This window comes from Salvelinus alpinus, chromosome 12 (genome assembly GCF_045679555.1).
Source record: "Salvelinus alpinus chromosome 12, SLU_Salpinus.1, whole genome shotgun sequence".
In the NCBI taxonomy this organism is placed as follows: domain Eukaryota; kingdom Metazoa; phylum Chordata; class Actinopteri; order Salmoniformes; family Salmonidae; genus Salvelinus; species Salvelinus alpinus.
The window spans coordinates 12,677,581-12,821,759 of NC_092097.1; the positions used below are offsets into that span (position 1 = coordinate 12,677,581).

A 144,179-nucleotide genomic window follows, 5' to 3' on the forward strand; every position below is an offset into this window, starting at 1 on the left:
CAACCTTTAAGTCATACCACAGATTCTCAATTGGATTGAGGTCTTACCTTTGACTAGGCCATTCCAAGACATTTAAATGTTAACCCTTAAACCACTCGAGTGTTGCTTTAGCAGTATGCTTAGGGTCGTTGTCCTGCTGGAAGATGAACCTCCGTCCCAGTCTCAAATCTCTGGAAGACTGAAACAGGTTTCCCTCAAGAATTTCCCTGTATTTAGCGCCATCCATCATTCCTTCAATTCTGACCAGTTTCCCAGTCCCTGCCGATGAAAAACATCCCCACAGCATGATGCTGCCACCACCATGCTTCACTGTGGGGATGGTTTTCTCGGGGTGATGAGAGGTGTTAGGTTTGCGCCAAACATAGCGTCTTCCTTGACGGCAAAAAAGCTCAATTTTAGTCTCATCTGACCAGAATACCTTCTTCCATATGTTTGGGGAGTCTCCAACATGTCTTTTGGCGAACACCAAATGTGTTCACTTGTTTTTTTCTGGCCACTCTTCCGTAAAGCCCAGCTCTGTGGAGTGTAGGGCTTAAAGTGGTCCTATGGACAGATACTCCAATCTCCACTGTGGAGCTTTGCAGCTCCTTCAGTGTTATCTTTGGTCTCTTTGTTGCCTCCCTGAGTAATGCCCTCCTTGCCTGGTCCGTGAGTTTTGGTGGGTGGCCCACTCTTCGCAGGTTTGTTGTGGTGCCATAATCTTTCCATTTTTTAATAATGAATTTAATGGGATATTAAATTGTGGGATATTAAATGTTTTGGATATTTTTTTATAACCCAAACCTGATCTGTACTTCTCCACAACTTTGTCGCTGATCTGTTTGGAGAACTCCTTGGTCTTCATGGTGCCGCTTGCTTGGTGGTGCCCCTTGCTTAGTGGTGTTGCAGATTCTGGGGCCTTTCAGAACAGGTGTATATATACTGAGATCATGTGACAGATTATGTAACACAGATTGCACACAGGTGGACTTTATTTAACTAAGTATGTAACTTCTGAAGGTAATTGGTTGCACCAGATCTTATTTAGGGGCTTCATAGCAAAGGGGGTGAATACATATGCACGCAACTCTTTTCCGGTTTTTATTTTTTAGAATTATTAAAAATAAGTAATTTTTTTTATTTCACTTCAACATTTTGGACTATTTTGTGTATGTCCATTACATGAAATCCAAATAAAAATCTATTTAAATTACAGGTTGAAATGCAACGAAATATCAAAAACGTCAAGGGGGATGAATACTTTTGCAAGGCACTGTAATTATCTGTAAGTTTGCCGGAGAGGAAAGATACCGCTCAGAGGCTTTAAAACAGTTACAGAGTTTAAAACCTCTCTGGGATATGTGGGACGCTAGCGTCCCAACTGGCCAACATCCAGTGAAAATGCAGAGTGCCAAATTCAAATAAATTATAAAAATTTAACTTTCATGAAATCCCACATGCAATACACCAAATTAAAGCTACACTTGATGTGAATCCAGCCAACGTGTCAGATTTCAAAAAGGCTTTACGGCGAAAGCAAACGATGCTATTATCTGAGGACATCACCCCAGCAAACAAACACAGACAATCATATTTCAACCCTCCAGGCGCGACACAAAATGCAGAAATAAAGATATAATTCATGCCTTACCTTTGACGAGCTTCCTCTGTTGGCAATCCAATATATCCCATAAACATCACTAATGGTCCTTTTGTTCGATTAATTCCATCGAGATATATCCAAAATGTCCATTTATTTGGCGCGTTTGATCCAGAAAAACACCGGTTCCAACTCGCGCAACATGACAAAATTTCTCAGAAGTTACCTGTAAGCTTTGTCCAAACATTTCAAACTACTTTCCTAATACAACTTTAGGTATTTTTTAACGTAAATAATCGATCAAATTTAAGACGGGATTAACTGTGTTCAATTCCGGAGGAAAACAAAGTGGAGCGTGCTTTTCAGGTCACACGCCTCTATCAAAGAGTACACTTCTCTTTACCCTCGTTCTGAACAGTGCTACTTCTTCATTCTCAAAGGAAAAACCTCAACCAATTTCTAAAGACTGTTGACATCCAGTGGAAGCGATAGGAACTGCAAGAAAGTCCCTTAGAAATCTGGATTCCCAATGAAAATCCATTGAAAAGAGAGTGACCTAAAAAAAAACTCTGAATGGTTTGCCCTCGGGGTTTCGCCTGCCAAATAAGTTCTGTTATACTCACAGACATGATTCAAACAGTTTTAGAAACTTCAGAGTGTTTTCTATCCAAACCTATTAATAATATGCATATCTTAGCTTCTGGGCCTGAGTAGCAGGTAGTTTACTTTGGACATGCTTTTCATCCGGACGTGAAAATGCTGCCCCCTATCCCAAAGAAGCTTTAGGCTGTGATAGGAGAACACTGAGGATGGCTCAACAACATTGTACTTTAGTTACTCCCCAATACTAACCTAAATGACAGAGTGAAAAGAAGGAAGCTTATACAGAATAAAAATATTCCAAAACATGCATCCTGTTTGCAAAAAGGCACTAAAGTAATACTGCAAAACAATTGGAAAAGAAATTCCCTCTTTGTAATGAATACAAAGTGTTGTGTTTGGGGAAAATCCAATACAACACATTACTGAGTACCACTCTCCATACCATTTTCCATAGTCAAATCAAATTAATTTGTATTTGTCACATGTGCCAAATACAACAGTATAATGCTTACTTACAAGCCCTTAACCAACAATACAGTTTTATGAAAAATAAGTGTTAAAGTATTTACTGAAATAAACTGAAGTAAAAAATAAATAAAAAAGTTAAAATAAAAAAGCAGAAAATGCAAATAGTCATTTGATTAGATGTTCAGGAGTCTTATGACTTGGGGGTAGAAGTTGTTAAGAAACCTTATGGACCTAGACTTGGCGCTCCGGTACCGCTTACCGTGCAGTAGCAGAGAGAACATTCTTTGACTAGGGTGGCTGGAGTTGGTCATAGTGGTGGCATCATGTTATGGGGTATGCTTGTAATCATTAAGGACTGGAAATGGAATGGACCCAAGCAGAGGCAAAATCCTAGAGGAAAGCCTGGTTCAGTTTGCATTCCACCGGACACTGGGAAATTAATTCACCTTTCAGCAGGACAATAACCTTAAACACAAGGCCAAATCTACACTGGAGTTGCTTACCAAGAAGACAGTGAATGTTCCTGAGTGACGAGTTACAGTTTTGACTTAAATCGGCTTAAAAATATTTGGCAAGACTTTAAAATGGTTGTCTCGCAATGATCAACAACCAATTTGACAGAGCTTGAAGAATTCTGAAAAGAATAATGGATGAATATTGTACATTCCAGGTGTGCGAAGCTCTTAGAGACTTACCCAGAAAGACTCACAGCTGTAATTGCTGTCAAAGGTTTTTCTACAAAGTATTGACTCGAGATGGATACTTATGTAAATTAGATATTTTTGTATTTAATTTTCAATAAATTTACAAACATTTCTAAAAACACGTTTTCACTTTGTCATTATGGGGTATTGTGTGTAGGTGGTTGAGAAAAAAATCTATTTAATCCAACTCTGTAAAGCAGTGGCGGTCGGTGCCATTTAAGATGAGGGAGGATCACATGTGAGAGACGCAGACTCGGTCTCAACCTTTAAGTTTTTACTGAAGACTTATCTCTTCAGTAGGTCATATGATTGAGTGTAGTCTGGCCCAGGAGTGTGAAGGTGAACGGAAAGGCTCTGGAGCAACGAACCGCCCTTGCTGTCTCTGCCTGGCCGGTTCCCCTCTCTCCACTGGGATTCGCTGCCTCTAACCCTATTACAGGGGCTGAGTCACTGGCTTACTGGTGCTCTTTCATGCCGTCCCTAGGAGGGGTGCGTCACTTGAGTGGGTTGAGTTACTGACGTGATCTTCCTGTCTGGGTTGGCGCCCCCCCCTTGGTTTGTGCTGTGGTGGAGATCTTTGTGGGCTATACTCGGCCTTGTCTCAGGATGGTAAGTTGGTGGTTGAAGATATCCCTCTAGTGGTGTGGGGGCTGTGCTTTGGCAAAGTGGGTGGGGTTATATCCTTCCTGTTTGGCCCTGTCCGGGGGTATCATCGGATGGGGCCACAGTGTCTCCTGACCCCTCCTGTCTCAGCCTCCAGTATTTATGCTGCAGTAGTTTATGTGTCGGGGGGCTAGGGTCAGTTGGTTATATCTGGAGTACTTCTCCTGTCTTATCCGGTGTCCTGTGTGAATTTAAGTATGCTCTCTCTAATTCTCTCCTTCTCTCTTTCTTTCTCTCTCTCGGAGGACCTGAGCCCTAGGACCATGTGTCAGGACTACCGGGCATGATGACTCCTTGCTGTCCCCAGTCCACCTGGCCTTGCTGCTGTTCCAGTTTCAACTGTTCTGCCTGCGGCTATGGAACCCTGACCTGTCCACCGGACGTGCTACCTGTCCCAGACCTGCTGTTTTCAACTCTCTAGAGACCGCAGGAGCGGTAGAGATACTCTTAATGATCGGCTATGAAAAGCCAACTGACATTTACTCCTGATTATTATTTGACCATGCTGGTCATTTATGAACATTTGAACATCTTGGCCATGTTCTGTTATAATCTCCACCCGGCACAGCCAGAGGAGGACTGGCCACCCCTCATAGCCTGGTTCCTCTCTAGGTTTCTTCCTAGGTTTTGGCCTTTCTAGGGAGTTTTTCCTAGCCGCCATGCTTCTACACCTGCATTGCTTGCTGTTTGGGGTTTTAGGCTGGGTTTCTGTACAGCACTTCGAGATATTAGCTGATGTACGAAGGGCTATATAAAATAAACTTCATTGATTGATTGATTGAATGTAACAGCGATAGGTTTAGGCTACTACATGATACTCAAATATTCCCTATACCCATCATGAGGTTGCTACAGGTCGAGAGACAAATTTGAGTTGACGGACAGTGACACATGGACAGACAGTGACACATGCAATACCGCCTTGCACACGCTTGCCTGCATCTAGCTGATCTAGGGTGTGCTCATTAGTTCAACAGTTGCAAACGAGAGCTTCTATTTGACAAAATCTGATATGTTTATACCTGTTTAATTCTGTTTGCTTCCGTTTAAGAAATGTTTTTCAACAGAATTGGTACAATGAGTACACCCCTGATCACAGGTGAAAACAGTTCACTTTCATAGCAGCCACGTTATATTCCTTCTCGCATCTACATGCTCTCCTCCTCTCACCTTTTCCCTTGGCTTTTGGACTTCAATGCACAGCACATCAGCTGTATGTGACCAGGTGAAAAAAACTTTCTAAGCCAAACCACATCATAACCTCTACACACAGCCTACATCGTTGTCACCATATTAGCTAAAGTAACATCATAGTCAACATAGCTAATAGAACCAACATGTTAGTAAACCCGCTACAATCACGCAGTACAGTCAGTAAGCAGTTTAGCAGTTAAACCAGCGGGTCCCGGTGGCAAGAAATTAGTCAAACCAAAAGCTTACCTAGACTTGGGAAAGTTCCAGTGTTGTGTTGGATAGTCACAGCCAGCTAGCTAACATAGCATCCCTCTGTTTGAGCTGGGTGTTTGAGTAGGCTAAACTAGCTAGCTGCATTTACCAGCTAAGTAAAGGAAAGTGAAAGTGAAAAAAAATGATTAAATCTTTTTTGCTTCTACTTAATTTTTTTATAAATTAATTTGTTCAAAACTGTTCAGCTATTGTCTTTCTCTCTTTGAGTCAGCTACTCACCACACGTTATACACTGCAGTGCTAGCTGTAGCTTACGCTTTCAGTATTAGATTCATTCTTTGATTCTTTGGGTGGACAACATGTCAGTTCATGCTGCAAGAGCTCTGATAGGGTGGAGGACGTCCTCCGGAAGTTGTCATAATTACTGTGTAAGTCTATGGAAGGGGGGGAGAACTATGAGCTTCCTAGGTTTTGTATTGAAGTCAATGTACACAGAGGAAGCTAGCTGTCCCCTGGCTACACCATGGTGCTACCCTACAGAGTGCTGTTGAGGCTACTGTAGACCATCATTGCAAAATTATTTGCAATGACCATCATTATTAATAAATTATTTGGTGACGTGAATATATTTAGTATAGTTTTATCTAAAAAGGAAGACATTTTAAATGTTTCACTATTTTTATGAAATTCACTGAGGAGAATGGTTCCTCCCTTCCCCCTCTGAGGAGCCTCCACTGCTGTAAATTCACCATTTAGTCATAATGATTATTCAACTTTCCTATTATATGAATTACCTGCTAAAACAAAAAAACATCTGTGAGAAGGATCAAGGATGTGAAGTTGTAGCTACTGTAAAATATGAGAAGACAGAGAATCTCAAGAGAAAAGGATAATATTTGTTGGGGAAGGCAAATTGTCCAAAGAATATCAGTCAAAGAGATTGCCTCCAAGGTAAGCAGACAGACAGCAGGCCTCTCAGTCAGAAGAGCACTCTTCCATGGTCATGTGTCTGGCTATACCTTAAATACTCAGGCACAACATAACCTGTCCTTTTCTTTCTAAGGAAGAGAAAGGGTCTGTTTTAAAAAGAAACACATTTCAAAGAATTGTATGACAGTTTGACTGTAAGAATGTAACAGACAGGACTACTCCAAATAGGCCTTGAAGCTAGCTCTACAATCTCAATGACTCAAGGGGTGTTACAATCCCACTCACTTGCTAAAGGTATTTTTATGGCACCAATATAATATAATGCTCAGTAGCCTTGTTTTCAGGTCTCAAGCCCTCTGTCACAATATTGGAACTGAAGTCCTCCATCGTCCAACATGGTTTGAAAACCTCTCCAGTCATCAAATGCCTTTTTGGTAGATGCTGAAGGATCTCAACCTCATTCTCTGCTGACTGACTTTACTGCTGACTTTCGTATTGTATTTGAAGACTTGGTGAAGTTCTAGCTCATTTTTATATTAAAATCATATGGAATTAAATGTGTTGTCATAAACTAAGCAATTTCAAATCCATAAACATTTCAATCGCTTTTGCTTCAACACATTTATTGTCTTGCTAATTCTGTGTGAATTACTGGCTGTTAGACATCAACTATAAAAAGGCAAAGGAACTTGGATTGGAGAAATGTTATATTAACTATTGATAATTTGTCTCAGATTTGTTACTTCATAGACACCTTTAACGAGAATGGCTGCAGTGAAGGAAGACAGAGAGAAACATTGTACAGTATGTTTAAAAATGCGACATGTTTTTGATAACCACCTCGGAATTGTTTTCTCAATCTGCCTTATTGTCTGCACAAATACTACTCCTGTGCCTAATCTCCTGGAGCACTCAGTTGCTCAGTGGGTGTGAAGGGTGTGAGAATGGCAAGTTGCCACAACATGCTGCTTCTGGTTGTTTATGGACTTATTGGACCATTTCAGATGTTATAAGTCATGCAAATGTAAATGAATGTCAGGAAATTGTTGTGTGAATTTCATTGCAGTTTTGAATCAAAAACATTTGTTAAAATAATACATGCTAAATATCATCAACAAAGAGAAATATACTGCAGTCTACATATGCAAGCAAAACGTATACATATGCTAAGCTATTCACAAGCTGCCAATCAATTTTCCTATTCTTGTCAATGTTTATATGTAGGATTCATTGGAAACAATTACAATTTCAGAGTTATCATCTACAATCATCAAAATATGACTCAAATGAGCTGTGTAAAACAAACAAAAAACAATACATTTTCATCATGGAATTCAGATGTTAGATGTTTGAGAGGCATCACAATGAATAACACATGAGATGGCTTCTCACCTGTAGGTTAGATATCTGTATTCAGGAGACTGAGAGGCCATCTTGGGATTGAGTTCATGAGTTCCTACTCCGGTTTATACAGTATATCCCTGATATTCCATGTTGGGCATGTAGCAAGCAAATCAAAACAGAGAAAGGAAGGCAATGTTTTTCTGCTTACCATGGGCCAGGCTGGTAATTTATTTTCAAGTTTAAAGTTTTATTGTCATGTGCACGAGTACAGTGAAATGCCTTTTTTGCAAGCTTATTTCCCAACAATGCAGTAATGAATATCAATATGCGTAACACTTCATTTTAAGCGGTCCTTATCACAATGTAATTACCAAGGTGTAAAAATGAAGGCTTGTTACCATGCTTGTGACAAATGGGCAGGTTTCTACTAAATTCACCAACTCACTTCTTCTCAGCTGCATACAGTATGCTCAATAGGCTCAAATGACTTACCCTTGAACGTGCACTGTTCAAACTATATCTCCATTCAGTGTTGTTGATACAGTAGCACTTCCCCCCCAAAATAAGTGTACCACCCAAAATAAAGTGTACAGATCAGTACGTCAACTTCACTGACTGTGATCTAATATGGGTGGCATCCCAGATGAGGAAAAATACACTATTTCAGTACATGCAATGTTTGCCTACTTACAATGTAATTACTAGTTGTTACACAGGATTTTTCTCATTAAAATTAAGTGTATGTTGAGGGGTACTTATACAGTACATTACCCATATTGACAACCTGGCTCTGATTTTACAAGAAGGTACAGAAATGAAGTGAAACTTCCAGAAGCTTTAAAATGAGGGTGAGGTTGTCAGGATGGGTAATGTACTGTATAAGTACACATTAATTACAAGTAAGTACCCCTCAAGACACATTTCACTTTAACTAGCTAAATCCTGTGTAACAGATCGAAATTACATTGGACTTATTCAGAAATTACGTGTACTCTGTAGTGTACTAGTGTGTATATCTTCCCACTTGGATCCCACTTCCAGCAGCTTTAAAATGAGGGGTTGTGTACTGTATAAGTACACATTGTTTACAAGTAAGTACCCCTCAAAACACACTTAATTTAAATCCTGTGTAACACCTAGTAATTACATTTTGCTTAGGCAAACATTACATGTACGATGCTTTGAAATAATGTTTTTCCTCAGCTGGGATGACCAAATTACCCAGATGGTACACTTTATTGCTGGCAATAACGTTGAGTTATTTTCAACAGTGCATATTTGTGGGTAAGTAATTAGAGCCTATTGGGCATAATCTCTCGGACACCCAGCGCACCCACGAGGGTCACAACCTTTGTGACAGTTGTGACTCAATTGGATGCAGCTGAGAAGAAACAAAACACAAAGTTTCTGAATTTAGTGGAAACCTGCCCATTTGTAACGAGCATGGTAACACGCATGGTAACACCACAATGTTGCTATTACAGTGTAACTATTGGTTGTTACAGTTAACTACAATACTTGTTACAGTGTAATTGCACATGTAATTACACTGTAATATGAACCCCTTAAAATGCCCAACATACTGTATAGTAGAAAAAAAAACTGTAAGGCAGAACAAAAACGCATGAGAAATAGAAATAAGAATAACATGAGAAAGTAAGTAAGCTGTATAAAGTGTCAGTTCTAGGCTCAGTTCCAATACCATAATTACAATGTGCAGGGATACTGGAGTGATAAGGGTAGATATGTATGAGGGTAAGGTGACTAGGCATCAGGAGTAGCAGCAGGTATTTGATGATGATTGTAGGTGAATGTGTGTACGTGTGTTTAGAGTCCGTATGAATGTATGTGCGTCTATGTGTGTGTGAGCAAATTAAGTGTGTGAGTGTGTGTTGGAGTGTCAGTATGAGTTTCTGTGAGTGAGTGTGTAGAGTCCTGTGAGTGTGCACAGAGTCAGTGCAAAAAAAATATTTAAAAAAATAAAAGGGTCAATGCCTTATGACCGAGTAATGAAGAATAATGTTGTTGAGTATTGGCCAGACCAATAAAAAAGGGATTTTTCCTTTGAAAAATAGATTCAAATGGAGGACATTTGTACTGCAGGGTAGAAAAGCATTTCGCTATGGCAATCAAATGAGCCCTGCTGGCTCAGCAGACATGTGATGATAAAAAGATGCCTGATGCACATTTGATTGTGAAGTCCCGGCTATAAAGAGAGGATAAAGCGATTCTAAATCAACCATAAAATTGCAGATGGTGGTCCAGTATACGCCAGTAAATATGTTAAATGACTGTCATCATTACCTCCATTCCTTGCCTGACCTGTGGTATACATCATTACCTTATCAATGAGTTGTAACACCAACGCTCTTGGATGAAAATATTTTATTTTCACAACAAAGGAGACCTTTAAAATCTTGTTTGATTTGCATTATTTTTCATTATGAACTATGGTTTAAGCACCAGATGGCTCTCTTTTCTTCACTAAGTTATGTGATTTAGCGCACTTTGTTCAAGTGCCGCAGTGTGTGGAGAAAAAACAACAATAACAAAACAAACAAATTCATCTTTCATTTGATTTCTTTTCAACACACTCACTATACTGAGTGGATCAGTTTTTACTATTATATTTCTATGTCTGTGTCATACTGTATGAGTCATGGGCGATTTAGGCTATTGAATAGTGGTACATAATTATGCGTAATGGTCGTCTACTTAAATCAGTTTTCAATGTCGTGTCAGAGAACAGAGAATGTTACACTCTGCCCAACCAAGCAAAAGAGTAGTAACTGCACATTTGGTAAAAAATTTACAAATATCCTGCCTCCACTGTGTTGTGTTCTGGAGATTATGGGGGGGGGTCATATTTGCAGGAACTGGAAATAGTTATGGTGAAAGCAAGGTAAAAAGAAGAAACTACCATCATTCACGTCAGTTACTGACTTTTACCTTGGTTTCACCGATCTTTGGGCTGCAGTGTCTACAGTTTATGCTATACAGTTGAAGTCGGAAGATTGCATACACTTAGGTTGGAGACATTAAAACTAGTTTTTCAACCACTCCACAAATTTCTTGCAAACAAACTATAGTTTTGGCAAGTCGGTTAGGACATCTACTTTGTGCATGACACAAGTAATTTTTCCAACAATTGTTTACATTATTTCACTGTATTACAATTCCAGTGGGTCAGAAGTTTACATACACTAAGTTGACTGTGTCTTTAAACACCTTGATAGGCTAATTGACATAACTTGAGTCAATTGGAGGTGTACCAGTGCCTCTTTGCTTGACATCATGGGAAAATCAAAAGAAATCAGCCAAGATCTCAGAAAAAAACAACAACAACAGCAAAGGACCCTGTGAAGATGCTGGAGGAAACAGGTACCAAAGTATTTATATTCACAATAAAAAGAGTCCTATATCGACATAACCTGAAAGGCCGCTCAGCAAGGAAGGAGCCACTGCTCCAAAACCACAATAAAAATGCCAGACTACGGTTTGCAACTGCACAAGAGGACAAAGATCATACTTTTTGGAGAAATGTCCTCTGGTCTGATGTAACATAATAGAACTGTTTGGCCATAATGACCATCGTTATGTTTGGAGGAAAAAGGGGAAGGCACGGGGGTGGCAGCATCATGTTGTGGGGGTGCTTTGCTGCAGGAGGGACTGGTGCACTTCACCAAATAGATGGCATCATGAGGTATGAAAATTATGTGGATATATTGAAGCAACATCTCAAGACATCAGTCAGGAAGTTAAAGCTTGGTTGAAACTGGGTCTTCCAAATGGACAATGACCCCAAACATACTTCCAAAGTTGTGGCAAAATGGCTTAAGGACAACAAAGTCAAGGTATTGGAGTGGCCATCACAAAGCCATGACCTCAATCCTACAGAAAATTTGTGGGCAGAACTGAAAAAGCTTGAGCGAGCAAGGAGGCCTACAAACCTGACTTAGTTACACCAGCTCTGTCAGGAGGAATGGGCCAAAATTCACCCAACTTATTGTGGGAAGCTTGTGGAAGGCTACCCAAAAGTTGAAATAAATAATTCTCTATTATTCTGGCATTTCACAATCGTAAAAAATGGTGGTGATCCTAACTGACCATAGACAGGGAATTTTTACTGGGATTAAATGTCAGGAATTGTGAAAAACTGAGTTTAAATGTATTTGGCTAAGGTGTATGTAAACTTCCGACTTCAACTGTATATGAAACATATAGCATATAGTAAATCTATGAACACAAACTTGTGTTAAAAAAATGGTAATGGCATAGTATTCCAGTGGGTGTACCAACCAAGATGGCAGTAACTTCCATCTCGGGTCAAAGGTCATGTCAATATGAAAATTATGAATAGGGTCATAAGGTTATAGCAAGACAACAGCTAACCACATTTCCAGAGATCTGCCTACAACTCATTTGGCTGGACAATTAAAATACTTTGAAGTAATTTTTTCTTGTTACACTCAATGAGCAGATACTGCTCTTTTGCTTAGTAGGGCAGTGTATATGACTTGTAAAAGTATATACTGTACAGTACCAGTCAAAGGTTTGGACACACCTACTCATTCAAGAGTTTTTCTTTATACTATTTTCTACATTGTGGAATAATAGTGAAGACATAAAAACTATGAACTAACACATATGGAATCATGTAGTAACCAAAAAATTGTTTAACAAATAAAAATATTTGAGATTCTTCAAAGTAGCCACCCTTTGTCTTGATGACAGCTTTGCACACTCTTGGCATTCTCTCAACCAGCTTCATGAGGTAGTCACCTAGGAATGCATTTTAATTAACAGGTGTTTCTTGTTAAAAGTTAATTTGTGGAATTTCTTTCCTTCTTAATGCATTTGAGTCAATCAGCTGTGTTGTGACAAGGTAGAGGTGGTATACAGAATACAGCCCTATTTGGTAAAAGTCCAAGTCCCTATAATGGCAGGAACAGCTCAAATAAGCAAAGAGCAATGGCAGTCCATCATTATTTTAAGACATGAAGGTCAGTCAATGCAGAACAATTCAAGAACATTTGAAGTTTCTCAAATGCAGTTACAAAAACCATCAAGCGCGATGATGAAACTGGCTCTCATGAGGACCGCCACAGGAAAAGAAGACCCAGAGTTACATCTGCTGCAGAGGCTAAGTTCATTGGAGTTAACTGCATCTCAGATTGCAGCCCAAATAAATGCTTCACAGAGTTCAAGTAACAGACACATCTCAACATCAACTGTTCAGAAGAGACTGTGTGAATCAGGCCTTCATGGTCAAATTGCTGCAAAGAAAACACAACTAAAGGACACCAATAAGAAGAAGAGACTTAATTTGACCAAGAAACACGAGCAATGGGCATTAGACCGGTGGAAATCATTTTTTTTGTTCCAACTGCCATGTCTTTGTGAGACGGAGAGTAAGTGAACAGATGATCTTCGCATGTGTGGTTCCCACTGTGAAACATGGAGGAGGAGGTGTGATGGTGTGGGGGTGCTTTGCTGGTCACACTGTCTGTGACTAATTTAGAATTCAAGGCACACTTAACCAGTATGGCTACCACAGCATTCTGCAGTGATACGCCATCCCATCTGGTTTGCACTTAGTGGGACAATCATTTGTTTTTCAACAGGACAATGACCCAACACACCTCCAGGCTGCATAAGGGCTATTTGACCAATAAGGAGAGTGATAGTGTTGCATCAGATGACCTGGCCTCCACAATCACCCGACCTCAACCCAATTGAGGTGGTTTGGGATGAGTTGGCCGCATAGTGAAGGAAAAGCAGCCAACAGCATATGTGGGAACTCCTTCAAGACTGTTCGAAAAGCATTCCTCATGAAGCTGGTTGAGAGAATGTCAAGACTGTGCCAAGCTGACATTAAGGCAAAGGGTTGCTACTTTGAAGAATCTAAAATATATTTAGATTTGTTTAACACCTTTTTGGTTACTACATGATTCCATATGTGTTATTTCATAGTTTTGATGTTTTCACTATTATTCTACAATGTAGAAAATAGTATAAAGAAAAACCCTTGAATGAGTAGGTGTGTCCAAACTTTTGACTGATAGTGTACATGACTAAATACCATGTGGACTATTCCAAAATGTCTGAAGTCACTCCATGTAGTTGTAGGTAGTGCAAAGTTTTGGTATAACTAATACCCCACAGTGCAAAGTGTTGGTATAAATAATAGCCCACAATCCACTCAAAGTTATTCAAGTCTGACAAAAAAAAAAGCAGGGGCGGATGTCAAGCAGTGAGATCCAAGACTCCAGCTCTGGGGTAGAATAACATAAACAGTGGGATCCAGGTCAATTATACAGACTAAACAACTGATAATCTGCTGTTAAAATCAGATAAGCCTCAGCAGCCAGCTCCCATGAAGAGAAGATCAATGTCATTGAGGGGGTGATTGTGGTAAATAACTTTTAACCAGGTAGGTGTATTTTAGTCTGGTTCTTCTGGTAGTTGAATGTACCAGGCCAGTGCAGAGCTGATCTCTGCATCATGCTATAAAATCATGTTATATAGGCCTATCCGTTTTTCAGAGATTCGTGAAAGTATGGATCTGCGATAATCTTCACAGAAAAGCTGGTAATTGAAATTATTTAACGATACATTGTGCTAGATTTATGAAATGTTCATTTAATTGTCATGCACATGACCATGGTTATTGTCATAAGTGTAATGAATACAACACTGCTTTGGTGACAAAAACAAATGGTTTTGACCATCTCAAAAACAAATGGCTTTGACCGTCTCAAAAACAAATGGCTTTGACCGTTTCAAAAACAAATGGCTTTGACCGTCTCAAAAACCAATGGTTTTGACCGTTTAGAACTTCAGGAAATGAAGCTTTTCTTCTTGACTGTGCCATACTGCTCGTAACATGATTGCTGCCCTTGTTGAGAAATTACAAACCATACCCTCTTCTTGTAAAAATGAAAAACTGCTATCGGGTAAACTATCTTTACTTGAAAATGACATTAAAATCCCCCCTCCACCCTCAAATGTATGTACATTATTATGATTATGATAATTATTTTTAATTCACGGTTAATGTCCATAATTGTTGATTACGCAATAATATGATTACTGTGCCAGCCCTCATTTTCATAGCAATTTACAGACTTTTTTTTTGTTTTACCCCTGAAGGTCGAAGTGATTGAGCCGGAATGCCTTGATTGTAGTGCTCTGAAGCTGATCCTCTCTAGTGTGAGGGCTTTTTAAAGTAGCATAGTAGGACTTTGGCTCAGTTTATCATGGAGTAACTGGTATAAAAAAATGTGGTCAGAATGTGTAAGAGCCTCCGGCGTGGTTGACAGCCCCTGGTGGGGAGCCCTGTGCAGGTGGCTGGCTGAACAGCCCAGCACACAGCAGATAATAGCCCCCTCACCTGATTGGATCACAGAGAACCACTCCTCTTGGTCTCCTCGCCAGCTGTGAGCCAGAAGCTAGAAGCCAGACGCTAGGACGAGCTGGAGGCGCTGTCCACTCAAGTCATTAAGTTGTTAGACATACTTTATATACTGTAGGTCTTCTGAAATGCCAGGGGCAGTGCTGCATCTCTCCTCACACAAGATATAGCGGTACAAAACATCTTAGATTAGGCCCCTTCCAGAGAAAGAACTAGATAATACAATTGAGACACACAGTATATGACTTTTTCCACAAATCTAAAATGAGGTTGTTTGTTTCTCAAGACATTATATTGGCATGTGTTAACATCATTATACTTTGAAGTATTTGTAGGACCAGTCAATGCTTTTCAATTTGATCAACATAATTTAAATCTCTTAAAAAAATATCATAAGCATTTGGGGTATTCCCTTTTAGGGATATGTTTCACTTGGTGCTCTGAGAGCAGACCAAATTGATTTATTGCTCAATAAACCAGGGACCTGTTTTGCCCAATTACTGTAGCTCTATTTATCTGAATAATAGTATTTTCACTTTATTTGGCCAGCCCACTTTGTTGTATCTTGGAGCTGTACTACATGTTTCATTGAAGCTTGACTTCTTATTCCAATCCATTCCTGTTGTAAATCAAACAGATGAAAACAAATCCTGGACAACTGAATTATTAGACCATACATTATCACTATTACTTCTGACTGCAATGTAATGAAACAATTTTCGATTCATTTTTGATAACACATTTGTCAAACACATTTATTGGTGCTGCATTACACTGTGCAGTTGAAATGCACTGGCAGTATTCAGCACAGCAACCACTTAACATTGTTATTGCTCATAAAATTAGGTGGACATGATATACTTGAAAATACAGAAAATATTTCTGCATTTAAAAAACTTGTGGGAATTTCCCCATCTGTAAGGCACTCTGGCAAAATGAATAATCCTAATCCTGAAGACCAAGGGCAGGGATTTGCAGAACACCATTAGGGCAAAAACGAGAAGCTGTTTAATGCCCCCAGCATATCAATAAATAATACATTGCATTTATTTTATTAGATTTAAGCTTTGGGCATTTCTTATATTACCCCGTTCCTGCATATCATTTCCACTTATACTATGTTAATGGACAGGGGGATGTATCTGTCATTCATATTCCTGATTGGGTGTATATCTGAACTTTTGACTTCTGTAAATCCATCATTATTCCAGGTGAAAGTCTATATAAGCCTTGCATAGAGACATAAAGGCAGGAGTGGAAATGGGTTTGGAAAAATGTTTTCGATTGCATTGCGTATTAATGACAAAGAGAGTCAAATATGCAAATACACTTCGAAGCATGCGTCCATTTGTGCATTTGTGATAAGGGCAGGTCTCTGTAGAATGGTAATGCTCCTGTTTATTTATTTATTCCACACTTTTTATCATTCATGAAACCCATGGATTATACAAGCTAGGGGGACCTGTTCTCAGGTAGAGAAGGCCATACTGTAGCACTGCCTAGAGGACAGACGCTGTGCTGCTCATAAGACCACACAGACAGACAGGCTGATCCACATACAGTGGAGGGTGGAGACTTGGCCGGAGATTAATGGAGATTCGAGGTCAAACAAGGAGTCTCCCCAGTCTGAACTGCAGGAGCCTCTGCTACAGTATTGGGCCGTTTCCAGAGCAGGCCCAGAGCCATCTTAGTTGTGTGAAATACCCCCATCTGTCCGCCTCACAAGGGGACCTGTTTACCTTTGCCCTGCCATGTGTTCATCCATAGCCAACATTCCTAAATAAGTCCTACCAGAGTCACAGTACAGCATCTGTCTGTGCCAGATATGTCAATCTGGGGTTGGTCATTTCATGGCTTCTCCAGAAATGCTATGAAGATGTCCTAGTCCTATCATTCAAAGCTTTGGGAAAATACTCTAACGTTACAAATGCAAATAACTGTTTTACTGAAAAAGCCACTCCGTTCTGCAACAGTTTGGATTGCACACCATCAAGAGCCAGTATCAGACATTTGAGATGTCTCTGTAATCATCATTAACCTCAGAATTACTGTTAGACTGTAGGGCCACTAGAAAGTCAAGGCTGAAGCGTCACAAATTCTCGTGCCAAGTCTGTAGGTGAGAGTGCATGCATCCGGTCTGTGGATAATTGGACAGAAATGCAGACACTTTGCTCCTCAGCGACCTGAGTCATTACATCACGTGTCAAACTCATTCCACGGAGGGCCGAGCGACTGCGGGATTTCGCTCCTCCCTTGTACTTTATTGATGAAATAAGTTAACTTATTAGTAAGGAACTCCCCACACCTAGTTGTCTAGGTCTTAATTGAAAGGCAAAACCAAAAACCAGCAGACACTAGGCCCTCCACGGAATGAGTTTGACATCCCCTGCGTTACATAGATACTTTCTTTTCTTCTCATAGTAAAGATTAAATCCAGTCTTAGGCCAAAAAGGTTAATTTATGGTTTTGAGGTACATAAGTATGATTACAGCATAAATAAATCATTTAGCAGATGAATTTATCCAAAGCCACTTATAGTAGTGTGTGTATACATTTTGGTATGGCGGGAATCAACCCCACAACCCTGACATTGCAAGCACCACGCTCTACCAATTGAGCCATGCAGGACCATATATAAGAGTTATGCTTTATATATCCCTCAGAAGAGCACGATAACAGAAATTACATTTTCAGAGGCCAGGCCAAATGCTTCTCAGATCATCTGGGACACTCAGAAAGCACTAACCGTCTCCTGACCATCATTTATTCCCTGAAATGTCCAGTAGTGCCGGCAGCAGGATTTATGCAGATAAGTTTTGCTCTATTTCTCCCCCCCCCAAAAGTTGCTGCTCACATGGAAAAATGTGTTGATGAATGAAGGCCTCATACAACGTGAGTTGCTGACAGCTCCAAGAGTCCTGGGGATCAATTCATTTGCAGCGTAAGTACGATGTGTTGAGATCAATCCCTTAGATGTCCCAGCTGCATCAGAGCTTTGAGAGAGTCACAGGCCTGCACAGGCATTACCATTTTTGCCACTCTCTAAATGAATCACCCTTCACATAGAGTTCAGTTCACTTGTAATGCAGGACTTCCTTACTTTAATATGAATATGGTCTGTAACTAACTCTTGCTACGACAATAAGAAGGGCAGAAAGAGTTTATGCAGAAAATACAGAATGTATCCAAGCAAGGGACAAATTGGAAACTTACTTTGGAAATCAACCTGTTAGGCAAAGACGTTTCGGTCTTTAATTAATAACGTTATATTTAAGTCAACAAAATACGTGTAATTTCATTTAACAATGCATTTATTTCCTTTCAAGTCCCAAAGACAAATTAAACCATGACTGTGCAAACTTGACGAAAAAGATTACACCTTCCCAAAGACATTGACAGTTTCTACTGTTCCAAATTGTTCCAGTGTGCTTGAAGAGATATAATTCAAATGAAACAAAGTATAAACAGTTACATAATGTTCTTGATTATTTCACTAATTGGCCTCATGATGAGAATGCCAGTACATCAGCAAAAACATGAATCAGGTCCAACATTAAGGACACACGCATACCGATGCCACACCCACACACACCCACACACCCACACACCCACACACCCACACACACACACACACACACACACACACACACACACACACACACACACACACACACACACACACACACACACGCTGCTGATACTCTTTACTCTTATTATTATCTATCCTATGCCTAGTCACTTTGCCCTGCCTTTATGTACATATCTACTTCAAATATCTCATACCCCTGCACATTGATCTGGTACTGGTACTCCCTGTATATAGCTCCACATTGATCTGGTACTGGTACTCCCTGTATATAGCTCCACATTGATCTGGTACTGGTACTCCCTGTATATAACTCCACATTGATCTGGTACTGGTACTCCCTGTATATAGCTCCACATTGATCTGGTACTGGTACTCCCTGTATATAACTCCACATTGATCTGGTACGGGTACTCCCTGTATATAGCTCCACATTGATCTGGTACTGGTACTCCCTGTATATAGCTCCACATTGATCTGGTACTGGTACTCCCTGTATATAGCTCTACATTGATCTGGTACTGGTACTCCCTGTATATAGCTTGACATTGATCTGGTACTGGTACTCCCTGTAAATAGCTCCACATTGATCTGGTACTGGTACTCCCTGTATATAGCTCCACAGTAATATGGTATTCGTACTCCCTGTATATAACTTCATTCTTGTGGATTCTATTCCTCTTGTGTTACTAGTTTTATTATTCGTATTATTATTTTTAACTCGGGAAGGGCTATAATAAGCAAGTATTTCACTGTAAAGTCTACACCTGTTGTATTCCAGCCTTGTCTCATAGACTAGAGACACACTCATATTAGTATGATATGTTTGGTATGGTTACATAAGACAGATGGATACTTAAGGCAAAAACGAAAGTAGGGAGGTTGGAGGGACGTATAATGCAAACGTCCAGCAACCCAAAGGTTTCATGTTTGAATCTCATCACGGACAATTTAAGCTACTTAGCAACTTTTACAACTTTTTAGCTACTTTTCAACTACGTAGCATGTTAGCAAACCCTTCCCCTAACCCTAACCATTTTAGCTAACCATTCCCTTAACCTTAACCCTTTTAGCTAAGTCTAACCCTAACCTTAACCTCAACCACTAGCCTAGCTAACGTTAGCCAGCTAGCTAACATTAGCCACCTAGCTAGAATTTGTAACATATCATACATTTTACACATTTTTGCAAATTCTTAACATACAGTTGAAGTGGGAAGTTTACATACACTTAGGTTGGAGTCATTAAAACTCATTTTTCAACCACTCCACACATTTCTTTTAAACAAACAATAGTTTTGGCAAGTCAGTTAGGACATCTACTTTGTGCAAGACAGAAGTAATTTTTCCAACAATTGTTTACAGACAGATTATTTCACTTATAATTCACTGTATCCCAATTCCAGTGGGTCAGAAGTTTACATACAGTAAATTGGCTGTGCCTTTAAACAGCTTGGAAAATTCCAGAAAATAATGTCATGGCTTTAGAAGATTCTGATTGGCTAATTGACATTATTTGAGTCAATTGGAGGTGTACCTGTGGATGTATTTCAAGGCCTACCTTCAAACTCAGTGCCTCTTTGCTTGACATCATGGGAAAATCAAAAGAAATCAACCAAGATCTCAGAAAAAAAATTGTAGACCTCCACAAGTCTGCTTCATCCTTGGGAGCAATTTCCAAACGCCTGGAGGTACCCCGTTCATCTGTACAAATAATTGTATGCAAGTATAAACACCATGGGACCACGCAGCCGTCATACCGCTCAGGAAGGAGACGCATTCTGTCTCCTAGAGATGAACGTACTTTGGCGTGAAAAGTGCAAATCAATCCCAGAACAACAGAAAATGACCTTGTGAAGATGCTGGAGGAAACCGGTACAAAAGTATCTATATCCACAGTAAAACGAGTCCTATATTGACATAACCTGAAAGGCCGCTCAGCAAGGAAGAAGCCACTGCTCCAAAACCGCCATAAAAAAGCCAGACTATGGTTTGCAACTGCACATGGGGACAAAGATTGTACTTTTTGGAGAAATGTCCTCTGGTCTGATGAAACAAAAATAGAACTGTTTGGCCATAATGACCATCGTTATGTTTGGAGGAAAAAGGGGGAGGCTTGCAAGCCGGAGAACACCATCCCAACCGTGAAGCACGTGGGTGGCAGCATCATGTTGTGGGGGTGCTTTGCTGCAGGAGGGACTGGTGCACTTCACAAAATAGATGGCATCATGAGGTATGAAAATTATGTGGACATATTGAAGCAACGTCTCAAGACATCAGTCAGGAAGTTAAAGCTTGGTTGCAAATGGGACTTCCAAATGGACAATAACCCCAAGCACACTTCCACAGTTGTGGCAAAATGGCTTAAGGACAACAAAGTCAAGGTATTTGAGTGGCCATCACAAAGCCATGACCTCAATCCCATAGAAAATTTGTGGGCAGAACTGAAAAAGCGTGTGCGAGCAAGGAGGCCTACAAACCTGACTCAGTTACACCAGCTCTGTCAGGAGGAATGGGCCAAAATTCACCCAACGTATTGTGGGAAGCTTGTGGAATGCTACCCGAAACATTTGACCCAAGTTAAACAATTTAAAGGCAATGCTACCAAATACTAATTGAGTGTATGTAAACTTCTGACGCACTGGGAATGTGATGAAAGAAATAAAAGCTGAAATAAATCATTCTCTCTAATATTATTCTGACATTTCATATTCTTTAAATAAAATGGTGATCCTAACTGACTTAAGACAGGGGATTTTTACAAGGATTAAATGTCAGGAATTGTGATAAACTGAGTTTAAATATATTTGGCTAAGGTGTATGTAAACTTCAGACTTCAACTGTATCATACAAATTTTAATTCGTAACATATCATCCGAAATGGGTGATGGATATCCACAAACGGATACATACCATACAAAACGTAACATATTATACTAAACGGAGTGTTCTGGATTTACATACAGAATAATACAAAATGCTCTGAGATCAGGTTGGATATTTGGCTCCTCCAGTTGCTGCGACCTGGATATCTGAAACAAACTAGAACTGGTGACACAGGAAATAATATATAGTGCGGAAGAGACCATTTTTCCTCTACTTAATCCAGCCATTTGTTCCTGCTCTGGGCCGTCTATGCAAATGCTGACGTTGACCCGAGTTGTACATTATTTATAACTTTCCTAGTGATTTAGATGAAACGCTGTGGGAGTGCTTTGTCTGAAAATTCTCTCTGGCGTCACTGGGGCTCTTATAGGTTCATATTGTGCTCTGAGTCATTGACCTCTCCTCTCCTGCATTCATTCCTCAGCAGCCTCAGTAACATGAGCACAGGGGCTCAGTCCTTGTCCCTACAGTCAATTACACTACACTAGAGGTAAGGGAGAACAATGTAGTGGGTTATTCACAGCTAAAAACATTTTAACGTACACAGAACATCCAAGGGACCATATAATGGATCAATATAGCTGTTCCTCATGTAAAAACTTATTCTAAAATGGCAAAAAATATTTTTTCCTCATCAATCTACACATAATACACTATAATGACAAAGTGAAAAAAGGTTTTTAGAAGTTTTTGCAAAATAAATATCTTATTTACATAAGCATTCAGACCCTTTGCTATGAGACTCGAAATTGAGCTCAGGTACATCCTGTTTCCATTGATCATCCTTGAGATGTATCTACAACTTGATTGGAGTCCACCTAAGGTAAATTCAATTGATTGGACATGATTTGGAAAGGCACACACCTGTCTATATAAGGTCCCAAAGTTGACAACGCATTTCAGAGCAAAGACCAAGCCATGAGATCAAAGGAATTGTCCGTAGAGCTCCGAGACATGATTGTGTCTAGGTACCGATCTGGGCATGGGTAACAAAAATTGTCTGCAGCATTGAAGGTCTCCAAGAACACAGTGGCCTCCATCATTCTTAAATGGAAGAAGTTTGGAACCACCAAGACTCTTCCTAGAGCTGGCCGCCCGGCCAAACTGAGCTATCGGGGGAGAAAGGCCTTGGCCAGGGAAGTGACCAAGAACCCGATGGTCACTCTGACAGAGCTCCAGACTGCCTCTGTGGAGATAGAGGACAAGAACAACCATCTCTGTAGCGCTCCATCAAGCACCATTATGGTAGAGTGACCAGACGGAAGCCACTCCTCAGTAAAAGGCAGATGACAGCCCGCTTGGAGTTTGCCAAAAGGCATCTAAATGACTCTCAGACCATGAGAAACACGATTATCTGGTCTGATGAAACCAAGTGTCACGTCTGGATGAAACCTGGCACCATCTCTATGGTGAAGCATGGTGGTGGCAGCATCATGCTGTGGGGATGTTTTTTTAGCGACAGGGACTGGGAGACTAGTCAGGATCGAGGGAAAGATGAACAGAGAAAAGTACAGAGAGCTCCTTGATGAAAACCTGCTCCAGAGTGCTCAGGACCTCAGAGTGGGGCGAAGGTTCACCTTCCAGCAGGACAACGACCCTAAGTACACAGCCAAGACAATGCAGAAGTGGCTTCGGAACAAGTCTCTGAATGTCCTTGAGTGGCCAAGCCAGAGCCCAAACTTGAACCCGACTGAACATCTCTAGAGATACCTGAAAATAGCTGTGCAGCGACACTCCCTAGTGAATCTGATAAAGCTTGAGAGGATCTGCAGAGAAGAATGGGAGAAACTCCCCAAATACAGGTGTGCCAAGCTTGTAGCGTCATACCCAAGAAGACGCGAGGCTGTAATCGCTGCCGAAGGTGCTGCAAAAATGTCTAAACCTATTTTTGCTTTGTCATTATGGGGTATTGTGTGTAGATCGATGTGGGGGAAAAAACTATTTAATCAATTTTTGAATAAGGCTGTAACCTATCAAAATGTGGAAAAAGTCAAGGGGTCTGAATATTTTCCGAAGGCACTGTATATAGCAGTTTTCTTTAATATATTTTGTCTGCTGAGTCCTAAAGAACAAATGTGGTTCCTCACACAGGAAGCAGTGTTACTTGTGAAGTTCAGTCAAATGGAACAGGGTAACCCATCATGACCTGAGCAGTGTGATACTTTACTATCTGCTATCTGCTTATCCATGTGATTATAGCCCTGCTCCTTTATCCACTGACTGAACCCACCTCTTTGATTTCCCATGTTAGTCTCCTGAGGCACAAGTTGTTTTAAACAACCCATTAACAACCTTGGAGACAGGCCTGACATTGAAGTGATTTATTTTCAGATAAACATTCCCCCCCCACTGTTCTCAGACTTCTGATTTGAAGTCTGTAATGATTGGTGTGTGATCTGTTTCTGCATATGATATTGCTTCATCAGGAAATTATCTCGCTAATTAACACCTGATGAAGTCAATACATATTCTAAACTCAAAGCTGAAGAAACATATGCATTCTAGAATCTATGAATTAGAGAAGCTCCTAGACAATTTGGCACAATTTGAGGTAAACATGTAATTGAGTGAGCACTGTAGATATGCAGTAAATTTCAGTAACAGAACTAACCCCACACAAAGTATACACATTCATTCATTACCACACCTGTACATAGCTCATCTATAATTTAGCCCAAACAACTACCTCTTCCCCTACTGTATTTATTTTGCTCCTTTGCACCCCATTATTTCTATTTCTACTTTGCACATTCTTCCACTGCAAATCTACCATTCCAGTGTTTTACTTGCTATATTGTATTTACTTCGCCACCATGGCCTTTTTTTGCCTTTACCTCCCTTATCTCACCTCATTTGCTCACATTGTATATAGACTTGTTTTTCTACTGTATTATTGACTGTATGTTTGTTTTATTCCATGTGTAACTCTGTGTTGTTGTATGTGTCGAACTGCTTTGCTTTATCTTGGCCAGGTCGCAATTGTAAATGAGAACTTGTTCTCAACTTGCCTACCTGATTAAATAAAGGTGAAATAAAATAAATAAAATTAATGTCCCAATAGTGTTATGCATTATTTACAACAGACAACACTTACCACAATTGTAACATAGTCATGCTCTGCATCCCAACCAGTAGATGTTATAACGGCTTTGCAAAGCTTTCTGCAGAATGTTCAGTGTATCACAAACCCCAAAGCACAAATAGTTTATATTGAAGTGGAAGTATTCTTTATGTACAGTTTAAAGACGGACAGTCAGTCCATGGCCAACGGTTATGAAAAGTGAAACAATTTAATAAACATCAAAAACATCCAGAAACATTCTGAAACACATGCAATAGCTGTACATGTCTTTTTTTGTACAAAGATGCAGTAGAAGGCGATCGTCGTGTTAACGTTTAGGTTGACTTTAAAACAGGCTTACTACTGTGATTCGTTTTTTAGAGATGAACGGAAGTGTCTGAAATGGCATGCAAGTTGTAATGAGCAAGGCTGTTCTAAGAACATTGGGACAACATTAAGCCATGCTTTAATTGGTATTTTGATGAACTAGAATAGATCAAGCGGTAACCCGGTTGATAATTGTCTGCATGTTGTAGCAAGCTGTCACATAAAACCACTGAATCACAGCCTCGCCGTGGAAATCGTATCAGAAATGTCTACAACAACAGTTTAAGTACTTTCCTGTTATCAACTGAGAGTTCTCAGAGCACCTGGGTCGTTCCATGAAATGAGTGCCTTTTGTGTCCCTTTGATATATTAAGTAGAAATTGTGTACAAATATTGAATTGCCTGTTATAGTTATTGAAGTAGACTTCAATATAGACCACATGGAAAATTCAATAAATCAGATTTTTTATATGAATAGACAGAAAGTTCATGTCGCTCTGTGCATCCTCTGTGATTTTAATCCACTTAACCCCAACATTCTCCAAGTTTTCACCATCATTGTAAAGCCCTAGTTACAGTATTTTGTTGCTTTGACACTAATTTCTAAAGATTATTTATTTATTGTGACTAGTAATTCATTTTAAGCTTAACAAAAAAAAAATGTCCGTAATTTTAATGTCAACCCTGTTATGTGAACTGAACTCGTCTTAATATAGTGAAACTATTAATTTTCAAATATTTTTTTCAAAAGAAACACTGAACGTCTAATAGTCAAATTACAGTGTAAATGCAGGTGGGCTGTTTCTACTATTTTCGGACATTTTCTGGTCTTTTGTGGAGGAAAACTGAGCGAGTCGAGCATAACACATTAACCCTGTAACACATAGATCAACAGGCTAGACATTTTTGTATAATTACATTTTCTTTGTGAAGCTTGCATTCAATTGCCCCTCCCTGTTGCACACAACAAGCTTATTTCCCCCCCAGTCACAAGGGGATTCATGGCTGATTTAAGATGAACTTTTAAGATGAACCCTGTTACGGTCAACCCTGTTACTTTATTTGGCACTTAATAGGCACTTCATTTTGTTTTATTTAAAAAACATTGAGATGGGAAAAAGTCTTTTTTATTAAGTTGAAAATTTGGTCTTTATGACAGAATATTAAAATGAGGTAAAAAAATATATATGTTTACCAAATTACACTACTCAAAAGGCACCTAATCAGTGGAACGACCCACCTGCCTTAGGTCTTTTGTGTATTTCATCATGTGATATAACTGAGGCATCCATTTTGTATTATTTTGTCATGTATAAAACCAGGAAATAAGTTAATAAACAACTTTTGTACACATATTAAAATCATATTTAATGAATGCATTTCAAATATAAAATGTCAATAATATTTGCTTCAACTGAACAAGACAGACATCATATGCTCACATACGCGTGTTCTTTGCTAAAAGACCTGGCAGTATAACACAAGGAGCAGTGTGGACTGGAGTTTTCTTATTTTCTTCCTTTTATATTTGAGTGGATTACAAACAGTTGTTGCATTTGACAAAAAAATGCAAAAGCCTCAAAGGTTTTCACTGATTTGCGGTAATAGAAAACACTCCAAACATACAATAATATATACATTTCGAAATGATGCATTCTGTTACAGTTTGATAAAAGGACAAGCTTTATAAAATGAAGATGGCAGTGTAGCTGACAATGACAAATTACATTTCACATGAGATTCTGCTTGGTATGGATGATGTCATGTACTTCCTTTATTAAGTCCCCCCCTCCACCAGTCTGATGAAAGTGTTGTCCTAAGGATGGATGATGGCCCCTTTTCCTTTCTCTTACGCTTTGCTCTGATTGGTGGTTCCTTTTACTTCCATGGACACCCTTTTTTCCTTGCGTCCAGCGTACTCGCCGATAAAGGAGCCATCCTCGTTGAACTGGGCGTCCTCATCCCCATAGTCCACCAGGCTGTCCCCACTGTCCTCTGCTTTGATCTGTCCGCTCAGAGAGTGCTGGCTGCCCTTCAGTGGCTTCTCATCGTTGTCACTGTGTCACAACACGATGGCACAAAGACAGGGGATTTAAAATCCACCTAATTTCACTCATGGCTTAACTCAATAGGCTTTACTGGTGAGGACAGGGACACAGGCAGGTTTGAACCCATAAAGCTTCAATGAAGAGCTTCGGTGATTTGGCAGCAATGTTTACCTCTGACTGATGGACAGAGGAAAAATGATCAAATATGTCAAGAGTACTTAAACTCTACATGTACAGTATATCCATGTACTGTATGTGACAATGATCAGGAGGGACTGGTGATGATTTAAAGAAGACAGGGTATTGATGTGGATGTCGGGCTGTTGTAGTGTACAATTATAGTGTGCTTCAGCGTTCTGAGCATTTCTAGATTTTGGAGCAAACATACAATAAATGTGCTTTCCCGTGGTCTGACGTTGGGGGCCATATATTTTAAGGACCACACACACACCACTCTAGTTCTCAACTTTACTGTGACCATATGGCGAAAGATGTCTAGGCTACTTTTGATTCAATTTGGGTTCTGAGTGTGAGACTCTACTGATTGGAGTGGTGTGCGGGTCTCTGAGTTGCATTCTTTGAGTGTGTTCTGAATCGGACCAGTGGAGGATTAATGAATTGAGCACAGATATTATTGCCCCGGAGATGAGCTGCATTCAATTACACAGATTGGTTTTAGCCTCCTGCTAGGTTGTGTTGCGGCCAGGCAGCCATCCTTCATTGAGCTCCATTCAGAAACAATTAGTAACATCTGAACAATGAGGCTGTTACTGCTAATGAGCTGAGCTCTACCACCACACGTCTACCTAATCACAATGCACCGTATAGGGTGATACCACATCGACATCACAAATTCGTCAACAACAACAGGGGTGTTTGTTGCTGTTTACCACATACATGTTAAGCATACAGGCTACTCAGCCCATCGCATGTCTCGAACAGGGATGTCTGTGAGGGTCCGTGTATAGCTCATGCATGTGGGGTTTTCTTTTAAATCAGGAGAAATGCACAGATATAATTATATGATGTGATACAATTCAAAACATTGGGTACAATGAATTCTCGATGCAATGCTGGTTGGAGGTGTGATTTACCTGTATTCACAGAAGGTGTCATCATGCATACCCTGGGATTCAAGGTCTGGGTGGAGGTCCTCTTTCTCCTTTACTGCTCAGAGAGAAAGATAATAATTTAGGGTACCATGAGTACAGTATAACATTCCATAACAATTTTTTACCTTCCCTTACAAAAAAACAGGTGAAATGGCTGCTTTCACATGTTGAGCCTAAATTTCACAATATATTTTGTCTTGCCCATTTACCCTCTGAATGGCACACATACACAATCCATGTCTCAATTGCCTCAAGGCTTAAAAATCTTTAACCTGTTCAATCATCTACAGTGATTGAAGTGGAGTTAACAAGTGACATCAATAAGGGATCATAGCTTTCTCCAGTGTATGCCATAGAAAAAGCATGTTCATAATGTTTTGTACACAGGTTGGAATACTACTGTGAAATTGTGAAAATGGTGACGATGCCATTTTAGTGTAAGAGCTGTTTGAAAAGACAGCCTGAAATATCAGCCTGTTATGGTGGGATGGAGTTTTTGGCCTGCCTGGTGACATCACCAGGTGGTAAATTAGTTATTAGACCAATGAGAAAGAGATTTCCAAACCTCTCTGCCAATAACTGCTAGTTTCCAGTTTTCCCCCTTCCACTCAGACCACTTCCAGACAGTCCTAGCAACATTCTTTGCTTGAGAAATTGCTCTTTGCTCGTGTTTCTTTTTGACTATTTGTATTGAAAACAATCACAGTAAAGTATTTAGTTGTTAACCATAAATTATTGCTATTGAGATAAAAACGGCTGCATTGGACCTTTAACGTGTGAAATAGACATTTGCAGTTTTACATGTAAGAAAACTCCATGTGTAAATCTCACTTTCACATGCAGAATTGCAAGTTCACATGTTAAAAACAGTCACGTGAAAATCACATTTGCAATTTCACATCTAAGAAAACTCCACATGCCTATCTGAATATAATAATTCAAGTAAAAAACTGTTATTTCTGTTTTCTGAGCCCGCCACTCCATTATTAGTCCTCCATGGTGTTGCATAGATATACATGTATACTTAGCGCTACCACTAGAGAGAGGCAGTCAGAGTGTTATTGCCGCAAGCGTGTTGGTCCGTGACCATTGGAAGAAGCCCAGTGAAAAGAACAGAGAAGACAGCTCATCCTGGTTATATTTTTTTACCTTTATTTAACTTGGCAAGTCAGTTAAGAACAAATTCTTATTTGCAATGACAGTCTAGGAACAGTGGGTTAACTGCCTTGTTCAGGGGCAGAAAAACAGATTTTTACCTTGTCAGCTCAGGGATTCGATCTAGCAACCATCCGGTTACAGGCCCAACGCTCTAACCACTCGGCTACCTGCCACCACTCTTGTGTAGTTAGCATAAATCAATGGATTCAGATTTAATAAAAAAGTAACCTAAAATACAAATCATTAGCGTGATTAATATGTACACATGTAAATACACTCAATATGAGCCCTTGTTTAAACGAGTAACATTTTCCCATTCACATGAGTGTAGCCAAGCTAAGTAACTAGCTAGCTAGTCCACTTTTGTGTGCAAGTCAACGAGAACAACATGGCATTTCAGAGGATATTGTTATCTTTATAAACAAGGGCTCATATTGAGTGTATTTACATGTCTACATATTAATCACTCTAATGATTTGTATTTTAGAAGGTTTTATGAAATTTGTATCCAATGGTCGCATGCTAACTACTAACCGCTAGCTAGCTTAGTGATAGGTGATAGCTAGCCTTCAATGTTGTCCTATTTAGCTATTTTTCGCTTCTGTTATTGTTAGCTGTCCATTGGTTTTTGTTACATTTAATAAACAGGCCTTTAAGGGATTTTGATGTATTTGAAAATGTGTGAATTTGTTTACTTTTGGAATGAATGTAAACAGATACTTTTCTATAAAGAGATGATTTAGAATTAGGGCTGTCAGAGTTAATCAGTTATCTCGAGTTAAACTCAAGTTAAAATCGTGATTAATTGCATTGATCAAAATACACTGAATCATCCAAAATACATAATCAATACAGCTAGAAACAACAATGCGAAGTCAAAACAAGTTGAGATTGAGGTTAAAGAAAGTGTGCTTTATCAATTTAGCTGATTTTGCTAACTGTTACTTTGGACAAAATCAAGACGTCAATGCTTTTTATAAAAACATCTTCAATTACAGCAACTTGACAAAAATGTTAAATGTTTGACTTCCCTATTCGGAATTGAACAGTCAATATTCAGAGATTGTGAGAAATGTATAATACATATACATTGGAAGAGAAAAAGGGTCGACCCGCTTGGTTTAATGGTCATGACGTTGGCTTCTCCCGTTGGAGACACGGGTTCTAGTGAAACGTATCATTTCGTTGGGAAACGTGTCACATGAAAAATAAACATGAAAAATGTACATGTCAAAAATCCATGTAGTGTCCAAAAACCACGTGTCTGACTCATGTGGTAAAAAAAAGCTGTGATTTGTTTTTTCGCACATTTTTTTTTATTGTAATGCTTGATGAAGACACAATAATGTTCTGTTAAAACGCCTTACAAGTTCTCTCACATTCTGAAGTAATAACATACTCAGTGCTTTATGTCAGTAACATTTACAATATGAGTAACAACTAAATCCTCATTTCAAAGTGGGAAGCTTACTATCAGTGAAATTGCAGGAGGTAGTGTTTAATGAAGGCAACACAGAACAAAGCCCTGTGATTTAGACTGTCTTTCTGACATGATAGGTGATTAGCTGAGTGTGTAAAGATGAAAGGTACTGTAAAATACCCCCCATCCCCCACAGACAGGACTGGCATTAAGATACCCTGGCTGGTCCTTATGGCATCACCCCACAACTGGCATGTGACCATAACATTTGCATTTCTTCTGTGTATTTTGTGCATTGTATGTTTTGTTATTCAAATTCAGCATATTCCAAATATGATATGCTGTATTTAAATGTTATGAATACAAATGCATATGCTCCCATTAATTCAAATTCCCATTATACTCTAAATATATCAGCGTTGACATTTTGAGCAGTGGTGTGATGTATATTTCTACAAATAATAACACATCAGCTTAAGTATATCTATAACGGTGTCCAGAGTGATGTATCATTTCTCTTTTGTAACGAGGACTCTAAATGGAAATATAATGATGCCTTGTGTAATGATTAGTTAACATTCATAAGGTGCAGTGTGTGTGTGTGTGTGTGTGTGTGTGTGTGTGTGTTTGAGAGTGAGCACCTACCAGCATATTTCCCTCCTTTATTTCTGTTGACAAAGCAGGCGATTAACACAATGAGTGTGAGGACAGCCATGGCACACATCAGCCCGATGAACCAGCCCTGGGTGGAGATTCCTCCATGGATGCTTGCCAGACCTGAGGAGAACAACAACACAAGTCTTTGACATTGACTTGACCCTGCCTTTCATGAGGACACTTAATTGAATGTTTACATCGACAAAGTCTATCTGATGCAGAGGCAGAGAGGCAGCAGGTTACGCTGAAATGGAAATGTACCCGTATTAATATTAAACAGCTAATCCCCTTGTCTAATTAATCAACTGAGGAGGCTGTTCAAACAGAAATTCATTCACCAAGTCACACAGAATTTTGTTTTTTTGGGGGGGGGGGAAATCCTATTGACACTGAGAAAACCATGCATGACACCTTGAGACACGTTCAAGGACATTGGTGCACCTGCATAGACCTAGTACTCAATAAGACATCAATTGGTTGTGGTGCTGATGTAGGTGGGGGGTTGAATGAGGGGTGGGAGAGCGTTTGCTTCTTTTCCTGTGGCATCCCTGCTCACCTTTATCCCTGGTCCTGATTACATCTTCAAAAATACTAGAATTATCAACCCAGTTGTTAGTCATAAGGCGCACAGTGTACGCAGTCCCAGGCTCCAGCCCCTCAATGATGTGGAAAGTCTTAGAGGTGTTTACTGCCTCAGAGATCTTCCAGTTACCTTTACCTATAAGGTGCACAATCAGGGAGGGTTAGTACTCATGAGGGGTGAAGGTTCAAGGGTTAAAGGTTACTTACAGAGAGTTCGATGAAATAACACAGAACAACATTTCTAGCATGTAACGTTAACGGTAATATGGAATACAGATTTCTCAGATGTTACCAATACATTCAAAATCACCTTAAACACGTATCACTATAAAATAGACTACAAATGGACAGAGAAGTAATATGCGCTTACGGTTGTTCATATATGCAACATAAAACTCTGAATCTGTTTGTTCGCTTCCCGGAATCCAGCTGATATTTGCAAAGTTGTCACTAACTGAGGAACTAATATTCAACAGGGCTGGGACTGACAGACAGATGAGGGGAGAAAAGGGGAGAAATGGCAGAACAGGGTTAGTAAAGGATAGTAACGAGAAGACAGATTACATCCACACACAAAAAACATTGGATCGGAAGCTGGCCAGAGAGTTGTTGATTAAATCAATCCATTTGCTTATGTGTTTCATTCCTAATATTACTGTAGGACACAGAATGAAGGCTTATCAACAACTTTAACACATTTCATGAATCACTTGTAATGAAATTGCCAAAGGAAAACAACAATGATATGGAAATGTTTTGATAAGGAAAGTCCGCAGAGCTGAATGGAAATCTATAGATAGCATGCATCCACTGAAACCTGCAGACGAAAGAACAAAGCAGAACCCTGCTTATTGACTCCGCGTGTTCATTTTCTTAAGCAATACCACTGACTGCTCTCGCTTTTCAAATCAGATCGTTTTACACTGCTGCAATACATATGTACTGTACACTGAGTGTACAAAACATTAAGAACACCTGCTCCTTCCATGACATAGACTGACCAGGTGAATCCAGGTGAAAGATATGATCTCTTATTGATGTCACTTGTTAAATCCACTTCAATCAGTGTAGATGAAGGGGAGGAGGCAGGTTAAAGAAGGATTTTTAAGCCTCGAGACAATTGAGACATGGATTGTGTGTGTGCCATTCAGAGCAATATAATGATTGAAGTGCCTTTGAACGGGTATGGTAGTAGGTTTGAGTGTGTCAAGAACTGCAATGCTGCTGGGTTTCCCGTGTGTGTCAAGAATGGTCCACCCCCCAAAGGACAAATTGAGGCTGTTCTCAGGGCAAAAATACACAATATTATAATGTTTTGTACACTCAGTGTACAAACCCCTATGGAAAATATGCTTAAGATGTGGAGGGGTTCAAGGGGTTCATGTAGAAGGGTCCAAGCACAAAATTGAGCTTTTCTTCTACAACAGTAAACACTTCAATGGGAATGTTAAATATCAGAGGTTAGTAAGTCCCTTTGCCTCACTGCAGTTTAACTCAGGTACACAGTGGTGAATACATTAGACAACAACAGACTAATAAAGACTCTGAAGACTCTGACACTCCAAGAATAAATCAAAGAACCACTGCACCTGGAGTGATGGTGACAATCATGCATCACTCCATATTGCTAAAGTTGGTAAAAGAAAGCTATGGTTTGACCCGGTCAACAGCAACCAATCCCCTTCATTTCCCTCAGGCATACATGCAAATCTGTGACTGTGTCTCCTGCTCAGGTGTCATTATTTTCTCAGGTGATAATTCAGTACACAAGGACACCTGTGTCTGTGCTGCCCATCCCTGTGAGCACAAATGACACACCGTGGGTAATGCTGATGTATGACTTCGTAACTATGGTAATTCCCATCATTCGCTTAGTATGATGACTAAGTGACACGGGGCCTGACTAAAAATATCCCAGGGCTTGGCGTGTTTGTCACCGCGCTGCTCAGCCTGGTATTAAAGGCTGCAGAAAGCATCTGCTGTCACAGCAGGGAGCGCAGCCCTGGCCCTGCCACAATGCCTGAAAGATGGCTCTTCAAAGTCAGGGAGTTCTATAAAAGGAGTGCCCCAGTACACAGAAATATTCTGATCTACAGCTTTCAACAGCTTTCAATTTATCCACTTATCTCAGTCCCCTAAATATTACCGTTTCTTTAAGAGCTCACACCTCCTCCTCACTCTGCCTGGCTAAGCCAACATTTTCCTCAGCTCAAATGGTGCTATGGACATTTGCTTGCCCCACAGCACTATTGTTGTTTACCCAGTTGAAGGTTACATGGAAATGTTCAGGTGACTGTTTGGTCAATATTCTGCCGTGTAAAAGAGGACTGGGCCCCCCAAAAAATCAATCCTTGACAATTAGACATATTTGCCCTGTTTGAACTACAACACACTACACTCACACCTTCGGGTGTGGAATAGATTCAATAACGTGACTGTCTGTTGATGAGCTTGTTGAGCCGTTTGCTGGACTTTAACTCAACATCGATGCTGAGGCTAGTTTTTCATTGATTGAAGTTAAGCTCAAAATAGAGGATTTGTGTCATAGCGATCACTAGAGTTGACAGTTTTTCCACCTATGACTACCATTACCATACTGAGCACAATTGGTGACATGAATACCTATGTTGGAACGGGTGGCATTGGACACGTGGGAGACTGCAGTGCTTGGAGGTGAGGGGGAGGCAGACTGGCCTGAAAAGAAAGACAGATCTTGAGATTATTGGCTATTTTTTGGAGTGAAGGAGGGGGAGCTACTGTCTACTGACTACTAGTAGAATTGTTAGTACACTACAACTATGGGTAAAGTGAACTGATATTAGTTTCTAGTCTACAGATATGTCTACTATAATGACTAGTCAGGGTAGTTACTACTACAGAGCAATGCATACCATCAAAGAACTAGGAAACAAGGTGTAATTTCTGGTTAGATATGATCATTGGTAATAATTTGTACTACAGGAAGTGACTATTCCACGGTTCAGTTTGAGGCAAAGACGCCATCATTTGAACGCTGAATGACACTACAATAGAGATGCCTGTCTGATAGCCTTCCTGTATGTTGCACTTAAAGCTTAATTTGATCCCGTTGCTTTTGTAATACAGGTGGCATTGATCCTGCCGTTGTTAGAACACAAGTCAATATTCATTTAGAGATTCACTAATGAGATCGGATTCATATGAATTTATAATCAGGATACTCATTACCATTTGTTATTGCAGAGAAAACCACAAACTTTGTCTGAAAACAGGGGAGTCTGTATTGGTCTACTAATGAAAGGAGGCATCAGAGTGCTCAGCGCTGATGGCAAGGGCACGCAACAGACAAGGGCAATTATTCACAGATGAGAGGAGTATCTGCATGATTTTAGTTTCGTATTTGTGTGAAATATTAAAAGGTCTTAATTGTTGCCGACATCAGATTCAGTAACTTTTGCTAAATGCCTGCTTGACCCATTCAACCATGGAGGCAGGCAGGGCCAGGAGCTGTCTGGAGCTGTCACCTCCCACCCGTTTATCAGCCCTTTATCCATATTCATGCTCTCACAGCTAGTCTATGTTAAAGAAACTATAGCTGACAGAAATCATGCTAACAAGTATATGAAAAGAATAGCATGAGTCTTTCTCAGAAATGGAATGAGAGAGAGCTACAGTTCTACTCAACTATCCACCAAGGATGTGATACAACTAATGAACTGCCGACTCATACAGTCATACATCAACATAGTGAATATACCCGAAGGGCGTGACTTACAACAGCGTTAGACTACAGTAGTTGTTTTTTTACTGCACATAAACAGAAATCTACATACTGAAGTTGACAGTGGATACCGCTGTTGAAGCTGGTGAAGAGAAGGAAAAGAAAAAAGGAAAGCATTGCCAAGCAGGTACATGTATTAAAAGTTGTTGATAGGCATACATTATTTTCAATAGCATAAGTTAAAAGCCTTAAATATACTGAACAAAAACACAACTGTAACATGCAACAATTTCAAAGAGTAAAAGAGTAACAGTTCAAATAAAGAAATCAGTCAATTGAAATAAATTCATTAGGCCCTAATCTATGGATTTCACATGACTGGGAATACAGATATGCATCTGTTGGTCACGGATACCTTTTTAAAAAAGGTAGTGGCGTGGATCAGAAAACCAGTCAGTAGCTTGTGTGACTACCATTTGTCTCATGCAGCGCGACACATCTCCATCGCAGAGTTGATCAGGCTGTTGATTGTGGCCTGTGGAATGTTGTCCCACTCCTCTTCAATGGCTGTGCGAGGTTGCTGGATATTGGCGGGAAATGGAACACACTGTCGCACACATCGATCCAGAGCATCCCAAACATGCTCAATGGGTGACATGTCTGGTGAGTATGCAGGCCATGGAAGAACTGGGACATTTTCATCTTCCAGGAATTGTGTACAGATCCTTGTGACATGGGGCCATGCATTGTCATGCTGAAACATAAGGTGATGGTGGCGGATGAATGGCACAACAATAGGCCTCAGGATCTTGTCACGGTATCTCTGTGCATTCAAATTGCCATCAATAAAATGCATTTGTTTCCCTTTGTTCACAACGTTGACATCAGCAAACCGCTCGCCCACACGACGGCATACACTTGGTCTGCGGTTGTGAGGCCAGTTGGACGTGGAGTCTTATGATAGAGAAATTAACATTAAATTCTCTGGCAACAGCTCTGGTGGACATTCCTGCAAATTGCACGCTCCCTCAAAACTTGAGACATCTGTGGCATTGTGTTTTGTGACAAAACTGCACATTTTAGAGTGGCCTTTTATTGTCACCAGCACAAGGTGCACCAGTGTAATGGTCATGCTGTTTAATCAGCTTCTTGATATTCTACACCTGTCAGGTGGATGGTTTATCTTGGCAAACGACAAATAATCACTAACAGGGATATAAGCGAATTTGTTCTGAAAATTTGAGCGAAATAAGCTTTTTGTGATTATGGAACATTTTTGCAATCTTTTATTTCAGCTCATGAAACATGGGACCAACACTTTGCGTTTATATTTTTGTTCAGTGTACATTAGCATGGCATAGGGAAAGCATATGCAGACACCAACCGCAACTTAAGCATGAAAAAGATGCAAAATGTTACCCTACATAAATGTGTGTAAATGAAGTAGATTACAACTAAGCCCCATCTCAATAAACAGGTGCTATGTAGAACCTAAAAGGGTTTTTCAGCTGTCCCCATAGGAGAAACCTTTGAGGAACCCTTATTGGTTCCAGGTAGAACCCTTTATATTCCAGGTAAATACCCCTTTGGGTTCCATATAGAACCCTTTCCACAGATGGTTCTACATGGAACCCAAAAGGGTTCTCTTACGGGGACAGACAAAGAAACATTTACAGGATATACATCCAAAGCAATATAACATTACTCCCACACAAAAGCATGTTTCTTTTGTTTTCACATTATAACAACATTTTTTTAAGTTTCTTTTGGGCTCCTGAGTGGCGTAGGTGTCTAAGGCACTGCATCTTAGTGCTAGAGGTGTCACTACAGACCCTGGTTTGATTTCAGGCTGTATCACAACCGGCCGTGATTGGGAGTCTCATAGGGCGGTGTAGAATTGGCCCGGGTTTGTCCGGGGTAGGCCGTCATTGTAAATAAGAATTTGTTCTTAACTGACTTGCCTAGTTAAATAAAGGTTAATTAAAAAAAGAAGTAAACAAATCTAAACATGCATTCTCACAGCACACCAAATTTGATGTTTTTAATTCATCCCAGAAGCCTGCTTACTGAGATTGAATAGGATGCTACGTTTTGTTATACTGTACATTTATATCAATGTGAAAGCCCTTACTTGCAGGTAGCCTATCAGTTATGAGCGCTGGGCCAGTAACGCAAAGGTCGCTGGTTCGCATCCCTGAGCGGACTTGGTGAAAAATCTGTCGATGTGACCTTGAGAAAGGCACTTAACCCTAATTGCTCCTGTAAGTTGCTCTGGATAAGAGTGTCTGCTAAATTACTCAAATGTTCTATTAGAGAGGACCCAAATGAATTATTACTATTGTTGGACAGAGGCTGTGTGTGTTGTGGCACCTCAGAGTACAGTACAGACTCTCCATTACCATTTCAAGTGCACTTGCTTATTTTCATTAGATTCTAATTATATTTGACTGGTGCCACCCCCTTACCTACACTCCCACAGACTCAGAAGGGTACATACTACTTGTGTGAAGTAGAAATGACATATACTGCGTTTTATAAAATGAAAATGATGTATCATGTGCATGAACCAAACATACTGCAATGGCTGGCAATTGACTTACCTTACCAATTCCTATATAATAAAACAATATGATATAGAAAATATACAGTTTCACTTGCCGAAGGCAAATCTCTTTTCCAGCTGGTTGTTTCATAGCTTGCTTTCCCCTTTAAATCAATAAACACTTGCACTTTTATGACAATGATGAATGAAACCCCTTCTCACACCCTTATGATATTGTTTAACCACAAAAATTACTTAGATAGAGATATGAAAAGCCTGGCAGATGGAGCCAATATCATATTCCCTGAGCTAATACATTACTGAAATGGCTTGGTCATCTACAGAGTACCTCATCCCAAAGTCTGGCTATCACATCTCGCTATTACCCCCAACCCTAAATCCATGCCCCCTTTCTGTCCCTATAGAACTTCCTCCAGCATCCTCCATCTGCCCTGCAACACCCTGGCCTTTGTGACTTACGCGCTACAGGTGTGGTGGTGCTCTCCTCGCTGACCTGGGGCCCACAGCCCACCCTGGTGCAGGAGCGCAGGTAGAACTTGTACCTGCTGACAGCCTCGAGGTTCTGCAGGACACACGAGGTGGTGTCCGGGCTGCTGATGTCCATCGACTGCAGGACACCCACCTCCTCTGTGTCGTTGACTAAACACACACATAGACTGGATTAAACGTGTGTTGCTACATTCATGGACACAGAGGTGTCTCTCTGAAACACCAAGGAGAAAAGAAGCCTATGATAGATCATTTGAAAAGGACACATGATATGTTGGGGGTTTGATGAATAAATGACCATGCTATGTAAGAATGTACAACATGTGATCTGCATTGTGAGTTGGTTCAGCCCTCCCTAGCAGTGGAACTGGCCCTCAATGTAACAGTGTAGGTTCTGTGAAACCTGTGAAAAATGTAGTTAGCAAGGCCCTCTAAGAAGCTGGGCTCAGCCCTGGAACAGCTGTGCAGCAGCCTTTAAATTCCTCTGGTGCTTCCTCCCGGTGCCATGCTGACAGCTGTGTGCATTATCCTCCACATTTCACACACAAGTTCCTTCAAGGGGACTTCAAAAACCCCTCACTTCAAAAGAGTCCATCAGCTTTATCACGCTTGCACAATGTAAACGTCCCTTCTTCTGAAATACAGCATGACACTTTTGGCCCTCTTGTGCAGCGGCAACATCCAAAACCTTTAGTGAGAGTTGCTGTGCAATGCTGTCTTTAAAACGTTGTAATTAGCCTCATCATCATTATTGTTTCAGGCCAGGGGTTGAAGAGTGGGACACACACACGCACATCACGTCCAGTGACTGTTTCCTTTGGGATTAATCTGGGTCGTTGGTTGTGATGAAGGCCCCAGTGGACGGTATCGGGTCACTAACAAAGACCTTAAAAGGCTGTGACACGCTGGCCTTGGTCAGCGCTGCTGGGGCCGGATCATGACACACCACACAGGCCAGTGTGTCACACCCCAACCCGACACTGACCCCTCTTTCCACCAAAGGGGGTCAATCCCAGGTTATACTATCAATAAGTCCTACTGGATATCAACTTCCATGCTTTCTGATGCCATCCAATAAAATACATTTAACATTTAGTTGTATTCAAGCCTCATTACTTGAATCTGAGTTTCCCCACATTGGATCATATTCTCATGCAACCACTGTGAGACTTAAACCTGTGGATCACAGCTCTGCATGCATTTTCTCACATTTCTATAATAGGGCTAAAGTTGAACACCAGCTGTTGGAGCTAAACTCTAAACCTTCATTAACACCACGTTCAGCAATGGGCTGTAGCACCAATCACAAGCACAACATTATCTCCTAGTGGTAAGATCAAGGAATCGCTAGTCACTTTGACTGAAGGTAGGCAGGTGCATGTAAGAGACTGCAGTTCAACGGGGAAGGGGAAAGAGTTGTACACACTTAGCTGATACTCTAGCCGGTATCCTGTGACGACTCCATTGGCAACCAGAGGAGGTGCCCAGGTGAGAGCGATGGTGTGCTTCTGAACATCTGTGACCCTGAAAACGGGGTTTTCCTCTGGAACTGTGAAACAGAACAATATATAGGTAGTAAGCAGTTTGAGAGTGTAGCACAATAGTCTTGTCTCTAGATAGTTATTTTCTTCTTCCATTGGACAGTACTGAATCAATATGTTCCATGGCACCCCAGACCTCTACCCTCATGTCTTACCTCCCTCGGGAGTTTTGAAGTTGACGGCGTGGCTGCCTGGCCCGTTGCCTCGCCCGTTGAAGGTCATGACGATGAGGCTGTACTCAGAGAAGGGTGTGAGCCCTGGTACCATGGCATGGTTCCTGTCCCCCGGGAATGTCAGTGTGTGTTTGTTCCCGTGAGTCTTTTTTGAGTCCAGCAGACTACGCAGCCGCCACCAGCTTATCTGACACCGCCATGACAGAGGGGAGACAGTGTTATAGGTCTAACAGATCATAATTATGTGAGACAAAGACAACAGCTCATAAAATAGAAAAATGCTGCGGTCTTGGTTATAGTATTTTTTCGCGAGTGTAAGGAAACAGTGAGCTGCCAGCAGTAGGGAGACAGAGTTGGGTGAGGGGGCCAGAAGATCCAGCGAGGTCAGACTCCTTTTAAACTGTGTCTTAAAGCTACTGGGCTGTTTTGAGGAATTACCCTGTAGCCTCCCAGATGTCCATGCAGCTTGTCCTTGTGAACACGTGTCCAGCTGACCTTGACCAGCGAGTTGTTCATCACCTCCACCTCTACATCATCAGGGGCCGCGGAGGGGACTGCGGAGCCAAACACACTCACGTCACAGTCCATTCAGCCCATATGTCACACTGAGTACTGTAAAGATCAGCCCAACATGTGAAGGATGAGCTCAGCTTTACAGTGAATGATCCACCAGATCATATGTGTAGTATTGGCAGGGTTGAGTATTTAGGTGCTTCAAAGCATTACCTCTATCAAATAATAATCTATAGATCAGTGACTGCAATCTAAATAACATGATATACCAAGGGTGGAACTAGTGTTGGGCTCACTGCTATTGCCTAAGCGATGATACCAGGCAGTATGACAACAAAGGAGTACAAAGCTTCTAAAGGAGGACAATACATTGTTAACAAGGTTGAGATGGTATATGTGACCTGAGGTTACATCCTGAGGGCAAATCCAAAAGAACGCTAAAAATAAAGATAGAAATAAGAAAGTGCATGGAATGAAATGGTTCTAAAAGAGAGTTTTCACTTTGGCATGAGTGAAAGGGTACATAGGCTCTATAAAGTGACGCTCAACCAAGCTACTAGCCTATATCACAAAGCAAACATTGGATTTCATCAACTACTCTGGCTGGTGGGTTAGGGTTCTGCTCACAAATCTATAGCACTTTTAAAGAAGAAAGAGTCCAGATTTTATGGACTGGAGCCAACCACACACAAAGCTGAATGGTACGTACGGTACTGGCTTTATATATCTGAATGGTATTATTATTGTGAAATTCACATACATTCTTTGTATTTACAAGGCTGTAATATTTTATTTTAAAAAACAACACTAGTCACTCACAGTCCTCTCCAGAGTAGCCAGTCATCACTTTGGGTTCAGGTCCCCATCCCTGGTGGTTCCTCGCCTGGATCCTGACCTCATATGGCACAAACGTGGGAGTGCCCTTCACCACAAACGAGTGTCTTTTCACCACATGCTCGTGCCAGTCCTCCTCCACATCCTGCCGTTTATAGCTCACCTTATATTCAAGGCCTGGCCCATTGTGTTCAATGGGGGACAATGGCTGCAAGGGCGAAGAATGTAAGAAAAGCAGTAACACACAGATTATTACCATTTAAGAGGATCTTGAACAATCAAGCAAGGAGCTCTTTATATTTCCTTCTACATCCCTGGCTATTTTGGGGTTATCATGCCAAGCCCATATACATGGATCCTAATTTGATCATATAAAATCAGTAAAACTATAAGACAATTGGCTGGGTGCTGGTTCCAGGGAGTTCTGAGGCACCCCTCTGATATAAGGAGCAGTCTAGGACTTCACAGACTGTAGAGATTATAGAGCGATCCAACGCTTCCCTCACAATGGCCTGACCATGATGGGAAATAGAATAAGACACTATTATCCACAAAAGCAAATCATTAACAATGAGGGAGCTCGTACATTCAGAAGTTCAGGTTGCATTACTCTGCTAGGACAGGAAGATCATTTGTGGGGGTGAGATTAATCTTTTTACAATAAAGCAGAATTTATTACTGTATTACTGTACTCCTCTCTGCTCCATTCCTTTTCACTTTCTAATAAAAGGTTCACAATGAACTGCTTTGATAGCTATCCCATTCACGATGACCCATCAAAAATAGGTTTTCTAAAGTTATACATCACAATACGACACTTCAAAAGCAGGGATATTTGATTTATTTCTGAGGGATAACACTAAAGCTTACTTTCTTTATGAATAAAGAGAGATTCTTTGATTTCCCCAAAATGTAACTGCTGTGAAATATTCAATACTCGGAGGGGTGCGTACGTACGAAGGGAAGGAATATTAAAGGAACCCCATTCTGTTTCTTACCTCCCAGTTGATATCCATTTCATGTGCCAAATGACCTTCGATTTTAATATTTTCAGGGTTCTTGTCAGGGGCTGGTGGCAGAGAAGAAATATGGATTTCGCCAGAATTGAAATTGTTAGTTAAATAAATCTCCTGTGAAATGTGCACATGAGAGACCTAAGAGTGAAATCAATTATCTCAGATGTTTGAGTGTTTTAAAGTTCAACGGGCGGTGGAGGCAGGTCAGAGGATAAAACATAGCTGGACTTCCTACCTGCAGGAGGGGTCTTGTATCTTTCTGTGGGCTCACTGGGACGCCCCCTACCCACCGCGTTGACTCCAGACACTCGAAAGCGATAGTCAACATGTCCATAAAGTTTGAGGACTGCCAAACCGTGATTTCCTGGAACTCTCTGAAGCTCGTTCCAGTTCCCTGGCTCCCACTGGCTCTCCTCATACTCAATAATGAAGTCTGTTCACAGGGTGAGACACACAAACCAGACCCCAATCTGCCCAAGCCCTTTGCCAAAGGGGCTGCTTATCTAACAGCCACCTGCGTAGCAAACTCTTCAGACCCTGCACTAAGCAGGAAACTTGCACCCACCAAAAAATATGACACATTTGTGTTGGAATGTTGACAGGAGACTTACACAATAATAAAGTACTAATTCCATTTTCTTAGTAAATATGTGCCATGTTATTATCATTGTATATACGACAGGCCTGCTGTTCCCTAAATCATGCAAAGCAGCTGGACTTTGCTTGTAGAGCCAGACTATTACCAGTGGTTGAGCTGTTGTGGTCATCCCCAGGTATCCATTTGAGCTTCACACTTCTGCCCTTGTGTTCAGACAGCACCAAGTTCTCAGGTGCATCAGGGACATCTGGAAAACACCACCACCACAACAACATTACTTTGATAACACACAAAGACATTGTATCCATCAGACTGTTAAACAGCCATCACTAACACAGAGAGGCTGCTGCCTACATACAGACTTGAAATCATTGGACACTCTAACAAATGGATCACTAGTCACTTTATCAATGACACTTTAATAATGACATTTACATTTCTTGCATTACTCATCCCATATGTATATACTGTTATACCACCTATTGCATCTTGCCTATGCTGCTCGGCCATCGCTCATCCATATATTTATATGTACATATTCTTATTCCATCCCTTTACTTAGATTTGTGTGTATAAGGTAGTTGTTGCGTAATTGTTAGATTACTTGTTAGATATTGCTGCACTGTCGGAACAAGAAGCACAAGCATTTCGCTACACTCGCAATAACATCGGCTAACCATGTGTATGTGACCAATACAATTTGATTTGATTTATCCTCTGGAAAAGCACCATGAAACAGTCAGAGACTGACCAATGGGAAAGAAAGCAAAATGTAAAACTGCCATGCAAATGATGTAAAGGCATTGTTCTGTAAATGCAGAGCCGAGGTCTGAAGATACACGGTGTAATCATGTTCTGCTCTGTGTACCACGCCATGGAATGCTTGGCTTCGGCATATGGATTCATATTGTGACATACTATGCATTTCTGTTGTGCTGGGGGTCATAGACCCGTTGGGGTCAGACCAGGCTTTGATGTAAAGTATTTGACATATTTTCTCACCCAGCACTATGAGTAGTGCAGAGGCAGTGTCCTGGTCCACTGGAGTTCTGGCCACACACGTGTACATGCCCTGGTCTCTGTGGCTGACGTTGACGATCTGCAGTATGCCATCCTCTAAGAAATATCTATCGACAGAAAAAAGAGAGAGACAACCTATTGATCTGTGCAATCTAAAGAAACAAGTGAACTTTCCCGGGCTAGGCTTGGATCTGTGACACCATAAGAAAGGCGTCGTCTTACCCAGAATTCTCAGTGTGGTTTAGTGCTATCTCCATATCGTCTTTTTCCCACACGATCTCAAAGTCGCCACTGAAGGAGTTGTCGTACATCGCCAGGCAGGAGAGCTGGGCTGTGGTTCCTATTAGGACATGCAAGTCCTCTGGGGCCTGGGATATCTTTGTGGGATCTTGGATAGATGAAACACACAACTGTATAAGTTACATGTAAAGGGTTGTGTTAAGGACCCCTCTTTTTTCTAACCATGTGACTTTAGCAGGAAACACTATATAAGGCAGTTGTTCCTCGTCAGGTCACGTACTGTATTTAGAAAAACACATGGCCCTAGTTGTGTGTTAAACACATCCGGTCTTGTATTTACTTTCATACCTTTAACATCCAGTAAGGCAGTTATAGCAGACTTCCCTTCAGTATTCTTGGTGTAACATGTGTATTGGCCCATGTCCTCTTTCTCCACATTATGGATCTCCAATGATCCATTCTGGTGAACTGTAAACCTTGGTCCCTCTACAGACCCTGTTGAGTCATCCTTGTTCCTGTACAACATGTAAAGCAATCAATTAAAGTCTCCACTTGCAATTGAATTCAATTACAGAGGAACCTTGCTGAGCACTTAAGAAGATACTGCAATAACGCCCCTTAAAGTATTTGTGTAGGTATAAGATGTTTTTTCTTTCTGCATATTTCCACTGCAGACGGTGTTTCACCAACAGAGAAACGGATTGTGTACATAGCTATTTTTATAACTACCTAATGACACTGACACATTGTTATCTAGTAATGACACGTTGATATCTACTGCTCTCTACTGGCCTCTGAGAGGACTGGTTGGAGCTGGAGAAGCCTAGTCCAGCATTTGTATGGGCTTGAGCCAATGATTAATGACATGACAAGAAGAGTAGGATGAGTTGGCTGAAGCACATTCTGGTCTGGGACCAGGCTATGGTTAGGGAGAGCCTACTCACCAGGTTACAATAGAGGGCGGAGAGCTGAACACCTTGCAGTGCATGACTACACTCTTTCCCTCCACAGCTGAATACTCCAGACCTTCCTCTGTCAGGATCATAGGAGGCAGATCTGTGGGGAGAGACATCCCAGTAAATGAATCAGGGTTTGGGACATGAACGAGAGAGAGAGATTTATTTTCTAACTTCCATACAGATATGGAGGGATTGAGGAATGGTCCTCCGACTCTACTGCAGTATTGGTTACAAAGATACATTAAGAAAGTCCATTAAAATGTATAGCTAAGATTCAAACTAAGGAGACTGATAAAGCAGACCAAGTGACGTGAAAATGTTATTGTCTTCCATTTTTGTTAATTACCATTTATTTTGAAAGAATGGCTGGACTGTCACGATGATTGTCATACAATTTGAAAATAAATAAAAAATGAATAAAAAATTAAAACAAGTGGAACAATGAGTGCCAAATTTTAAATAAATGTGTCTTATCATTTCGAACCAAAACATCCTGTCTGTCTCATTCCATTGTTAACCAAAATAAAAAGCTGTGACTTTGAATCCAGAACAGTCCGCTTAATAACTTCCTAGTTTGTCACCATTGACAAACTCCAGACATTTCTGAGAAGCCAAAGAGAGCACTTTTTAAAAATCTGCTCTTATAAAAGGAGCACATTTTAGTGTTGTGGCATTGCATTCTGAATGGAGTAGAGAAACGTGCTAGCATAGAAATACATGCCTGGGAGCATGCGGGCTGATCAACAGGGACAGGGGACGTGGGTGGGTAGTCTGGATGGAGGACTGTGGCGCTCAGACAACCCTTCCTTCACCACGGCCCGAGGGGCTCTGGCGCCAGAGCCGGCTATCAAACCAGACACACCACCACTCACAGACAGTCTTCCACTGTCTCATGACAATGTCAAGCAACTGGTTGGATTCTTTAGTGCACTTTCATCATCATACAATTCCATACTTAGTGGGTAACTAAATGCATGAGCACGACCGGTAAAACAATGATGAAGGCTGAGATGTAGGAACTATTTATTTGTGACCATTAAGCCTCAGAGTAAGGTAGAGGCTATTTTCAGAGGTAGAGAGTAAAACCAACGAAGCCCCATAAACTTACTCATGATCATGATATTGGCATTGGCCAGTAGGGTTCCATGTCTGTTGGAAGCCTCACATTGATAGACGGCACTGTCAATCGATTTGGCGTTGTGCAATACAATGGTGTCATCCGAAACTTTCCTGTTAGATGCTGGGACCTCTGCAATCAACAATGAAATCCATTAACTGTGCACCAATTTTCAGTACTAGAAATAGGACATTCATGTCTTGTTGAGGTAGACTGAGAACATACCCTTAAGAGGTTTTCCATTCACCCTCCATTGGATGGTGGGCTGAGGAGTGCCAGTGGCGGAGCACTTGATATGCACGTCTGAGCCAATCGTACTAAGCTGGCTCTCAGGCTCAGATACCCACTTAGGAGGCTCTGGAAAGCGCAACATCAAAGACAGACATAACATCAGGAAGCAGTGAGCGAACCAGAGCACAGTTTACAACTCTTTCCCAGAATTTGCATTTAAAAAACATGGAAATCATGCAAGAGATATGATGTTTGTGTTTTCTATCACCTGGAGCCAATTCTCAAATTGTGACTTTTTTGAATCCCTCTTGGACAGCAGTTCACTCAATGTACAGTAGATGGCACTCTTTCTCATGAAAATGTGTTACTATTATGAAGTAGTTTTCCTACAGTAAAACCTATAAATGTTGTTTAAGCTAAACAGCTGTTTTTCAGACACACATAATCAAACTAAGAACCTATTTTTTCAACCTTTGTACATTTTTCCACTTACCTTCCACTGATACATCAAAGGAGTGGTTGGCCTCTCCGTGGATGTTCTTAGCCTTACACATGTATTTCCCACTGTCGTCCTCATTGACCCGGTCAATGCTCAGGAGTTTCCCATGGTTCTCTATCGTCGCTCTGTCAGGCAGCCTGTGGCCCATCCTTACCCATTCAATCTTGGGTGTTGGACTGAAAGGGGCAGTAAAATGATTGACGTTTTGATGTAGTTGCTTCAAATACAAAGAAGTGTCTAGAAGATATCATGCAGTCTTTTGTAAAAAAAGAGAAAAAGACCTAAGCCTAAAAAAAGAGAGGAAGGTTTACTTACAAGCCCTCGGCAATGCACTCCAGTAGTAGCTCGTCACCTTTCACCAGCTGTGTCTCCGACTTGACACCAGAGGGCATCAGAAGACTTGGTTTTCTCTCCAGGATTGAATTGGCTTTTGAGAATGGAATAGAAACATTGTTTTTAAGCTTAGTTTTTCAAACAAGGCAATGCATGGGTCTAACTCTTGGACTGCTAACCTACAATGCAATGTTTCGATCCACATATCACACTCTGATATGAAAAAAAATCACACATGGGGTGTTCTAGACAATGATATGGTATGGCATGTAACTTACCACGACCAGGACTGCTACTTGAGTCATTGTTTGAATTTTCTGAAATTAAGGTGGGTAACATATGAAAATGTGCAAAGCATTCATAAAAACGAAAACAATCATGACAGACAATGGGGTGGTGTAGATTCATGAAAACATCAGTGCCATCAACAGCAGGGAAAATACAACTTTGGAGATGCTGTTGGACATTGGGAATGTTCTTGATCATGACCACGATCATAGCGACGAATGCATTGGGTCAGAGGTTGAAGTCATTATGGTGATCAAAACAAAGCCATTTGGTCAAGCTCTATGCTGTAGCAGAGTTAATAAACACACCTAATCACAGACATGCCTTCTTAGATTGACACCTACTGCTCTTGACTACGACAGACATGGCATTCTTCTGTACGATGGTGCGTATCCTGGGGAAGGCAGCGAAGCAACAGTAGTCTCTGCGGCTGTCCTTCTCCAGAGCATTAGAGAAGAACAGGTCGCCGTTTAGACCCATGGACACCCTCTCATCCTGCTCTATGTGCTGAAGGTCTGAAGAGGGGAAAAGAGGTGGATATTCCATACAAATGTTGGTTGCTTTCGTTTGCTCTATCGCGCTTCAATAAAACGGCAGGTGTCAACACAAAGCATGGGACATGACTCGGACACTGTGTTAGGTCTGGCAAGCTGTTAGTGACTCACCGATGGTCATCCAGTAGATCTGTAAAGGAGGGATTCCTTTAGGAGGGTTACACTCCAAAATGACAGGCTGACCCTCCTCCACCTTGATGGGATCAATCTTCTCCTTGGGAAACTTAGGAACGTCTGATAAAAAACAACAATATACACTGAGTGTACAAAACATTAGGAACACCTGCTCTTTCCATTACATAGACTGACCAGGTGAATCCAGGTGAAAGCTATGATCCCTTATTGATGTCACTTGTTGAATCCACTTCAATCAGTGTAGGTGAAGGGGAGGAGACAGGTTAAAGAAGGTGTTCTTAATGTTTTGTACACTCAGTGTGTGTCAATGATTTGTCTGTCATTTGATGTAGGTGCCTTTCTCTCCAGCAGGTGGCAGTCCTATGATACTAGTGTTTTGTGCTGGTCGTGTATGGAGGTATTTGTGTTCAAGTGAATTGGATTTTACAGCACATTCTTCAGATTTTTACTTGCGGGAAGAAATAAACGTCATTAGTACTGTTGTGCCGCGTGTCAGTCGCACTGAATGGTTGAAGCACGGCCAAATTTTGTCATAGTTCCCCTCGGTCTGGATTTCTTAGAAGATTTATGTACTATGCTTTGGAACAAAATGAAAAATGTACCAAGGGAAATGATGGAGGATAGATCAGTCTCCCTTCTGCCACACAGTCTATATGGGTATAGACGAGAGGCAACTGGGGGTGGAATGCTCTGGAGCTTCAATGACTTTCTGCCATGGCCAATTCAACGAACAGCTCACGATGGAGCGACACAGTCGTTGAATTGAATTCCAGGCCCTGAATCACTTTCAAAGAGCTGTAAGCGCCACAGAGCTGTAAGCGCCACAGAGTTCAGATATGTATGGGTGTACATTATGCTACTCACGGGGCACAACAAACTCAATCTCCTCCGTTATGGCCGTCCCTAGTTCGTTGTCGGCGTAACAGCGGTATGTTCCCTGGTACTCTGTGAGATTCCCAGTGTTGGGGATCACAAACGTCCCCGAGTTGTCCTCCTTGATCAGCCTCGGGTCCTGGTAGGGGTCAAACTCTTCCCCATTTTTTGTCCACCGGTATCTACAAAATCAACAGTTCAATCAGCCACTGATAAAATTCTACGTAAATCTTGAAAATATCTCATGTGTTTCAGCCAAATGTACAGTGTGTTTAGTGTCCAAGGTTGGTCCTCACAGTCTGTCCAATACTTGGAAATCAAACCCTCAAACTCGCCAAATCGACTAGCCAAATGTGACACGCCAAATCGATGGCCGGTGATAGACTGTCTGTCGGGCTGCTAACGAGCTCTCCTGGGCTGTCCCTCTCCCATCTGCTGGGTATGGAATGGTAGAGTAGGACACGCAGAACTCACTCTGGCTTAGGGTTCCCTTTGGCTTCACACGTCATGGGGAAGCTCTCATCAAAGGGGAAGGCGATCAGAGAGCTGGGGGACGCCTCTGTGATGGTGGGCAGCTGCTCAACTGGAAAAGGACAACACTTTATGAAAAGTCCCATAGACCTCCTGTAGGTTTCTGATAATATAATCTCTCACACTCTATAAGGTGTTATGGTATGGTTCATTTTGATTATGATGGTATTTCCCACTGGGCACACACTGGTTGAATCAACGTTGCTTCCGCGTCATTTCAAATGACGTCTGTGCCCAGTGGGTTCCTTCTCTTACGGTTCTATTTCACAGTGACATACAGCACTGTTTGAACTTGTTTAAGTGATATGACTTAGAGATTCACTACAAAACTACAGGGGTCAACAACAGTAAAACTAGCGGCATGAGGTCAGGCCAGTATGGCCAATGGTGCAGGTTAAAACCACATGCCACTAAATGGATGACAGTCGTCCAAGACAATCCAATTCGAAGATGTTGATTGTGCAAATAAATGGAGGATGGCACACGAGATGCAGATCGTACACAAGATGACCACATGGTACAGCTGCTGTGGTGCTGAACACTGAGCCAAGAGATTAAGTCAGGACAGACAGGCGGTCACTAATGCTGGATGGGACAGGTCACATCAGAGCAAACTTACTGTTTACATGACCTAAAACTAAAATATCCATGGCGGCAGGAAGACAACAAAAACACAGGCAGAAGTTTAACCATAATACTGTTTTTTTGATTGGTTATAGCCCTTTATAAACATTAGTACTGTAGGTACAACAAAACAGAGGATTGTGAATTGCATTTAAGGAGATTGCGTGAAATGAATTACCCTGCATCAAGAGCAAGTGTGCGTTGCATTTTCAAAACCTGTTTGAACTACTCTTTGTAAGCGGGCCCTTAAGAGATGTTTCTGAATAATTTAGAAGAGAAAACTTGATACTCGTTTCCAAGGAAACTGTAAGATACACAGCCCCCAATACAAGAGAATGAAGAAACCTGATTTAAACAAGCTGAAACTAGAAACTAAACCCCAGTTAAGGATGTGTTTGACCCATGAATATAATTGAACTGATTTTGGCATGATATAGATTTACAGAATATGCTATATTTCAAAGAATACCTGTGGATTGCTTTGACCATTACAGACATTGGAAAACAAAATCAATATACTGTACTTTACAAAGGTTTATGATATTCTGCACCATGCACTTTATGGGAAGAGTGAGCACTTACCCTCCAGTGGGATGTCTATGGCAGTGGTGAGGTGAAAGGCACAGACACTGACGACCACGCCCATCAGGAGAGCCAAACCTGGGCTCCACATCGATGACCTCATCCTCATCGCTCCACAGCAGACAACAATCTCTGAGTTCATCATGGAGGAAGTGACACAAGCTGCACTCTTCCCACTCTCAGTTCATAACTAGGTCCTGCCGAAGACGAAGGACCTTCAAGAACAACACAGACAACAGAGAGAGAAAGAATAAGAGAGGCCTCCCATGAATCCAGATCCACCCACGCGTCAGGCACGGCAGACAGTCAGGCAATCCCACACAACGCAGGGAGAGAACCCCCGGTGACTGAGAGAGATGCTTAGCCAGGCACAACACACGTTCCCAGCACAGTAGTCACTCGCATCAGCAGGGACCACATTCTGGGCTGAAACAAAAATCTACATATTAAAGCTCTATATCACCCTGTTCCCTTGAGACATAAATTGTTTTCTTGTTTATTGTCTGTTGGAGTGTGTTGGCTTGGCAGTACAACAGGCAGGACAATTTCATGCGCAATAGAACAAGAGTTTAAATATATAAATATATGTGGCTGCCTGTGGTTATGTTAATACACAGCAGATGTTTCCACATTTCAAAGTGAAAATTATGAATTCATTCCACAATGGAGCGAAAGATTTCCATCATTAAGATATAACCCTGCTGCAGCGTTCTGCCATCAGGCTGTTGCTGTTCTGTGTCTCTGGGCTCCTCCCTGAATATTCAAAAAGATAGAACGACACAACCCTGTCGATCTAGGAACGCTGCACACATGGTCCTCAGACATAGCAATAGTCCTCTTCCAAAGAACAGCAATAGTATTTTTCTACACACATTTACCACTCTACACACTGAATAACATGTTATCTGATAAGCAGTTGGTCACACGGTCAGAGGGCACAGGTCATCCTCCACCTAACAGGCCAGTGGCTTGGATCATAACGCGCTCTATACAGTATGACTAGAGCAAAGGATTGTGGGGGGAAGAGCTCTCTGCAGGAATGTCCACCTCGGCAGCATTGTTGCCCACCAGCCTCTGTTCTGTAGTAGAATCTCTGGGGTGTCCGTTCATTAGCCTCCCTCATGTTGGCAGTGACCCAGCTCATTGGGTCATTCTAGTCAGGACTCCAATTAGTTCAATGCAAGGTAGCATAGACCAGACCACATGGAAAAATAAGCAATAATCGCCCACTACTAAGAAACTTGCCAAACTATAATGCTCATGGGTCTTCGGGGAGTCCCCACAATGAAACTAGCTGAACACTTCTCATCACAAGCATACAAATCCAGTAATTACAACTGGTTGGAACTGGTGTCTCTTCTCGTGTTGATGATGGAGCTTCCAGTTAATGCCAAAAAAGGGATTTGTATTGGGAGAGGGAATCTGTGTGTGTTAAGCTCTTTCTTTGAGCAGGACGGAGAGAACCAGACCTAAGAGACAGCCACGCTCCAACAGGCCTGGCAGTTTTCACAAACAGCTGGCTTTTTACTGGTGTCTTTTCAATCATACTGACTGAAAACACTGCTCTTCTTTTAAAACATTTTTTTTTAATCTTCTCCCTCAATTACCAAATTCAATAGGAAACACAGAGGTCAAATGGCAGTTCATGAGAAGAAATTGAATAATTGACCAAGGAGTGAATGAGTCGATTCCATTAATTTCTTTGTGAGGCTCTGTTTTCAGATGGACACGAACCCTGACCTCTCTCCCCATGCCTCATGCTAATGGTATTAACTCTGTCTGGGGCCTCTGACTCCATCCTGGTTATTCTGACCCAGTGAAGTCACTGAAGTCACCGGCAGAGCCACAGACAACAGTGTGCAATACACCCACCCCTCTTAATCACAATACTAGGCCATTGACTTTTCCTCCAACCTCAGATTGACATGGCTTTGTTATGATCCATGAGTCGGGACTGGAAAAATGCCTCAGGCTTGATTTGCTGCTCCCATTTCACTCTTTTCCCACACACTGATTTATGCTGCAAATTACAGATTAGAATCAGAAAGTAGGAAGCTGTGCTGTGCTAATTGGCCAGCACTTTCTCCTTGGGTTTGGTGAGTTTAAGGGGGAGCTTTTTACAATCCCTCCAAGACAATGTGTTCCTCTCAGGGCCTTTATCAACCTAACACAACTTAGATGGATTACGTTCCGTTCAAACTGTGCTTGATCACTTGCCATCTGATTTTGTTCTCCCCCCTCGTTGAGCATTTAGCCCGATCCAACTCGTCCATCTGGTTGACGGAGGTCCATAAAACATACAGGCTAAACTGGTGGGAGACGGAGATGTCTTGCTCTAACCCAGCATACAGTATAAGCTACAGGCTAGATGAATCCGTTGAGTGGGCCCGAGGCGAGCCTGCTCTAAGACCGCTGGCTGTTCTTAATCCTCTCCTCCGGCAGAAATAGATGGGAGTCTGAGACTGACGAAGCTGGCAGGTGGTTAAAAGCTACTCACAGTGGGAAGGCCAAAATGAACTCTGACCTCTCTTAGCCGAGGCTCAGAGGAAACAGAAGCTGTGCTGGGGTGGAGGGAGAGGGGACACGGGCCCTGTGCAATCTACAGCCGTGCCTTAAACTCAACTCGGATTGACTGATATTGTAGAGTGCTGCTCTCACACCGCTCTCCATCATTTACAGTGGGCTACCTGCCAAGACGTGCAAAAACCATTTCTCATTCAAAACGAGCACCAGGCACAAGACTGATAACAGAGGAAATGTAAGAGGCAGGCAGAGAGGGATGTCGCGTCTGCTCCATGCTCACTCTACCTGCTGGTTCATTTGATTGAGAAGCCCCATCCTTATAATTCAGGCTCCAGGCTGAATCAAAGACACCCATGTCTCTCTTCATAAGGAGATGTTACTGGCACAGTGTTCTGGTTGGCATGCTTTCTATCCCTTCAGTCTCCTAGTTCCTCCATCTGGGCTGGCATGGAATCCTAACCTTGACTTATACACCAAAGTCAAGGGTCTGTTGATATACTGTATAATTCACTATTTCCTCAGTGGCTTTATAACAATGATTTTCTAGATGAGGCATTATCAAGATACATTATTACAGATTATTATCAAGATATAGACAAAGCATTTTGGCTAAAGGAAAATGGTGAAGCTCTGTTGAAGGACTGAGGTGTCCTTAACTGCTGCCATTCAAATATGCTATGCTGTTTAACCTCTTGCCGTTCTGTTGTCTGCAATCTGCCTCCTTCACATGCAAAACTCTGCTGTACGACAGACAGGAGAGTATCTACAGGCTCTGCAATACAACAGGCAGACAGACAGGAGAGTGTTTACAGGCTCTGCAGTACGACAGGTAGACAGGCAGGAGAGTGTCTGTGTCTACAGGCCTACTGTAGTTTGATGTGCTGCAAGCCTATAATGGGATTAAGCAGATCCTCGTTTTGTCAAACTGGATTAAAATATTCTCCTCACTAAAGAGCTTCAATGCAGGAAGACAGTAGCACCACACTCCACACACACTCCTGGTAATGCCTCAGCACTGAATCCCAGTTAATCACCGAAGTACAATTACAACATTGGGAGAATTGATTAACATTAAACAGCAATTAGCCTGCATTTCTGTTGCCGGTAATTATTTATTTTTCATTTTCTTTCCTTTCTGTTTTCGCAAAGTCAATTTCTTATTTAGTTTACAAATGACTTGAGACTGGTTCTAGACAACAACAAAACATAAGGATACAGTTCTTTACTGATGAACTAGGGGTACATTGAACAATTATGTTATGTGTGAAGTATTGCCCTAGACACACATCTTGTTATGTGTTATTAACTACTACAGTGGAAGTAGACCCACTGGAATTTCGTAAAAAGCACTTTTATTTGGATGCATTAACTTACTAACTGTAATGTAATCATATTTCCTGTTCATTTACAATGGGTTCCATTCTGACCTCTGGCGAACAGAGGCAGAGACTCAGATTCCTCTCCATGCTTGTGGGTCAGGGGAGTTAATTCATTAATAAAACTTCAGCAGCAGGAGGAAAACATAAACAAGGCCCTTAATGAGATTAGGAAGTCAGACCAATATTAAATAATAACCTTGCCTAATTGAGATTTGGCTCAATTTCACTCTGCTTTACCATGCATGCAGGAGAGTGAACAGTTCAATTACCACACCATTAATATTGCAGGAGTCTGTCTACTCATGAAGCATAGAGGGGTGAGGGAATGAGGCTATAGGGATTTCAACCAATGTGGATATGGAGTGGTTTCTGAGATGTACTGCAGGGTCGCTGACCTCTGTCCCAAGTGGAGAAATGACAAATGACCTTACTGACTCCATATAAACTGTCGTGACCAGGGACAGAGTGGGACACATCCCTGGTTGACACCATACGACCTATGACCTCCAGGGCACAGGCATCGCTTTTTAACCAGCAATGAAAATCTTGGAGTAAAATACTGGTGTACTGTACACGTTGTGTCTGTAGCATCTTCCATTGGAAGAATATGGGCGATTTGATCACACATATTAAGGAAAAGGATAGCCAAAACATCAGCTTTGTTTTATATCACTTCAAGGTCCCTTTTTGTCTCTGCATTTCCTCACCTGTCTATTTAATCTTTGCTGCGCGATTACAGTGTCTTTCATGAGTAAAAGAGAGGTGAAGGTTTTTCTCCTTCTCTAATGACTTGTTCCATCGTGAAACTCCGCTCTGCTCGCTGAAAGCTCTGTTTGTCTCAGTGAAATATGGAGGCCTGCTGAGCATATTACGGCACAGCAGGAACAAAAACTGTTTCAGTGCAAATATTGCTGCAATCTCTCCCAATCATTTCACCATTATTCTTCATTTAAAGATATGGTGAGATTTTAACTACATGTATGGGCTAGCCGCTTGTGGATCATTTCTTTGTTGAAAAACACATCACTGTAATTGGAAGCAAATGTGACTGGGAAGTGAGCAACGGGCCGTGTCACACAATGGCTAACTATAACTGGTTTATAAATGAAGTGTAAATCTGAGAGTTCAAGGGTTGAGAGAAATCATGGTGCAGCTGTCACAGCGTTGAGGCAGCAGAGTAATGCCAGACTGAGATATTCTATGTGTCACGTTTCAAGTACAAGTGACACAAAAGGTACTGTAAATTGCTCCTGTGTCAAACTGTCTGCAGAATGGTGAGAAGCCAAGCGCTTCAACTTTTTCCCTCTCAGCTCTAGTCTCTTTGAAGTCCCGAGTCACAGATGGGCGCCCCATGCCCAGGACGATCATCACATTAGTCTGTGATCCTCACTGAGTCGCCAGGAGAGGAGCGTTATGGATTCACAGCCTGGACTGCGGGGACAGGGACATTATTTTGCGTGAACAAACGCAGCGAGGTCCTCGTCCCGTTCATTCACTCCATCTGACTGATGATGGCTATTTCCCAGGATGAAACTGTGGATGAAACTGTGGATGAAACTGTGCCACAGCCGGACATGATGGATGGGACTTATATCCCAAATCCCCTCTTCCATCAAACCCCAAAGCAATTTACTTCCGTCCAACACCAGAAAAGTCTGATTCCCCCAACGCAGATACAGAATAGTATATTGAATTGCCACAGGCTGGTTGTTCCTGTCCTCTAAGGTCCCTCTCCAACACATTGAAATTCCTGGCTCCGATCTGGGATTTACCAGTAAAATGCTGCATGCAATCTATCTTGTATTTCCTGCGCTCTACAGCAGGACATCTGGACAGCGTTCACAGGGCGAACTGTTTGACACAGCAGTCGGAAATGAGTCCTGAGCGTCTTCATCAATTTGTGGTGTGTGTGTGTGTGGGTGTGTGGTGTGTGGGTGTGTGGGGGGGTAGGGGTTCAGTGTCAGAGATGAAAGATTAAAAGACTTAGATAATGCTAAGGATTCCCCCACTATTTGGAGATATATTAAGGGCAGTATGATACTCCTGGCTAGACAAGTTCGTTCAAACTTGGTATAATGTTATCACCCAGCCTCATGTACTGACGTACACAGTTCACAATCCTATCAGGCTGTCCTAAAATTGTATATATCCAAAGAATCAAAATTATGCCAAATTTAGATACTGTATTCTTTTGCCCAGACATTTCTCGTTTCTTTCAAAACAGAATAACCTCAATATTTCCATATTCATTGTATGACAACAAGAGATACCCACAATCAACTACTGAGACAGCTCAGTTCAATAATTTCAAGACATGAACACCGACAATGTTGTGCCTCTCCTCTCTTTGAGGGAGAGATCGTCCCAGTGCACCTCCCCACACATGCAAAAACCAAAACATTTAACAGGCAGCTACAGAAACATCCCAAGACAAGACGTCACTTACAAGACTTAACTTCATTCTCTGCGCTGGTCCCCCGCGAGATACATAAGAACAACCATTCCCTCTGCAGGCAATCCAATCCAAAGGGGAAAAACAGAGCACAGAAACAGTAAATGATCTGTCAAAATCCCGGGGACTGCTCTAGAGGCGTCCCACCCGCACCAGATCCTGTCACACAAGCTGGGGACGGAGTGAGAGAGGCGCTGTGGACGCATATGTTACCAAAGCCTCTAGCTTGGCAAAGACGCTCATTAAGCCACTGACAATCATTCTCACAAAGCACAATCTAAAGGCCATTCACTGGCTGTGTACAAAAGACGGAGGAGGAAAAGGGGAGGAATGCATCTTCCATCTCACCCCCCCCCTCCCTCAGTGTCCTGACCAGCAATATATGTTCTTCACCTGAAGCTTTGCTTAAAGTGTTGTCTTAAGAGTTACGCACACATATTTTACAGAATGCCTGCAAGAGCACAGGTGGGAGCAGCAGGGTAGAGATCAGCCTTCGAGTGTTACAGATCTCAGGGACCAATCCTCTTTGTAGGCAGGGACAATCTCCTTATTTCTTATAATGCTGGTGGCGATTGTCTCTCAGTATTACAGAAGACGAGGCTACAGTATCCCTACAGTACATCTGTGCCCAGGTCTGCTCTTAACTTTACCCATCCGGACAAATTGAAGCATAATAATCTGTTTGAAGATTGTTTTGTTTGTTTGACCAGAAGAACCAATGAACCTGTGGAATGAAAACTGGGATTTTTTGAGCGACTGATTTAGAGACCTTGATTGACAGATTGGTGAGCACAGACATCATTCCAAGACTCCACAGATGGGGACCTGTGTGACCTGTGGGGAAGAAGCAGAGAGCAGAGCAGAGAGAGAGTGCTGAGACTGCCGATAAGAGCCCTCCATAGCCCAACAACAGCACAGCCTGTCTCCCATGACACGGGGGGAAGGGAGCGGCACAGTCTGGATGATGTATGGTGTGGACCCAGGTCTGAGACTTGGGCTTTAACAAGGAGAAAGGGAGAATATTAAAAGGGGGAGGGGCAGAGGGTCATGCTTGAATTTGCTGAAAACGGCAAAAAACGGGCCTTTTTCAGCGGAGCGCTATTTGTGCAGGCTCCATTCAAGGTTATCATCACTTGTGCTTCATATGTGCTGACAGTTGGGAAATGGTGGAAATGAGATTGTATACCTTTGAATGGAGACATTAGATAAATGTACGATTTGATATGTGATCAATGCACTATAAATACATTAAGCGATCAAATACAGTGCATTCGGAAAGTATTCAGACCCGTTTACTTTTTCCGCATTTTGTTACATTACAGCCTTATTCTAAAATCTTTATAATTTTTTTTTAAATGTCCTCATCAATCTACACACAATACCCCATAACGACAAAGCAAAAACAGGTTTTAAGAAATGTTTGCTAATTTATTAAAAATAAAAAAGTTCAATATTACATTTACATAAGTATTCAGACCCTTTCACTCAGTACTTTGATGAAGAACCTTTGGCAGCAATTGCAGCCTCGAGTCTTCTTGGGTGTGAAGCTCTGTAAGGTAGGATGGGGAGCGTCGCTGCACAGCTATTTTCAGGTCTCTCCAGAGATGTTAGATTGGGTTCAAGTCCGGGCTCTGGCTGGGCCACATTCAGAGATTTGTCCTGATGCCACTCCTGCATTGTCTTGGCTGTGTGCTTAGGGTCGTTGTCCTGTTGGAAGGTGACCCTTCGCCCCAGTCTGAGGTCCTGAGCGCTCTGGAGCAGGTTTTCATCAAGGATCTCTTTGTACTTTGCTCCGTTCATCTTTCCCTTGATTCTGACTAGTCTCCTAGTCCCTGCCACTAAAAAACATCGACACAGTATGCTGCCACCACCATGCTTTACCGTAGGGATGATGCCAGGTTTCCTCCAGATGTGACGCTTGGCATTCAGGCCAGAGAGTTCGATCTTGTTTTCATCAGACCAGAGAATCTTGTTTCTCATGGTCTGAGAGTCCTTTAGGTACCTTCTAGAAAACTCCAAGCGGACTGTCATGTGCCTTTTACTGAGGAGTGTCTTCCGTCGGGTCACTCTACCATAAAGGCCTGATTGGTGGAGTGCTGCAGAGATGGTTGTCCTTCTGGAAGGTTCTCCCATCTCCATAGAGGAACTCTGGAGCTCTGTCAGAGGGACCATCAGGTTCTTGGTCACCTCCCTGCTCAGTTTGGCCAGCTCTAAGAAGAGTCTTGGTGGTTCCAAACTTCTTCCATTTAAGAATGATGGAGGCCACTGTGTTCTTGGGGACCTTCAATGCTGTAGAAATGTTTTGGTATCCTTCCCCAGATCTGTGCATCGACACAATCCTGTCTCGGAGCGCTATGGACAATTCCTTCGACCTCATGGCTTGCTTTTTGCTCTGACAAGTACTGTCAACTTTGGGACCTTATATGGACAGGTGTGTGCCTTTCCAAATCATGTCCAATCAATTGAATTTACCACAGATGGACTCCAATCAAGTTGTAGAAACATCTAAAGGATGATAATTGGAAACAGGATGCCCCTGAGCTCAATTTCGAGTCTCATAGCGAAGTGTCTGAATACTTACGTAAATGTAATATTTCAGTTCTTGTTTTTTCATTTGTAAAAAAATTCTAAAAACCTGTTTTCACTTTGTCATTATGGGGTATTGTGTGTAGATTGATGAGAAAAATGTATTTTTGTGGAAAAAGCCAAGGGGTCTGAATACTTTCTGAAGGTACTGTACATGGAGGCAATATTATTTTCACCAGAAATTCAATTATGATTAAAAGATACCCAAAACATTCCTTTCACACAAAAACATATTTCTCAAAAATGTTTTGCACAAATGTGTTTATATTTCTGTTAGTGAACATTTCTCCTTTGCCAAGACAATCCTTCCACCTGACAGGTGTGGCATATCAAGAAGCCGATTAAAAAGCATGATCATTACACAGGTGCACCTTGTGCTGTGGACAATAAAAGGCCACTCTAAAATGTGCAGTTTTGTCATACAACACAATGCCAAAGATGTCTCAGGTTTTGACGGAGTGTGCAATTGGAATGCTGACTGCAGGAATGTCCACCAGAGTTGTTGCCAGATAATTGAATGTTAATTAGTTTTAGAGAATTTGGCAGTACATCAAACCGGCCACTCGGTTGTGCAACCGGCCTCCACATGCGGCTGAGACCAGCCACCTGGACAGCTGATGAAACTGTGGGTTTGCACAACCAAAGACTTTCTGTACAAACTGTCAGAAACAATCTCAGGGAAGCTCATCTGCATGTTCATCGTCCTCACAAGGTTCTTGACATGACTGCAGTTTGGCATTGTGAACGATTTCAGTGGGCAAATACTCACCTTCAGTGGCCACTGGCACGCTGGAGAAGTGTGCTCTTCACAGATGAATCCCGGTTTTAACTGTACTGGGCAGATGGCAGACAGCGTGTAGATGGCAGACAGCATGTATGGCGTCGTGTGGGCGAATGATGTCAACGTTGTGAACAGAGTGCCCCATGGTGGCGGTGGGGTTATGGTATGGGCAGGCATAAGCTACGGATCATGAACACAACTGCATTTTATCATTGGGAATTTGAATGCACAGAGATACCGTGACGAGATCCTGAGACCCATTGTCGTGTCATTCATCCGCCGCCATCACCTAATGTTTCAGCATGATAATGCACGGCCCCATGTCACAAGGATCTATACACAATTCCTTGAAGCTGAAAATGTCCCAGTTCTTCCATGGCCTGCATACTCACCAGACATGGCACACATTGAGCATGTTTGGGATGCTCTGGATCCATGTGTATGACAGCGTGTTCCAATATCCAGCAATTTCAGCCTGATCAACTCAATGTGAAGGAGATGTGCCGTGCTGCACGAGGCAAATGGTGGTCATACCAGATACTGACTGGTTTTCTGATCCACGCCCCTACCTTTTTTTTATAGGTATCTGTGACCAACAGATGCACATCTGTATTCCCAGTCATGTGAAATCCATACATTAGGGCATAATGCGTTTATTTTAAATTGACGAATTTCCTTAAATGAACTGTAACTCAGTAAAATCTTTTAAATTGTTGCACGTTGCATTTATATTTTTGTTCAGTGTAGTAAAGTAAAGTACAGATACCCCCCAAAAATACTTAAGTAGTACTTCAAGGTATTTTTACTTAAGTACTTTATACCACTGGTTTTAATGTGCAATTGTAACTTTATTCTCTAACATCATTGTTGAAATCAATATAAAGTAAAGTAATAGACTTTTTAAAAGACCAGTTCACATATCAATGGGGCAGCAGGTAGACTAGTGGTTAGCGCGTTGGACTCGTAACTGAACGGTTGCTAGATCGAATCCCCGAGCTGACAAGGTAAAAATCTGTCGTACTTCCCCTGAACAAGGCAGTTAACCCACTGTTCCTAGGCCATTAATGAAAATAAGAATTTGTTCTTAACTGACTTGCCTAGGTAAATAAAATTAATGATTTTTATGATTTCCAGAAGACACAAAGATGATGGATGCGACCTTAAAAAGTCACCATATAAGCCTTGTTTATACCTGGCTCTAACATGCGACCCTTGTCCTGATCTTGCCCACATTATGATTGTGCACACAATTTCAGAAATATGTCTACACACTGTATTAAAATGTGTATCTTATCCGTCTACTGTGCCTGCATTGCGACCACATTTCCTGGTCCCTTCCTGTATGCAAATTATTTGACAGCTATTATTTCAAACTAATATTTACATATTGATGCCATAAGTCAATGGTGCCACTTGTCAATGATTTTAGAAGGCAGCATAATGATGATTTAAATGGTTTCACTTTCCAGATCCATCTACACTTGTAAGATATCCAGACACAATGCGTGCTTGCAAGATCTGATCACAATCAGAGCACAATGTGTCCTTTAATCCTCTACACCTGTCTAAAAATGTGGGCAAAATCAGAATGTGGACATGATCAGGACAAAGGATGCATGTTAGCACCAGGTATAAACAGGGATTTAGAGCTGAAGTACTGGACAGTCGGAGGACATTGGCCTCTTGATAATGTGAGCAGCAGATTGCCAGCTCCAGACACTGAGAACACTGACCCGCCTCTCCTCTGCAGAGCCAGAGAGACCCAGTGCCAGCCAGGCCCTCCAAGGCACTCAGCCCTCTCTTTGAGCAGCAGCAGGATGAAGCCGCCATTATGGCCACACAAACAGAGGGAAGCCTTATGAACTTTGCACAAACGCTTACTGCTTGGAGCTAGACTGCTCTGGAAGCGAGGACGATGGGAGGGAAGGTCCCGGGGCAAGCTGCCAGTTCCGAAAAGCTTAGTGTTCACTCACTCAGGCCAGACAAACCTGACATTGTCCTGGGTACTGCCCCGGGGACTGCCTATTCCCCTCTTCTTCCTCTGCTCTCGACCGCTCCAACCCATTCACACCTCTGTCCCCACAGATTACATGAATGGGACATGACTTGTAGGGGCGCAAAACCAAACATTTATTCACACTTAACGCCATTTGTTAAAATGCCATGGAGCAGGCTGTGGGAGACTCTCAGAGTACATGAAGATCGACTAAAGCTGGAGCTGGAGCTACAAAAAATGGAAGCTGTAATAAACTGAGATAGCTCTGTTCGTGTCATCCAACATATTTCATAATGTGACATTGTCGGGATATTAGCTTGAGGGTCTCTATGTGATACAGCTAATTCATAGTAGACACGCACACAACAAAGGGGAAAATCGGAAAATAACGGGGGAATGAGAAAATAAAATGGAGATATCCTCCAATGATCTTTCTGTGAGAGAAGATGTTTACAATTCCATTTTATTTACAACACATCTCTTATCTCCTTCAGGCAGCGATCAACAAATACTATCTATCTGGCCAGTGTGAGATAGAGGTCTATCTATCCTATCAAGTCAATGTAATGGAATTAGAAACTCGGTCCAGACCAGAGTTCCCTCAGGCGTCTTGGAATGAAGCAAGAGAGGACGACACAGAGAGGAGCACAGCCTGCATCAACAACATCAGCCGCACACATCAGTGTCCATGTTGTTCTCACTCTGCCCTGAGAGCAGAGAAGAGACCAAGAGAGAGGAGAGCAGTCTGGTGTGTTCACCAGCTGTGTCTAGCCCTTGTTTAACCCCTATACTCCTAGACATTAGACAGTCGGTTCTTTATGTCCAGGTGGGTCTTGAGTAGCTCCGTCTGTCCCGTCAAGGAGATCTATGCTCAGGCATTAAGCATCGCTTCAAAGTCTTAGATTAAAAGTCAAGTACGCTGGGGTCAATGAAGGCCATCCCAACTGGGACAAGAGGGATCACTGATGAGGCGGCACAAAAGCTAATTTAGTTCAGAGGCTTGGCAGATATGCAGACTGTACACAGTATGAGGTTGTTTAATTGAACTATGGGCAGATAGCCTCATTTTGTTGTTTTCACCCTCAAACTCGTCTTCAGAAAACCTGATGTTAATACTAGAAGCTGACATCTGCAGAGCCGTGGCATATTTTTCATTACTGGTATATATTCCTCTGAATGTGGCTCACAAAAAAATGGAACTGGGTATTTTTTCCGGTGTATTTTGTTACGGTGACATTACTACAGTTTACCATGCAGATCGCTTTGATAAATGCTCTCCACAGCTGATGCGTATGGAAAACTAGCTGTGGTACACATCTTGAATCCTGTTGTTTTGAGGATGTTTGTGTTCATGGTTTGAGTATCCCATCACAAACAACACCCACCGCTTTTAGAACCTAGAGAAATCCCTTAATTGCCGGATGTCTGATGGGTACTGTACGTGACCTCCAACTGCTAATGAAAACCAGGTGACATTCCACCTATTTAATTGCCCATGTTTATATGCAATTCACCATTATCCCTGACTCTTTAATGGCCTCTACAATTGTTTCCAGGTCCAGGTTCATAGGTGATTTATCCAGCGCAACACTCCAAAGAGAGCGTCCGATCAGACCAAAGGCAAAAAGCTAACACCAGATAAATCAGGGAGCAACCAAGGAAGGATACCTTTTCAAAATGGTCCAGATTGTATAACACATGTGCCTATTATAAATCCCACATCTTTCTGAAATTTCCGTACACTTAAAATATATTGTCACAGCTTAAGCTGCTCTGAACATGTTAAGTGGTTCCAGCAGGTTGTAAGGTATACTGTACTGTGTGTGACTGTGAGTTCAGCAGTAGGTGAGTCTCTACAGCCATACGGCAGGGATGAGCCTTGACTGACTGACTGCAGCCTTGGAAAGACAGACAGGAGGGAGTGGGCCAGGAGGGCCCAAGATGCATCCAGCTCTCTCAGTGAGACACCAGGCCGGTGGAGAGCCCGGCGGAGCCCACAGATGGTGCGCTCAGTGATCATGGCAGTCATCACGGGATAACTCCTCGTGATTAGCACACCTACTAAAAGCTGTGTGCATGCTAGCGTCTGGTGCACATTCATCACTGGTTGAGAGACAGCAATGGGGTAACTGGAAATTGTTTGTGAGCGTGTGCTTGGTATTTCTATTTCAACCTCATGTTTCTGGCTGTGGATTACTTCTACAGTCCTTTTCAAAATAGAAAACCATGAAAAACAAGTGAAGGAAAGTAAAAATGAAAGAGTGGACCACCAGGACGGAAAGAGAGAATGACTCCTGCATGCCACGTCTTATCTACCCTCACAGTAGTCTTGTAGACAAGTTCAGATGAAGTGTCCACTTAGAACCCATTTTAATCATGTTACCCCAGGAATCAATAAGCTATTTCCCCAAAGGTCACTGTTAACAAACAAAAGGGTCCCCAGCGCTGAGATATTTTAAGTGTGTACACAGCAGATTGAGAATACGGTGCAAAGAGAAGTCTGAAAAGACAAATTCATTAAAATAACCGCGCTGTCTTCAGTCAAATGTGTAGGCATGGCAACCGTGCTTCCGAGCTTCCCTCAACCCGGAGAGAGAACACACACAGCCCCCAGAACACACAGCATTCAGCATTCCAAATGGTTGGAGGGCTCGGCAATACACTCAATCACACACTGCAGACTGCATAGAATCAGCCCTCCTACATTGACTCAGCCCTCCTCCAAATGGAGCAGTTCAATTGTAATTGAATGGTTAGATCCTGCAGGCAGGGAGCTGTGCAGATCAGATCCTCATCACTATCTACAGAGTAGCAGCAGCAGCAGCGGCAGCATCATCAGCAGCCCACCTGTTGTCTGTAAGATAGACAGGTTTCTCATAAACCACTCCAGGCAGAACCCTCCACTATGGTTCTCTTCTATCTGATTCAAAATTCAATCAAATCATACATTATTGGTCACAGATTTGCAGATGTTATCGCAGGTGCAGTAAAATGCTTATGTCCGTAGCTTCAACAGCGCAGTAATACCTAGCAATACAATAACAATGCACACATAAACCAAAAAGTAACAAAATATCAGAACGAGCAATGTCAGAGTCCGGGAATATAGATCAAAATATATGTATATATATAGTACCAGTCAAAAGTTTGGACACCTACTCATTTCAGGGTTTTTCTTAATTTTTTACTATTTTCTACATTGTAGAAAAATAGTGGAGACATCAAAACTATGAAATAACACATGTGGAATCATGTAGTAACCAAAAAAGTGTTAAACAAATCAAAATATGTTATATTTGAGATACTTCAAAGTAGCCACGCTTTGCACACTCTCGACATTCTGTCAACCAGCATCACCTGGAACGCATTTCAATCAACCTCTTGACACTACAGGGGGTGCTGTTTCAACTTCGACATTTATCGTTCCCAAATTAAACTGCCTCGTACTCAATTCTTGCTCGTACAATATGCATATTATTATTACTATTGGATAGAAAACAATCTCTAGTTTCTAAAACCGTTTGAATTATGTCTGTGGGTGAACCAGAACTCTTTCTGCAGTGAAATTCATGACAGGAACTGCGAAGGTCTGAAAACGAGGCTCTGTTCTCAGATCAGTTTAAAGCTCTGTATGTATCCTATGGGTCGACATGAACTGCACCCGCCTTCCCCTGGATGTCAGTAACCAATGAGAAGTGGAATGGAGTTTCTACGTAGTTCTCAGAGCTTATAAAAGGCCAAGGAACGAAGGGAGCTCTCTTTTCAACGTTCGTCATTGCGCAAAGCAAGACCTCAGGATGGCATTTTGAAACGCTCAGTTATCGACCTTAGATATATCCGTCTGTAATTTAATTCGATATAGGTGTTAGAAACATCATAACGAAGTTATTTTAAACCGAGTTATATCAGTTTATGCGAGTATATTGCTATTTTCTGAATTTCCTTAGTATTGCGTTTTGAACATTTGGGCATGTTGTGGCCACATAGCTATTGTTAGCTGCTAATTCCGAAGTTGAAGACGACGTTTTACAACCAAGCAACGATTCTTTTGGACAAAGGACCACTTGCCCAAGATTCTGATGGAAGCTCGTCCAAAAGTAAGAGCTATTTATGATGTTATTCCGTATTTATGTGGAAAAATGTAAACGCATTTGTCCGCCAATATTGCGGCACTAGTCTGGCTGTAACGCACACTGTATGTCTAGTAACGTTAATTTTAAAAATCTAACTCAGCGGTTGCATTAATAACTAATGCATCTTTCATTTGCTGTCCAACCTGTATTTCTTAGTCAAGTTTACGATTATTTATTGATTAGATTAGGTGCCTTTCCAAGATGGCGCCGGCCAGAATGCATGACCTGTTGCCACTGATCACATTGTATAACCACGATTTGTGCTGCTAAATATGCACATTTTCGAACAAAACCTATATGCATTGTGTAATATGATGTTACAGGACTGTCATCTGATGAAGTATATCAAGGTTAGTCCAAAATTATATATCTTTTGCTGTATTGTTACGATCGCTAACCTGTGCTGCTGGTAAATTGCTTGTGTTTCTGGCTATTGTGCTAAGCTAATATAATGCTATATTGTGTTTTCGCTGTAAAACACTTAAAAAATCTGACATATTGGCTGGATTCACAAGATGTTGGGCTTTCATTTGCTGTACGCTGCTTTCAAATGCTGTACGCATTTTTCAGAAATGTTTTAAGATGAGTAATTAGGTATTTGACGTTGGTCTCTGTAATTATTCTGGCAGCTTCGGCACTATTTCAGATTGCAGCTGCAATGTAGAACTGTGATTTATACCTGAAATATGCACATTTTTCTAAAAAAACATATGCTATACAATAAATATGTTATCAGACTGTCATCTTATGAAGTTGTTTCTTGGTTAGTGGCTATATACAGTGGGGAGAACAAGTATTTGATACACTGCCTGATTTTGCAGGTTTTCCTACTTACAAAGCATGTAGAGGTCTGTAATTTTTATCATAGGTACACTTCAACTGTGAGAGACGGAATCTAAAACAAAAATCCAGAAAATCACATTGTATGATTTTTAAGTAATTCATTTGCATTTTATTGCATGACATAAGTATTTGATCACCTACCAACCAGTAAGAATTCCAGCTATCACAGACCTGTTAGTTTTTCTTTAAGAAGCCCTCCTGTTCTCCACTCATTACCTGTATTAACTGCACCTGTTTGAACTCGTTACCTGTATAAAAGACACCTGTCCACACACTCAATCAAACAGACTCCAACCTCTCCACAATGGCCAAGACCAGAGAGCTGTGTAAGGACATCAGGGATAAAATTGTAGACCTGCACAAGGCTGGGATGGTCTACAGGACAATAGGCAAGCAGCTTGGTGAGAAGGCAACAACTGTTGGCGCAATTATTAGAAAATGGAAGAAGTTCAAGATGACGGTCAATCACCCTCGGTCTGGGGCTCCATGCAAGATCTCACCTCGTGGGGCATCAATGATCATGAGGAAGGTGAGGGATCAGCCCAGAACTACACGGCAGGACCTGGTCAATGACCTGAAGAGAGCTGGGACCACAGTCTCAAAGAAAACCATTAGTAACACACTACGCCGTCATGGATTAAAATCCTGCAGCGCACACAAGGTCCCCCTGCTCAAGCAGGCGCATGTCCAGGCCCGTCTGAAGTTTGCCAATGACCATCTGGATGATCCAGAGGAGGAATGGGAGAAGGTCATGTGGTCTGATGATTCAAAAATAGAGCTTTTTGGTCTAAACTCCACTCGCCGTGTTTGGAGGAAGAAGAAGGATGAGTACAACCCCAAGAACACCATCCCAACCGTGAAGCATGGAGGTGGAAACATCATTCTTTGGGGATGCTTTTCTGCAAAGGGGACAGGACGACTGCACCGTATTGAGGGGAGGATGGATGGGGCCATGTATTGCGAGATCTTAGCCAACAACCTCCTTCCCTCAGTAAGAGCATTGATGATGGGTCGTGGCTGGGTCTTCCAGCATGACAACGACCCGAAACACACAGCCAGGGCAACTAAGGAGTGGCTCCGTAAGAAGTATCTCAAGGTCCTGGAGTGGCCTAGCCAGTCTCCAGACCTAAACCCAATAGAAAATCTTTGGAGGGAGCTGAAAGTCCATATTGCCCAGCGACAGCCCCGAAACCTGAAGGATCTGGAGAAGGTCTGTATGGAGGAGTGGGCCAAAATCCCTGCTGCAGTGTGTGCAAACCTGGTCGTATGAAACGTATGATCTCTGTAATTGCAAACAAAGGATTCTGTACCAAATATTAAGTTCTGCTTTTCTGATGTATCAAATACTTATGTCATGCAATAAAATGCAAATTAATTAGTTAAAAATCATACAATGTGATTTTCTGGATTTTTGTTTTAGATTCCGTCTCTCACAGTTGAAGTGTACCTATGATAAAAATTACAGACCTCTACATGCTTTTTAAGTAGGAAAATCTGCAAAATCGGCAGTGTATCAAATACTTGTTCTCCCCACTGTATATCTTTATTTGGTCGAAATTGTGATAGCTACCCATGCAGGAAAAAAATGTTGGGAAAAAAAAGTTGTGTCTTTTGCTATCGTGGTTAGTTAATAGATTTACATATTGTGTCTTCCCTGTAAAACATTTTAAAAATCAGAAATGATGGCTGGATTCACAGGATCTGTATCTTTCATCTGGTGTCTTGGACTTGTGATTTAATGATATTTAGATGCTAGTATTTACTTGTGACGCTATGCTAGGCTATGCTAGTCAGCTTTTTTACTGTGGGGGGTGCTCCCGGATCCGGGTTTGGGAGGAATTAGAGGTTAACAGCTGTGCCTTGTTAAAAGTTAATTTGTGGAATTTCTTTCCTTAAGACATGAAGGTCAGTCAATGCGGAAAATTTCTTTGAAGGTTTCTTCAAGTGCAGTCCCAAAAATCATCAAGCGCTATGATGAAACTGGCTCTCATGAGGTCCGCCACAGGATAGGAAGACCCAGCATTACCTCTGCTGCAGAGGATAAGTTCATTAGAGTTACCAGCCTCAGAAATCGGCAATTAACTGCACCTCAGATTGCAGCCCAAATAAATGCTTCAGAGTTTAAGTAACAGACACATTATTTATTTTTTTATTTCACCTTTATTTAACCAGGTAGGCAAGTTGAGAACACGTTCTCATTTACAATTGCGACCTGGCCAAGATAAAGCATCTCAACATTAACTGTTTAGAGGAGACTGCATGAATCAGGCCGTCATTGTTGAATTTCTACAAAGAAACGAAACCACTACTAAAGGACACCAATAATAAGAAGAGACTTGCTTGGGCAAAGAAACACGAGCAATGGACATTTGTCCTTTGGTCTGATTCCAAATTTGAGATGTTTGGTTTCAACAGCGGTGTCTTTGTGAGACACAGTGTACTGTAGGTGAACGGATGATCTCCGCATGTGTGGTTCCCACCGTGAAGCATGGAGGAGGTGTGAGGGTGCTTTGCTGGTGACACTGTCAAATTCAAGGCACACTTAACCAGCAAGGTTACCACTACATTCTGCAGCGATACGCTGGTTTGCGCTTACTGGGACTATCATTTGTTTTTTTCAACAGGACAATGACCCAACACACCTCCAGGCTGTGTAAGGGCTTTTTGACCAAGAAGGAGAGTGATGGAGTGCTGCATCAGATGACCTGGCTTCCACAATCACCCGACCTCAACCCAATTGAGATGGTTTGGGATGAGTTGGCCCGCAGAGTAAAGGAAAAGCAGCCAACAAGTGCTCAGCATATGTGGAAACTCCTTCAAGACTGTTGGAAAAGCATTCCTCATGAAGCTGGTTGAGAGAATGCCAAGAGTGTGCAAAGCTGTCATCAAGGCAAATGGTGGCTACTTTTAAGAATCTAAAATCTAAAATATATTTTGATTTGTTTAACACTTTTTTGGTTACTATATAATTCCATATGTGTTATTTCATAGTTTTGATGTATTCACTACTTTCCTATGATGTAGAAAATAGTTTTTAAAAATAAAGAAAAACCATTGAATGAGTAGGTGTGGCCAAACGTTTGACTGGTACTGTATATATACTGTACATTGAGAGACACATTCCTGAAGATATCAAAGAATGACTGATGCTTCATTCGTGATTTCCCGTTTAAAGCAATTATTGTTCCACCTCATTTAAATACAAAACTCTACATTTCTGAGGGACCTCAAAATATCACCAAGGGAAACTAACTGACGGTTGAAAGAAGAAGAGTGTATAACTCTCAAAGGAAAACGTACTTTTACTGTCAAACTTTCTCCCCTTGCAATCCCAACTTTAATATGAGCAAAGCATAGCGATCTCTAAACCTCCCTTTAATAGTCTTTCTGGGAGGCGCAGGAAAAGGAACAAACGCACCCATTCAGCTGCTTCCAAAATGCTAATGCCTCTGGCTCTTAACACTTTTTATTGGTGTTCCCATGTCACGACATGGCACAGTTTGCCCTAATAGTGGTTGCTGGTGGGGTCTCTGCTTCGTGGAAAACATAGACATACTTTCAACAGAAGTGTTTGACAACAACAAAACTGGTTTCCTGTGGAATTGCGGGGGCCTTATTATCTCTCTCTCTATTACCAAGCGTACGTAGTCACACAAGCTCACAAAGTGAGCCTCTATAGTGATTTTCTGAACCTTTATAGTATGTGGAAGAATATAAATATTGCATTGGTCCTAGACATTTAAAATCTCTTGTAGAAGTAAGTTATTGGCATTGTGGGCGACTTGTCGCTATAACAACGTCCACGTATTTCCTGGTGCTGTGGGACCTTGTGTGCTGGTTAGAGGGATAACAAAATACGTATCAGGGCCAACAGAACAGGTGCTGTTGTAGAGGATGAACTATAATTCCAGCAATTCTGTGTTCTCTTTGTCTTTAATGACAGCAGTAGCAGTTCTGACTTGAGGAAGAACACTGGGGAAGTTAATGAGTTAAGGAGATGCAGGGGACAGTCATTGGAGGGGAAGAAGGGAAAGTAATTATTTCCTTATCAATATGGGTGACGCAGGGCAGCAAGAGTGGGCTGCTGTGCTTTGTTAGGCAGAAGCCAGCGGAGAGACACTCAACCTGTGTCCAAGATGTCCTTCACAACGTGGCCTTCACACAAAGCTGCATGATCTGTCATCTTTCCTCTCTCTGAAGCTACACTCTTAGAAAAAAAGGTGCTATATGGAACCTAAAAGGGTTCTTTGGCTGTCTCCATAGGATAACCCTTTGAAGAACCCTTTTTGGTTCCATGTAGAACCCTGTCCCCAGAGGGCTCTACCTGGAACCCCAAATAGTTCAGCCTGGAACCAAAAAGGGTTCTACCTGGAACCTGAAAGGGTTATCCTATGGAGACAGCCAAAGAACCCTTTTAGGTTCCATATAGCACCTTTTATTCTAAGAGTTCTTTGTTGTTGTGCAAAGACATATCATCACTTTTACCCTGTATTTTGATACACTTGCATGGCAGTCCTTATTCGTATATTTGGTGCTGAACTGGCAGTTGATTGAGCTGATGGTCGAGTCAGAATACTGAAGAAGCTTACAGGTCCAGGGGATCTAGCCCTGACAACAGTACTGACCCCTGTATGCACACTCAACATTTGTGTACATGGAATGTGTTCTCAACAGCAACAGAGTGAAAACCTGACACCGATGCCAGCTGAGAGGGAGAGGATTTCCCCTCATTTTCCCTGATCTCCCGACAAATTCCCCCAAATCCTGATCCTCAGCGATATTATGTTCTCATCTTAAAAAAAACAGATGGTTCAATTACATTGTCCAATCCACCAGTGCTTTTCTATAATAAAGTATATTATATAAAGCATTCTCAGATTGTATCTGGAATTTTGTCATTCAAAGAATAGAAAGGGTTCAAAGCCCTCACTATTAGCATACATGAATTTTTATGAATAGTGTCAGGGGACCTAACCTATATATCTTACCAAGCAAGTTTCAAAAGCTCAACTGTGAGTAAAACTATTTTCAGTTCCCTGAATGATATTTAATATGTGATTCTGGGTTTCACTCAAAACCTGTGCTATTGGGAGTGTGTGCTCAATGCATTGCCTCACACTGTCATCTCTAAAGGAGTGGCCCAGTCAAATATTTGATGGTGCCATTATGATCAAACACTCTGTGGATCACAGCAATAAATGTGGCCTCTGCCCAGACTGTATCTATTGTAGAGAAAACCTTCCTTTACATTTAACCTGTATTACCCTTTTTTGTCATTATTGTTGCTGAATTCTGTTATTTCACTCCCTTACAAACATACAATACATCATCTACCTTATTTGATTTAGACATAGACAGGTACGATACACTCTTAGAAAAAAGGCTTCCAAACGGGTTCTTCAGCTGTCCCCAGGGGAGAACCCTTTTTGGTTCCAGGTATAATCCTTCTGGGTTCCATGTAGAACCCTCTGTGGAAAGGGTTCTACATGGAACCCAAAAGGGTTCTCCTATGGGGACAGGCAAAGAACCCTTTTAGGTTCTAGATAGCACCTTTTTTTCTAAGAGTGTACAGGCTTTGAAGTGCCCTGCCTGAAACCTGTTCTAAATCACTGTTGTTGTTTTTTTTGTTGCTTTTAGATGACGTATTTTGGAGTTCACAATGCTTTCTGTTCAATAACTAGCTAACATGATTACCCAGCTGCTCCCAGTAAATACATTATCGCTACAGAGAGGTAACTGGATAGGCTGGCTTCAACTCTGGCCAACCTCAACTCTGGCCAACCTCAACTGTAGCCCACCCTCTCCTCCGCTCTGTAGTATTGACCTCAGGCAGTTACGATGCTTTTTTACTGCATTAACAATGTCTGTGTATCCTGCAACAACTATGACTTATTCCACTATCCACTTTTTTCATGGCAGAACTATCCCTACAGATGGCATATGATGACATCCACACCCACCCCTGGCCCACCATAACCTGTTCTGGTTTAGATTTTAGGATTAAGCAAATGTTTCCAAAACAATATTATATTCCACTAAACAGCTAAATGCTTTTGCACTGTCTGTCACGGTAACATTTACACTGAGACCAAGGACATCAGTGTCCTTTTGCCCAACAACTCCAAACCTCTATAGACCTCAATTAACTTTCTCTTTGCTCATATGAACGGCAGACCCTTAACATTCCACTTAACTCTGTGTCCCCCTTAACCCTTTCACTGGCACTTACACAGCTGGAAAGAGAAGCATATTCAACACAACCTGTATCATACACCGCTTTTATGGAAATGAATTCAACATATTCAACATATCACTTGAATCCTTAAATTCTTTGTACGAATATTGAATGTAAATCTGGAACATAACACCCTGTATTCTGGCACAAAATGTTTAACCCAACCACAGCCATGATTGCTGGAGCAAGGATACCACTAGAAGGTTCCAAAAGTGGATATCATTATACAATTGTCCATGGGCAGCACTAATAAATAATGTCCTTTCCACTTTGTCTGCACAGCACCTGGCAAAAACAGACAGACCAGAATATATTATTTTGTGTTAGGAATCGCTTTCTAAATGGCTAGTGCACTGGAACCAATGAAGTATTCACAGTATCTGTTCTTCACGTACTCTTCGGTACTATTTTGTATGACCGAGTTATCGACTCAAACAGATTTTTTTGTTGACATCTGAAATACTGTACATGAGGAGTAAATATTCGTACAAATTGTAGACATATCAACAATACACCACCGTGGGAAAAGTACTTAATTTTACTCTGTGTGACTAACTGTAGCAAACAACAAACTTTCACCCGCACGCGGACAGACAACACAAGGCAATTCTATTCTCTTTCCAGGCGTTTGATGTGAGCTTGACAAAGGCAGCACTCTAAAGGGTCCCTTTTGACTAGATTCCTAAATGCTCCATCTGTCCTTTCAAGTTTCAGAAAGATAACTTTCCCGGGTGTACGCAGTGTTTCAATGAAGCAGGTGTTTCATTTCATCTATGTGAGAATGCTTTCAAGTGGCACAGGCTGTCAGAGACTTAGACACTGAAAGGCTTTTCAATCACTTGATATTCAGATATACCCCACATGTTATACAGTGTAGCTGGTAAGAAAAATCATATGTATGGGTTCCAGATATTATAAATAAAAATGTTAATTGTTTGAAAAGTGGGAATCTAAGAGAATCGGAACTTCTGTTTACTTAGCCCATATAGCCCACAGACTAAGATGTGGACCTTCTAGTCAAACAGGATAATAGATGTAGTTCCATGTTCTTTGCTTCTCCTTACTACTATCCATTTGTGAGGTAAAACAGTTCGGGAAAAGTAGGCCTACACCCTTTCACATGGCTGAGTATCAGTCGGTTATCTGATATCAGACCCTTAAAAGTAATTTTCAGGAAATGTACACTACTATACTGTTCCACAGGGTACAGAAAGACCAGATGTGGCCTGCAGGTGTGGGTTTATACACACCAATCAATTGCTTTGGTGGTCTTTTGGTTTTTACTATTCGAAAAATTGCGAGACCTTGGGCATATAAGGTTCTATCTGCATTTTCGTCAAAATGTTGTTGTTGACGTAGCCTTGTTTTGTTCAAGTAACTGAATTCATGTTGTTAACCAATGAGGGTTCGGAGCTTTTTAAAGCCAGTTATCTTAGAATCATCTTGTTGCGGATAGAACCGTATGATCCCAAGCTCTCGATTTGTAGAGTAATGTCAAACTTGTGAATTCACAGCACTGTCAGCCTGTTTTCTTGACAAGACCCTTTAGGACACAAATATCAAAAGCCTTATTGTTGTTGGTTTAAAGTTGATAAAGAAAAAGGCTCTACTTTGAGAGTCTAAGTTCGCCATTTTCGACATAATTTCCTCAAGAACAAGCTTGGATTGAAGTATAATAACAACGAGCCCTCTTACCCAAACAAGCAATTGATTAGTACAATCCATCAGGTAAACACGAAGCCAGAAGGGACGTTATTTGCATGGTAATACAGTTTCCTGGTGAACTTTTATAGAATTGTGCCTGTGGGCTCTACCTGACAGCGGCTAATTGGCTATGGGAAAGGTAGAATGGCCTAAAACTGAGAACAATAAAGCCATGTCTTTCCCACCACTGTGGGGTACCCATGGACTGACAATTTCACGGTATGTTCTAAAAAATGTACGCTGCCCAATGAATTAGAAATGGCCTCCATTAATATGTCCATACATTAATATAATATGTAGTTCTACAGAGGATTTATGCAGGCAAAGAAGAAAAACATCCAGAATTACAAAGCATGTTCTTGCCAGTATACAATAAAACACATGAAGGCTTTATAGATTATTTTTGCTCATCAAATTACAATAATGGTACAGCTTGAAGGGTTATGGAACAGCGCAGGTTTTAGTGACCTGAATGTCAATGTACGGTAGACACACAGACACACGCCTACTCCCTCTCTCACACACTCACACACACACACACACACACACACACACACACACACACACACACACACACACACACACACACACACACACACACACACACACACACACACACACACACACACACACACACACACACACACACACACACACACACAATTAATTCCCCCCCAAATATTGGACTGCCTCATCTCGAGCTGCTCATTCATGTGAGACGGATCCCTGAGACATTTTCCACAGGAGGATTAGCAGTGTACCACGACAGACAGGCTCATCTGTCTCTGTGTTCTGGCCCTCCATACTGTTTGTCTGTGTGGACAGACGGCAGGCAGGCAGGCCACTCCTTAAAAGGCCTGAGATGCTCAATGCTTGTCATTAGGGCTTTCGCTTTACTGACCTACCCACCATGCTTTCCCATCATAGGACTGGGAAAAAAAGAGTATGTTTTCTGGAAATAATTAATCCAGCTTGTTGGCTGAATCCTGCTGCCCCATGTACCGTAGATAGAGACATTGAACATTGGTCACAATAATAATGTTTGCATACTGTTTTACCCACTTCATATGTATATACTGTATTCTACTCAAGGCTCATCCTATATAACTACTGCTGTACATACATATTGCATTAATATACAGTCCATACTGTCTATTTACACCATATATGCAATACCAGTCAAAAGTTTGGACACACCTCCTCAGGGTATTTCTTAATTTTTTACTATTTTCTACATTCTAGAATAATAGTGAAGACAACAAAACTATGAAATAACACATGGAATCACGTAGTAACCAAAAAAGTGTTAAACAAATCAAAATATATTTTACATTTTAGATTCTTCAAAGTAGCCACCTTTTGCCTTGATGACAGCTTTGTACAGTCTTGGCATTCTGTCAACCAGCTTGATGAGGAATGCTTTTCCAACAGTCTTGAGTTCCCACATACGCTGAGCACTTGTTGGCTGCTTTTCCTTCACTCTGCAGTCCAACGCATTCCAAGCACTCCATCACTCTCCTTCATGGTCAAATAGCCCTTACACAGCCTGGAGATTGTGTTTTGCGTCATTGTCCTGTTGAAAAATTAATGATAGTCTCACTAAGCACAACCCAGATGGGATGGCGTATCGCTGCAGAATGCTGTGGTAGCCATGCTGGTTAAGTGTGCCTTGAATTCTAAATAAATCACAGACAATGTCACCAGCAAAGCATCCCCATACCATCAAACCTCCTCCGCCATGCTTCACTTTGGGAACCACACATGTGGAGATCATCCGTTCACCTACTCTGCGTCTCACAAAGACAGGGCGGTTGGAACCAAAAATCTAAAATTTGGACTCATCAGACCAAAGGACAGATTTCCACCGGTCCATTGCTCGTGTTTCTTGGCCCAAGCAAGTCTCTTATTATTATTGGTGTCCTTTAGTAGTGGTTTCTTTGCAGCAATTTGACCATGAAGGCCCAAGTCTCCTCTGAACAGTTGATGTTGAGATGTGTCTGTTACTTCAACTCTTTGAAACATTTATTTGGGCTGCAATCTGAGGTGCAGTTAACTCTAATGAACTTATCCTCTGCAACAGAGGTCACTCTGGGTCTTCCTTCCCGTGGTGGTCCTCAAGCCAGTTTCATCATAGCGCTTGATGGTTTTTGTGACTGCATTTGAAGAAACTTTAAAAGTTCTTGAAATTTTCCAGATTGACTGACCTTCATGTCTTAAAATAATGATGGACTGTCGTTTCTCTTTGCTTATTTGTTCTTGCCATAATATGGACTTGGTCTTTTACCAAATAGGGCTATCTTCTGTATACCCCCCTACCTTGTCACAACACAACTGATTGGCTCAAATGCAATAAGAAAGAAATTCCACAAATTGACTTTTGACAAGGCACACCTGTTAATTGAAATGCATTCCAGGTGACTACCTCATGAAGCTGGTTGAGAGAATGCCAAGAGTGTGCAAAGCTGTCATCAAGGCAAAGGGTGGCTACTTTGAAGAATCTCAAATCTCAAATATATTTTGATTTGTTTAACACTTTTTGGTTACTACATGATTCCACGTGTGTTATTCATAGTTTTGATGGCTCCACTATTATTCTACAATGTAGAAAATAGTAAAAATCTAGAAAACCTAGAATGAGTAGGTGTGTCCAAACTTTTGACTGGTACTGTATATATATATATATATATATATATATATATATATATATATATACACACACACAGTGCCTTCAGAAAATATTCAGATCCCTTGACATTTTGTTACGTTACAGCCTTATTAAAAAATGTATTAAATAATAAAAAAAATCCTCAGCAATCTACACATAATACCCCATAATAACAAAGCAAAAACTGTTTTTTATAAATGTTTGCAAATGTATAAAATAAAAAAACTGAAATACCTTATTTATATAAGTATTCAGACCCTTTGCTATGAGACTCGAAATTGAGCTCAGGTGCATCCTGTTTCCATTGATCATCCTTGAGATGTTTCGACAACTTGATTGTAGTCCAACTGTCACGCCCTGACCTTAGGGTGTGAGTTGAGGTGTGTATTCTATATTCTATTATTTGTATTTCTATGTTTTGGCCAGGTAGGGTTCTCAATCAGGGACAGCTGTCTATCGTTGTCTCTGATTGAGAACCATACTTAGGTAGCCTTTTTCCCACCTGTCTTTGTGGGAAGTTGACTTTGTATATGGCACATAGCCTTTAGCTTCACGGTTTGTTTTGTAGTGGTTATTGTTTTGTTCGGCGTCTTTTCAATTGAAATAAAAGAAAATGTACGCTGACAACGCTGCCCCTTGGTCCTCTTCCTTCACAGCCGTGACAGATCTTCCCACCAACAACGGACCAAGCAGCGTGGTAAGGAGGAGCAGCGTGTTCAGGATTCATGGACTTGGGAGGAGATCCTGGACGGTAAGGGACCCTGGAGGCAGGCTGGGGAGTATCGCCGTCCACGGGAGGAACTGGAGGCAGCAAAAGCAGAGCGGCAGCGTTATGAAGGGACATGGATACCAAGGAAGCACGAGAAGCAGCCCCAACATTTTTTTGGGGGGAGGCACACGGGGAGTGTGGCTGAGTCAGGTTGGAGACCTGAGCCAACTCCCCGTGCTTACCGTGGCGAGCGTCGTACTAGTCAGGCACCGTGTTATGCGGTGGAGTGCACGGTGTCTCCAGTGGGTGTGCACAGCCCGGTGCGCTACCTTCCAGCTCCCCGAAACGGCCGGGCTAGAGTGGGCATCCAGCCAGGTTGGAGGGTGCCGGCTCAGCGCATCTGGCCGCCAGTACGTCTCTACGGCCCAGGATATCCTGTGCCAGCTCTGCGCATTGTGTCTCCGGTACATCTACACAGCCCAGTGCGTCCTGTGCCAGTGCCCCGCATTTGCGGGGTGAAGATAACCACCCAGCCAGGACGGGTTGTGCAGGCTCCAAGCTCGAGACCTCCAGTGCGCCTCCATGGCCCAGTGTATCTGGTCCCTCTGCCAAAGACAGGGCATCCTGTATGTCTCTCCAGTCTGGTGAGTCCTGTGCCTGCGCCCAGAACTACTCCTCCTGTATGTCTCTCCAGCCTGGTGAGCCCTGTGGCAGCTCCACGTACCAGACTGCCCATACGTCTCCTCCCTCCAGTGATGATCCATGGCAAGAAGCCTCCAGTGATGATCCATTGCACGAAGCCTCCAGTGATGATCCATGGCACGAAGCCTCCAGTGATGATCCATGGCAAGAAGCCTCCAGTGAAGATCCATGGCAAGAAGCCTCCAGTGATGATACATGGCACGAAGCCTCCAGTGAGGAGTCATGGCACGAAGCCTCCAACGAAGGCCTCCGGTCCAGAGCCTCCAGCGACGGTCCCCAGTCCGGGGCCCGCAACGAGGGTGCCCAGTCCGGGGCCCGCAACGAGGGTGCCCAGTCCGGGGCCCGCAATGAGGGTCCCCAGTCCGGGGTCGGCGACGAGGGTCCCCGCACCAGAGATGCCACCAAAGTGGGGTGAGCCAGTGGTGGAGCGGGGTCTGCGTCCCGCACCTGAGCCGCCACCGCGGATAGATGCCCACCCAGACCCTCCCCTATAGGTTTAGGTTTTGCGGCCGGAGTCCGCACCTTTGGGGGGGGGGGATCCTGTTTATGTGACCTTAGAGATCCTGTTTATGTCTCTCTTTTGGTTTGGTCAGGGTGTGAGTTGGGGAAGTTGACTTTGTTTATGGCACATAGCTTTTAGCTTCACAGTTTGTTTTGTAGTGTGTATTGTTTTGTTCGGCATCTTTTCATTTAAAATAAAATAAAATGTACGCTCACAACGCTGCACCTTCAACAGCCGTGACACCCCCTGTGGTAAATTCAATTGATTGGACATGATTTGGAAAGGCACACACCTGTCTACATAAAGTACCCACAGTTGACCGTGCATGTCAGAGCAAAAACCAAGCCATGAGGTCGAAGGATTTGTCCGCAAAGCTAAGAGACAGGATTGTGTCGAGGCACAGATCTGGGGAAGGGTACCAAAAAATGTCTGCAGCATTGAAGATCCCCAAGAACACAGTGGCGTCCATCATTCTTAAATGGAAGAAGTTTGGAACCACCAAAATTCTGCCTAGAGCTGGCCGCCCGGCCAAACTGAGCAATCGGGCCCTCCAGAGGAGGGCCTTGTTCAGGGAGGTGACCAAGAACCCGATGGTCACTCTGACAGAGCTCTAGAGTTAATCTGTGGATTTGGGAGAACCTTCTTGAAGGACAACCATCTCTGCAGCACGCCACCAATCAGGCCTTTATGGTAGAGTGACCAAATGGAAGCCACTCCTCAGTAAAAGGCACATGTCAGCCCGCTTGGTGTTTGACAAAGGCACCTAAAGACTCTCAGACCATGAGATTCTCTGGTCTGATGAAACCAATATTGAACTCTTTGTCCTGAATGCCAAGTGTCACGTCTGGAGGAAACCTGGCACCATCCCTACGCTTAAACATGGTGGTGGCAGCATCATGCTGTGGGGATGTTTTTCAGCAGCAGGGACTGGGAGACAAGTCAGCATTGAGGCAAAGATGAACGGAGCAAAGTACAGAGAAATCCTTGATGAAAACCTGCTCCAGAGCACTCAGGACCTCAGACTGGGGTGAAGGTTCATCTTCCAACAGAACAACGACCCGATCTAACAGCTCTAGAGAGACCTGACAAAAACTGTGCAGCGAAGCTCCCCATCCAACTTGACAGAGCTTGAGAGGATCTGCAGAGAAGAATGGGAGAAACTCCCCAAATACAGGTTTGCCAAGCTATACCCAAGAAGACTCGAGGCTGTAATCGCTGCCAAAGGTGCTTCAACAAAGTACGGAGTAAAGAGTCTGAATACTTATGTAAATGTTATATTTCAGTTATTATATATTTTTTTAACTAGCAACAATTTCTAAAAACCTGTTTTGGTTTTGTCATTATGGGGTATTGTGTGTTGATTGATGAGTAAAATATTTTCTTTTATCAATTTTAGAATAAGGCTGTCACAATGTGGAAAAAGTCAAGGGGTCTGAATACTTTCTGAAGGCACTGCGTATATATATATATATATATATATATATATATATATATATATATACAAAATATAAACGCAACATGTAAAGTGTTTGCCCCATGTCTCATGAGTTGAAATAAAAAATCCCAGAAAATTTCCAAAAGCACAAAAAGGTTCTTTCTCTCAAATGTTGTGCACACATTTGTTTACATCCCTGTTAGTGAGCATTTCATCTTTGCCAAGATAATCCATCCACCTGACATGTGTGGTGTATCAAGAAGCTGATTAAACAGCATGATAATTACACAGGTGCACCTTGTGCTGGCGACAATAAAAGGCCACTTTAAAATGTGTGGGGGTGGAGGTTGGGGGTGTTGTGGAGTATTTATGTCTGTAATAAAGCCATTTTGTGGGTAAAACTAATTCTGACTGTACCCCTGCCCAGTCATGTGAAATCCATAGATCAGGGCCAAATGTATTTATTTCAATTGACTGATTTCCTTATATGAACTGTAATTTAGGAAAATCTTAGAAATTATTGCAAGTTGTTTTTATATTTTTGTTCAGTATACTGTATGTGCAATATAACTTTTTTAGATTCAAACAATGCATTTTCTAATATTGTCAAATACGTTACCGTTAATAGTCCATTGATCTTCAACAGACATAAGGTTATGTGGGGACCGAGAGGTCAAATAAATCAATACAAGTGGAGTAAGCTTCAATTGTGACCTTTTCTGGTGTGCCACAGAAAACAAAATAGACTATCTGCAAAGACATGCCAGACAGTAACTACATTTGCCTTCATGACATATATTTACACCTCAATCCGACACGCATAATCTTGCTTTCACACACACCAAAGGATGTGAAATGTCACACAGCTGTATTTAATTGATTTTAATCTTAATGCTTTTAAAGAGGTTGGTAATAGATGGAGCAGAATTCCACTCTGCTGTTTTCTGCACTAATGAAAGCTCCATTGATCTCTTGTTTGGGTTCACGCTGTGGACCCAGCGGGACATCTGGTCAGTCCAGGGCCGTACCTTAGCTGGTTATCCTTTACGCTTTCATCCTGGTAACGCTGAAAGCGTCAACGGTGGAAAACTATGATTTGGTATTATCATGCATAATGCATCCTTTAGATACTGCCTGTCTGGTTGTTAATAATGGCAGACACGGTGTGCCATAGCACTGTGCATATATGTCCAACTCACAGTGGGTGGGTTTCAGCCAGTATCAGCTCTAATGCCCTACAGTATGCAGACCAATCCATCCAGAAGGTAGGTTATTGAAAAACAGAAATGATCAAAACAGAAAGAAAACTATGTTTCTTTCATGTGAGAGCCTGTACAAGCGGCTTGAACCATTTCGTTTGGGACATGTTCCATTTTTGATGTTGGCAGCGGTTTCGCTGGCATGGTTATCTCCAGCTTTAAGCAGATTAAACTATGATACTGGGGAGGACCCCAATCAGTCGATTGCAGAAATTAGGGGAAAGCATCCCCATAACAATGTACTATCCATTGACACAGTGCAGAATACAATAGAATCCCACCGGTCCTTTAATCCATTCTCATTAATAACATTAAATTGTATCCCTCTCTAACTTCAAACCTCCTGGTGAATGTGTAATTGAATTACTGATGCACACCCACACAAAGATATTGAAATGAGTCCTTCATCTATACCTGAGGTGCTGCACTGTGCCTGATGTGCTGAATAATCAGAGTAAACAGAAGCAGAGAAAGCAGAGGTAGGGAATCCATCATTGGCAATGAGTAGAGGAGGTTGAGAGAGGCGGGGAGCTACAGTTGGACAGACAGACAAATGAAGGTTGCCTCCTGTCAGCGCACACAAGGGTTTTACCACAGAGGACAGACTAAACCCTTTTAATAAGATTAGGAATGAAATTAAAAACAAATACGCCAACGAGAGCCAGAGATCAGAACCCCTGTTCTGCATGACGACACTGGACATTGATCTGATGGAATATAAGTATTGATCAGCATCAGGTATGCCACAGTCCAGCCACAGGCTAATCATTATTAATGATGCCCCATGTGACAGATATGAATCACATCAAGACACATCCAGCGATGATTGTCAGAGGGGAGTCACAAGTTGATTGAGAGCCAAATCAGGAAGAAGAACACCCCCATGTGTTTCTCTCATGGCTGCCTCCAAATGAAATGAATACGATACTCAAAATACATGAGAAAAACATGGCGCCGATTGAAAATGTGTTGCTTTCTGCGACTATGTCAAACAAGCCTGTTCAATAGCAACAACAGCAGGCTGGACGACATTAAACCAAATTGACTCAACGAGTACCTCGGAGACGGTGGAGTGAATTAACCTCAACCTCTCTGGGGTTATTGATTTGCAAAGTGTACATTTGGAGAAGGGGATGACTGCAGGCTCTTAGCAAAAGGTTCATTTGGCCGGCAAAAAATCTATACCTACTCCACAAAGATGACAAAGGGGGAGCACATAATTGGAAAAAGACTACAAGCATTTAAAGCCTTTTAATATGATTAACAGTAAACACAGTTGATTAATGTGTCTTGTCATGGCGTTGTATTGATTTTAAAATATGGCACTTCACAGAACCATGATTAATGAAGACGATTCTATGGAAATATGGGAGTCGTTTAATAATCATCCTCTTAAAAAGTGAAATGCTTTCCGTGTTTTAAGATGTACGTCGTACGGGTATCTGAAATCTCTTCAATGTAATTAGGAGTCTAGGGATAGCACTTCCATTAGCTCACCAGCACCAACCAGCTCCCCTTCCCCCAAGCCAAACACTGCCTCCACTGTCTTCCCCTCCTCCTTCCCAGCCCGCTGCCTCACTCAATACTGAAACCAGTAAACAACGCCATCTTCTTTTCAGCCTTTATATGAAGATAAACGAGGACTTAAAGCCCAAATTAGCCGCCTTTGAGGATGTGGCCTTGGTGGAGAGAGGACGTTACCTCTGATCGACTCACCGTGGTTGATTCCTCAAAGAGCTGCTCAATGCATCCTCTAAAAGGGTTGACAGCACGTAGGATTCATCACACCACCATTAATTCATGGCTTCACACCGGCCGGTCTCCAATGAGCACTCAGAAAATGCCTAGGTGGCAGAACACAACAGAGCAGGGATGGCCATTACGTTCTGGAGAAGTAGAGCTCTAATGATGATGGCTGGTGGAGTTCTCGAATGCTGTGCTCTGCATTCTAGACATGCTGAGCCCAGAGCCCTCAGGCTCTGTCCTGACAGTGGGATCTCCTGTGATGGGTCTGTATCTCCTCATTCACCGGCCCAATAGGCAGGAACCGGTCAGGCAACAATTTTATCGCTCTGGCGAATAAAAGCACTGGAGCTTAGTTGATAGTATTGACCAACAATTTTTTTGTCTGATCCAACCCATTTGATAGAGTGGATTTCTGCTATCGTAATATCCCACTGGGTGTAACAGTTTTGATTCCGTCCCTCTCCTCGCCCGTACCTGGGCTTGAACCAGGGACCCTCTGCACACATCAACAACTGACACCTTCAAAGCATCATTACCTATCGCTCCACAAAAACCGTGGCTCTTGCAGAGCAAGGGAAACAACTACTTCAAGGCCTCAGAGCGAGTGACGTCACCAATTGAAACGCTATTAGCGTGCACCCAGCTAACTAGCTAGCATTATCACACCGGTTACATCGGCACAGACGTCAATTCAACGTAATTTCATTAAAATGACATGGAAACCACGTTGATTCAACCAGTGTGTGCCCAGTGGGACGCAACATCGCAAAACACTGTTAACATGTAGGTTGAGGAAAGCCTTTTAGGGGAAGGAAATTGACCACACCAATACATTTGCACTCATTCATGAAAACCTCAAACCAAGGTGAAATATGAAGGGGGAAAATGCAGTCATGTGTCATTCGTGATCTCTAGCATCTGGATTCCACAAATAGAACAAATCAAAGCATCAAACTGAAGTTGCCAACCTCTCTCATCACCAAATCTACCGTGCATTGATAGAGACCGAGAAGCACGGCTCCTTAAATCAGCCATTTTCTCTCTTTGCAGCAGCAGCAGGAGAAACACAGGCCCATGTATCAGGAACTGTGGGGGGGAAACCATTTGATATTATTTGCAGCTCTTGTTGAGGAAAACAAATCCCCCTTGGTTCCTGTCTGAGCTGAACGCAGAGGTAGTGGAATTCCCCCTTAGCATGCAGCGCTAGTACTAGCACTCGCTGTGTAGGCTCGCACTGTCCCAGCCCCACTTCACAGCCTCATAGCTCACAGACAGGTAGACGTGACTTCACTTACAACGCTGAGACAGTTACAGAACTGTCTCGGAACACTGTTTTGGCTCATCCTCTAGTATGCATACGTAGGCACACAGAGGTTAAATGTTACGACAGAGAGACTCTGTTTGTTGACGTTCTTGTTCACTGAGTTCATAGGGTGTTAACTGAATGAAAATCTGACATAACTCATTTGACCCATCGAGTGCCTTGACTTTGATGCTCACTTGCCTGAATATGTAACGCAATATGTTAAGCAGGCACTCAAATGCCGGAAATTGGGTAAGGGTGTGTCTGAACAAACAACTGATGAGGGGCACATTTCCTTAAGTTGTTTCCTGAGGGTTATGTACAGTGCCTTCAGAAAGTATTCACACCCGTTGACTATTACATCTTGATTACATTTAGATGTTGTGTCACTGATCTACACACAATACCCCCCCCCCCATAATGTCAAAGTGGAATGACGTTTTTATTAATTAAAAAGTATTCAACCCCTTTGTAATGGCAAGCCTAAATACTTCAGCAGTAAAAATTTGCTTAACAAGTCAGATAATAGGTTGCATGGACTCACTCTGTGTGCAATAATGGTGTTTAACATGATTTTTGAATGACTACCCTATCTCTCTACCCCATAAATACAATTATCTGTAAGGTGAATATCCCTTTGAGCATGCTGAAGTTATTAATTACACTTTGGATGCTGTTTCAATACACCCAGTCACTACAAATATACAGGCATTCTTCCTAACTCAGTTGATGGAGAGGAAGGAAACCGCTCAGGGATTGCACCATGAGGCTAATGGTTATTTTAAACCAGTTACAGCGTTAAATGGCTGTGATAGGAGAAAACTGAGGATGGATCAACAACATTGTAGTACTCCACAATACTAATGTAAATGATGGAGTAAAAAAAGGAAGCTTGTACAGAATAAAAATATTCCAAAACATGAATCCAACATGAATTTGCAATAAGGAACTAAAGTAATACTGAAAAAAAATGTGGCAAAGAAATTAACTTTTTGTCCTGAATACAAAGCATTATGGTTGGGGCAAATCCAACTCAACACATCACTAAATACCACTCTTCATATTTTTAAGCATGATGGTGGCTGCATCATGTTGTGGGTATGCTTGTCATCGGCAAGGACTAGAGACTTCTTTAGGATAAAAATAAACGGAATAGAGCTTGGCACAGGCAAAATCCTAGAGGAATACTTGGTTCAGTCTGCTTTCCAACAGACACTGGGAGACAAATTCACCTTTCAGCAGGACAATAACCTTCATGAGTGGCCTAGTTACATTTTTGACTGAAATGGTCATGAAAATCGATGGCAAGACTTGAAATTGGCTGTCTTGTAATGATCAACAACCAACTTGACAGAGCTTGAAGAATTAAAAAAATTATAAATGGGCAAATATTGTACAATCCAGGTTTGAAAAGCTCTTAGAGACTTACCCAGAAATACTCACAGCTGTAATCACTGTCAAAGTTGACTCTAACATGTATTCTAACATGTATTAACTCCGGGGGATGAATACTTATCTAACCTATTTTCCATTCATTATTATATATTTAAAAATAATTCCCCTCCACTTTGACATTAGAGCATTTTGTGTAGGTTGTTGACAAAAATGAAAATGAAATCCATTTTAATCCCACTTTGTATCACAACAAAATGTGGAGAAAGTCAAGGGGTGTGAATACTTTCTGAAAGCACTGTATATGGGGGAACAGTGGTGCTACTGTTCAGAAGCACAATCGGAATGAAAGCTTTTCAAGGGCCAGCACACCATGTCCATGTTCACTGGAAGGAATGCAGTCTATTCTCTAATGAATGGAGAAGAGCTTGCCTGAGTGCCCTTCATACACTGGCATAAAGAGATAGGATAATGCAGCGGGTTAATGGGTGTGCTGGCACACTTAGAATCAGCAGACCTAGCTCTGCTCACTCCACGGGTGGTAGGGGTGAGCAGGGTGGAGTGAGCAAGGATTGTTGTTTTACTCAAACAGAGGGAGGGTGCTGAGGGAGCCTCCGTGTCAGTAATGACATTAGATACGGACTAGCGGGAGGTGGGGGGGGGGGGCCTGTCTGACCCCCAAACTCTCTCTGCCTCTACCACTGCTGGTGGTGACCCCAACAGTAAACAGGGGCATCCTGAACACAGGTCCCCTGCTGCTACAAGGGGACAACATGGAGTATTTAGACACGCTCCTAACATCTCAACTGCAGGTGAGTTAACCCAGGGGTGGTGACATGGGGGCCATAAAAGTGTGTGTTCAGCAAGAAGACTCAGGCCCCCTAGGGGCAAACACAGAAAAACACTTGTGGACAGGTTTGTTGTGTGAGAACATATTGCTGTGTGAGAACATGTGGGCCAGAGCCACAGGCGCCTCACACTCGATAGTTTCATCACGTGTCCCTAATGGCACAGGTTGCCAATGGAAACTGTCTCAGCTGCAGCCAATAGCAGTTAGAAGGAATTACTGAGGTGTAAAATACTTTAAAAACAGGAAGCCTGGAAGATTTATTTAGGCTATAGCAGAGAAGAGACTAGTAGTGCCTGAGGGAATTGGTAAGTCCCCAAGGCTCAGGTTGTCAATCAGACCTGCTTTCTGGTGATAAGCCAGAGTTCATCCTCTGTAGACCCTGTCATCTTATTGTAAGAGCAACATGGTCTCCCAATTATCATGACCCCCAGTCTGGGATCTTTAACCCCTGCATTGTTTACTACATTGAGGAGATTCTGGAACAGAGGAAATAATTGTCAACTGGTAACGAGAGCTGCAGGCAGATCCCTGCCTCTTGTCTCAGACATATTCTGTTCCTTCACACAAAAGCTTGTGTTCAATTCATTCATGAGAAAAGCCATTGTGCGTGACGCTGAATAGATATAAAGCTCCGTATTCAGACAATAATTGGGGAGACAGTATGATTGCCTGTGCCTGTAGAACACAGTTTGATCTGAAAACAATAGACATCTGAAGATGACAGCATTGGATACAATGATAGCTCAATCCTAATCCTTTTGTTGATGACAATTACACATGTAGACGTGCTTGCGCGGCTCTCTCTCTCTCTCTCTCTCTCTCTCTCTCTCTCTCTCACTCACACTCACACTCACACTCACACTCACACTCACACTCACACTCACACTCACACTCACACTCACACTCACACTCACACTCACACTCACACTCACACTCACACACACACACACACACACACACACACACACACACACACACACACACACACACACACACACACACACACACACACACACTCACTCACTCACTCACTCACTCACACTCACACACACTCTCACACACACACACACACACACACACACACACACACACACACACACACACACACACACACACACACACACACACACACACACACACACACACACACACACACACACACACACACACACACATCTGAAGGACATTAACGAATCCGAGCAGTGAAAAATCTGTTCCATGGAGTGTTGTCATTTGCGAGGAGACAACAAATGCCTACAAAACTGCGGCCGCATCCCAATTAGCTGTAGTCTTTGAGGTGAGTCATGCAACACAAGGCCTCCCTGCCTCTCACACCGGAAAAATGACGCACAGTCCCACTCTGAGAGACGCCACAGGAAACTGGCAGGGTCAATAGAACGACATAGAGCGCAGCCTGTCCATCCAATCAGGAGAGAGTCTCTGTCACCAAAGATTGATGGGAACATTTCCTGGCCTGTAGCCCCAGATATCAAAGCGGGATTTTTCTTAGATCACCTCTATTGATCTGTTTTTGTTTCAAAGCCATCGCCTGGAGCCTTACAGCCATTTCAAATCCTCTATGCACTGAGATTACACCAGCTTGTGGGAGGTCTATCTATGTGCTGACTATTGAAAAATGTAAGTAAAGTCTGTTATTTTAATGAATTTGGAATTCAATTGGTTCTCTCAAGTCCCTATAGAGTAAACGAAACCAAGCACATATTTTCCATCTTTATATCTCTACTGATTCATCTATTTGAATGTTGGCATCATCATTGTTTCCATGGCATTACTATTCTATTGTTCTATTTTGTACCCCTCCCCTTCAGGAGATTTCCTTCTTAGGTTTTGCATGCTGTTGGATCACTCCTCAAAACGACTAAAGCCTTAATCTTTTGAGCTTTTGCAAGCTGTCTTTAACTTCTTCAGGCTGCAAGCCCGACATCGGGATCAATATGACAACAGCCTGTCCAAGTGCAGAGCGCGAAATTCAAAATCTATTTTTGTAAAATATTTAACTTTCACACATTAACAAGTCCAATACAGCATTTGAAAGATAAACATCTTGTCAATCCAGCCAACATGTCCGATTTTTTAAATGTTTTACAGAGAAAACACCACATATATTTATGTTAGGTCACCACCAAATAAAAAAAGACAGAAAGACATTTTTCACAGCACAAGTAGGCTGCATTTAGCATGCACAAGCCAACCTAACTAACCTAGAACCAACCTAAATAACCTAGAAAAAACTACCTCAGATGACAGTCCTATAACATGTTACACAATAAATCTATGTTTTGTTCAAAAAAAATGCATATTTTAGCTATAAATCAGTTTTACATTACTGCTACCATCATAGTTACAGTAAGAAATCGCACGGGAGTAGCCAGAGAAAATACAGACACCAACGTCAACTACCTTATTACACTTCAGAAAACATTTCAGAGAAATATATGGTGGATAGCTAATGAAAGAGAAAGATCTTGTGAATACAGACAATATTTCAGATTCTTTAAATGTTTTACAGCGAAAACACCACATATATTCATGTTAGCTCACCACCAAATACAAAAAGAGAGACATATTTTTCACAGCACCGGTAGCATGCAGCTAGCATGCAGCTAGCATGCAAAGCCAACCTAACTAACCTAGAACTAACCTAAATAACCTAGAAAAAACTCCCTCAGATGACAGTCCTATAACATGTTACACAATAAATCTATGTTTTGTTCAAAAAAAATGCATATTTTAGCTATAAATCAGTTTTACATTACTGCTACCATCATAGCTACAGTAAGAAATCGCACGGCAGTAGCCAGAGAAAACAGACACCAACGTCTACTTCTAATTTCACATCAGAAAAGATTTCAGAACAATATATGGTGGATAGCTAATGAAAGAGAAAGATCTTGTGAATACAGACAATATTTCCGATTTCTGAAGTGTTTTACAGCGAAAACACAATATATCGTTATATTAGCTTACTACAATAGCTAGCACACAGCAGCATTGATTCTAGTCAAACGCTAGCGATAGCACAGTTCGACAGATATATGAAAAAGCATCCCAAATTGGGTCCTTATCTTTGTTGATTTTCCATCAGAATGTTCTCCAAAGGGTCCTTTGTTCAGAACCGTGTTCATTTGGACCTAGAACGAACGATGTCCCTGTTGAATTAGCATGACACACTGGCCATGCCATGCTAACCTCTCCGTCTTGACAAAATTCTTGCGTCGCATCACGTCTAAAGTCCAGAATAAATTTCAATAATATAATTAAAGTATATTGAAAAAACATACTTTAGGATGATTTTGTGACATGTATCAAAGAAAATCGAAGCTGGAGGTCATATTCACCTATAACGAGTGTTTTCCAGGAGCGCGGTCCAGTTCCTACTTCGCGCCCAGAAAAAATTATAAAGTGCGCACTTATCACTCAAAGAGGTTCCTTTCAGTCCCTGACAGAGATAATCAAGTCCTTTTTTCTCTCACTTCCGCATGACAACCAGGGGAAGATGTGTGACGTGTTTGTACAGTCCCAAGTGCCAAGGCCTTTTATAGAGAGTATCTTGAAGAGAGACATAGCTTCTTGGAAAATTCACTTTTTCCAGAAAATGGGCTGTAAAAAGAGTTATGTTTCACTTAGAGAAATAATTAAACCTGTTTTAGAAACTAGAAGGTGTTTTATATCCAAAGGTAATAAATAATATGCATATTGTACGAGCAAGAATTGAGTACGAGGCCGTTTGAAATGGGCACCTTTTTTCTGGCTACTCAATAATTTCCCTTGCAGCCATAAGAGGTTAAGAAACTTTGTATGAAAAATATGTGCAACAACTCACTGTTATCTCTGAGGGAGATTGAAAGAGCCCCCACGCTCAATCACTCCCACATTAGGAAATACTATTGTAGAAATACTATGGTATAAAAACTATGGTATAAATACTATGATATTCACTGTAGTGTTTTTGCAGACAAGCCTTTAAAAAAAAATGATTTTACCCTTTTTTCTCCCCAATTGGTAGAAGTTACAGTCTTGTCTCATCGCTGCAACTCCCGTACGGACTCGGGAGAGGCGAAGGTCGAGAGCCATGCATCCTCCAAAACACACAATGCACAACCAAGCCACACTGCTTCTTGACACAATGCACATCATGGAAGCCAGCCGCACCAATGTGTCAGAGGAAACACCGTACACCTGCTCAGCATGCACTGCGCCCAGCCCACCACAGGAGTCGCTAGTGCACGATGAGACAAGGATATCCCTGCCGACCAAACCCTCCCTAACCCGGACGACGCTGGGCCAAGTGTGCGCCACCCCATGGGCATCCCGGTCACGGCCGGCTGCGACAGAGCCTAGGCTCGGACCCAGAATCTCTGGTGGCACAGCTAGCACTGTGATGCAGTGCCTTAGACCACTGCGCCACCCGGGAGGCCCCAGACTTTAGTTTTTACTATAGTTAAAAATGTGTAGTGATTTGCGGACTGTAGCGTCTTTGCAAACATTACTGTAGTATTTACTACACATTTATTTTGTATTTACTGTAGTATTCTACAGTATACTACAACATTATATAGTAAGTACCAGAGGTGTGGACTCGAGTCACATGACTTGGACTCGAGTCAGACTCAAGTCACAAATATGATGACTTGGACTCGACTTTGACTTTAAAACCTGTCTAGCCCCGGGGTTCCGCTAGCGGAACTCCGCCCACATTCCACTGAAAAGGCAGCGCGCGAAATTCAAAAAAATATTTTGTAGAAATATTAAACTTTCACACATTAACAAGTCCAATACAGCAAATGAAAGATAAACATCTTGTGAATCCAGCCAACATGTCCGATTTTTAAAATGTTTTACAGCGAAAACACCACGTATATTTATGTTAGCTCACCACCAAATACAAAAAAGCACAGACATTTCTTTTCACAGCACAGGTAGCTTGCACAAAACCAACCAAACTAACCAAGAACCAACCAAACTAACCAAGAAACAACTTCATCAGATGACAGTCTTATAACATGTTATACAATAAATCTATGTTTTGTTCGAAAAATTTGCATATTTGAGGTATAAATCATAGTTTTACATTGCAGCTACCATCACAAATAGCACCGAAGCAGCCAGAGTAATTACAGAGACCAACGTGAAATACCTAAATACTCATCATAAAACATTTATGAAAAATACATGGTGTACAGCAAATGAAAGACAAACATCTTGTGAATCCAGCCAATATTTCAGATTTTTTAAGTGTTTTACAGCGTAAACACAATATAGCATTATATTAGCTTACCACAATAGCCAAAAACACAACCCATTTATCAGCAGCAAAAGTTAGCGATCGCAAAAAAACAGCAAAAGATATATAATTTCACTAACCTTGACAAGCTTCATCAGATGACAGTCCTATAACATCAGGTTATACAATACACTTATGTTTTGTTCGAAAATGTGCATATTTAGAGCTGAAATCCGTGGTTATACATTGTGAAGACGTAGCAACTTTTTTCCAGAATCTCCGGATATATTTCTGACACTCACCTATTCTGACCAAATAACTAATCATAAACTTTACTAAAAAATACATGTTGTACAGCAAATGATAGATACACTAGTTCTTAATGCAATCGCCGTGTTAGAATTCTAAAAATAACTTTAGTACGACATAGAGCTTACGTTATAGCGAGACAGCGCCCAAAATCTGGTCGGAAAATAAACATTTTCGACAGAAATACGAAATAACATCATAAATGGGTCCTACTTTTGTTGAGCTTCCATCAGAATCTTGTACAAGGGGTCCTTTGTCCAGAATAATCGTTGTTTGGATTTAGAATGTCCTCTTCGTCTGTTGAATTAGCAACCAAAACTAGCCAAGTGGCGCGAAGCTGTCCATCGTCACCAAACGCAGAGAACGGAACACGCTAAAACTCCCGAAAAACTTTCAATAATCTGATAAAACTATATTGAAAAAACATACTTTACGATGATATAATCACATTTATCAAATAAAATCAAAGCCGGAGATATTAGCCGTCTATAACGAAAGCTTTTCAGAAGCCAATGCTGATGTCCTTCCCGCGCCTTCCTGAACAAAGGAAATTGGGATCATGTCATTCCAAGACCTCTCTTTTGACCTCAGATAAAGCTAGACACCCCATTTCACCGCTCACTGCCTATTGACATCTAGTGGAAGGCGTATGAAGTGCATGTATAGTCATAAATTTCAAGCAAATGATTAAGGAGGCCCTGGAACAGAGCCTCGATTTCAGATTTTTCACTTTCTGACAGGAAGTTTGCTGCAAAATGAGTTCTGTTTTACTCACAGATATAATTCAAACGGTTTTAGAAACTTGAGAGTGTTTTCTATCCAATAGTAATAATAATATGCATATTGTACGAGCAAGAATAGAGTACGAGGCCGTTTAAATTGGGCACGATTTTTTCCCAAAGTGAAAATAGCGCCCTCTATCCTCAACAGGTTTTAACACCAATGACTCGTGACTTGACTTGGACTTGAGCCTTATGACTCGACCTGACTTGATACCCTCCTCAATCCAAAATTTAAAAGTGTGCAGTGGATCAACTCTTCATTTAACGGATTACAGTTTGAATCGGACAGCAGCCAATAAAATTGTGCCCGCTGAGAAAAAGTTGTACGTGGGCGGGTGAATTCAGATGGAGCCCTTGGAAAGATGATAACCAGAATTATTATTTACGGATATAAAGACAACGCTGTATCAACAAAAAACGGATTGCAACTTGCAAAACATGCGGGAAGAAAATTATAGACGGAGGCGCAACAATTTCCAACTTTGTTCGACTTTTGAAGCTGCACAAAGAACGGTAAGTCGTGGCTAATATAGCCAACAGCTATATATTTTATTACTTTACTAGTGTATCATGTAGGCTATTACTCTTGTTAAAAATATGAAATGGTATTACATTTGGTGAAGAGCACGCGTAGCACATTCATATCCTGCACATCTATCACTCCAGTGTTTTATTGGTATATTGTAATTACTTCGCCACCATGGCCTATTTATTGCCTTACCTCCCTTATCTTACCTCATTTGCACATACTGTATATAGACCTTTTCTACTGTATTATTGACTGTATGTTTGTTTATTCCATGTGTAACTCTGTGTTGTTGTACGTGTCGAACTGCTTTGCTTTATCTTGGCCAGGTTGCAGTTGTAAATGAGAACTTGTTCTCAACTAGCCTACCTGGTTAAATAAAGGTGAAAATGACTTGTTATTGACTCGAAACTCAAAGTTAAAGACTTGAGACTTGACTTGCTACTTGACAGTCTTGACTTGAGACTTGACTCGGACTTGCCTATCTTGACTTGGGACTTGAGTGCTAAGACTTGAGACTTACTTGTGACTTGTAAAACAATGACTTGGTCCCACCTCTGGTAAGTACTACACATGATCGCGGGAAACTACAGTTTGAAGTATAGTATTCTACAGTATACTACAGTTTACAATAGAATTCTATAGTAAGTACTGTAGTATTATATAGTATTATTACATTTCTGAGAGAGAAATATGGCACAGATGCTACTTAGAGATAGTTTACTTTGAAAATAAGATTGGAAAACCTAAGCGCACGTGTACGGGATTTCCTAAATATAATGGCAACAGACAACATAAATAAAATAATTAGGGTCTGTTTACTCTTTCATCATCCTCCAAAAAAGGAATAATTTGTTTTCAGAGTACTTTTAAAGGCCCAATGCAGCTGTTTTTTTTTACATCAAATATTTTATGGGTAACAATTAAATACCTTACTATAATAGATTTCCATTAAAATGGGAAAAGTAGCTTTTTAGCAAAAAACTATTTCTCAAGCAATAACTTAGCTAGGACTGTCTGGAGTGGTCTAATTGTGGAGGGGAAAATGGAATACTAGCTGTTATTGGAACACTTTTTGTTATTGGTCTAATAAGCAATTGACCGCATGGTGATGTCACCATGGAAAGCCAAAACATGCCCATGCAAACCTGCAACTATCAGAAGTAACACCAATCAAATTGTTTCACACGTTCACAGTGTTAGTTTCATCAGCAGTACAATATAATATAAAACACAGGAAAAAAAATATGTTTCCCCACATACCCAAGCTCTTTCCTCAAATAACAAGCACACAACACCCTACAATACCATTCTAGTGGATGCTCATTTATTTTGTATGGAACTCATCTGTTGCATTGCACTGATTAGCCAATGCAGTTAAACACTACTTACCACAGATATTACCCTCCGTTATGATCTATTCTTTACCAAAATGGTATATTAGAACAGCAAATGTAAATTTGGACTAAAGCCTTTGTCTGTTTAAGTATTAATGAGATAAGTCCATAGCAAGACATGATGAAGACATTTTAAGTTGTAAAGTGTAAAACAATAGCAACAGGTGGCATTTACTGTTCATACTATCCCAAAGCCTTGTTAGGCAGGTTTCAATTGACCCAGGTTTATTCCACAAAACTAATGTTGCAACAAAAATAATGTTCCTTTGCAGGACAAGGATTGTCCCGACTTTAATGAATGCCTGTATTGCTTCGTCTTGTTTTTCTGGTTGGCTGGATGCAAATTTCACATCTTGTTTTTCCTGGTTGGCTGGATGCAAATTTCACGTATTGTTTTTCTGGTTGGCTGGATGCAAATTTCACGTCTTGTTTTTCCTGGTTGGCTGGATGCAAATTTCAAGATCCAATTTTTTCAGATCTACAGGAGTACAGGAGTGCAAGTTTCTGTGCAAGACTGTGGCGATATGTTGGCACATGAGAATTATGCTGACTTGAGACATGAAACAGGCTGTTGCCAAATTAGTAATACACCATTTATTGGGGGGGGGGGTGACGTCATTACGTCCAGCTGTTTTTAACGACACAAGACAGTTCAATGGAAACACACTGTAGCAGGCAATTGTCACATCTATTTTCTATGTGAACTATCTAAATGTTGACAAAAAATAACTGGAGAAGTTTATGGAAACATAGTTAATGATGTGTGCAGAGAGAGGTTTCTATCTAAATTAGGGATATATGAGATACTGATTAGGAGGAAAGACACCATGTGGTTTTATCAAGACTGGACCCCCTAACCCACTGACAGAAATAAAAACTCAGCCTCACTCACTTACTTAGACACACCTGCAGTCAATTCACACAAAACCACTTCCCTGGCACTAGCAAAACCTAGCAGTAAACCCTGGAAAGTGATAGGTGGCAGGCTAACTTACAATCCAATCCAATGTAGCGCCATAAAAATAAATGGCTCCAGCCAGGAGTTTTGGTATTTACCCAAGAATCTGGAGATGGAAAAAATAATGAGGTCAAAGGGTCTCCACTGCTCTGCAGGTGGTCTCACGGTTAGATCAGTAGAAATGGGCAGAAGTTACCCCCAAGCTGACAAATGGTGCTGGGTCTTGACCAGTTTGGCAAGGCTTTTACTCAACATTTTCCATGTCTGGGGGAGAGAACATTAAGAAATAGACTATTGCTGTGTTCTGGCTGTCCACCAGTATGCCAAGGACCGACACAAAGATGTTCAGAAAGCCATTAAATATTCTGACAAATCTCCAAAATGGAAGTTCATGGCCAAGCAGTCAAGTTAAATATTGTAGACATGTAAAATGTATTTTATCATTTCAAAAACTGCACCAAAACAGTCAGCTGATTGCTGATGAGTCTTAGGGTGTCATATAATTGTGAATTGAGCTGGGGAAATCAACTATGAAAAGCAACTCCAATTTTGCTATGATAAATGAGAATCCCTGAAAGCACTCATTCAATTGAAATGATTAAGTAATTTGTTTCCAGCTGCTGTGCTTCAGTAACATTAACCAACTCTAACCAACATAAGTTAATACAGGGGAGAACGACTTCCCCCTCTCATTGAAGCCACGAAGTGCAAGGCCGACCGTGGTACTGCAGGCACTGTTTTCAGAAAACATGATCCCCCATTATAGTGAATGGGAAAATGACAATCTTCGTGGTCAATCTCTGAGTAAATAAAAAAAAAACATTTTGAAGACAGTCATGGCACCAATAATTGCATCTATTACACCAGATGTATGTCCTTGAACCGATTATTTTAAAAGCTCACACAGAAGGAGTTATAAGGATCATTTAGTTGCTAATGGCAACCTGCAGTACCTCGGTAATCCTTCAAAGCTAATGTTTATTTTATATATTTTTTATTTTACCCCCTTTTTCTCCACAATTTCATGATTCCAATTGAAATCCAATTATAATCTTGTCTCATCGCTGCAACTCCCCAACGGGCTCGGGAGAAGAAAAGGTCGAGTCACTCCGAAATATGACCCGCCAAGCCGCGCTGCTTTTTAAACACCCGCTCGCTTAAACCGGAAGCCAGCTGCACCAATGTGTCGGCAGAAACACCGATCAACTGACGACTGGCCAAACCCTCCCCTAACCCAGACGAAGCTGGGCCAATTGTGCGCCACCCTATGGGACTCCCGATCACAGCCAGTTGTGACACAGCCGGGGATCGAACCCCAGGCTGTAGTGACACCGCAAAACTGTGATGCAGTGCCTTAGACTGCTTCACCACTCCGGAGGCCAGCCTTCAACTTGAGATACACAATGAGTGGGGGCAGCACTGAGCTAGCCTGCAACGTCACTTCCTGGACTAGCTCAAACTGCGCATATTATTTCTTCATGAGACGCCATCTTAGCAAGATAAAACCAACTCCCAATGCGCTATTGATTCTTCACCCCAGGAGGTTGGTGGCTCATGGTAATGGCTGGGGTGGAATAAGTGGAATGGTATCAAATACATCTAACACATGGTTTCCATGTGTTTGATACCATTCCATTTACTCCCTTCCAGATATTATTATGAGCAGTCCTCCCCTCAGCAGCATCCACTGGTCTTCACATAAGAATTAATGTTTTCACGTAATCGATGGATTTGTCCATTAATTTACAGTCATTGGGACAAAAGCAAACTGAGAGGAGATTAAGATTTTACACATGGCAACCCATCCAACTATTAAGCATGCCCTCCTTGATTCATTATTCTAATTATGGTTGATACGTGCTCTGATCCCCCGTTAGGGGAGAGCCCTGACTCTAGGCATGGCTGAGCCAGTAAACAGGCTCTTGCTATGCAGAGCAGTACACATTGGGATGCTGGTGTATAGCTTATCACACCCAGTGATCCTACATCTAGCATGTATCTCCATCTTTTGCTGAGAGTCCCAGGCAGCCAGGCGTCCCAGACAGCCCCCAGTAGAGCTCCACGCTGTGTAATGAGGTCCCAGAGGACCGCTGCCCTCACACCAGGCTCTGTCTTAGGGACAGACATTACGTTTCCCCCTACAGACGCTGGCTGGGGCTTTTATTAGGGACATATCTCATTCCAAACAAAACAGGAGTTACATTGTAATATTATGGGAAGCCGCAAAATGGTGAGCACACGCGGGTTAGGCAATCATGGTGGAGCACCTGGTGCTTGTGCTTGTGTACACTTGGATGTATGGGGTCACGGTGCATACGGTTGATGTTTCTTGGCGTCTGTCTACCCACCAGATTCATTCAACAACAACGCCATATGGTTGTGTGTACAACATGCACCTATTTTCATTGCCCACACAATACAGTTGGTACGAGGAAAGTTATACTCTATTACATAGCAACGCATGTAGTAGATGTTAAACATGAGCCTCGTGTATCCTTTGTGTAGTCAATATTCTCCTAAATTACACTCCGCGTTGTCCTTAGTGATTTACATGACATTTACCCATCAACTGAGGGGGAAGGAAGGGGGAACTTTCTGCTACCTCGTCGTATCATGCTACTTGAGACAACGGCTCTTTTCCTTGTCCAGATCTGCCTGTCCCCAAGCCTGTCCTGTCTTCCTCCGTCCTGTCTGCTCTTCTACACCTCGTCCCTAGGGGGTGCCTTGTAACCTTGCCCATGCAACCACCACAATACCCTCTGCGGGAACACAGCCGAGGAGACTGTGATCCCCCCTCTATTCCATTCAGGACATTTGTCACTTTTATGTCTTTGCTCTTTGTTCAGTATTGTTCAATATTCACCAGTTATCTGGAATGAGATTAAACTGGGAATAATGGTGATATTCTGCTGGCTTTCATTCGGGATCAAACAGATGTGGGATCTTCATTTGAGCCAGTTTTCTACAGCAGGAAAATAATCCTGCAGCAACAGGAAATGTGAATTATTATGTGGATTATAATTAATGGATATTTCTTGTAGCTCAGGCAAACCAAGTCTGACATTTTAAAGTGGAAATTACACACTTTAAAGGCCCTTTGAAACCTTCAATACACTACAAGTTTGCATTTCCTGCCGTGCAGGATAATTCTCAGCAACAAAAGAGCGATCAAATGAAGATCCTACCTCTGTAACTACTTGCTCTTTATGCTAAGGCTGTCGGGTTTTGTTGTACCTTTGAGGACCTTGTGGATACTCTGGCCTTTCCATTGTGTGTTTTTTGACATATACTGTATTAGATTCACTTGTGAAAATTCAGACCACCACAAAACAAAAAGCACCATAAATCTGAATGATAATAGGCGTGCAGGGCTAGAGTGGCTCAGGGCTAGATTGTAAACCCTGTTCTTTCAGAAAGGCAATGCACAGTTGGCTCAAATGGCATCCAATAAAACATAATCCTATTGGTTGTGGTTCTCATTCCTATGAAAACATTGCAGGATGAAAAATGCAAACATGATTTTGTGGATTTGCTTTTCATAAAACTGTACAAAATTGTATTTGAAGCTGCCATTTTCACCATGTACTGAGCCAGAACAAGTAAGATGCTGCCTGTTTCATTGAGAAAAGGGAAAGACGATTTATTTCTCATGGAAAAGCCTTTCACAAATAGCCTAAGGCACCATAAAGGGGAGACATGTCTAATATGGAGCTGTGAATGCCTCTGCCAGGACATAACAATAACCACAAACTGCCTCTTTCTGAAAGAACACATGACAACATCTGAGATATGACAAGCTTGTAAGCCTATAGCCACAAGCAAATGATAATCCGGACTGCAATAAACCAAGTGCACTGAATGGGACAGGGCTTCACTCTCTGCAATGGCATATCCTTTAGTCATGTCACATGGAGAATGATAGCCCCAGCCAATGCCTTAAGCACGGAAGTGTACAGGGGACCTTGCCAGCGAGAGAGACCAGCCTCCTATCTCCCTCCCACTGGGTTGTTCTGGGAAAGGAACCCCTGAACATGTGCGATAACATTGACCTCATTGCAGGTTTGTCCTTCAGTGTTAGGTTTGAAGACGAATTGTTCGTGCATAGCAGACCCAGTGTCCCCAACAATACAGCAGCCTGTTAAAGGTGATCGCCAACTCTTATCATTGCATCTTCATCATCCCCCACCCAACCCCTCCAAGGCTGAATGGACAGAATCATTCCTTTGCCGCTATCTCTCCCCGGGTCTAATTTAAAGGTATCATAACAAGGACGGATACTGTATGCACATTTCCAGAAAAGCAGGCAGGGATTATGGAGAACGATAAATGAATATTTCATGTAACCAAACACATTTCCAGAACATCCAGGGCAGATTGCTTCTTCCTCCTGTCACCAGCGGTAAACATGAAAGAGGAGGGTTCAGGCAGAGCTGCAGCACTGTGAACACTGCCTGCACTAAAGGGAGCAGGAGTTGTCACTGTAATAGCTTGTACCGACGGAAGTTCAATTAGGCCTGGGTACTTGCTAGTCTCCACCACACCTTCCAACACACTGTCGATGCGATATAGAGTCTGCTGTCTGGAGTACAGCTAGGCGTGTCACAATGTTTCATATAATCAGTGTTTATGATATCGGTATCTGTTCCTGGGTCAGTATAATTGCTCTCTCTGTCACAGTCCAGGGAGGGTCAAGAAAGGCTAATCTGTGTTATCTATCGCCACAGTGTTTTAGAGATGAAGGGATAAAGCGGCATCATCAATGGGCAATTACATCTGTACAGCAATTCATCTCTGCTTCCTGTTGTCAAGCTCATCTCTAATAGTAGCCTGTGTGTGTAATACGGATTCCATCAGTCAGGAGGGTGCCGGTAGAATAATGGAGTGTCTCTCTCTCTCCCTCCCTCTTCTTCCCTCTCCCTCTCTCTCCCTCCCTCCCTCTTCTTCCATCTCCCTGTCTCTCTCTCTTCCTCCCACTTCTTCTCTCTCTCTCATTCTCTCTCACACACACACACACACACACACACACACACACACACACACACACACACACACACACACACACACACACACACACACACACACACACACACACACACACACACACACACACACACACACACACACACACACACACACACACACACACACACACACACAATGTGTCTCTCACAGCTTCAAAAGTCATGCTGTCTCAGGAGGCATTGCTTATTTGTATTAGGGATTGCATGTAAATGAAAAGGCAATGCAGCAAATGTAGTTACAGGCACAGGTGTGTGTTTGTATGACTGACTGTATTCTGATCTGTGTAGGGAAGAGAGAGTAAGGGAATGAAATGGATATTGTCTGAGTTTTTTAGAATCTACTGTTCAGTCTTCAAACTATGTTGAATGGCCATGCCGGTAGCTTTACTACCCTGACACAATCTGGTATTTTTCATGCACTTTCTTTACCTAAAAACAAAATAGGCATGAAATCTGTCCGGTCGGATTCACATGTTAAGTGGTGAGAGATGCCATGGCTGACCTGGACCTGTGGTGGAGCCGTTCCTTGTCCAATTACACTGGACTTCATTCAAGTTGTTTGGTGAGAAGTATTCGACCTACTTTTAGGCACAAAGCACAAGTGGCCTGAATACTGAGAGGCTTGGGACGACGCGTGATCCCCGGTGCCATGAGAGGCTCCATCTTTAGCGTGGAATAATAATGAGCTACCTGGTTCAGCACGACATCCCTTCAGGATATCACACTTCAGCTGGTATAAACTCTTTGTACATACATACACACTGCAGGATCTAGGTATAGGCCCATCAATCCACATTGGATGTGCCTGGCCACCTTTACCTGAGAAAGGGGTAAAAATAACTTGTGATTTTTTCCATGGAAGTGTGACCTTCACAAGGTCCCTCTAATTGATGTGGCTTGGCAAGTGTTGCTGCACACAAGCACAAGACGAAGAAGAATGGAAGCATATCAAAACAGGACGAAATTGAGCAGAAGCTGTGATATGTTTTCCTCTTAGGTTCTCCAAGCACGTAATCCCCAAGAGGTACTGTACTGTGTGTAGGGAAACAACCGACCAAAATGTTTACTACTTAGTTGTTTTAATGACTAAAAGCACATTCTGAGAGGAATCACTGAGGCAAAACCAAGCGTGCTTCATTATGCTGTACATACTGGTATCTTTAGACTCGCACAAAAACGAATCATCATCACCGGGTTCAATCTTGCTCAAAATCAATTATGAAATGTAGAGGCTCCCATAATAGCAATCTGCTGCTTCGAATGTGACTTACATTTGACTCATTAAAGACAAATCACTCATCATATTGTGAGGCCATGTGTTCTCCACAAACAACACTTGCCTCATAATCCATAGCAATGCATATGACGGAGATGAATTTCCTTGATGGAGAAAAGTAGCTCACAGTGGTAGATGACATTAGGGGCGGAGGTCAGTTTCTCCCCATGCCCCCAATAACAAATGAAGTATAAAGTGTCCATAGGGTTTCCCCAAATTGTCTGGGCTACCATTCCAAGTTGTGAAAAAAACCTTGCAATTCTGCACTATTGACTCAGCATCCCTGCCAACAATAGTATTGCTATGCAACATAAAGCACTATGCATGCTGTGTGATCAATGGATATTGTTTTAAGAAATCCATGTAGATGTAAGAGAAATCAATGAGATGAACGCATGTAAACCAACATTGTTTATAATGGCAATAGAGACATCCATTCTAGGCTACAGCCTGTGGCATTAGCGTATGAGTGATTTTTATATTCACTCTGACATTTTCTATTTTATTTTACAAGTCATTCTTCTATGATATAGCCTATAGCGAATTGCCTCTTAGTAGCCTACTTGATACACCGGCTATGATTATTTATGCTTGCCAACTTTGGAGCAAAGTATCACAAAATGACGAACTAATGAACAAGAACAGATTAGGGAGAAAAACATTTATGCATTTACAGTAAATATATACAAAGATAGATTTGCGAAAGTAAATACACTTACTTTTTTTAAAGAGCAGTTCCTATCGTTCAAGCAGTTTGCAGAGGTTGAATTTCGTTTACAGCCGCCTGAGATACTTATCGCTACTGAATCTCAAAACGTGCGCAATTGGTCAGACGGAACTAGAATGACACGAGAACGCTTTCCTCACCGTAGACGCTATCGCTCCCCCTGAAAAAAAGAAACAGGGAAAAGTAATAGGTTGTCTTTTACAAAGACATTCAGAGAAAGGGACCCTATCGCTGTCAATAGCTTTTAGAAATCCATGGCAACCGAGAAAACCCTCCACAACTTCTCAACGGTGTGACCGGGTTAAAACAACCTCCATGACAGCAACGTTATTGCGCTAGCAAAATGAGCAGGCAGGTTTCGGGGAGGAGGGGGGGGGGGGGTGACAGCCAACTCGAATGAAGACAAACAGTATATTGAATGGGAGGAAAATTGAATTGAAATTGTGAGTGTAAATCAGAGGAAAAGGGAATTAGAACTGTGAATGTAATCAAACAACTTCACAGGATATGGCAGATAGATTATCCAAGGGCATGGGTGGTATAGGTTTGTATAGGAACCACTTAATGCAGGTAGGCTATTAGTGAGCCACACAATACAAATAATGTACAAAAAATATATTCACATAATTTGTGTCGATAAGTCAACAGCTAATTCCCAATGTATGAGAGCCTAACGGTCGTATTGGTGAGGAAGACACCATACTACTCCGTGTAGGGAGGGATTGTTTCACAACCTCAGACAGCAGCAGTAGCAGCAACATCATTAAAGCACTTGCTCAATCTCTGTGCCACTGATCAGCTGTGCGGGGTGGGGGAGGTCAGGTAGCAATCAAATTAGCTTTTCAACCTCCACCATATTACTGGGTGCTAATTAGAAATTTTCAGGAGACACCTGCCATCTAAGCTCTGGTCAGTGATGAGTAACACGCTGTAACACATTAGAAATGCATGCTGTCAGCTAGGTTATAAGGGCAATAGTTGGATACAGTTATTCTGGGTAGCTGATGTTGTGGTCTGGACAGAGTCAATTATTCCAGGAAAAACGATGTTTATGGCTGAGAGTGATGTAATTGGATGACAACACTGCCCCATGACCTAGGACCTGGGGTTTCTTGTAAAATGTTACAGGCTACTTTCAAAACGATTCTATACATCCCTTTCCACATTTAATAGATTTCACCATGTTCTCTCAAGTGCTTAACCTGATACGTCTGAGAGAGGGAATGAACAGACTGAATAGAATCCAACCTAATCTAATTCAGGCCATTTTAATCACATTGACGGGATTACACGATGCATTCAAGGAGCACTGTGTGTAATAGGATCTTTATATGAGGCACACTCCACATTACAACGAGCGCTCCATCAAATACTGTACAATTTGATTTCTTGTCAGACTGAGAACACCTGTTTCAGTTTTTGATGAGCAGAGAGTACTCTACAATGTCATGGGGCAGAGTATTTCTAACCACTACAGTACAATTACTGTACCATCCCACCTAAGCATACAGAGGGTTATCAACTTTGCCCACTTTGAGGATAACACAGTGCCACCAACGCGGCCCGTTACCAAGGACTGTGGGCTCTCCTTCTCCGTGGCTGACGTGAGTAAGACATTTAATATGTTAACCCTCGCAAGGCTACTGCCCCTGACGGCCTCCCTAGCCACGTCCTCAGAGCATGCACAGACCAGCTGGCTGGTGTGTTTACGGACATATTCAATCTCTCCCTATCCCAGTCTACTGTCCCCACATGCGTCAAGATGGCCACCATTGTTCCTGTACCCAAGAAGGCAAAGGTAACTGAACTGAATGACTATCGCCACGTAGCACTCACTTCTGTCATGATGAAGTGCTTTGAGAGACTTGTCAAGGATCATATCACCTCCACCTTACCCTTCACCCTAGACCCACTTCAATTTGCATACCGCCCCAATAGATCCAAGGACGATGCAATCGCCATCACACTGCACACTGCCCTATCCCATCTGGACAAGAGGAATACCTATGTAAGAATGCTGTTCATTGACTACAGCTCAGCATTCAACACCATAGTACCCTCCAAGCTCATCATTAAGCTTGAGGCCCTGAGTCTCAACCCCGCCCTGTGCGTTTGGGTCCCGGAATTCCTGACGGGCCGCCCCCAGATGGTGAAGGTAGGAAACAAGATCTCCACCACTGATCCCACAAGGGTGCATGCTCAGCTCCTCTTGTACTCCCTGTTCACCCATGACTGTGTGGTAATGCACGCCTCCAACTCGATCATCAAGTTTGCAGATGACACAAAAGTAGTAGGCTTGATTACCAACAACGACGAGACAGCCTATAGGGAGGAGGTGAGGAGACTCGGAGTGTGGTGTCAGGAAAACAACCTCTCACTCAACGTCAACAAAACAAAGGAGATGATCGTGGACTTCAGGAAACAGCAGAGGAAGCACCCCCCTATCCACATCGACGGGACAGCAGCAGAGAAGGTGGAAAGTTTTAAGTTCCTCGGCGTACACATCACGGACAAACTGAAATGGTCCACCCACACAGACAGCGTGGTGCAGAAGGCATAAGAGCACCTCTTCAACCTCAGGAGGCTGAAGAAATTTGGCTTGTCACCTGAAACCCTCACAAACTTTTACAGATGCACAATTGAGAGCATCCTGTCGGGGTCTGCACAACGCATCACCAGGGGCAAACTACCTGCCCTCCAGGACACCTACACCACCCGATGTCACAGGAAGGCCAAAAAGATCATCAAGGACAACAACGACCCGAGCCACTGCCTGTTCACCCCGCTACCATCCAAAAGGCGAGGTCAGTACAGGTGCATCAAAGCTGGGACCGAGAGACTGAAAAATAGCTTCTATCTCAAGGCCATCACTGTTAAACAACCATCACTAACACAGAGAGGCTGCTGCCTACATACAGACTTGGAATCATTGGCCACTCTAACAAATGGATCACTAGTCACTTTAATAATGATGTTTACATATCTTGCATTACTCATCCAATATGTACAGTTGAAGTCAGAAGTTTACATACACCTTAGCCAAATACATTTAAACTCAGTTTTTCACAATTTCTGACATTCAATCCCAGTAAAAATTCCCTGTCTTAGGTCCGTTAGGATCACCACTTTATTTTAAGAATTTGAAATGTCAGAATAATAGTAGAGAGAAGGATTTATTTCAGCTTCTATTTATTTATTCACATTCCCAGTGGGTCAGAAGTTTACATACACTCAATTCGTATTTGGTAGCATTTCCTTGAAATTGTTTAACTTGGGTCAAACGTTTCAGGTAGCCTTACACAAGCTTCCCACAATAAGTTGGGTGAATTTTGACCCCTTCCTCCTGACAGAGATGGTGCAACTGAGTCAGATTTGTAGGCCTCCTTGCTCGTACATGCTTTTTCAGTTCTGCCCACAATTCTTTTATGGCGGTTTTGGAGCAGTGGCTTCTTCCTTGCTGAGCAGCCTTTCAGGTTATGTCGATATAGGACTCGTTTTACTGTGGATATAGATACTTTTGTAATTGTTTCCTCCAGCATCTTCACAAGGTCCTTTGCTGTTGTTCTGGGATTGATTAGCACTTTTAGGACCAAAGTACGTTCATCTCTCGGAGACAGAACGCGTCTCCTTCCTGAGTGGTATGATGGCTGCGTGGTCCCATGGTGTTTATACTTGCGTACTATTGTTTGTACAGATGAATGTGGTACCTTCAGGCGGTGGGAAATTGGATGAACCAGACTTGTGGAGGTCTACAATTTTTTTCTGACGTCTTGGCTGATTTCTTTTGATTTCCCATGATGTCAAGCAAAGAGGCACTGCGTTTGAAGGTAGGCCTTGAAATACATCCACAGGTACACCTCCAATTGACTCAAATGTTGTCAATTAGCCTATCAGAAGCTTCTAAAACCATGACATCATTATCTGGAATTTTCCAAGCTGTTTAAAGGCACAGTCAACTTAGTGTATGTAAACTTCTGACCCACTGGAATTGTGATACAGTGAATTATAAGTGAAATAATCTGTCTCTAAACAATTGTTGGAAAAATGACTTGTGTCATGCACAAAGTAGATGTCCTAACCGAAAACTATAGTTTGTTAACAAGAAATTTGTAGAGTGGTTGAAAAACTAGTTTTAATGACTCCAACCTAAGTGTATGTAAACTTCCGACTTCAACTGTATTTTATACCATCTATTGCATCTTGCCTATGCCGGTTGGTCATTGTTCATCCATATATTTATATGTACATATTCTTATTCCATCCCTTTACTTAGATTTGTGTGTATTAGGTAGTTGTTGTGGAATTGTTAGATTACTTGTTAGATATTGCTGCACTGTCAGAACTAGAAGCACAAGCATTTTGCTACACTCTCAATAACATCTGCTAACTATGTGTATGTGACCAATACAATTTGACTTGATTTGAATATGCGCAACTGGGCGCGAGATCCGTACAGGGCAGACCAACAGGCGCAACCAACCAACAGACGGGGTGGGGCGGCGGGTGGCTACTTGACGTCTCAACGACTTGCGGGGCAGTGGGTTCGGAAACAACAACGACAAAAACTGGCGAGTTGGAGGGCAAAGGAGCAGGTGCTCGAGCACAGGTAGACAAGCACGTGCCTGTTTGTGAAGATTTAATGAAAATGTGGATTATGTCCTCAACTGATCCAATATTTCAAGATAGTAATTCCAGCATCACATCCGCCACCACCAGACAGAGCATATAGCCTTGTTATGAGTCAGAATGATAAATGTTCCATGGATACTGAGCGAAAGGAAATGAATGAGCTCATGTCACCAGAGTTGGGTTTGCTAACAAAGGGCACCTCTGTCAGAGGTGTCAAAGTTCACGGGCCTAGCATGAATGAATGAATGTGCCCCCCCCCCCCCAACCCCCCCCTTCGCCCCGTTTCCTCTCTGTGTCCCTGTGTCACTCTGACCCCTCGTCCTTTAGATACATCTATACACACCATCTCTCACACTCTCTGTCACTCACTCTCTCTCTCTCCTCCCCTTTCTCTACCATGGGTATCTCTGTGGGGCAGAAATCCCCTCATTGACTTCTGGAGGGCTGCATAATGAGAATAAATGAGCTGGAAGTAAATATGCAGCCTGTTTTCTGCCTGCTGCTCCTTTACCAGTCAGCCCATAGGCTTTCATAAAAAATGAAGACAGAGTGTGTTGCCAAAAGGCGAGCACAATGTTGCATGGTGTATTATTTACCCGGAACTGAAGTGCCCTTTTTGAGGGATACAGTACATTCGATATGTTTTGAAGTACCCGTAGATTTTTTGTCGTAGTTGAACAGGAATTGTACTCGGTTTGCAGTATAATCTACTTATTTATTTATTCTCAATACACATCAAATACAGCCAATTAATTGGATTTAATGGTGCAAAAGAAGCATATTAATCTGATTATTGGCATATACCTTTTAATTCAATAGGAATTATATTACCATCTGTCATTTGCCATTGACCAACTTTGATGGAAAGGGAAGGCAGTCTTGTGGAACAGTTGGCTACCGGTCTGGAAGACTAGCCCTTCTCAGGAGGCCCTAGTAATCTCTCACTTAGCAGACCACTCATCAGGCTAAGAACATATTCCCCTGGGGAGCACAAGCAAAAAACCCTGATAGGAAAAAAATACAAAAAAAACATGTTAATGCATCATATTGTCTAGTAATACATGCATTATTGTTGTGACATTTAGAAGGCTAGATCAAAGGTAAGCCGAGTGCTTATTCATTTCACTTGAAGATGAAACCATTCAGAGCTGATAGGAAACATAAACAGGGAGACTAAAAACTCATGAATGACAGATTTCTGCAAACAATTGTTTTCTTCTTTTAACAAATAGTCAGTATGTATTAGGTCCCCATCTGTCAGACTGAATCCTCGGGAGAAAGCATAAAGAACGTTATGATACATGTACGCCAAAAAAAGCAGAATTGGTTCCTCAAGGGTATTTACAAACCACAAAATAACAGCATAATATGACATTTGATTGTTGAATACAATGTGTAGGATTGCTATCTCCTAAAGGTAGCCCTGCAATTTGAGCTTTGTCAAAAAATGTGGTCTAATCTCGCAATGATTTGACGAACACTACTTCTTTGTGCCAAACACACCATGGAGTACAGTACATATATTTGCCACCATCTTGCATCAGAATGTTCCTAAGCCATCTGTAGCTTCACTGTGTTCTAATGAACACCCCCACACCCCCAGCCCCAGAGACAGGGATGTGCTGCCTTGAGACACTGCCATACCTTGTCCTGAGTTTGTATTAATATTATCAGCAGGTAGGGAGAGGCAGAGAGAGGCATACATCTTCCTGAAGCAGATTACAGCAGGCGTAGGCGAGATCCCAGGGGAACAAACCAGTGCTGGCGTGGAGCTCCATCATACCGCCTTCATGGAATCATTTACTCTTAATGAGGGAACTAAGGAGCATCCTCTCACAAAATAAAAGCTGGGAGATACTGGCAGCGGTTAGATGGGGGGCAGGAAATGTGGGAGCTAAGAGTTGTTTCCATACTGTAGCAATTTAAATGTTAAGGAAATTACATTTGAGGTGAGATAGCAAACAGATGGCAACAGACTGTCACCTACTCAACAATAAGCGCAATATGATATTTCCCTTTCATATTTGTCATATTACTGCTGTTACACTTGATATGTAAAACATAATATTGTCTAGACTGTACTTCTGTACTGGGGCGGCAGGTAGCCTAGTGGTTAGAGCGTTGGACTAGTAACCGAAAGTTCCTAGGCCGTCATTGAAAATAAGAATTTGTACTTAACTGACTTGCTTAGTTAAATAAAGGTAAAATAAAAATGTATAAACTTCTAATAAAAAAAATCGGTATTGGGTCGGTATTGGGTCATATACTGTATGTAGGTGTGGAACAAGAGAGCCAGTGATGGGTTTTATAGTTGCCATACAAAGATGTACATTTTACATAACATTATTGAAAGAGGTTTGAAGTTCATTACTAAACATAAGGTAAAGTTGGATTGAATGGTTTGTGCATCACTGTGTACACAGTGAGAAACCTGCAGTCTTCGTCAATGTAGATGGCAGGCAGAGTCTTCACTTCTGTCCTTCTCCTCTGAAAGAATTTACCATACTATAATTACATTTCTCAATGGATGGATGCAACACAATGACTGTGTGATCATGCAAATAATTGCCTTTCCACTCAGCCAAATTGGTGGGCAGGTATGGCCATATCTGATCTGTGTGTGAATACAGCAAAGAATTCATGTTAAGAGAGAGCTATCACCCCGGGTGATGTTGTACATTGTAGCTCATTATTGTGTGAAAGGTTGCGTAAAAAAAATAAAAAAATAATACATTTTGATATGAAAGGCTGATTCTTGTAGGAGGATGTCATTCACCAGCTTTATCACTGGAGGTTTCACACACATGATAAACACCCATCCAGGCATGAGGGGCTGAGCTGCTCTGTGCTGTAAATGTCCTGAATAATTCCCAAGATCAGGTTTAAAGATCAGAATAATGCTGGAGTGTCTGTTCTGCACACTTACCCAGAATGCACAGGGCTTCTTTACTCCCAAGGGAAGTTCATAACATGGTAATAGAATTGGGCCCGTGGGACAGAAGGGGTGTTATTTTGTCACTTTCGATCAAATGGTTTCTGGCCCCATTAGAAACAGACTACATGTTTGGTAACACTACGAACACAGCCCACGAGGGAGGTAGCAGGGATCTGTAATAAGGAAGAGAGTGGATTTAGAGGAGTCTATCAAAAATCAATAGTGTTAAAGCCAGAATCCAATCTAATCAAGGCTTAAGCCCTTGGGCTAATTAAAAATAAAAGAGGAAAATCAATACAAATAATCCCTCATATTTGCCATCTTCTTGCATGCCCCCTGACATTTGAAGTGGGTTCAGAGGAAGGGGGGAACAGCACCACCTGTTTCCTTATAGGGCTGTGGGGAACACATACAAGAGCCATGAGGAGTGTTCATTGGGGTCCTTTCATAGGCCAAATAAGAGGGACATGTTTGTTTCTAAGGGTGCTATTCTGTCAGAGTTGTGTTCGCTGCGTTCACTCTGGGACTGCGTTTGAACTATTTCTGTTCTTCCCTACAACAGTTTGTTGCAGCATATTTTTCTCACCTTCACTTCTCACCCCTTGTGTTTAAAACCTCACACACAGCTATGTGATGTCATTTACTGCAGTGAAGAGACAGCCATCACACAGCGCTCCACACTGTAGAGAATAACAGTGGTATGATGATGATGACATTTAGGTGACAAGTGACATTTTCCCCTGGTGTTGAAATGATCTCAGTAATTAGAAGACATTGCATGTGTGATCATATTTGCCATGATAATCCAGCATAAGTAACCGTGACATCATATTGGCTGAGGACACAATTAAACCGATGATTGTGTTCAAAGAAGAGCAGATTAAGCATGTTATGTAACAAAGAGATTAGCGAAACCCGGAAACAAATCAAGAGTTTGTTTTCAAGTGGTGGTGGTGTTCTTGCGCAACGACACCAGCTTGTTTCTTGTGCTTGTTCCAGCAGACAAGCTATCCTGTTACTCCACAGACGTAGACACATGATCTGTTGGGGTCAGTGTGTTAGTGAGTGAGAGGGATTCAGAGTGGCTCCCAAAGGAGGAGCAGGACGCCAGGCAGTGAGTCAGGTCTGGACTGGATGAGCTCACTGTGACAGAGGACAGAGAGGGCCATGTTAGTGTCAGCTCTGACATCCAGCCCCCCACTATCTCTCCCTGGCTCTCGTACGCCTGCCCTCTCTGCGCATCCGGGGCATCATGACACATTCTTTACGAGTTCCCAGAAGCCATAGACTGCTTTACATGATATCCACGACAACAAAAAAGTCTATGGTAGATAATATAGTGGAAGTGAATTTTGATAGAATTAAAAAACGAAAAGAAGTGAATATTCAGGTGTTTCTTCGTCTAAAAAACAAGTGTTCATGTTTAATTCAGAGACTGGCACGATGTGAGAGTGAATACGAGTGTTTTGAACTATTTTTCTTTCGCAACAACCATGAAAAGAGCCAAGGGGTTGCCATGGAGATAGAGGCTAGGTGGAATGCAGGAAGTCAATTGACAATCTGGCTGCATATCATTATATATTGTCTAGCACTAGGTGGTAAGCAGCTGATTATGGGATTTATTTTCAGACATTTACATTGAAGCACTTTATGCTTCACTTCAATTCATGGATTTCTTATCCTATAATATGCATCAATGGACAAAGACAATAAACAGTTAAAAATCAGCATCTGCGACCTGTCACCATTGTGAATACAGGGGATTCAGAGGTCCTTTCAAACGCTCTAATGCGACCATTGTACATCTCAAATGAGGTATAATCTCGATAGACCACATGTGTTTGTCTGCAGTCATCTGTAGAAGCCAAAGGTGCTGGAGGCAAGGGACACTCACAAAAGGCTGCTGATGAATCTGTCTCTTCAACAAAGTGCTGCCTTGGACTCAGACATTCAAAGGGCACACACACACACACACACACACAAACATACTGGCAATATTATATGTAACTTGCATTTGCTCCAAAAATCCTGGAAAGGAGCAACACACATTTCTGTCTGGCAGTGGCTTTTGTGTCTCTAAGAAATAAGGGTGGGGCATAACCAAGAGAAAAGAAATAACAAAATGTAGTAGGCCTAGTACTAGGACTAGTCCCACTGGGCGCAGATGTCAATTCAACGTCTATCCCATGGTTCAATGTAATTTCTTTGAAATGACGTGGAAACAACGTTGATTTCAAGCAGTGTGTGCCCAGTGGGGTAGCACTAGTAGAAGTAGTGGTAGCAGCAGTAGAAGTACACATTTTAGTATAAGTCTTCGCTAACTCTTGTTGGAGTGGTGGTATCATAGTGATACAACCACTACAACCCCGTAGGAGAAGCAGCGAAGATGCTAATGACTGTTATTACTGGGCTTGACCAGTCACATTGTGAGACCTCATGCATTGAGCAGCAGACTTAATTCATCTGTGCCTGACGCCTGGCAGCAGTGAGACTTCCAGTCATGGTGGGTGACAGGCAGATGACATCAGCATGCCCCCAGGGGCTCTGGGGAAGCGGAATCGCTTCCTCATCAAGACAAATAAAGGAGGACTTTGATGGTATCATCAGGAGTCTCAGCCTGCCTCCCACAATGTCACTGTCACTCTGACAGGAGAGTTACATTTCCCAGTAATCGAGTTTCTGTCTGCCCTCTGTGTTTAGATGAAACCCCCCTACACAGTCTCTCTCTCTCTCTGTCTCGCTGCCTCTCTTTCTCTCTCTCTTTCTTCTCTTTCTTTCTTACTCTCTCTGTCTCTGCTTATGTCTACGTTCAGGCTGAATAATAAGTACATTTTCTGCAATAACACCTTATCAGTGAGAGAGAGCCCTGAGCTATAAGATTGCTGATAGTATCTTTTTTAGGTGTATTTAAGCTGATAGCTGAAGTTATACATTCAATATCTGAAGTTTGAGTACTGGCAAGATATATGTCTGGTTCCTTAGCTGGTGCCATAATGGTGGGAGGATCCAGGATGGTGCATGTTTGTGGTCAATACGAGCTGAGCTATTGTCTATTGTGTGTTAAATGGTGGATGGGTTGGCCATCCTTCACAGGTGGTCTGTTTTGATGAGCAGATAGGCTGTACACTGGCTCCACAAACACTCGTACTGCTCTTTGCGTCTCAGTCAGACAGACCCAATGCTAACGTGAGACCATCTACAGTGGGGTCCGAAATTATTGACACGCTTGATAAAAATGAACAATAACGACTGTATAAAATTAATTATTCAAATGATGTGCCACAGTACCAGTCAAAAGTTAGGACACACCTATTCATTCAAGGGTTTTTCTTTAAAAATATATATATTTTCTACATTGTAGAAAAATAGTGAAGACATCAACACTATGAAATAACACATATGGAATCATGTAGTAACCAAAAAAGTGTTAAGCAAATCAAACTATATGTTATATTTGAGATTGTTCAAAGTAGCCACCCTTTCTTTACCTTGATGACAGCTTTGCACACTCTTGGCATTCTCTCAACCATGCTTCATGAGGTAGTCACCTAGAATGCACTTCAATTAACAGGTGTGCCTTTAAAAAGTTAATTTGTGGAATTTCTTTCCTTCTTAATGCGTTTGACCCAATCAGTTGTGTTGTGACAAGGTAGGGGGGTATACAGAAGATAGGCCTATTTGGTAAAAGACCAAGTCCTTATTATGGCAAGAACAGAACAAATAAGCAAAGAGGAACGACAGTCCATCATTACTTTAAGACATGAAGGTCAGTCAATGCGGAAAATGTCAAGAACTGTGACATTTTCTTGAAGTGCAGTCGCCAACACCATCAAGCACTATGATGAAACTAGCTCTCATGAGGATGCCACAGGAAAGGAAGACCCAAAGTTACATCTGCTGCAGAGGACAAGTTCATTAGAGTTCACTGCTCCTCAGATTGCAGCCCAAATAAATGCTTCAGAGAGTTCAAGTAAAAGACACATCTCAACATCAACTGCTCAACTGCCTTCATGGTCAAATTGCTTCAAAGAAACCACTACTAAAGGACACCAATAAGACAAAGAAACTTGCTTGTGCCAAGAAACACAAGCGATGGACATTAGAAATATGTCCTTTGGTCTGATGAGTCCAAATGTAAAGATGTTTGGTTCCAACCGCTGTGTCTTTGTGAGATGCAGAGTAGGTGAACGGATGATATCCGCATGTGTGGTTCCCACCGTGAAGCATGGAGGAGGAGGTGTGATGGTGTGGGGGTGCTTTGCTGGTGACAATGTCAGTGATGTATTTAGAATTCAAGGCACACTTAACGAACATGGCTACCACAGCATTCTGCAGCGATACGCCATCCCATCTGGTTTGCGCTTACTGGGACTATCATTTGTTTTTCAACAGGACAATGACCCAACACACCTCCAGGCTGTGTAAGGGCTATCTGATCATGAAGGAGAGTTATGGAGTGATATTGATATGGTTTGGGATGAGTCAGACCACGGAGTGAAGGAAAAGCAGCCAACAAGTGCTCAGCATATGTGGGAACTCCTTCAAAAATGTTGGAAAAGTATTCCAGGTGAAGTTGGTTGAGAGAATGCCAAGAGTGTGCAAAGCTGTCATCAAGGAAAAGGGTGGCTACTTTGAAAAATCTCAAATCTCATATATTTGGATTTGTTTAACACTAGGTTTGATGTTTTCAATATTATTCTACAATGTAGAAAATAGTAAAAATAAACAAAATCTAGTACCTGAGCAAGAGTAGTTGTATGAAATTATTATACTTTTTTAAATGTAGCATACAATGTACAGTACACTACCAGTCAAAAGTTAGGACACCTACTCGTTCAAAAGTTTTTCTTCAACAAGTAATACTTTTTTTCTCACAAATGTAGGGGTCAAAATTATTGACACATAGGGCGGACTGTCCATCTGGTATTTTGGGCAAATGTGGGCTTCAAGAAATGTGGGCTTCAAGAAAAAAAATGGCTGGTGTGGGTGCCTTGAAGAAAGAAATGGGCCAGTGTGTTAGAAATGCTAGGGACGATTCTTGTTCCCAGTCCGCCCCTGTTGACACCCCTAAAGGTTCTTACAAAGAAAGTAGTCAAAGGTTTAGTATTTTGTCCTATATTCCTAGCACTCAAGGTCTACATCAAGCCTGTGACTTTACAAACTTGTTGGATGCATTTGCAGTTCATTTTGGTTGTGTTTCAGATTATTTTGTGTCCAATAGAATTGAATGGTAAATAATGTATTGTGTCATTTTGCAGTCACTTTTATTGCAAGTAAGAATAGAATATGTTTCTCAACACTTCTTCATTAATGTGGATGCTACCATGATCATAAATAACCCTGAATGAATCGTGAATAATAATAAGTGAGAAAGTTACGGAGGGTCAAAGTTCATACTCCCAAAACATGCTAACCTCTCACCATTACCAACAACAGGGGGAGGTTAGCATGTCTTGGGGGTATGATCTTTGACACAATGTATTATTGTCAATCATTTCTGACCCCAGTGTAGGTGTGTCTGTGTAATTTCAGTGGAATCCAATTTGAGTCATTTCAATACCTGCATCTGCACCCCATGTAAGGTCATGGAGTTATGGAATTTGATGAGGAAGTATTGGCTGATTGTTTAAAGTATCTTTGTAAAAAAGAGAGAGAGAGAAAAATATTTAAAATGTCTAATAAGGCAGCTGATGGAAAGGGATCAAATAGGGATTGGAAAGTCCTACAGCCCTATGTAACCTCCCTGTGCCTACAATTTGTGTAGTCTTCTCCTAAACTTGGCTTGTACTACCCTCCCCTGGTAGAGATAGAAATGACAACTGACAAGAGCAGCACTCACGTTGCAGAGTAGCAGTTTTCCTTAGTGATTTGGTCATAAATCATGACATTCAATAATAATCATCACTATCAGTAACACTTTCTCCACAAATACTTTATTAAAACAATTTAAACCATGTTTTTTTATATTCCACTTCCAATAATATATCGCTCGTGATCTCGATGTTGAATGGAACCCATCCCTCACCTGATTCAGTTTTATGTTGTCTTCAGTGCCCCCATCTGGACAAAATGTTGCTTGCACAATATAAAGAGAAAAATCTTACATAGCAACCTATCACATTATATTACCGTAATTACTTAATATTTAGTACATACTGCTAATTGGAAATGGCATGTGTAATTTATAATATACATAAAAATAAAAAAAATGACACACTCCACCACTAATTTGACCAAACATCCTCATTGAAAGATGCTTTTGTTCTGCCCTGCAACGTAGCACTCTAACCAAGTACACTGCTAGCTCTTCTTGACCTTGAGCTCCCCTTGACCTTGGGGTCTTACCATTATTATGCCTACCAATTTCACTTGAATGTATAATCAAAGCATTGTTTCACTGTGTCAGCATGGGGTACCACAGATGGCCAATGGCCTGGTGATTTAACTCCAGTGAGATAGATTCCCAGGAGGTTCAGGTTTTTGTGCCCTCTAGCAAGGTTCTTGTCCTTAATTGCCTCTGTAAAGATACAGTTGTTCAAATGGATTACAGTCTGTCTTAAATGTACCATGCATCGTAAAGAGTTGTTGGACTGGGACTGTAATTAATGAGGTTCCCTAGTCTCATCCTGGTTTTATAGTAGCAATATCATTAGGACAGCCATTTTCTACTACAGTCCTATGCAAAGTAGGCTTGCTCAGTGATTCCTCTGTAATTCATATTTTGTATAATAAATATCCTGCACGCAACATAGTCCAGGGGGAGAAATGGAGCATATAAACCATACAGTATGCCGACTGTTTGGATTCTCGTTAGAGACAAAATGCTGCATTTAACATTCTTCCCTGAGGCTGGGGAACAGTGCAACTGGCCCTGTCTGGTAGCATACAGTGAACTGGCTCTGCAGACACATATAGGAGAGTACAGCCAGTATAAACACTAACGCTAATCCGCATACGGAGGAGTAACTGTATCCCACGCTCACCCACAGCGACTCACACCAGTGCAATCTCATGCCATGCACCAATGACAGTGTAATCTCCCCCCACACCATCTGCCATCGGCCAACAGCCCTCCTATTTGGCAACCTGCGCTCTGTGGGGAAGGACCCAGCATGCACTGCACTCCTTCGTCCATATTGAGAATTTTTAGTGAAGTCACTGGTGCATGCAGGTTATCATCATCAGAAAGACCTGCAACTTCACTGTTTTGAACAATACATACAATTTACGGCCTAAATCAATAACCTTGATAGCATTCACTACACGGTAGCATTGCTCACATTATGACTCTCTGAAACCAGCTAGCACATAAAAAGACTGCTCTGCATGTGTGCATTAGGAATGAATTTAGAGACATAAAATCCTAAGCAAGCAAATATATTTATTTCAAGGTCAAAAAAAGCATAATCATTTTTTTATTTATTTAACTTTTATTTTGACAGGGAACACATATTGAGACCTAGGTTTATTTTCCAAATGTGCCCTGTATAATACAATATAAAATACACAATATATATATATATATATATATATATATATATATATATATATATATATATATATATATATTGTGTATTTTATATATATATATATATATATATATATACAGTGGGGAGAACAAGTATTTGATACACTGCCAATTTTGCAGGTTTTCCTACTTACAAAGCATGTAGAGGTCTGTAATTTTTTTTATCATAGGTACACTTCAACTGTGAGAGACGGAATCTAAAACAAAAATCCAGAAAATCACATTGTATGATTTTTAAGTAATTAATTTGCATTTTATTGCATGACATAAGTATTTGATACATCAGAAAAGCAGAACCATTCCATCTGGTTTGCGCTTAGTGGGACTATCATTTGTTTTTCATCAGGACAATGACCCAAAACACACCTCCAGGCTGTATAAGGGCTATTTGACCAAGAAGGAGAGTGATGGTGCTGCATCAGATGACCTGGCCTCCACAATCACCCGACCTCAACCCAATTGAGAAGATTTGGGATGAAGCATTCCAGGTGAAGCTAGTTGAGAGAATGCCAATAATGTGCAAAGCTGTCATCAATCCTGAGGGTGGCTTCTTCGAAGAATCTATAATCAAAAATATATTTTGATTTGTTTAACACTTTTTTGGTTACTACATGATTCCATATGTGTTATTTCATAGTTTTGATGTCTTCACTATTATTCAACAATGTAGAAAATAGTAAAAAATAAAGAAAGACCCTTGAATGAGTCGGTGTGTCCAAACTTTTGACTGGTTCTGTATATGCGGGAACACGTTTGATTGGAGGACCATCTAATGAGTGAACATGTAGTTCATCTGAAACATTCTTACAAGAGTTTAAAACCAACATGTATTTCCCCCCATATTAAGCACAAATTGTAAATCAGCAAGGAATTCCTGCATAGCTATTAAATCTCAATTTAGTTTTGACACAGCTAGATCAACAGTCGGGGCAATAGCACACATAATAGTATCATCCGCATATAGATGAAGTTTAGCAATTTTTTACAGATTGACCAATGGTGATTATATAAATAGCGAAGAGAACAGGTCCCAAAATCGACCCCTGTTGTACACCTTTATGTACTGGCTTAACTCTATCCATCACGATGGCCTGAGTTCTGCAATAGTTTATGTATCGGGGGCTAGGCTCAGTCTGTTATATCTGGAGTATTTCTCCTGTCTTATCCGGTGTCCTGTGTGAATTTAAGTATGCTCTCTCTAATTCTCTCTCTCTTTTCACTCTTTCTTTCTCTCTTTCTTTCTTTCTCTCTCTCAGAAGACCTGAGCCCTAGGACCATGCCTCAGGACTACCTGGCCTGATGACTCCTTGCTGTCCTTAGTCCACCTGGTCGTGCTGCTGCTCCAGTTTCAACTGTTCTGCCTGCGACTATGGAACCCTGACCTGTTCACCGGACGTGCTACCTGTCCCAGACCTGCTGTTTTCAACTCTCTAGAGACAGCAGGGGCGGTAGAGATACTCTGAATGATCGGCTATGAAAAGCCAACTGACATTTACTCCTGAGGTGCTGACTTGCTGCATCCTCGACAACTACTGTGATTATTATTATTTGACCATGCTGGTCATCTATAAACATTTGAACATCTTGGCCATGTTCTGTTATAATCTCCACCCGGCACAGCCAGAAGTGGACTGGCCACCCCTCATAGCCTGGTTCCTCTCTAGGTTTCTTCCTAGGTTCTGTCCTTTCTAGGGAGTTTTTCCTAGCCACCGTGCTCACTTTGTGACATCAGCTGATGTAAGAAGGGCTTTATAAATACATTTGATTGATTGATTGAGTTCTGTCATTAAGATATTCATGAAACCAAGAACAGGTGTCAAAGCTCAGGCCTATCGAGGACAACATATTCAATAAAATAGTATGATCAACAGTATCAAAAGCTTTTGACAGGTCCACAAACAACTCTGCACATGTCATTTTAGTGTCTAAAGCAATGACAAGATCATTAACAACTAAAGAGGTTGTTGTAATACTGCTCTGCCCAGGCCTAAACCCTGATTGGTTTACATTCAAAATACATTTCTCAGATAAAAAAGAGAAAACTTGTACATTTAGCAAGGATACAAGGATCTTAGCTAGACAAAAAAACGTGAAATTGGGACATAATTATTAAGAAAGTTGACACTTGACACGGTACCCTTTGTATTGACACGAGGATTCGATTGTTGTGTTCTCACATCTCTAAAACAAACAACTGGGCAATGTTCACTAATGCATTGGGCGAAGACACCAGTAGAAACATATTTCTCTGGTGTAGTCGTTAAAATAAGATCAATCAGAGATGACTTTGAAGGATCTCTAGGGTTGGGCCGTGCAGGCTTAGTTAACGGCTGGGTTAGGTTTAGATCATTACACATGTTTTTTATATTGTCAGAAGCTTACATTTCCCAATCATAATTTAGGTCACCCAGGATAACAACTTCTGATTTAGTAAAAAAAGACAACAAACTAGTTAACTCCTTGAGTACACAAAGGTTAGCAAAGGGAGGACGGTCGACCACTATAACAGTTCTGAATACCTTTTTCCCTAGACAAAGGCTTAAAGATTGTTGCTAAAAAAAATTGGCAAGGGAAATGGATTTCAGTAGGGACGGAGAATTCTTTCAAATAAAAATGGCCACTCCACCACCTCTACCCTGTCTGTCAGCTCTGAACATATGATAACCCTCAATATTAATATCAGAGTCCAGAATGTCCCCAGAGATCCAGGTTTCAGTCAGGACCAGAATGTTTGGATTCGTTTGCATAGCCTAGATCTTTATGTAATCCAGATAAGGAAGTAAGCTCCTAATGTTCCGATACATTAACCCAAGTCCTTTACGTTTTTTTTAAGTCACATGGAAGCTCCAACTCAAACAAGCTATGCTCAGTAGGTGGTTACAGGCCTTGTCTGATGGTTGATATTTATATAATTTGTATGGCTATCAGATTGCATAGAACTGCAACATTTTGTCTATCCCTATTAGAAATAGTGGAAGGAGAAGAAATTTGAATTATTTTTCCAAGGTTAAAACGATAGGGCCTGAGGCCGCAGCCGAAGTCAATATGAGGAACTCTCAGAGTAACAAATAATGGAATATTAAACTGACTTACATGGGCTTTGGTTGCTATCGTGGAACAGCCTAAGCCCTCTACGTGATTTGAAAACAGAGGGGGTATTCAAGTTAATGGAATTTAAATTTGAACTTAAAGCACTGGGCGAGCAGTCCACAGTGGGCTCCTCATTTGAGCTAACAATAGCACAACTAAGAGTGGAGTTAAAACGAATGGGTAGAAGATTACAACTGACAACACCCCTGGAGGTATAGACAACACTACGCTGATAACGCTTAGAGAGGATGGGAGGTATTACCTGAGCGGGGCTTGGTCTGTCTGAGTCAATATCTTAATGCTGTCTTAAAATGTGAGGAGAGGGTCCAGGCTCCTTGATGGTTTGGGTGGAGTCCACCATCCGTGTAGAGCATATTTTGTTGTTTTTCAAAAACAACATACATTACATACAGTACATAGAGCGTGATGGGAATGAGGGCAGTAATTATACCATGTTGCACCTCAATGCCATTGTTGCAGCCTTTTCAAAGACATAAATGCACAACATACAACAGTCACCAGGACCTTGATGTGCTGACAAAACATGACCAGTGTCTCAGACGCCCACAAACACATCTTTCAAGGCAACATCTGAGCGCTTGCCGTGGCGTCCCACTTTAGCCCAGTTAACAGGGCCAAACAGGACTATAGAGACCATCAGGACGACTTGCCAGGGCTCCGGTCTTTAAAAAGGCACAAGCGATCCGCAAAAGAGCTTGTTTTTATTCATCTGCCCAGTCAGTCAGTGAGAGGCGAGAGGGAGTCTGACAGGCCCAGAGGGAGCAGGGGCTGTGAGTAGGGAGCGAGGGGGAGCTAGGGAGGGCCTGGCTGGGGACTGCAGGCTGCGGACAGTCCTCCACCTCATTAGAGGGGCAGTCAAAGGCTTTGCAGTGCATTCTGGTGGAATGTGTCTCCACTGAAGCACTTGAAGGCCTGTAAAGCCTGCTGGTGCATTGTGGCCATATCAGCCTAGGAGGAGACCCAGAGCCTATTTGTACCAGTGCACTGTTTTGACATTAATTATCTCTCCACAGCCTCAGTCCAACATCCTATAGTAAATGTCTACACTAACTTCTTTATTTATTGTTTTTTGTACTTTTCCGTCCTCCACTTTGGTTTTTGGTGTGTTATCTGAGATGGAGCACTTGTTTGTTGAAACCTTTGACTATTATATACAGATTTCAATCCTCCTCCTGTGCTTTTACAGTATGTCACCTTTTCACCTGTCAAAAAGGGACACATCGTTATTCAAGGGAGATGAGCTGAGAGCTTACAGTATGTGTCATGTATTGAGCTTAATGGTGTTAGTGATGGTTGGGAAAGGCGGTGTAGACAATGCATGGAGCTGGGTCCCAATGACTATGAATACAGTCTGAACATAACAGATAACAACAGCTAACACTGTCAGGCTTCTCTGCCACTCCAGAGCTGGGCAGGAGAGGGGGTGCACTGGTGACACCCCTGAGCAAAGCAAAAATGAGAGCAAATTGTAGCAGAGCAATAACATTTCTGGCTCATGAGTCATGGCCAGGAGGATATTGGGAAAGTGGGAGCTTGCTGTGTACTTGTTGTTTGTTGGAGGCTTCAATAAAATAGGCCAACTGTGAGCCAATCTCTCTACAAATATGCACTGTCCAACAGTACCCCACAACCTTAGTGTTCGGTGCTTCAAAACAAATGAATACACCTCCACATGAGAAAACACACATCAGCACTGAATAACCTGTCGCCAGATTAAACGTACTGTTAAACGAAGAGAGTCCTGGACAGGCGTACATTTTGTCTCGTAAGCAATGGTGTTGTGATGCCCCCAGATTGCGAGTGTGAATACAACAATGCTTCACTGGTTCCCTGTGGAGAAACATTCTACTATTTACAGCTCTCCTCTGTCCCGAGAAGCACCCTGATAAAAGTGCCACGTCTCTCGCCAATGGGATCCAGGTGCAATGTGAGTGTAACGCAAAAGGCAATTATCAGCCGCTAGCGTGGAGAGGGGTTGTAGTAGCTACTGTACACAGCTCTTCTCTGCCCTTCTCTATCCTCCGCCTGCACATCACAACAAATTCACATCTGTCAAGTCCCCATCTTATCATCTCTGGAGGACTCTTGATCTCACAATACAGATGCCCCATTCTGAATCACAGCTATACATTTAAATTGAATTCATCCCCAGAAATGTGTATGTTTTTTTATTCAATAAGGTGTGCATTCACTCTAGTGTGCATTCACTACTACTGTGTTATGCCAATACCTGGCATCCGCTGTCCAACAGAAAAAAATACCTGATACACCAGAAATATAGAATATACCTCCATGTTCTTTGAAAACAATCAAATTAAAGACTCGAAAGACATACATGTGGTTACTGCTTGTATTAGTAGGACATGCTAATGTTGATGATGATGATGGCTCTTTTTTCGCGGTGACTTGCTGAAAATGGGATATATTCTTCTAGGTATGACATGCTAGTGCATGTTTTTCTTGGAAGAGGCACATGGGGCACTTACTGTAACACACGTGTTTGTGGTGCAACGGGCAGGGTTTGTCTGCTCTTCCTAGATGGATGATTATTCTAGATTTCACAGCCCTTCCTAGTCCAGGAGTTCCCAGCTCCTTGCTCCCGATTCGTCAGCTCTAGAAACACACACAGAATAGACAAGTGGGGGATCCTGGAGATACAGCGCTGCCCATTGATGTTTGAAGTATTTGAAGCCTTTTCAGGTCCAGTTGTCAAAGTCAAGGTGTTGAGGGTAAAACTGCACCTACAGGACTCCACTGTACTGTAGTGCAGTAGAAAGAAAAAAATAGAGGTCTGCTATCTGAAAAAGCACTGAAAAAGTGAACTCCACTCAATCAGATGCCTCACATAGGCCTACAACTACACTCATTCTGCATTTATTTTGTTTTGTAAAAAGTTCCATTGCTGCTATTATTAAAGACTCACAAGAATGCTCTTGTTTGCCTACGGTTAGAGTACACCAAACAAATATTGCACTCAGTCAGAATATTGCTCATATTCAAAATAGCACAAACATTTGCATACCCATTATTCCACATGAAAAAATACTACCGTTTACTATAGAATACTGTAAACTAGTATACTGTAGAATATTATACTACACAATGTCGTGTCCCTCGATCATGTGTAGTACTTAATATAGAATGTTGTAGTATACTGTAGAATGCTATAGTAAATACTACAGTAATGTCCACAAAAACACTACAGACTGCAAAAACATAAAACTTTCTTGACTATAGTAAATACTACACTATGTAATTTGCATACCCCATATCCATTCCCCTCCCCCATATCGTAATATCTGCCACCCATAAGTGTGAAACATAGATGCCAAGTATAGACCATACATTGTGTTTCCTAGAGGTTACAGAAAAGAGTGGAAGCTCTGAACTATTTGTTCAGACCACAATCCTACCTACCTACAGGTTATGGAAAATGTACTCTTTAAGTATTTCTTCAGTAGGTTTCCTCAAGGAGAAAGCCTCCACTCCCATGTCAAAGATAATAAAACAAAAATACTATAGTAAATACTACAGTAATGTCCACAAAAACACTACAGTAAATAGTACAGTATACTACAATCCAGAAAAACACTACATTCATTACTTTAGTATATACCACAGTTCTTTTACTTCAGTATTTATACTAGGTAACTGTAAATACTGGAGTATACTACATGTACATACTGTACATGCTACAGTAGAGTGCAAAAACACTACAGTGAATACTATAGAATTTATCCCATAGTATAGGCTACTATAGTATTTTTTAATGTGGGTTAGTTCACAATTGACTACCTTCACACTGTGTGTTTATTACTTATCATAGTAGAAGGTGAACAACTGTGGTCTTTCAGAACAGATTTCAGCAGACTGCTTGTATGTCTGTTCAGTAAGTGATCTTCGTTGTGTAAACATATCAAAGTGTCAAGCCCTTTGTCCTTGAGCTGTGCTCCCTGGAACTAATTTGCAGCAGACTAGCAGCGAGCCATGTGGGCAGAAAGCACACTAATTAAGCTGACATTCTGCATTCTGTTCACTTGTCTTTCAAAAGCAGTCTATTATATGGAATGACAACAGCTGAAAAGCCCGATGAGGATAAATTGCAGATTGAAATCCCAGTGATCCCAGTGAGAATAAAGGTAATAATTACGGGCCTGGAGATTGTGATTAATTGTGGCAGTCGATTCCCCTTGCATGTTATAAAATACTAGGCAGACCAGGCAAGATGGAGCATAAAGAAACCCTCTTGCTTTCTAATACCCTTTGCACCATGTTCTTTATTACGTGTACTATTACATCTGACTACATGAACTTATATTTAAATACAGTTTATTGTATCCTATTTCCACAAAGGTGGGTTAGAGTGATGGAGACAGTCATTTTACATCACATCTTATATATGTGACTTGACAATCACATTTCATGATTATACCAATCACTGTATGAGGTGTATACAATACTCAATACCCACATAGTGAGGCAGATTACTACCATGCTACCATATTTTGTAAAATACAGTAGAGGACAGAGAGGGAAGAGACAAACTGATACCAATCTTCAATCTCGCTGATTAAGATCTTTCTTGGCTAAAGGGTTTGGCTGGCCCACTCACAAGCTTTAAATATCAGGAAATCAATGAGATGTTGAAATAATGAAGTAAAGGGGCATGGAATATGCAACACTAAGGAATAGGAAGTACTGTAGCAATGTCATTTTGAAAATATGATATGGATTGAGTGATGAAGCCTGACAAATTTGAGATCAAACCAGAAATCCTTTTAAAGTAAATCAATCCAGGTCCTTAAGGTAAGCTCAATCTTCGCATATGATTTTATACTTAAACATAACTCAGTTTGGGGTATGATCATACTTCTTAGTTGTTCATATTTAGACTTGAAATGGGATGAACAAGGCATACAGTACCTTTGGTTTGCTGCCTCAGTAATAAGCTCAAAGTAGCTGTCACTCACTGACTCAAATACCTCTCTCTGTATATGAACTACTGTACTTGGAGTGACTTGTTCTTTTCAAGGTCAGGAAAGGTCAATGATGATCTGGTGCAGTGTTTGGCACAGAGTGCTATGTCTTTTAATCCCTATGAGCCCAATGGTCGGTTGGTGAGGGCCACAGCACAGGAGAAGAAACTGTTCAGGTGCTGGGTGGTTTTGGTCATGATTGACCTGAACCGTTTGCCAGAGGGGAGTTTTTGGAAGGTGGGGTGTCCAGGGTGGACGGGGTCGGAGATGATCTTTCCTACACTCTTACTTGTCCTGGAGTCGTGCAAGTCCTCGATGGAGGGCAAGTGAGAGCCGATGATCCTCTCTGCAGACCGGAGAATGCATTGCAGTTTTCCCTTGGAGCGGGCAGTTGCAGACCCAAATCAGACGGGTGATGGAAGAGGTGAGGATGGACTCAAAGATGGCAGTGTAAAATTGGATCAGAATTGTCTCGGAGAGTTTGATTTTCTTCAGCTGACGTATGTACTACACCTCTGGTAAGCCTTCTTGGTGACTTTGAATGATTCAGCTGTGCTAGCAGCTGAGCCATTGATTTTGAGAGGGAGAGCGGAGAGGGACGTTTCCTATTAGTCTATTACCATCTTCATGGTTTTGACTGTGTTGAGTTCCAGGTTGTTGCGACTGCATCAAGCCACCAGTCGGTTAACCTCTACTCGGTACATGGACTCATCGCTGTCGGAGACCAGGGTTGTGTCATCAGCAGTTGTTTGAGTAGTTTGACGGATGTGTCATTGGTGGTGCAGCCATTTGTGTAGAGTGAGTTAAAGTTAAAGTAATGTTTGATTGTGTTTGATTGTATTTGATTGTATTGTGCTACCTGTGTTGTAGATAGACCTCATGCGAGTTCGGAGATACAGTAAATAAAATATATCTTGCTTTCAAAAGGGTGAGGAAGTGACTATTTTCCTATTCATCTATTTCCCCCGTTTCCTGTTAGAGATTAAACATTATATTTCTGAAAGCTGTTTAGTATCCTACCATCTTACAGTAACTCAGCTCGCCTGCACCCCGTAAGAACAACAAGTTTAGATCATTTTGGTGAAACCCTCATAGATTAATGAGGATGAGAGATGGACAGGCTAATATGAAAAATTGCTAACCATTGCTAACCATGGACATTTCTCAGGAGCATTGCGGTCAATCAAAAGCAAAGTCAAAGTGGGGAAGACCATTACCTTTCTTTGCATAACAGCCAGTGATATGCTGTAAGCCAATCACTGTGATGCCTTGGTCGCAGTGTAAAGCAGTAACTGATTAAATGCATGCCAAAAGCATCCAGGATGGAACTTTAGGTGAGATATTTGATCATTTCCACAGACCACCCGGAGGAGGACTGATCTGATGGGGGTACACAAAGACGACACAGCAGAGGCTTTTGAATAATGAATGCATTGAAGTTGTGAATGGTCCCCTCGGTCAGTCTGAAATAGTTACAGAAGTTGAGAGAAGCGCCTAGGCAGCACAGGCAGCAGCACCCGGCTGGTATTCTCCATGATGAATTGGTGGGTTATTTTCAGCCCGGCTCCCAGCAGAGCCCACTGGCACAGCTCCAGAGAGGGGTCAGGTTAGAACTTCGGACGGGCCCAGGGAGGAAGAATCAGCCGGACTGGGACTAGGTACAGTGGGCACCCGCCAGTCCTGTGAAGTGGATCCTGCAGGACAGCAGATGGAGGACCACAGTTATAGAGACACCCTCCCGGGGCTCACTCAATCGCTCCAGTGGAGTCAGCCGGCTGGGCTTTGAATCACTCTCATCTGGCTCCCCGTCTCTACGGGTCTCGGAAGTGAAATCAAAACTTGGTCTTCCAGATGGAGGGACATACAATCTACAATATGTCCTGCTGCACTCCATGCAACAGATTTATGACAGCCATAAAATGAAACAGCAAAAATGTAAGGGGCTTGTAAATAGTCAGACTTGATAGTTCTTTGGGGGCTTGAAGTTGAACATTTTTGCCTTATATATTTCTTATGCTCACATATTCTAAATTGTATTCACTGCAAAGTAATAAATAGCGATGGTGGCATTCCACTAATCTGTATCCTAAAAACCACTATGACCAGTCACTTTAGGATTGAATTGATAACATGTGCCACATATAATTAGCAAGGTTGGTAAAGGGTTTTATAAACAATTATAATAAATGTTGGACAATGGATGAAGATACTCTAAACTTCCATCTAAACTTCCACATTTAATATTTTACTGGCACGGACAAATAATTAATGGAGTTCAGGTATTTTGGTGGGAATTCAGGTATTTAGTTAGTCAAATTTTGCATTTTTTCTTGGAATATATACATATTTTCTAATGGTATTAGGTATTTTTTCTTCAAATAAAGAAAATAATATGGGAGTAATGTGCATAAATACACTGGGTGTATTTGCATATATTAATACATTAACATAAAGGGATGGCATAGGCCTGCACCCACCAAAAACTGTCTAGGCCAATGACTGTGGTCTTGGCCTAACTGCACTCACCTGCGCTGTCTAGACAGCCTCATTAATTACTGTTGTGGTCATGTTCTGTTGCATAACTCAACAAGTGTGTCAATAGCATGACATCCTCAGATTAAAAATCAACAGGCTTGGCTCTAGATTACACCTATCTATACATACTTTACATTCTTTGTAAGATCAGACATAATATCACTATAATCTGAGTGTTCATTTTCAGAAGTTGCTTTGATTTCAGAGCATCCAATTTGTAAACATTTCAACTGTACTAAATTATTTTAAAAATTATTTCACCAAAAAATGAACACCCATCAAAATAAAGTTATATTTCTTCTCTTTCGTGTGATGTAAGTGTCGAGACGATGCGTTAAATTCCTGACAAAGCTTTAGCATTCTTATAGATGCAACAGAAAAACTGTGCATTACACTGAGCCCATTTCAGCCATTACTGGGGGGTGTTTGACAGGTCATTACAAACATTTCAACGGTCGTAACTTTAACGGGGAAAAACGACAGGCACGACGAGTATGAAAGAGTCGCAGGAGTCAAATGAAAGCAATCAATCCAGCGAGATTGAAGTGACAAGTGGATTCTGCACCCCTCAAACACAGGAAAAAGATGGCTGGAAAAGGCAGATCCTCAGGTGGGCGGGGCATGCGTGTTGCTAACATAATATAGGTCAACATACAATACATTTAATGGTGATATCTTCCAAGCAAAAAAAAATAGCAACATAAAGTGTAACAGCAATAAATAATTGTTGTTGCCTGAAAATGCTGCTTCACTCTCAAGGAATATGAGAACAGTGACACTTTACATTATGAATTCCAGTGAGCCCTCTCGCTGCCAGTTTCTGTCACTAGCAGTTCAAGGGCACCACACACGTATTCCACACCTAGCCCGATTGGCTGGAGGTCTGTCAGATATAGTGTGTGTGTGTGTGTGTGTGTGTGTGTGTGTGTGTGTGTGTGTGTGTGTGTGTGTGTGTGTGTGTGTGTGTGTGTGTGTGTGTGTGTGTGTGTGTGTGTGTGTGTGTGTGTGTGCGTGCGTGCGTGCCTGCGTTTGTGCGTGCGTGCGTGTGTGTGTGCGTGCGTGCGTGCGTGCGTGCGTGCGTGCGTGCGTGCGTGCGTGCGTGCGTGCGTGTGTGGGAGGTTCTCCTGACAACGGGCCCACTTTCAATGAAGCACACCTGGCCCTCATTCATAATGGAAGGCAGATTTCATATAAATTTGGTGGCAATCTCTCTGTCCAGAGTGATGTTTAACAGCTGTAGAAACCCAGTAACAGCTGCATAATGTATAGATACGTCACATTTGTTTGAACCAGAAAATAAGGTCTTCATTGTTGAACCCCTCTCTCTCCGCATCCAGAATTGGCACTGCAAAAGATCAAGAGGTAAACAACGGAGCAGCCACCCTGACACAATTAGATCATATCTGACACAAAGTTTTATTTGACAGTAGTTGCAGAAGCTGCAGCCAAGACAGCATGTACTGTACGTACTGCAGGCTGCTACTTCCTTCAGCAAGGTTTGTAGTGCAAAGATCGTATTCCAAGGCTTCCGTCAATAACAGGAGCAAAACTCGAATGTCATTATTGAAATCGTTGTGCAATGCAGAAGGTTGTTAATCAGTGAATAAGTCTAATTCTTCCCAGGGCTGCTTTTCCAGTTATTGTTAGAACACTGTGGCACTTTTGTTTCAAGGAGAGATGGATTATATGGGAACAGGCTTGATTATTCAGGTGGGATGACGCATGCACATTGCGTAAGTGGATGTACAGTTTAGGCAGTGAACAAAATGTAGATCCTTGATGTGGATGTACAGTTTGTTCCGTGCACAGCGCTGGAAATTACATTACCTCTGGTATTCCATTTTTGTATGGTATGTATATTTTTGGATGTCCATCACCCATTTCGTATGATATATTACAAATTACAATTTGTACAAAATGTGCAATATGTTAGGTGTCTAACAAGGTGACCAGGTGTCTAAAGTTAGCTAGCTAGCTAACGTTAGCTAGGATGGGGGTTAAGGGTTAGGGTTAAGGTTAGGGTCAAGTTTAGGAGTTAGGTTAAAGGGTTAAGGTTAGGGTTATCTAAAGGGGTTAAAGTTAGGGTTTAATTTAAAATATATATTTATCCGTTATTTTACCAGGTAAGTTGACTGAGAACACATTCTCATTTACAGCAACAACCTGGGGAATAGTTACAGGGGAGAGGAGGGGAATGAATGAGCCAATTGTAAACTGGGGATTCTTAGGTGACCGTGATGGTTTGAGGGCCAGATTGGGAATTTAGCCAGGACACTGGGGTTAACACCCCTACTCTTACGATAAGTGCCATGGGATCTTTAATGACCTCAGAGAGTCCAGGACACCCGTTTAACGTCCCATTCGAAAGACGGCACCCTCCACAGAGCAGTGTCCCCAATCACTGCCCTGGGGCATTGGGATATTTTTTAGACCAGAGGAAAGAGTGCCTCCTACTGGCCCTCCAACACCACTTCCAGGGGAAGGGTTACCTAACATGCAAAGTAGCTCAAATGTAGTAAGTAGTTGAAAAGCTGCTAATTAGCTAAAATGATAAAGTTGTCAGTGATGAGATTCAAACTCACAACCTTTGGATTGCTAGACGTTAGTGTTATACACCTACCCATCCACCCGACCAACTACCCTACTTTCGTTTTTTGCCTTAAGTAACCATCTGTCTTATGTAACCATACCAAACATTACAGTTCATATAAGGAAATCAGTCAATTGAAATAAATTCATTAGGCCCTAATCTATTGATTTTACATGACTGCGCAGGGGTGCAGGCCCCACACACTGGGGAGCCAGGCCCAGCCAATTAGAATGAGTTTTCCCCCCACAAAAGGGCTTTATTATAGACAGAAATACTCCTCAGTTTTTATCAGCTGTCCGGGTGGCTGGTCTCAGATAATCCCGCAGGTGAAGAAGCCGGATGTGGAGGTCCTGGGCTGGTGTGGTTACACGTGGTCTGCGGTTGTGAGGCCGGTTGGATGTACTGCCAACTTTTCTAAAACGATGGAGGAGGTGGCTCATGTGTGGCATTCATTAGAAATGCCACACCTTCATAGTTTTAAACAAATGTATACTAATTTGAAAAAAAAATACCGACAGTGACTTTTTTTAAACAAATCTCACACTTAGTGATCCACATTCTAAAGTAAGGAGGGAAACAACATGGGCCACATTGAATCAAGTTTCTGACAACAGGCTGAAATGGGCATAGGTTAAAACACCTAGTAGACTACTCAGTATAATACTGATTGAGGTTATTTTTCTAGTCATGTTTTTTATTTACTTATCTCTACTTATGGTAGAGATATTAACATTCAATTCTCTGGCAACAGATCTGGTGGACATTCCTGCTGTCAGGTGGATGGATTATCCCGGCAAAGGATAAATAAATGCTCACTATCATGGATGTAAACACATTTTTGCACCAACTTTGAGAGAAAATGTTTCTGTCAGCTCATGAAACATGGGACCAACACTTTACATGTTGTGTTTATATTTTTGTTCAGTATAAATGGAGTGTCTCGGATTTACGTACATCATAATACAAAATGCTCTGCGAACAGGTTGTATAGTTAGGCCTGATTCAGCCTGATTGATGATCGCCCTCTCTCAACATATCAAGAAAAATGAAACCCTTTGGACAAGAGCTATCACAGAGGGTAAGTGAAAAATGGACTGGGACAGCTTGACAGCATGAGATAAAGTAAAAGGGACAAAGAGATCATTTATCAAAATGATCTGTCATCTGGAAAATACATTAGGCTATTGTTAATAACAATCCCTGTAAAGCATTCAAATACGAACAGGCTATTGATACAGTCCACAAATCCTGCTATCCCGCTATATTGCAGTTTCCCTTCAATAGTTCACAGGAGAAGAAAAATAAACGAACGTCCTGCAATCGACTCCTCTACATGCTGTGGTCAATACGGCATTTTGGAAATGATCAATGCTGTACAAGAGGTTAAACCCAGCTGCTGAAGTGCTCTGAATGAAGGCTGCCCTGGCTCATGTGAGGTCATAGCTATCTTAAACAAGAACAAGGTCTGTTTTAGTGTGTAATGTTTGAGCGGTGGTGCAGACATACTTTATTATAATCAAAAGAGAAGTAATCAGCTTTCCTAAGTGGACTGAAGCTTTGATGAAATGAATAAATGTTTTCTGATGCTCTGTACAAAGACTTTTAACTGTGTACCAATTATCTACTATTAATATCCACTATCCAGAGGTAGATTTACTGCAGTGCATGTTTGATTGAAACTCTTCCACCTCTTCAGAGAAACTAATACTGTATAATTCTGAAGGGTCCAATGCAGCCATTTTTATCCAAACATCAAATCATTTCTGAGTAACAATTAAGTACCTTACTGTGATTGTTTTCAATGAAAATGGCCAAAAATAAACAAAAACAGCTTCTTAGCAAAGAGCAATTTCTCAAGCATGAATTGTGCTATCACTGTCTGGGAGTGGTTTGAGTGGAGAGGGGGAAACTGAAAATGTGATGTTATTGGTAGAGAGATTTGGAAATCTCTTTCTTGTTGGTCTATTAACTAATATACTGCATGGTGAATTCTGAGACGTCCGCATGGTCCTAAAGCACACCGTTGCCTCATTTTGTATCGCATTCCAATGATAAAACAAGGGGGGAACAAAAATGCAATTTCAGAATGTGGGTGGGGCAAGTCTCCCATCCCGTCCCCCCCGTCCCCCCCGTCCCCAGTGAAAGTTGTGCCCCTGCCCCCTGTAATAGTCTGTTGTATAGCAATACTCAGCATGCTAAGATGAAAGGTGTGCTCTGTAATTTCTTGAGTTGTCCCAGCAATTTAACACAAATATTTAGGTAAACACAAATTATCTCTAAAAAGGAACTTTGGTGATTATAAACTCTTTTGTCCCTGACCATCTTAAAATTATGCTCTGTAACCTTATGTTATTTAATGAAATGTGCTACTTAATAATTCTGTAGCGATTAGTTCAGTGGCTAGTTGACAAATATAATAGAAATTGACAGCCTTTTAGCAACCCTCAGCAGCCACTAAATACATATTTCAGTAGGCCCTATAATACAATATACCATATACTATTTTTCCATGAATAGTGTAACTAGACATGATCTAGAAAGACTGTAAACCTAAGGCTTTAATACTTCACCAGCTATGTAAGTTGATGCCCTCATCATCAGGCGGTTTGTTAGAGTGTTATGTTGGAATGTAGTGAATGTGACAGGATTCAAGACAAAGATTTTATATAAAAAAATATGGCATAATATTGTACATCATTATAATCACTACAAACCAGTGAAAGATCCCTTTAGGAATATAACATGAATAGTGATTTTTTGTATATTTTTGGAACAGTTTAGCAAACATTTGACAAATATGATATATTTTGCAAACCAGGCTACATTGGTTGTGTTATCTGCATAACTATACCATATTTTTAATTACCATTAGGCATTTTCCACCTGTTATTGAAAGAGTTTTGGCAATGTCAGACCAATTAAAACCAATGAAGCCTGTTGGTGGTCATATTGGAAAATGTGTACGCTATGGTTAAATCAGCAATAGCTGGGCATCATTGTTTAGACTTTTCCTAGCTTCATGTACAGTTTAGTACACTCATTATGAAGGCATTTTGAGAAAATGTTTATCTGTACCTCTTTGCTGGATGTAATGCATTCCTATGGGATTTCATACAGGGTGCAATGTACAGGGCAGGTTTCACATCACATTTATTGATGTTAACACAATTTATAGAGTCATATTGTATATCCTTTTTATTAATAGACATCAGTAAAAATTTCTAGCATTTTTTTGTTACTCTTTAAATGCAATATATTTGAAAATGATACAAAACTCAACAATACAGACAGCATTTCTGACATATTTTTACCACTATTCTGGTAACATCTTGCTAAATACATATAACTGACATACTTGGGCCATAATGTTGTGTTGTCCTCATTGTAAACACACATTTTAAGCCATTATTTGTCTTATTACATCAATCATTTATTCAGTTATGTCCATGCAAAATCAATGCAGTTCCTCCCAATGAAATGAATGGCAGCCATCTTAAAAATAAAATAGGCTGCTGGGACTGATTATAGACAAAATCTATGATGACTCTATGTAGCTAAATCTATGGTACCATGTGATAATAGAGTACATCCCAATACTGCCCATTCTGTCTCGATGTACCCCAAAATACATACATGTAGGACCTTTGACCCCCTAAGGTGGGCCCATAGAGATATCGTTACCAATCCAATTGTTTCATACCTTAATTTGTATTGTTTTATGAAGTTAATAATATATAAATTGCCTTAGTATGAGAAGATTAATAATAATACATCATTGACTAATTGTGCTGTGAGGCTAAGAGACATCAAAGCCAGCACATATTTTGTTATGTCTTACTGTGTTGAATGGAGCTAACTAAGCAGCTTGAAGCAGTAAATCAATGATCCTTTAAACTGTTAATCAATGAAATCTCATACCTCCACTCTCAAAAGACCACTAGCCTCATTGACATCAAAAAATTAACACACAGCCTACAGAATGAGAGTTTATTCATGTCATGTGATGATTAATGTTGACATAAAGAACATGGCAGAGCGGAGGAAAGTCCAACTTCAAATTCCGGTGTCAAATACACTATATCATGGCAAATTTGTAAATGTTGAGTTTGAGTCAGTGTTATGGTCAACTCTTCTCCAAGCTCAAGTATTATTTATGTACTCTATGCATGAACTACGCACTTGACTATGCATGTGTAAAAGTGTTGTTTTGAAGTCATTGTACATCTCAGGGGTATAAACACCAGGATAGTGCTGGGTCAGTCTATTTGAGCTTGCAGAGCTTGTTACAGTCGTCACAAATCACTGAGCCTAGTAATTACTATTTTATTCTCAAACCTGCTGTTAAATATATTGTTTTTGAGCAACATGGGAAGCTTCAGACTTTTGCCATTGATTTGCAGTAATCAATTGGTTATACTCCCACATCTAACACCACAAACTAGGTCCCATTGTGAGTCCATTAAGGAAACGTGACTAGAGATTGAAACAGGTTTCCATCTTTGTTACTCTCTATTCCCTTGAGGCGCTCACTATGAGTAATCCTTGTATCACACTGTCTCTTGTTCTCGCCGAGTCGCTAATATTATTTCCTGGTCTCCTTGTCACAGGCTATCTGTCTATCCTACTATTTATTTATTTGATTATTCATTTTCTGTTCTATTCTCTTCCTCAAAAATGGTTCTGTCTCAAAACCCCTTTTCTCCTGTTCAGATGTCTTTGTTTGCCCGTCTAAAAAAACACACAGCTCTATTATTTAGGAGATTATTTAATTCAATATTTCCCATTGGCAGCCAGCTGGCACCATCAGCAGGCTTGAAATGTTCTACTTGGTAGGCCTATGCAAGCTTACTTTAGTCTTCTTTTCTTTCGTTTTTTGTCCCTCATATTTGAAACCGAAAACAATTCAGCAATGTAATACGATATTTTATAACTTCATTGTGATAGAACATTTTGGTTCAAAGTAAATATTTTGATCATAGTAGTATAGTTTAAATTTCATTATCCTAATTGAAGACTTATGATAAACAGAAGTGCTCCTTGTCCCTGATTGCGCATGCTGGAACTCTCTTTCTCATTGGTCTATTAACTAATATACTGCACAGTGATGTCACCACGGAAGGCCAAAAGTCCCTCTCACCGAAACAGGATGAAATTTCAGGCAGTCTTCTCAAACAGCTCTTAAACTTAAAGGGCATCATCATCATTTTCACAATTTCACAGTATTATTCCATCTCATAGGTTGGAAATATATACATATAACACACAGGAAACCACGTTTTTGACGGCCCTGGTTCTTTAAAACCTGTTATGTTGCACCATATACTTCAATTGATCACGTGTTGATCCTGGGTATAAATACACTAATGACAGTATGATAATATACAACCCATGGCAAAATTAATTAACCATCTGGGATAAATAGGATCTGGGTAATTTAGTCATTACCAAAGGATATAATAAAATTGACAGTGATGTGCTATTCAGGCAATCCCTTTTCAACAAGTTGTTTAGGCAAAAAGCCCTGCAGCCTTTCAAATTTCCTCCCAAGCCATTTGTCAACATGTCCGCCAGACTTATACAGCTATTCACAGCCAGAGGAGAAGGGAAGTTTCTTTCAATTTAATTTAGTCCATGGGCCAGCAGAAAAATGTGCCCACTTTGGGATAGCAAAGGTTTGATGGTATTACATTGTTCCCCACAAGCTCCTGATCAAATCGATGTATTCTTTAAAAAGTAGCTTTCTATGTTTTTCATAACTTTATATATCTTGCTGTATGGGAGTCAATGCAATAGAATGTTCCCAGGCTGATAAAAGAATGTTGAGACAAGTTGGAATGTTCAGATTCTGATTGAAAATGACTGTATCTCATCTTAAAAACCATGGGATTTGGTCCATTTTTGCTATCAGATCCAATGATTTACCGAGACTGATTCATCATTGAAACAACAATGTTACAAATAGCAGAACTACAAATTTGTTTCGGTCCAAGTCCAAGAGATCCAAATCTGGTAGCGTATTGGTTTTATACAGTGCTGTGTATTCATGGATGCCAAGGAAAGCCAGGCTTCACAAAAATTTGACTGATTAAAAACAAAAATGTATATGTATATATATATTTCGCCTCTCTGTGTGTTCTTAATTTTCCGTCAATTCGCAAGTGGCTGAATCTCACAGGAGAAATCATCAGAACGAGGGAAACAGCGCCCCTCTGTCTCAGTATGTGTAGCCCATGTATCTGATGCTGTCTTGACCAAAAGGCTATGACATGTTGTGGCCGTGGCATTTGATTGACTGATGCCAGCAAGCTATTGGCCTCCCATGATAAAAAAATAAAATAAAATAATTAGCCAATCAGCGTTGAGGTGAGCTCAACTGTGGGTTGTCCTGGTGCAGAAAAACGCCTCCCAAAGGGAGGCCAGTTTGGAGTTGGCTTCACCAATTAAATCACATTCTAAGCAAAACTGCATTTCAGATTCTGGTCTGCTTGTGTTGATGTCCTGCAGGAGCTAGCTTTCTAAATCATCCCTTTCCTATACCATGAATGGATTTGGGGATTTGGACTTGTGGTTTTGACTTAATTCTCTGTACAGGTCAATGATTATGATGGTGATTCTGATCTAACCATAAATGTATAGTCTACAAGTAGGGTGAGTCAACATTTTTTGTTTTACTTGTGCGTGCACGCACGCACACACACACACACACACACACACACACACACACACACACACACACACACACACACACACACACACACACACACACACACACACACACACACACACACACACACACACACACACACACACACACACTCAGAGAGAAATCAGTACCATGGACAGCCACATGGTATTTAACAACATTGATTGGACACATTTTTTTGGTATCTTTAAGTTTGTTTTCAGTGTATTTGTCACCACTTCCGCTGAAGTCGGGTCCTCTCAGTCTTCGGGCGGCGCTCGGCGGTCGCTGTCGCCGGTCTTCTAGCCATCATCGATCCCCTTTTCATTTTCCATGTGTTTTGTCTTGTTTTTCCTCACACCTGGTTTCAATTCCCTCAATCATTTTTTGTGTATTTAACCCTCTGTTCCCCCCATGTCTTTGTGTGGGATTATTTATTGTAAGTGCTTGTGCACGTGTTGTTTGGTGCGCGACGAGTTTTTGTACCTAATTATTCTTGTTATTTTTATGCCTAGGGTTTTGCTATTAAACTGCTCCGGCTATTACCAAGTTCTGCTCTCCTGCGTCTGACTTCCCTGCCATCGATTACAGTATTAAACGAAGCATAATGTTGATTTGATGATGTTTAAATGTTTAAGTTGATGGTGCTGGAATAGCCGAGGCAGTGCTCCTGTTGTCTTTGTGCTGACTTGCCATAACTCTGTGGTACTAAATCAGTAGTCTTGAACTTGCAGACGTGTTGCTGTGCATTTTGTTGCCAACCTTACTTTGCTACCTGACAACTTTACAGTTTTTACTTTTTAATTACCGTTTATATTTTTAGTTTTTCCCTCAACCTTTTTTTTCATTCAACTTTTTCACTCCGGACGCTTTATCTGGACATGGTTCGTCAGCACCTTCAACAGCCGAAGCTAAGTAGTAACATTAACATGATGCCTTCTAATTGCAGTCGCTGTACTCATAATATACAGGAGAACGATCGCCTTACGGCGAGGATAGCTGTGCTTCAAGCCCAGCTTCAGACGCAATCGTTAGGCAAGGGTAATTTCAGTGTAGGAAAGGATGAAACAGCGTCTGTGCCACCAGTAAGTACAGATAGTAGTATAAATCCCCTCGCACAGTCCCCGCAGCCGGACAACTTTCTCATTGTTTCTGGAGGGAAATGCTGTAGGAATGCTCAACCGGTGTCGCTCATTCAGCCGACAGAAACTTTCAACCGGTTTTCCCCATTAAGCAGTGAGTCGGAGTCTGAGGCCGAGTCTTCTCGTCTCTACTCCTCCCGTTACGGGGTCTGAGACGCCGAAGCTTCCCACCATTAGCTCTGACAAATTGAAAACCCTAGTCATTGGCGACTCCATTACCCGCAGTATTAGACTTAAAACGAATCACCCAGCGATCATACACTGTTTACCAGGGGGCAGGGCTACCGACGTTAAGGCTAATCTGAAGATGGTGCTGGCTAAAGCTAAAACTGGCGAGTGTAGAGAGTATAGAGATATTGTTATCCACGTCGGAACCAACGATGTTAGGATGAAACAGTCAGAGGTCACCAAGCGCAACATAGCTTCAGCGTGTAAATCAGCTAAAAAGATGTGTCGGCATCGAGTAATTGTCTCTGGCCCCCTCCCAGTTAGGGGGAGTGATGAGCTCTACAGCAGAGTCTCACAACTCAATCGCTGGTTGAAAACTGTTTTCTGCCCCTCCCAAAAGATAGAATTTGTAGATAATTGGCCCTCTTTCTGGGACTCACCCACAAACAGGACCAAGCCTGGCCTGCTGAGGAGTGACGGACTCCATCCTAGCTGGAGGGGTGCTCTCATCTTATCTACCAACATAGACAGGGCTCTAACTCCTCTAGCTACACAATGAAATAGGGTGCAGGCCAGGCAGCAGGCTGTTAGCCAGCATGCCAGCTTAGTGGAGTCTGCCACTAGCATAGTCAGTGTAGTCAGCTCAGCTATCCCCATTGAGACTGTGTCTGTGCCTCGACCTAGGTTGGGCAAAACTAAACATGGCGGTGTTCGCCTTAGCAATCTCACTAGGATAAAGACCTCCTCCATTCCTGCCATTATTGAAAGAGATCGTGATACCTCACATCTCAAAATAGGGTTACTTAATGTTAGATCCCTCACTTCAAAGGCAGTTATAGTCAATGAACTAATCACTGATCATAATCTTGATGTGATTGGCCTGACTGAAACATGGCTAAAGCCTAATGAATTTACTGTGTTAAATGAGGCCTCACCTCCTGGTTACACTAGTGACCATATCCCCCGTGCATCCCGCAAAGGCGGAGGTGTTGCTAACATTTACAATAGCAAATTTCAATTTACAAAAAAAAAATAACGTTTTCGTCTTTTGAGCTTCTAGTCATGAAATCTATGCAGCCTACTCAATCACTTTTTATAGCTACTATATAAGATAATTTTTGGTGATTTTAATATTCACATGGAAAAGTCCACAGACCCACTCCAAAAGGCTTTCGGAGCCATCATCGACTCAGTGGGTTTTGTCCAACATGTCTCTGGACCTACTCACTGCCGTGTCATACTCTGGACCTAGTTTTGTCCCATGGAATAAATGTTGTAGATCTTAATGTTTTTCCTCATAATCCTGGACTATCGGACCACCATTTTATTATGTTTGCAATCGCAACAAATAATCTGCTCAGACCCCAACCAAGGAGCATCAAAAGTTGTGCTATAAATGATCAGACAACACAAAGATTCCTTGATGCCCTTCCAGACTCCTTCTGCCTACCCAAGGACGTCAGAGGACAAAAATCAGTTAACCACCTAACTGAGGAACTCAATTTAACCTTGCGCAATACCCTAGATGCAGTCGCACCCATAAAAACTTAAAATATTTGTCATAAGAAACTAGCTCCCTGGTATACAGAAAATACCCGAGCTCTGAAGCAAGCTTCCAGAAAATTGGAACGGAAATGGCGCCACACCAAACTGGAAGTCTTCCGACTAGCTTGGAAAGACAGTACCGTGCAATATCGAAGAGCCCTCACTGCTGCTCGATCATCCTATTTTTCCAACTTAATTGAGGAAAATAAGAACAATCCAAAATTTATTTTTTATACTGTCGTAAAGCTAACTAAAAAGCAGCATTCCCCAAGTGAGGATGGCGTTCACTTCAGCAGTAATAAATTCATGAACTTCTTTGAGGAAAAGATCATGATCATTAGAAAGCAAATTACGGACTCCTCTTTAAATCTGCGTATTCCTCCAAAGCTCAGCTGACCTGAGTCTGCACAACTCTGCCAGGACCTAGGATCAAGAGAGACACTTAAGTGTTTTAGTACTATATCTCTTGACACAATAATGAAAATAATCATGGCCTCTAAACCTTCAAGCTGCATACTGGACCCTATTCCAACTAAACTACTGAAAGAGATGCTTCCTGTGCTCGGGCCTCCTATGTTGAACATAATAAACGGCTCTCTATCCACCGGATGTGTACCAAACTCACTAAAAGTGGCAGTAATAAAGCCTCTCTTGAAAAAGCCAAACCTTGACCCAGAAAATATAAAAAAACTATCGGCCTATATCGAATCTTCCATTCCTCTCAAAACTTTAGAAAAAGCTGTTGCGCAGCAACTCACTGCCTTCCTGAAGACAAACAATGTATACAAAATGCTTCAGTCTGGTTTTAGACCCCATCATAGCACTGAGACTGCACTTGTGAAGGTGGTAAATGACCTTTTAATGGCGTCAGACCGAGGCTCTGCATCTGTCCTCGTGCTACTAGACCTTAGTGCTGCCTTTGATACCATCGATCACCACATTCTTTTGGAGAGATTGGAAACCCAAATTGGTCTACACGGACAAGTTCTGGCCTGGATTAGATCTTATCTGTTGGAAAGATATCAGTTTGTCTCTGTGAATGGTTTGTCCTCTGACAAATCAACTATACATTTCGGTGTTCCTCAAGGTTCCGTTTTAGGACCACTATTGTTTTCACTATATATTTTACCTCTTGGGGATGTCATTCGAAAACATAATGTTAACTTTCACTGCTATGCGGATGACACACAGCTGTACATTTTAATGAAACATGGTGAAGCCCCAAAATTGCCCTCAATAGAAGCCTATGTTTCAGACATAAGGAAGTGGATGGCTGAAAACGTTCTACTTTTAAACTCGGACAAAACAGAGATGCTTGTTCTAGGTCCCAAGAAACAAAGAGATCTTCTGTTGAATCTGACAATTAATCTTGATGGTTGTAAAGCCGTCTCAAATAAAACTGTGAAGGACCTCGGCGTTACTCTGGACCCTGATCTCTCTTTTGACGAACATATCAAGACCGTTTCAAGGACAGCTTTTTTCCATCTACGTAACATTGCAAAAATTGAAAGAGTTTTGGCAATGTCAGACCAATTAAAACC

At 41.6% G+C, this 144,179-nt stretch overlaps 1 protein-coding gene across 9 annotated transcripts; it reads right to left on the reverse strand.

Annotated features, from left to right (window-relative positions):
* Positions 1-24,848: 24,848 nt before the first annotated feature.
* On the reverse strand, positions 24,849-105,127 carry LOC139535555 (neural cell adhesion molecule L1-like protein). Of its 9 annotated transcripts, none has more exons than XM_071335063.1 (31): positions 104,790-105,127; positions 51,362-51,576; positions 50,775-50,792; positions 50,099-50,207; positions 49,616-49,806; positions 48,728-48,850; positions 48,407-48,577; positions 48,053-48,091; positions 47,757-47,868; positions 47,436-47,617; positions 46,937-47,068; positions 46,703-46,843; positions 45,580-45,691; positions 44,984-45,150; positions 44,618-44,783; positions 44,378-44,502; positions 43,521-43,622; positions 43,013-43,210; positions 42,760-42,830; positions 41,747-41,969; positions 40,853-40,968; positions 40,397-40,601; positions 40,127-40,249; positions 38,671-38,850; positions 35,761-35,790; positions 34,571-34,642; positions 32,319-32,432; positions 31,923-32,084; positions 31,355-31,486; positions 28,114-28,186; positions 24,849-27,028 (listed from the first exon to the last, which is right to left on the reverse strand). In XM_071335063.1, the coding sequence occupies exons 2-31, from the start codon at positions 51,504-51,506 to the stop codon at positions 26,821-26,823; spliced, it is 3,942 nt and encodes a 1,313-aa protein (XP_071191164.1). In that variant the 5' UTR covers positions 51,507-51,576; positions 104,790-105,127; the 3' UTR covers positions 24,849-26,820. The 9 variants fall into 9 exon arrangements, with proteins under 9 accessions (XP_071191164.1, XP_071191165.1, XP_071191166.1 ...); XM_071335064.1 differs by lacking the exon at positions 104,790-105,127 and adding an exon at positions 57,710-57,964; XM_071335065.1 differs by lacking the exon at positions 50,775-50,792.
* Positions 105,128-144,179: the final 39,052 nt, after the last annotated feature.

Coding starts and splice junctions, on each gene's coding strand:
- LOC139535555 (XM_071335063.1), bottom strand. CDS start 51,506: ATGATGAACTCAGAGATTGTTGTCTGCTGTGGAGCGATGAGGATGAGG. Junction 48,851..49,615: donor GATTGAGTTTGTTGTGCCCC/GTGAGTAGCATA, acceptor GTTTTTTATCAG/ACGTTCCTAAGTTTCCCAAG. Junction 27,029..28,113: donor GACACCTTCTGTGAATACAG/GTAAATCACACC, acceptor GTTGTGACACAG/TGACAACGATGAGAAGCCAC.